The sequence below is a fragment of the Capra hircus genome, chromosome 23 (assembly GCF_001704415.2).
Source record: "Capra hircus breed San Clemente chromosome 23, ASM170441v1, whole genome shotgun sequence".
NCBI classification, from domain to species: Eukaryota; Metazoa; Chordata; class Mammalia; order Artiodactyla; family Bovidae; genus Capra; species Capra hircus.
Window position 1 is genome coordinate 21,772,454 of NC_030830.1, and position 139,282 is coordinate 21,911,735.

General features: G+C 49.3%; 6 protein-coding genes and 1 pseudogene across 21 annotated transcripts; 6 read left to right on the forward strand and 1 right to left on the reverse strand.

Moving 5' to 3' along the window:
- Positions 29,151-46,420, forward strand: DDR1 (discoidin domain receptor tyrosine kinase 1). 11 transcript variants are annotated; one of them, XM_018038865.1, is made up of 20 exons: positions 31,080-31,095; positions 31,668-31,757; positions 32,525-32,702; positions 35,491-35,617; positions 35,708-35,810; positions 36,029-36,257; positions 37,603-37,750; positions 38,013-38,121; positions 38,618-38,804; positions 39,016-39,262; positions 39,779-39,874; positions 39,997-40,148; positions 40,946-41,111; positions 41,846-41,956; positions 42,999-43,243; positions 43,416-43,543; positions 43,713-43,928; positions 44,377-44,611; positions 45,164-45,313; positions 45,426-46,420. In XM_018038865.1, the coding sequence occupies exons 4-20, from the start codon at positions 35,533-35,535 to the stop codon at positions 45,564-45,566; spliced, it is 2,748 nt and encodes a 915-aa protein (XP_017894354.1). In that variant the 5' UTR covers positions 31,080-31,095; positions 31,668-31,757; positions 32,525-32,702; positions 35,491-35,532; the 3' UTR covers positions 45,567-46,420. The 11 variants fall into 11 exon arrangements, with proteins under 11 accessions (XP_017894350.1, XP_017894351.1, XP_017894358.1 ...); XM_018038864.1 differs by lacking the exon at positions 31,080-31,095 and adding an exon at positions 31,116-31,341; XM_018038863.1 differs by lacking the exon at positions 31,080-31,095 and adding an exon at positions 31,124-31,419.
- GTF2H4 (general transcription factor IIH subunit 4) lies at positions 53,686-61,280 on the forward strand. Its single transcript, XM_005696632.3, has 14 exons — positions 53,686-53,911; positions 54,525-54,667; positions 54,933-55,037; positions 55,386-55,517; positions 55,779-55,875; positions 55,968-56,056; positions 56,491-56,602; positions 56,748-56,816; positions 57,017-57,100; positions 57,352-57,484; positions 57,676-57,806; positions 58,855-58,902; positions 59,079-59,157; positions 60,956-61,280. The coding sequence occupies exons 2-14, from the start codon at positions 54,528-54,530 to the stop codon at positions 61,126-61,128; spliced, it is 1,392 nt and encodes a 463-aa protein (XP_005696689.1). The 5' UTR covers positions 53,686-53,911; positions 54,525-54,527; the 3' UTR covers positions 61,129-61,280.
- On the forward strand, positions 61,364-73,916 carry VARS2 (valyl-tRNA synthetase 2, mitochondrial). Of its 6 annotated transcripts, XM_018038872.1 has the most exons (30): positions 61,377-61,540; positions 61,997-62,233; positions 62,366-62,447; positions 62,564-62,664; positions 62,936-63,057; positions 63,170-63,236; positions 63,324-63,421; positions 64,357-64,438; positions 64,607-64,726; positions 65,480-65,591; positions 66,351-66,439; positions 66,942-67,032; positions 67,247-67,374; positions 67,492-67,595; positions 67,780-67,861; positions 68,143-68,219; positions 68,326-68,401; positions 68,656-68,761; positions 68,946-69,016; positions 69,147-69,272; positions 69,488-69,592; positions 69,756-69,824; positions 69,938-70,016; positions 70,126-70,253; positions 70,387-70,539; positions 71,828-72,034; positions 72,735-72,846; positions 72,992-73,167; positions 73,338-73,466; positions 73,582-73,916. In XM_018038872.1, the coding sequence occupies exons 2-30, from the start codon at positions 62,033-62,035 to the stop codon at positions 73,684-73,686; spliced, it is 3,198 nt and encodes a 1,065-aa protein (XP_017894361.1). In that variant the 5' UTR covers positions 61,377-61,540; positions 61,997-62,032; the 3' UTR covers positions 73,687-73,916. The 6 variants fall into 6 exon arrangements, 5 of the variants coding, with proteins under 5 accessions (XP_017894363.1, XP_017894361.1, XP_005696690.2 ...); XR_001917085.1 differs by lacking the exon at positions 72,992-73,167 and having other exon boundaries at positions 61,366-61,540; positions 73,582-73,690; XM_005696633.3 differs by having other exon boundaries at positions 61,377-62,233.
- On the reverse strand, positions 77,179-78,223 carry SFTA2 (surfactant associated 2). Its single transcript, XM_005696635.3, has 3 exons — positions 77,838-78,223; positions 77,524-77,612; positions 77,179-77,388 (listed from the first exon to the last, which is right to left on the reverse strand). The coding sequence occupies exons 1-3, from the start codon at positions 77,896-77,898 to the stop codon at positions 77,302-77,304; spliced, it is 237 nt and encodes a 78-aa protein (XP_005696692.1). The 5' UTR covers positions 77,899-78,223; the 3' UTR covers positions 77,179-77,301.
- Positions 87,230-97,189, forward strand: DPCR1 (diffuse panbronchiolitis critical region 1). Its single transcript, XM_018038876.1, has 3 exons — positions 87,230-87,357; positions 94,004-95,331; positions 95,851-97,189. Exons 1-3 carry the CDS (start codon positions 87,276-87,278, stop codon positions 95,995-95,997), a joined length of 1,557 nt encoding a protein of 518 aa, XP_017894365.1. The 5' UTR covers positions 87,230-87,275; the 3' UTR covers positions 95,998-97,189.
- MUC21 (mucin 21, cell surface associated) lies at positions 98,585-117,978 on the forward strand. The gene is made up of 4 exons (XM_018038651.1): positions 98,585-98,698; positions 98,885-99,270; positions 116,173-117,379; positions 117,750-117,978. The coding sequence occupies exons 1-4, from the start codon at positions 98,585-98,587 to the stop codon at positions 117,936-117,938; spliced, it is 1,896 nt and encodes a 631-aa protein (XP_017894140.1). The 3' UTR covers positions 117,939-117,978.
- On the forward strand, positions 125,158-125,688 carry LOC102171114 (annotated as a pseudogene).

The following is a 139,282-nucleotide window of genomic DNA, read 5'->3' on the forward strand; positions in this document are numbered from 1 at the left end:
ACCACTGGACTGCCAGGGGATTCCCAGTACATTTCTTTTTCTTTCAGCCAGTCTAGAACATTCTGTCCTTTTCAGATAATAGAAAAAATTTTATATTAAATGTTTATATATGTATTAATATGCATTTTCTTTCCTTTTTCATTTTTTTGTGGACTATTATGTGAACCATTTTTAAAGTCTTTAATTTGTTACAGTGTTGTTTCTGTTTTAAGTTTTGGTTCTTTTTTTGGCCTTGAAGCATGTGAGATCTCAGCTCCCCAACCAAGGTTCGAACTCCCACCCCCTGCACTGGAAGGCAGAGTCTTAACCGCTGGACTGCCGAGGAAGCCCCTGTATGTATTCTCCAAAGAATCTTCTCTCTGAAACCATTTATTGAATTATACTTTTCGTTCCATCGTTTCGTGATGGTACCTTTCTGCTGGCCTTCATCTCCTAATCGCTGTCTGTTTAATAAACGTTATACGTTCAGTCACCTCTTTGAGGATCCTGAAGTCTCCTTCTGGTCATTGTTTTTTTTCACTTCATCTGGCGTGACTCTGCCTCTGGAGTACTGATGCTGCTGGTTGCTTTTCTTAGTGTTAGTTTCTGTGTATTGTGGAATTTTAGTTTCCAGGTCATTTCGGGGTTTTCCATCATTCATCTCCGGTTCCTCACTCCTTATCCAGAGACTGAACAGTTGCCTCCCCAGGGCCCTGTCCAGTCTGAAGTCTTCTACGGCAGCCAGGGCTCCTGCCCTGGCCTGCCCTGCCGACGGCTCAGGTCCAGCCCCACGGCCGAAGGAGGCTGGGTTACAGGCGTGTGCAGCACTGGATGCTCTGCAGGTCACAGTCCCAGGCAAAGTCAGTAGCAACTTATTTCAATCTATGTTTTTTTGGAGATGATGGGAAGAGACCAATCACAGCTCCTGAATTTTTGATATGAATTGACTACTCTGGTCCCCTAGCTCAAGTGGGCAATTCAATTCTTTATCATCACTTGACAGGACTTGAATTACCAGCTGCCCTTGACTGTATCCAGACTCCAAAAAGCTACAGCATCAGCCTTGTTCATCTTTTGTGCTTTTATATTCAGTTCTGGGAATACCCATGAGGATAATCTCCCCTGGTTAAAAATGGATTTTTTATTTTATCTTACAGTTTATCCACCATTGCTTTGTGGATTCTATCTATTCTATTGGGTTCTCTATTCTGTCTCACTCGTGTGTCTGTTTCATTATGTACAAGCATTCATTGTTGCTTTCTCTCATTTTTTCATTGTAGCTCTCTGCTATGAGTTAAGGAGCCTGTCTCACAAGTTCCTCCAATCATGTCCTGGTCGTTTTCTCCAGTCTGGATCAGGTAGGAAGCTTTACAGCAGTAATCTGACATGAGAGAGGAAGAAATGGTGCTGTCCCCCACCCAATGTGAGGACGCATCAGTGGAGCCCTGGGGTTGCTGTTCTGAAATAGCAGGAAGGTTTCTCCTTGGGAGTTCCATGCCAACATGTCACCAAGGGTCTCCAGCCAGGCTAGATCCAGCACCAGGGAGTACAGCAGAGTGAACATTGGTGGCTTGACATGGTTCCTAGATGGACAACCAGATGTTTAGAATCTGAGGGATTCCTGCAGAAAATAATGGTGCATACAGCAGCCGGGATGTACCTGAGGCATTGTGCACCATGGCCTTAGGACCTCTTGAGTAAATTATCCAACATTCCACACTAGAGACAGGGCACATCCATGGCCCCAGGTCCCTCCCCCTCTCCTGCTGCACCAGAATATTTCTCATGCCAATAGGCAAGGTGATTGAAACACAGAGCTGCAGGCAAAGTGGTGCCTCTTTTGCAGCATAAACAGAACCAGATCTTCAGCTTGAGGGCCCTCATGGCTATGAATTCAGGGGCAGGGAGCCACAGCCTCTGCCCCACCCAGAGGCCCTGGCTCCCTTTCTGCCACTGTCTCTTGAGATGCCTGTGCAAGTCTGCCCCAGAAACACGTTCTTCCTGGAGCTGGGTGTCATCTCAGGACAGAGAATATCAGGAGTCATAACTTGGCCTTGCGGCAAGTGAAGTCGGCTAGTCCGGCCGGAGACTGCAGGTTGTTGGGCTTGGGCTTTGGCCCTGAGCCGGAACCTGCAGCGGGTAGCCTCTGGGAGAGCCACCAGGGGGAGCCCTTTCCCCATCTTAGATGTGCTGGTGTGAGCACACCTGAGTGTCTACATGATGACCATATTGAATCGCGCCTCCATTTTCCTAATTTATGTAGTCAAGCTCGTCTCCTGCCATGGTTCAGGTTCTAACTTACTTCAATGTAGTTACGCAATGTTGAAATTACACATCACAGTGTGGGCTCGGAGAGAAACAAGAGGGGTTGCATGTGCCGTCGCTCCCCAAATGCCGTCCCCAACCGCCCCCCTCCAGGTCTACCTCATCTGGCAACCAGTCTTGAGATCATCCTGAAGCTATAGTGGCCCCAGCAGCAGGTGGAGAGGGACATCAGTGTAAGGAGGGCGCCTAGATTTGCTGCACAGCCCTCTAGCAGGCACCTTTGCTAGGATGGAGAGCCCTGGCTGCTGGCAAATCCTTCCTGCTCTGTTTGGATGCTCTGGAGGCTGCAGGTGGGGCCACGAGTCGTTCAAGGAGGCTCAGGGAAGAATCTGCCTGGGTGAGAAGAGAGTGTGGCTGCATCTGAGGAGGGCAATGGCTGATCCAGCTTCAGGTATATAAGAGGGTCACTGGGGAGGGAGCTGAAAAGAGGGGCTCCGCAGGGCAAGATGGAGCCAAGGGGACCTTTCCAACATGAATGTCACAATGGGACTCTGGCTCCCTTTAAAGCACCTCACGCTCTCTGGCTGGGTCACAACACTGAAGGGTGGTGCTGTTAGAAGCCATCGAGTAAATCTGAAGGAATTTCAGGGTCTTGGGGGCCTTATTATTCTCTGGTGCAGGCGGAGAAAAGGCCAGGCCCTTCTAGAAAAAGAACCATGTGCAACATAGTCCTGCCCACGTTGTAGGTAAGAGATAGTAGGAGCGGGGAGAGATTGAGGAGGAGAGAGGAGGCAGAAGGTAGGGCCTGCTGATCCTCTCCGGCTCCTGAGTTTCAAACACTAGTCCCCCTGAGGGAAATGAGTGGATTCAGGACAGAAGCCCGGCACTTAGAGACTAAGAGCCACCCCTGACTCCCGAAAGGAAGTGATTCCCTTGGAGTGAGACTGAGGGGATTCTATGAGGCTGTGGACACTGTGGGTCCTAGAGGATGAGGGTCTTTGGGCTGAACCCTGGGAAAGGGGCAGAGATGGCAGAAAGGTCTGTAACAGCAGGGAGACCTCGGTCTGGCTTCTTGGAGCCTGCAGTCGCTGAGGAGGAAGCAGCATGTGGAGCTGCCCACAGGGCAGAACCTCAGTTGCCTCACAGCAGAGCCCTTGGCCCCAGCTAGAGGCAGGAGAGCTGCTCCCCACACAAAAGCGCCGTGTCCCCCAGGGAGCATGGGAAGGAAAGTTGTAGCAGATTTGTGCAGTGGATACTTCTCAGTGAAGACAACATTATCATCCTATAGCCCCATGCGACAAAGCAGTGAATCAGCAGACAAAGCGTCGAATGGAAGAAGCTAGATCCGAAAAGGCACATAGCGTATGATTCCATTTATAAAAAGCTCAAGTCTAGACAAAATTGTAGAGACCAGAAGAATGGTTACCCTCAGGGGAGGGGCGTGACTAAAAGGAGGCCTGAGGGAGGCCCCTGGCACTTGGGGAATGTTCTGTTCCTTAGTGTAGGTGCTGGTGGCATAGACGTGCTTGCTCGGTGTGTGAAAGTTCACTGGGATTTGTGTGCCTTTCGATACAGATGTTATATTTGTGTAAAACATTTTTTTTTTTTAATTTAAGTGCAAGAACATGAGACTCCAGAATGGAGTGAGGAGGTGGGAACGCTTTTCTATTATTTCAGTACCCATTGTGCTCCAAGCCCTCCTCCTAGGATCTTTGCTCCCATCTTATCAAGAGGAGGGGAGGCAGGGCAGAATTTAAGTCATGAAGGACTTTTACTCTTCATTTTCGACATCTTCTGTGAATCAATATATATATATATTTGACCAACTGTTTAATGGCATCCTGAATTGATCTCATGCATTTTTCAGCTCCTGCGAAAACTAAAATGGATAAAATGGGGTTTGTGTTATCGTGAGCCTACAATTTGCTTCCTCCTTCATAAAATACTAGCCGGACCTCCAGTATATGAGCATCAGCATCTGTAAATCCAGCAGCATGGCTGGTGGGCTACTCACATCAAGCAGGCAGACACTGTTGATTAAGCTGGAGGTCTCCTTGATATCATTTCCTGGTCTCCTGGTATCGTCTCCAACACCCCCAGTTTCATTGCAGCAGGCAAGTCTCAACTCACCTGGATTCGCATGGAGGAAGAGGACTAATTCTATCCACTGCTTGTGATTAAAGATGGCCACAAATGCTTTTGGCCACTTCTCCCATTGAGAAATGGGGTCTTCTTGAATCTGAGTGGGTTCTGGGACTTTTTGATCAATAGAAGTTGGTGGAGGCGATGCTGAGCCACTTTCCAGACCTAGGCAACTGTTGGGGGCCAGCGTGAGGAACTCCGCCTATGGCAAAGGTCATGAGGAAGGAGGTTTGGCATACGCAAAGGCGTGATCAAGCCTCAGGAAACCCCCTGTTCCCGAGCATCTACCCCCAAAACCAGAGTACTTTACGGGGAGCTCTCCCCCATAACCATTTCTCTCAGAGAAGGAGTTAACTTGCAGCTCCAGTTAATAAAAATTCCTGGGCGTGATAAGAGTGTTTCAGCTTACGAACACTGAAGGTTCTCTGGCCTGCCTGATCAGGCTCGTCCAGCCGCATGTGATTGTTTACAGCCTCCCAACTGTGAGAGGCATGGGATGCTTTAAAACTTTCTAAATACAGACTCTTTTGAGAAGTTAGAAAATTATTAGTATAGTATAGTGGGTTGATTAGAAATTATATTGGTGAAGGGTTTTTTCTTCATTTGTCGTGCCAATAATTACTGCTAATTCCCTGCCCTGGGTGTGATAAGGATGTCTCAGGTCAAACCTCTCTGCTGACAGACTAGCTTGTGTGACAACCTCTCAACCATAAACAGCACAGAGAGTTTGGAGTATTAGCATAGGGCTTTTTTCATTGATGAGTCAATGATAGCCATCAGGCCTCCATATCCTTAGGCACCTGGGAATATATTAATTAGTGTATTTGGAATATAGAAAAGGAAATATAGTAGTTTTTTGATGTTAGCAATACTAGACTTTTTGAGTTAATGAATTTTGTTATAGATCTTTTGTTATAGATCACTGAACTTTGTTATAAATCACTGTGTCCTTGCTATGCAAAAATGTAACTTTATCACTATCTTAAGACAAAATAGATCTTAAGGGGAACATTGGTGAAGGGTTTACATTTGTTGAGCCAATATTTGCTGCTAAATCTCCATATTCCTGCCCTTATAATGAATATAACTAGCATATAGGAGAAATAAGTATTAACCTTTAAGATTAATCATGTTAAACCTTAGGTTAAGTAAATTCCTTTCTTGATTGTAACTCACTACACCCTCACCCTATAGGAATGCAACTGTATTTGGAGGGTGGCGCCTGATTTAAGAAAAAATCACCCCTGGAAAACTAAGTTTTCTGGTTAACTGACCGGTATCAGAAAGGGCCATAAAAGGTCAGCAGACCTCATGGCCAGAAGATGATGAAACTCATAAGACCTTTGTATAATTTTATATGAAGCACCTGATTGTGACAAGGGTCAGGTCTGCTGACCCCCGCGTGACTCTGTATTCATCCCTATGTATAAAAAAAGGTATATAAACAAACCTGAAAAATAAAGAAATCAGATCAGTTTCTGGAAAGACTGAGTCCCCCGTGTCGTTTTTTTCTCGCTTTCCTGGCTGAATTCCCATCTGAAATGGGGGTACTCACCAAGCCTGCTAATTCTGCCTGGGCTTCTGAGATTGGACTGGGGAGGCCTCAGTGCCTTCTCTCCTTCGGGAGAATGGAAAGACGCCTGTGGCCTACGTAGGTGGTGATTGGTATTCCATGTAAACCAGTTATTCAGCCTCTTTTCTCCACTAATTCTCCTACTACACTATCTGTTTCTAATCTCCCTCTATACCTGTAATTAAATAAGTTTTTTCCAGGACGCTGACTCCGTCCCCACCTTCGAATCACCCTGGATCCACTGGGGCTGGACCCCGGCAGGCAACCTCCATTTCCTGTCTCTTGGAACACTCTCTGGGAGCCCAAACCACCATGCAGGAAGTCCAGACTCCCTGAGGCTGCATGCTGGAGCAGCCATGCCCAGCACTGTGGGCACACCAGAGGAGCCCAGTGGTCCCCCCAAGGAGACAGAAATGTGAGGGAAGCTGTCTTGAACACTCTGGACTTGAACACTCTCTGCCAACTGAGAGAGATCCCAGTCCACATTGATAGGAGTAGAATTGCTGAAATGACAGGTAAAATCATGAGCGAGGCTGTTTTGAGTCACTAGGTTTGGAGCAGTTGTGCAACAATAGGTAACTGAAACATCTGAATTGCTACCTGGACCGGAGACCCCCTCCATGTCCTTGGTTCTGCAAGAATCCATGTCCTTGACTCACTTTGCCAATGCAGCTACTACAGAACTTGCCAAGTCTTCAGTCTATTAGAATTCTTTTTGTTGCCAGGCTTGTGGCAGAATAATTTATTGTGGAATTATGTTTTGTTCGGTTCTTATTGCGCTATGTATGTTTCCCCCACTGAGAAAGTTATGAAGCTTTTGCTCTCAATTCAGAGCTGCTGTTTTGGGTATAGAGAGAGTGGGTGGGTGTTGGCATTTGGATTATGTGCAAACACCTAGGCCGAGAGAGACAGAAGTGGGCTGTGGGTATGTGCTGAGCAGCAGAGGCTGAGAATCTCTGGGATCTGGAAGAGTGGTGCCCTCCCTGAAATGAGTAGTGGAGTACTAGATCCCTGACTGTGCCCAGAGCACACCCAGACTCGACGATAGCTGGGGAATGCTCAGAGAGGAAGAAATGGTTTCTCCCAGGCTGGAGCACATAGACCAGGGTCCCCAGGGGAGACTCTGCAGTCAGTAATATGGACATCTGTAAGGGGCAATGCTGGGCCTGACGCAGGGGGCTCCAGGGTTGACAGCAACCTCTGAAATCAGAGAGAACAGCAGAAACAATGGCTGCTGCTATGGACTGAATGTTTGTGTCATCCGCAGAGTCATGTGTTGAAGCCCTATCCCCAGTGCAATGGTATTGTAATGGGTGGGAAGTAATCAGGCCTAGATGAGGTCATGAGGGTGGAGCCCATATAAAAAGAGGAAGAGACCAGAGCATGCCTCCCCTCAACACCGTGCCATGTGAGGACACAGTGAGAAAGTGGCCATCTGCAAGCCAGGAAGAGAACTCTTACCAGACACTGAAGCTACCAGCACCTGGACTTCCTAGCTTCCAGAACTGTGAGAAAGAGACACGTGTTGTTTAAGCCGCCTTGTCTGTGGTATTTTGTTGCAGCAGCCTGAGCTGCCAGCTACCCTAGTTAGCAAGTCCAGGGACTTGCTCTCAGCTCTTCTGGCACTGCTTAAACCCCTGATGTTTTACAGTCTCCTGAAGGGAGGAGGGAGCCCCGCTAATGACTAGGGTTGAATTTCCTTGCAGTCTGGCAGTTTGGGACACAGAGCAGATTCCATTTAATTGAGAAAAAAATGAGGAATGTGATATTTCATGCACACTTTGTAACCAAAAATGATAAATGTAACATGCTTCTCAAGCCATCTGGAACATTTCATGGCTTTTTCTTTATTGCATTGAGGGCTCCTCTGGCCATTGAATTCTTGGTATTTTCCTTGGCAGAATTTTCGTGAAACGTCTCCAAGGTTTGGATTTATTTAATTATTTAAATAAAAAGGGCATGGAAACAGAGGAGGGGCTTGCTCAGAAAAGTAAAACCCAAATATTTTTGATAAATGTCCTTTGTTTTTCACTTACTGAACATCTGGTCTCTGGATTCTTTGATTTTAACAAATCGTGTATGGATTTTTAAAATTTCCAATCTTCTTAAAGAGATTACATTTATGTAGTTTAAAATGAAACACATATCGAAAGGTACATGAGAAATATCTCTCCCATTTAGGTCCTTCTCTCTGTTTTCTCTCACTTTGCCCCTGTAAGTAACCATTTTTAATATAATAGTGACTTTTTTTATCCTTCCAAACTTTCTTTGTGCAGATGTACTTTTTTTCTTTCCTTCTTTTTTTAAGTCCTTTTTTTTTGGCTGTGCTGGGGCTTTGCTGCTGCACAGCCTTTTCTCTAGGGGCTACTCTAGTTGTGGTGTGGGCTTCTCATAGTGGCTTCTCTTGCTGCGGAGCACGGACTCTAGGGTGCGCGGGCTTCAATACTTGTGGCCAATGGGTTCAGCAGTTGTGGCTCACGGGCTCTAGAGCACAGGCTCCGAAGCATGTGGGATCCTCCCGGACCAGGGATCAAACCTGTATCTCCTATACTGGCAGACAGAATCTTTACCACTGAGCCATCAAGAAAGCCCTGTTTCCTTCTTTCTTACACAAAAAACCATATTATATATAGCCTGCTCCTTCTTTTTTAAAAATTTAACTACTTCCTCTGGGTATCTTTCCATGTCAGCGCACATAAAATTCTTCCTCTGGTTTTTGGACACTATTCCATTGGTGTCCCAACCTTGGCTCAAACGGTAAAGAATCTGCCTGCAATGCAGGAGACCCCAGGTTCAATCCCTGGGTTGGGAAGATCCCCTGGAGAAGGGAGTGGCAACCCACTCCAGTACTCTTGCCTGGAGAATCTCATGGACAGAGTAGCCTGGTGGGCTACAGTAGTCCATGAGGTTGAAAAGAGTCGGATACAACTGAAGTGACTTAGCACACACATACGCTGTATAGTAATATAGTTGGCCCTCCATAACTTCAGTTTCTGCATCCGCAGATTCAACCAACTGTGGATCACATGATACGTTTACCCCCAGAGGTTGGTTGAATCTGTGGATGTGGAACTGGCAAATACAGAGAGCTGGCTACGGGACTTAAGCATCATCAGATTTTGGGACCCCTTGTGGGTACTAGAACCAACGCCCTGCAGCTACTGTGGTATGACTCCATTATAAAATAAAGATGAGAGATGCTGACATATTTTGAGAAGTCTATCACAAAAACTTGAGTGTTTAGCAAATGCTTATGAAAAGAAATCAACCAAGTGCAAGTGTCTTATCACGGAAGCATAGGATCCAAGCTTCCAGTTATTGTAGGAATTGAAACTGGATGTAATAAAGGTCCAGCCATTGTAAGGGAACTAGTATTGTAAAAGATGAGGGAAGCTGAGGACTATGTCAAGATACAGACATGAAAGAGTGTCACAATTTACTTATTCTTTGCCTTCTCTTAGGGATGGAACAAGATTAAAGATTAACCCAGGAAACATATAATACAGTTGGCTTCCTCCCTTATACAATTCCGCATTTTCATTTTCCGTGTTAACATTCATATGGAATTGATTTTGAGTATAGAGAGAAAATCCTAATCGTTAATGTATTTCATATGGTTAGAAACAAAATACCATTTATGTTATGTAATATAATAAAACTGTCTTTTCCCACTAGTTTGAAATGTATATTTTACCATATACCTGTTGACCTAAAACAAATAAACTGCCAGTTACTTCCCTAGCAAAGGTAAGTTTACTCTGGATCAGCAAAAAATTGCAATTCAGAGCCTGTAACCACAGCAAGCCGAATGCAAGTCCTTGAGCACGAAGGAGAGGAAAACTCTTTTTAAAAAGGGAAAAGGAAGTTGGGGGGGGGGTGGCTGTAGTAAATAGAGTCCACTGGAGAAATTGAGAGTTCAGAGTGTAGTGGCTTGACATTGGCTGAGTTGTGACAGCCTCTCATTGGCTGAACTCTTGCCAGGAAGAAGAGGAAGTCTTTCTTCCTCCTATTGAGACACTTGCACTTGGTTGAAATACATTGTCATGGGGTGTGAGAGCTCCCCCTTCTGGCCTCTTGACTATTTTAATTGAGGTTTCCATTTATCAATTTTTATATATCAAATTCTATTTTTAAAAATTTTAATTAATCAATTGATTTATTGACTGCACTGTCTTCATTGCTGCACAGGCTTACTCTAGTTGCCGTGAGTGGGGCCTACTCTCTAGTTGCGTTGTGCGGGCTTTTCACTGTGGTGACTTCTCTTGCTGGGAAGCACAGGCTCTAGGGTGTGTAGGTTCAGTAGTTGTGTCTTGCTGGCTCTAGAGCACAGGCTCAGTAATTGCGGCACATGGACTTAGTTGCCCTGCAGCATATAGGATCTTCCCAGACCAGGGATTGAACCCGTGTCCCCTGCGTTGCAAGGTGGATTCTTAACCACTGGGCAGCCAGGGAAGTCCCAATATACCAAATTTTTACATACAACTGAGATCTCTTTGTGGGCTTTAGTCAGCTTCATTGGTTAAGCAGTTTTAGTACCAGCAAGACTTGATTTTAACTATCAGGCTTTCCAGTGTATTTTAACATCTAGTACATCTGACACCCTTTCATTCCTTCTTTTTTTTTTTCCCTCAAAATCTCTTGAAAATTTATTACATTAAAAGTCCTCTCACTATTGTAGTTATCTTATATTCAAAGATACCTTGGGGAAAATTGATGTATTTACAATATTGAAGATTCACATTCAAGAACTTGGGGTATTCATATTAATGTTTATGGTCCTTCAAAAATGTTTAATCTTCTTTCTAGGGATGTGAATGGATGCATTTCTCTTGAGTGTTTCTTATGTATTTCATATATCAATATTGTGAATAAGAATTTTCTGAATTATATTTTCCAACAGGTTGTTGCTGATAAATAGAAAATCTATTGCTTTTATATATTATTTTGCAATTGTCCACATATCTGCATTTAGTTTTACAGTTGATACTCTGATTTTCTAGGAATAGAATCAAGGCTGTAAGAATACTTTGATTTTTTTCATTTTTCCCTGTATATCCAATATACATTCAAGCTCTTTAATTTTATATTATCTTATTGTTTTGGATATGTTTGCCTAGGAAATGTAAATAATAGCTAATGATAGTGGCTATAGTGGGAAATTTACATAATCATAGGAATGTTTCAGTATATATTATCTGGGTTGTTGATTCTTTAGCATGATTTTTTAAAATGTCTTTTTATTCCTAGGTTCTAAGAATTCTTTTTTTGTATACTTATAGTATTAATTGTTCAGTTTTATTAGCTATCACTAATATTGATGATCCTGTGGTTTGTCTCCTTTGGCTTACAGATATGATAAATGTGTATACATTTTAAAATATTAAGCTATCTTTGCATTTTTGGTTAAAATATTTTATACTAAAATTTCATTTTCTGGATCGAGACTCTGGAAACATTAAAATTTCTTCCAGAAATTCTATATATCCAGTCAGCTCCCAGAAAACCTCTTATGACTAACCTCTCAGAAAGAAGATATTTTTCCCCTTTGTCCTTCGTCCAATATCAAAGGAAATCTCTAAATTCTAGGTAGGTCAGGCTACTAATACAAATCAATTCTGATAAAATCATCATACAATAAACAGCTGTTGCTCGCTAAGTGATTACTCGGTGCTAGGAACTGGATTAAGATAAATATTATTTTATCTAAGACTTAAAATTGCCCTTAGTTTCTCATCAAAAGTATACTGTAGTTGAGATAAGAGGGAAGGCGGCAGGGCACAACGTTTAAAAGAATGCCATAGCCGCTGAGGCTACAACAAAATCTGGTTAGAACCTGCTAGGACCAAGATGGCCACAAGATTCAACTTCCTAGACCTTGAGCTTCATTACATGCTCATTGTAATACAGGGTTCTTCCCTACCCCAGCCCCCACCCCATGTCCTCAGTCTGCCTTTTGTTAAACTTTAGCCAAAGAATAAGTTTAATCAGAGAAGTAAGAAAGCAAAGCAAAGTAGTCAAACTGGACAAAGCAATAACAGTTTAGTCATTAAGCAAAGTCAAGGAACTTTAGTTTCTCCTCAAGGACAGGCATCTGCCTGCCGCCTTCCCCCCTCCCTCTCCCCCCATTGCTGGCCTCCAAAATAAAGCAGACTTCCCACCAACCTTGCCCCTCTAGTGTTGTCTTCAGAGAGGCGAGCAGCCTGGCTGAAGCCTGCTTTCAGTAACACAATGACACCCACAGTTGCCATGACAGTTCCGAGGCTGATCATAAAAAGCCGAAAAGTGGGCTTGAGACTTCCTGCCTCTTCCCTTAAAATAGTTGAAATAATCCTTCCACTTGTTAGCCAATGAAATTATCCAGCCCATAAAAACTAACCACTCCATATTTAGAGGCCACGTGTACCTTCTGAGACGGACCACTCTCTATGGACTGTGCATCTCTGCTCTCACTTTTCTATGGCTCTGATCTTGAATTCTTTCTTGCTCGAAGCCAAGGACCCACACTTGATGGCCCATCCCAGGAACTCGTCGGAGACCTGGGACATGGCCATCCTCTTGTGCCCCATTTTCCTGCAATCCCTTTATAAAAAAATATTACTAAATCTACTTGCCTATCATTTTGCCTCTCACTGGATTCCTTCTGTGCTGAGACATAAAGAACCTGAGTTTCATCAAGTCCTGAGATGAGCCATGTTTAAAAAAAAAAACAAAAGCACTCTGCTTTTGATGATAATTTTCAAACCTACACGAAGATAGTAAGAGCACAATGAGTCTTGTATCCTTCCCAAAGCTTCAACAACTGTCAAAATTTGGTCATACTCACTTAATCTACCCATACTACTTCCCCTCGCCCCAACCCCACCCAGGGATCTTTTAAAACAAATTCCAAATGTCATAGCATTTCATCTATAAATTCTTCAGCATTATGCCCAACTTGTATTGCATCCCTTGAAGCTGACAGCATCATGCCAAACCAAAATTCATTATAAGAGATTCTGTTAAGGTTTGTAACAATGCAATCCAAATTCATAGTGCAATGAACGTCTGTAATTGCACAGTCCATAGAACTGGAGGGACTGTGTACTCTTTGAGGAACCCTACATGAATTTTGTTTCCCTTAACTGAGTTTTTGGTAAGAACTGGAGGGAGGGAGTGATATTCAAGGTTATATATATTCCAGCAAAAGCTTAACAATACGCCACAACTACCGAGACCTCATGCCACAACTACTGAAGCCCGCATGCTCTAGAGCCCATGCTCTGCAACAAGAGAAGCCACCACAATGAGAAGCAGGATGTTCTCAGTCCCTGGGAGTTGTTCATGGCATTGTTATACTTTGCCAGGGAAAGGCAAGCCTGACCGCAGCACTAATTAGACAGTGGGTCCAGTGCGCCCCTAGTGGGCCTGGTGCCCCACTAGCAGTGGCGGCCTTTAAAGTCACTGCCTGGATGTCACTCTGAGGCATTGGGTCCTCGGCTTTACACTACACTACACCCCTGGCTCAAGTTCCTGGCCATTCTTGCAAATGTTTTAGGCTTCCTCTTTTCGTTCTCTCTTCTTTGGTGTCACTAATCATAGGAATGGGTCTTGCCCACTGTTCCTGATTTGAGGGGGTGAACCAGAACTGCCATCTTTTCATGGGTGGGTCCCTGTCTTTTTTTCTTTTTGGCTGTGCAGCTTGTAGAATCTCAGTTCTCTTGCCAGGGATTGAGCTTGGGCAAATGGCAGTAAAAGCCTGGAATCCTAATCACCAGGCCACCAGGGAACTTTCCAAGGGTCCCTTTTCCCCTCTCTCTGTCAAGAGGTCTCTAACACCTACATGTGATATTCTCCTTCCATTCCAACATTTGCTGTGAAATTTACTGGCATGCTTCTGGAGCTGTCCACAATTCTAAACCTTGTGTAGGTGCCACCCCAAGCACCCTGCCCCTGAGCCCACGGATACTGTTGGTGCAGCACCCATAAGCTTTGTACCAGTCCCCTTCTCTTTCTCCTATGACGCTGCTACTCCTCCAGTGTCTTAGAGGAAAGTTCTAGCCAGCATATTAAATGCTTTTTTCTCTAGACCTGGCATAGTACAACCAGAAATCATCTTTGGTCGGAAAGCTTTGGATTTTTGGTGACTCGTGATAACCATTTACATTGTTACAACTATACACTAGGTAAGAAAAATCATGGGGCATAAAGGTGGAGACCATCAGCTACACAACAAACTCCTCTCTTCTTAGGGCACACAGACTACATTTCCCAGACACCCTTCCAAACAGGTTTGGTAAATGATCAAGATATCGCCAATGGAGACCAAGTTATCTCCAGTGGAATGTGAGCAGAAGTGTACATACCAACCTCCAGGCCTGCTCTGTTAAAAAATCTCCCACTTTCTCCTCCTTTCTCTTCCCCTTTATGGCTGACTGGGAGCTTGACATCCAAGGTGACCTTGAAAGCCATAAGTTGAAATTGGCAGAGCCACTATCAGTCCAAGCGCCTGACAGACCACAAGGAGAGCAGCTGCTCTTGGAATGCAAACCTTCTCAAGACTGTTATATAAGAAAAAACTTGTATTATATTAACTTTAAGTGTTTTTTTTTTAATTTTTATTTTTTACTACCATAGCCTAGTCTACTCTAACTAATAGAAGGGAGGATGACAAACTATTTTATTTTCATTTTTCTTTGTCCCTTTAAATCCATTTGGTGGGACTCATTCTACTTCTGCTCCTTGATGGACATTTAAAACAGGTTCCAGGCTTCCTGGTGGTCTGGTGGTTAAGAATCTGCCTGTCAATGCAGGGGACACGATCCCTGGTCCAGGAAGATCCCACAGGCTGTGGAGTAACTAAGCCCATGAGCCACATCTACTGAAGCCTGAGTGCCTAGAGCCTGTGCTTCCCATCAAGAGACGCCACCACAGTGAGAAGCCGGCGCCTTTTAACTAGAGAGTAGCCCCCGCTTGCTGCAACTAGAGAAAGCCTGTGGACAGCAACAAACACCCAGCACAGCCAAAAAACAAAATCTTAAAAAAGAAACAAATAGATTCCACCTATGTAATCAAAGGTCACTTGGTTTATTATTTATTTATTTATTTATTTTTTGGTCACTTGGTTTAATTTCCCCTAAAAGCCAGTAACTAAATGGTCTGGTTTCATGTAATAGTAAAAACTTCAAACTTGGTTTAAATTCAAGGCTTCTTCCTCTCTTTGTGCCACAGACCAGCTGCTGTCACCTGGCACTGAAGTGTGTGGTGATCTCTCGTTTCCTGTCTCTTGCTTTGCGGCAGAAACTGCTGTTGTCCCTTAATGTCCATTCACTTCTTTTTCCTTACTACTAAGACTCCCAGATTTTTGGTGGACTTGTAGCCACCCTGAATAAAGACTACATTTCCCAGCATCCTTTGAAGCTAGGTGTGACCATGTGACTAACTTCTGGGCAAGAGGGTCTGAGTAAAGTGAGTGATGGGAAGAACCCCTGGAGGAGGGCAACCCACTCAGTATTCTTGCCTGGGGAATCCCCAAGGACAGAGGAGCCTGGCGGGCTACAGTGCATGGGGTCGCAGAGTCAGACACGGCTGAGTGACCAAGCACATAAGCACATAAAGTGCGTGAGGAACTTTTTGGCAATGCTTTGGACTGCGGTGGGGGTGGTGCTCCCCTTCCTCTTTCCCTCTTCCTGCTGGCTGGGACAAGGACCCTGCAGATGTGGTGATGGGTCATTTCAACCTTTCAGGTGAGAACAGCATTTTAGCGAATGGCAGAACAGGCAAATAAGAAGGATCCACCATCCCCAGCCTGGTGGAATTATCATATGCAGCCCAGGAGTCCTTATGTCAGAAGCGTTCCATGAAAAGTACTTCAACTTTTGTCTCTTTTTAACAGACGCTTTTGCCCCCGGCAGCTGCACTTGTATACTAACTATCCAGTTCATCCCGGAGGCATGCTTCTGTCTTTCCTGCATCATCTTGCTAGCTTACCTTGGACCCCAACAGGGTTGAGTGGTAAGAGGGAGAAGCTGAAACGGACCAGAAGAGGACTTATTTGGCTAGAACTCCAGTGAGATGGCCTAAGTTTTCAGGCAGAGCTGATCCTTCCTTTCATTAGGCAGTTCTGTGGATTCTTTCGGAGAAAACTCCTTCCCGTTGCTAGGGTTTCTCACTCCCTGATCGTTCAATGTGGGCAAGTGCCCTGCTCAGGCTAGTAAAGTATATTTCCTTCTCCAGTCTCTAGGAGTTGGGCAGGACTCCATCAGCCTCACCAAACCCCTCCGGGTAACGCTTTTGGACAGCGTCTAACATCATACTGCATCAGGCTTCACATCTGGTCCATAGGAAACGTCATAAATTCAGTGCTGGAATCTGGGAAGGCTGGCAGCTTCTCAGCCCAGCAACCTCTCTTGTTCCACCATCAGGGCAGCTAGCCAGTCTGTTTTTTATGATTTTCAGATTCAGCCAGCCACCAGTTCACCCTGTCTTCCACACTGCAGGGAACACACAGTAAACTCTCTGAAGGATACTATGAAGCCCCTTTCCCTGGGCTTGAAGGGAAGAAAAGGCCTGTCTCAGATTTCCTCAAGAGGCTAAAGAGCTACCCTCTTTCTTCTCCTACCCATGGTCCCAGCTTTATGGAGACATTCCCGGCTCAGCACTGTGAAGGGGCTCTGGCCCCTTCCCCAAGATTCCCTTCTTACTGAGGAAGAGATTAAAATTTTTTTGTTTTGAAGCTCATTTGTCTTGAATAAGAGCTCATTTGTCTTGTCTATTTGCTTTCCAAACACCACCCCCACCCACTTACCTCTTATCTTCCAGGGCATCCTGGAGAAATGAACATGTCCAGAAGCTCTAGTGAAACTGCATTCTGTTCTTCTGTTTGAACTTCCAGCCCACTTTACCCAAGGCCGCCTGTAGCAGGACTCCGCCACTGCCACTATCCCCAACAGAATAAGGGAATCTCTCACCCTAGTCTGTGGTGCAAGCAGTATTTCAAGGTTGAGTTTAAACATGTAGCCTGAGTTTCCCTGTGTCTCACTAGCCTATGGGTGGGGTGCGTGTTCAGTCACTTAGTCGTGTTTGACTCTGCGACCCCATGGACTATAGCCCACCAGGCTCCTCTGTCCATGGGATTGTCCAGGCAAGAATATTGGAGTGGGCTACCATTTCCTCATCCAGGGTATCTTCCTGACCCAGGGACTGAACCCATGTCTCCTGCATTGGCAGATGGATTCTTTACCACTGAGCCACCTGGGATATGCAAATAGGGTAATCTTAAGATAATAAGCCAAATTTTAGCTTCTCTTGTCAACCCTTGCAAAGTCCCCTTCTCTAAGTATTTCTGGGGGTCTGAGTGAGGTGTCACAGGTCTCACAAATCTAGTCATCCAGTATACGGTAACTGTCTCCATCTCCCGCTGAGCATCACTCACTGAACTGGAGCTCTTAAGATGCCAAATCTGCAAGAGGTGGGGGTGTCTATCCCTAGAGGGGAGATGCTTTTCCTCTTGTGATCCATTTCATTAGCACAGTGTCTCTGCAATGCCTGTAGGCTCTGGAATCTTGCAGAGCTTGTAGGACAACAGCTTCCAGGTTGCCCTTCGGCCTTCTTTCTGCCTGGGATGCATCCCTGGAGCAGGGATGCTGTCAAACATCCACTGACTCAAGAAATTTCCTGAATTCCTCGTCCCCGCTAGTCACATGGTGAACAAAATAAATGTGGTCTCTGAAACCAAGGAGCTTTCAGCCTGATGCAAAACTGAAAACCAAACACCCCCCACCCCTCAAAAAAAAAAGCACTTAAAATGTAACATTCGAGATTTTGTTATTATTGGGTCAAGTTCATTGTACTTGGCTGTTGCTTCTGCTTGGGTGAGTTCTGTGCATGAAGCCTGTCAACCCTCAAGCAAATAGACGCTGACAGCGCCTTACCTAAGGCAGCAGCAATCCTCCTCACCGGCTGCCACAGGAATCCCCTGGGGCCCAGCCGCGGAGGTTAACCCTTACTGTGCTGTAAGTATCTGAAACTCTCCACTCCCTGCAGTAAAACTGCTTAAGAGACTGGCCAGGCCACTGTGATAACTTCAAAAATATAAAAGGAGGCCAAAGATTTTCTAATCCTGGGGTAAGAGGGGTCAAGTCGGCGCAGACCAGGCACAGGAGGTGTAAGACCTTGAGAGAAGGTAAATGACGGGGAATTTGTACAGAGAGAGGGGTCAGGTTGAAGAAGGAGGTATGGGAGAAACTGAGGGCAGTCTTGGAGGCCTATTTTCTGCTGGTCTAGGGAACCGGAGAAGGGAGAGAGAAAACCTGGAAATGAACTTATAAACGAAAATTCCAGAATACATGAAAACTCACACTGAGGAAGGCAGCCAACAACATCAACACTCCAGAGACAGATTCATGCCAGATGAAAAGAGTAGAACAACCAGAAGGAGACTTCAGTATCCTCAGAGAAATGATTGAACATATAATGTTCATTTGAAAAAAAACCCACAGCAATTAGGAAATAAAGACTAGCAGAAAAGTACCATCACAAAACAATGGAAGAAAAAATATAATTCAATAACTATTTGGGGAGAAATGATTATCTGGGAAAATACATACATATGTGAAACATCTAATATACCAAAAATCCAAATATTTTCTATTATCTGAAAAGGAGAGGATGTTCTAAGCTGGCTAAAAGGTTAAATGGTCCAGTTTTAAAAAAAAAGGGAGTATGGTGATAAATTTAACCACAATTTTGTTTTTATTTTTATAGTTTATGGAACAACATTGAAAACAAACAAATAACTTAAGAAAATACTGGCCATATTATAAGTAAGGACACAGTCTCTGAAGCCAGACTTCCTGGGTGGGACCTTGGGCAAGTTCATTGACCTCTCTGTGCTCTGTTTCCTCCATTAAGTAATAATTGCACCTGCCTCATGGTGGGTCAGATTAACTGATCCAGTAACTACTCAGTTACTACATGTGAAGCTCTTAGAACAGAAGCTATCACATAGCATCCAATAGCTATTTCCATTTTATTTTGTATCATGTAAGAAATTCAGACACAAACAATTCACAACAGAGAAACCATAACTAATAATTTAGTGAAAAGTTCAACTTTACTAATAATGAAAGAAAATTAAAATAGAATTCAAATTTTACCTTTTTAGTTGATAAAGACTTTAAGATGACAATATAGTATTCCTTCTCTAACTGTGGGGGTTATGCTCCTAAAAATCTCCTTGAATGAAAACACTGTGATTAAAGAATTTAGGATTTTATGCAAAGTTGGGATAGGAGAGATCAAAATCTTTAGTAAACCTATGTCCTGAAAAGGTTTTATGCCACCTCACCATTAGGATGGCTACTTTTAAAACAGAAATAACAAGTGTTGATGAACATATGAAGCAATTAGAACCTTTGTGCACTGTTGGTGGGAATGTAAAATCATGGAGCCGCTGTGGAAAACAGAGCAGTGCTTCCTTAAGAAATTAAAACAGAATTACCATATGATCCAGCAATTCCACTTCTGGGGACATACCCCAAATAATTGAAAGCAGAGTCTCAGAGAGATATTTACACACCCATATTCATAGCAGTATTATTCACAATAGCCAAAGATGAGAGCAGCCTTAGTCCATCAGTGAATGAATGAATAATCAGAATGTGGTCTGTACATAAAGTAGAATATTATTCAACCTTAAAAGGAAAGGAAGTTCTAACACACATGCTACAACATGGATGAACCTTGAGGATATTATGTTCAGTGAAATAAGCTGCCTCTAAAAGACGAATACTTAAGATTCCACTTATAAGAAGTAGTCAAATTTGTAGAGACAGAAAGTAGGATGGTGGGTACTAGGGGAAGTGGGGAATGAGGGGTTGTTTCACGGGTACAGAACCTGTCATGAAAGATGAACAGAGTTCTGGAGAAAGGTGTGATGATGGTCTACAGCAATGTGAACAAACCGAACACTACATTTAAAAATGGTGAAGGTAGTAAATTTCATGTTATGTGTATTTTACCACAGTTAAAATTTTTTAAGATTTTATTTTTTTACATTTTAAAAGCATTCTTTATTTTTACTAAAATAAGCTAGAAAAGATTACAAATTTTACCAGAGTAACTGCTGATCAAACAACGATTGTCCATTAACCCTCTCTTATTGGAGGGCGGCCTCCAAAGTCCTCCCTCTCCTGCAGTTTCAATGAGATGTTTGCAAATTAATTCCAGTTTATTACCGCTAATGGGCCTACAAAGAAGGATTTTGTTTGCATACAGTTCTTCATCCAAACACTCAGCGCCTTTCTAATTATCAGTAGGAACATGTAATGTATTGCAATCATGTATTGCAGTTATGAAACAGAGAGAGTGTGGTCCAGGCAGAATGCAGTTATCAAGGTCACAGCACCAGAAGAGAGGCTTGTGCACTGCCCTGGGATAGTCCGTGCTCCCAGCCCTGGGACTCCGATTTGCTGGAGGGGTGTGGAAAGAGGGCCCGGCTGGCTCTAAAGGGCACCTGCAGAAAGGGTGGGATCAGGGAAGGAGACCTGGCTTCCGCTGGGACCCATCCCTCAACCTACAGTTCAGCCATAGATGAGAGTTTCCATTTCCTGGGTTTTAATGTCCTCCTTTTGTTATAAAGTGGAAAAGTTGGACTGAAGTCGGGTCCTTATTCCATGACAAGACAACATGGTATGTGAGGAAAGAACACGGGCCTTAGGTGTTCTCTGTAATCCTCTTCCTCCGTCTCCCCTACATAGGTCTTTCCTGCCTGGAAGTCTGTCTCCCATCTGTCCCCACCTGCCTTTGGCGGCTGTCTTTACTCAAGCGTTCAACACTGCTCACTGAGACAGTTTCAATAGCCTCTCAACTATTTTTCCAGACACCAGTCTTTATTTTCTCCCACCCACCCTGGCACTGCCTCTGGCATCTTTCACTGTGGATGAAATTTCCAGCTTTATCACAAGGGTGTGTTTGCTCTGCCTTTATATACCATTTTATCAGATCATCAAGAGAGTAGCAATCACTGGGGAGCAATTTACATTTTTGCCACGTGGTTCCCATTGTGTTACTGTTTCCTTTCTTCAGCAAAAACTCAATGGTTTCCTTTGTATAAGAAGGGATCCAGTGGGAGTTTCCCGGTGGTTAGGATTCTGCACTTGTACTGCGGTGGCTGGGTTCAATTCCTGGTTGGGGAATTGAGATCCTGCAAGCTGTGCATCAAGGCAAAAATGAAATGAAAGAAAGAAGAAATAAATGAGTTAGGATGTTATCCTGCAGGTTTCCTATTTTGACTTACTGCTCACAATCAGCAGAATTTTAAAGGAATTTTGCTTTGGCTGGAGCTGTGTCTCCATCCACACATCTGGATGTTAGGTGGTCCCTGGGGCCTCAATGAAACCTCTTCTCCTGGGATTTCAATCTTGTTCTTGGGGGGCTAAAAAACAAACTTAGAAAGCGTCTTGAAGGCTGGAGCTTCATCTCATTTACTGTTTATTCCCAACCCCTACACAGTATTTGGGATATTTACTGAATGAGTGACTCCATCCATCTAAGATAAATATTAGAAAAAGTCCTTGAAGATTCCCCAGGGTCAAAAGTGTACAGAAGCACAAAACCAGCCCTGCATGTTTTCACTTTCTCAGTTCCCTCTTGCCATAACCGCTCTCATGCCCCCTCCTCCTCCCACCTCCTCAGCCTCAAAGACCCACAGCAGACTTGGGCACCCCTTACCTCGGACTCCAAACCCCACAAGCACCAAGTCATACCCGGGTGCAACCAGCAGGGACAGCCTAACACTCAGGGATCAACTGTATTTGTCCTCAGATTCCCACAGGACTCTCAGGAGTTCTCTTCACAGGTGGGATACACGTTTTAGTCCAATAATGTTAAGATTAGCACTAATTCCTCATCGATCTCTTCACCCACTTGGAGATTCAATGGCTCAATAGTGAGCAGTTCATAGCAAAGGGAAGTAAACGTCAGATGCAGGTATAGTCAACCCATTTCCAATTCTTGCTCTTGGAGCTTTCTACACGGGGAAGAAAAATCGAGGTCTAAATTAGGATTAGGAGGCCCATTTTAGGAATTTTAAGATGAAGAAAGGGATTTGGAAAAAAAGAAAGAAAGGGATTTGTCTGTATCTCGATGGTGAGAAAACCATAGAATATCATCTGTTACTTAGAACAGAGATAGCCCCAAGGCCTGGGCAATGGGTGCGAACCCCAGAGACTTGGTACTGTTTGGATCTGGCCTTGAACACCTTCAGAACCATCCTTCCTCGGGGTTTTCTGTGAAGGTGAAGAGTCTCCTCAGCTCCCAAATGACACCTAAAGGAAATGTGTTCTTGCCCTACTTGCCCAAGTGAGGAAAGGACACCCCAGCAAGCACACAGCAAGACCCAGCCCCTTGCCTGTCTCTTATCCTGTCCTGGGCCTGGCCTACTGCTCAGCCCCCTCCAGCTGTGCATCCCAGAGACACCCAGCTGAGGTTCCTGCTCCATTTGAAGGTCATCCAGAGTCGAATACCAGCCCGGAATTTAGCTTCCTGTCCAGGAAAACCAGCTACATAAATTTTTTTTTTTTAAACAATTAGAATTTCAGATTTTCATTTTCGTTTGCTTACTTTCTAACTGTTCTGTTGCTTGAAATACAGAAACTTTCAGTCCCTCCCTCTGTGAAGTGTCTAAGGATGTGAAAACACACACTACGGAAACATTAAGAGAAGATACCGCTTAATGGGATCCCATGATTCTTTCATCAAGTGTGAGAGTCTTTCACATTTTGAAAGTTTTCCACTGTGTCGGCAAGTAGAATATTCTGGAACTGATGTTATAATGTCGATTCAATAAGTTAAAAGGCTGATTCCGTGATGGGGAGGAAAGATTGCTGCAGAAAAGTTTCTTTCTCCACCTCCCACCTCCAAACTCCTCAGACTGGGGTTTTTAGGAAGCCCAAGCCTCACTCCAGGTGGGAGCCTCGCTGAGGCTGGAGGAAGCCTCCAGAAGGTGACTAATACACTGCCTCTGGCCGCCGATTGTAGGCAGTGGGAAGCGGACAGGCAAAGTTTGAATGCTATTTTCCAGAGCTCTGTGAACTTCAAGCCTCAGCTGATGGTCACGTGGTTGTGTGGTGGAGGCAGACTGTTTATCTGATGAACGGAGGGAGTCAGCCAGCCCAGAGGATGACATAGGCCACTTTGTCTATACCACTACTTGCCCTCCATTCAGGCAGGGCACAGGTCATTATGAAGCCCTTGCCAGTGGGTTCTCTGGAATCTTGGTGATAGGGGCATGAGATGCCCCTTGGACACTGCTTCCCCCACCCATGAATATGTCACAGATGGGAGTGTAGTTTATGACATGATGCTTAAAATTAGACAGTTCGGAGTCTCAGGGTATCACTTTTAGCACCCTCAATGGGACACAGTGGTCTGTTTCAGGAGCATAGTGGCACAATTTAGCACTTGTGTGAGCCTCCTCTGATTAAAACATTACAGGCTCCCTCCCACCCCAACCTCTGATTGACTCCACACACAGAGGGTGGTTCTGGGTCCTAGTCAGGCACTGGGGGTCCGCTGTTCGTATTCAGCTTATCCTCTCCCATGGCTGAAGAGTTGTGAAGTTCACGGTGGAAGGTCTCCAACAGGGGAGTTTTTGCTGCCCTTGTGATCCAGAGGGCATGATGAGCTATCCATCCATCTGCCAGTTCTTGTTTCCTGGTATGTGTATAATGTAGAATTAGAAGCACATTAAAAAATAGCCTTATTACTAGCAACTCTGCCTCTAATTCCACTTTGCCTTTATTTTATTCTTTATGCATGCATGCTAAGTTGCTTTAGTCATATCTGACTCTTTTTGACTCTATGGATTGTAGCCTGCCCAGCTTCTCTGTCTTTAGGATTTCCCAGACAAGAATACTGGGGTGGGCTGCCATTTCCTTCTCCTGACCCAGGGATCGAAACTTCATCTCTTACATCGGCAGGCAAGTTCTTTACCAACTGCACCACCTGGGAGTCCCTTTATTCTTTATAACATTATGCAATGGGGGCTTCTCAGGTGGTCAAGAACCTGTGTGCCAATGCAGGAGACATGAGAGATACGAGTTCGATCCCTGGGTCAGAAAGATCCCCTGGAGGAGGGCATGGCAACCCACTCTGTTATTCTTGCCTGGAGAATCCCATGGACAGAGGAACTTGGCGGTCTACAGCTCATAGGGTCACAAAGAGTCAGACACAACTGAAGCAACTTATCATTATGCAAATCTGATCATGTCCAGACTCAACTCTTAAAAATGCTTTCCAGAACCTACTGGATAAGATCCAAATCTCTAGGTGTGGTGGGCAAGTCCTTTCAAGAAAGCCTGTCCAATCTCATGAACACGTTTTGCAGAGGACAATTTTGGCACTCACAAAACGGCCACTCTAATTTCTTGCTGGCAAACCTTTTAGAAATTTTATTTACTGGTTCAGCGTTGTCCTTTCATATATTCAGAGAAGGTGGTCTCTTCACAGCCGAAAGAGCTATATTACTATGATGGCTGTCCAGCCAAGCCATTCCTCTTGCCACAGGGGATTTACGTGCAGGGTTCTGGACCCAGTGTGACATGGTGGGTATTCAGTAGGGACTTGGCTGGGGCACTTCCAGGAAAGATTTTATGCCTCTGGACATTATTTTTTTTTAAATTTTAATGGTTTTTTTTTTTTGGCTGTGCTAGGTCTTTGTTGCTGTAAGCAAGCTTTCTCTAGCTGCAGCAAGCTGGAGCTACGCTTCTTTGAAGTGCATGGGTTTCTCACTGCAGTGCCTTCTCTTGTGGAGCACAGGCTCTAAGGAAGCGGGCTCAGTAGTTGCAACTCGAGGACTTAGTTGTTCCTCAGCATGTGGGATCTGCCCGGACCAGGGATTGAACCTGTGTCCCCTGCACTGGCATGTGGATTCTTAACCATTGGACCACCAGGGAAGCCCTCTGGACACTGTTGAGGATGCAGTATCTACCATTGAGGTGGGCAACCAAAGTCTATGATACTGAGTCTTGACACACTGAGGATGGGAACAGCTGGAAAAAAGCTGGTCCTTGATGATACTATAAAGCCACTACGTTAACTGAGAGCTCTTTTCTCTGGGAAACTTTTTAACTCAGAACCTTTTGTTTCTTTTGTTTTTTTGTTTACCCAGCATCATCTTTTATGATTCACCTTTCCTTCTACTTAAAGCCTGTGGTGGTCTCTCTCACACCTTCATGTTCTCCCGTCAATTCTCAGAAGTCCAGAGGTCCCAGGCTCTAACTTCCCTGCTCTGGATCTTCAGGGGAGGGTTTGGATTTTAACAGAGATTCCAAAGCTATAGCTTTCTTTTGGAGACTCCTGAAGGGCCAGGTCAAGTTTAGCCCTGCTCTGAGGGACCTTTTGGGAAGAAATATAATTCTCATGAACTTAAGTTATTTTTATTACAATTATGTGCAAATGCAGCTAACTATGAACCTTCATGCTTCAGGACTTAAACAGTCATAAACCCAAAACTAAGCTGCAATAAATACAAGCACAAGTAGAAAGATAAATTAAAATACAAGTAATTTGATGTGATGGGGGCTTCCCTGGTAGCTCAGATGGTAAAGAATCCACCTGCAATGCAAGAGACCCTGGTTGAATTCCTGGGTTGGGAAGATCCCCTGGAGATGGGAACAGCTACCCACTCCAGTATCTTTCCTGGAGAATTCCATGGGCAGAGGAGCCTGGTGGACTACAGCCTATGGGGTCGCAAAGAGTCAGAAGCGACTGAGCGACTAAGCACAGCATAGAAATATGATGTGATGAACGGTGTTTTTCTGAAATGAAGTTGCTGTTGGCAACATGAACACGTACAGGTACTGCCTAACTGGTTCTTTTGCAGCTGACATGATATTCCACTGTGTGCCCAGCATGACTCAGTTCTCCCCCTACTTGTGTCTATTCAAATAACTAAGAAATTTTTTGTCAGTACATGCCCCCTGGACTTCATTTGGTACAAACGCAACCCAGACAATTAGAGAAGTGCTAACTTGACCATCAGCAGGTAAACACACAACAGGAATGCAGGTACTAACACGCAGGGCCCTAGATCAGTTACGTAGTATCCAGAACATGCTTAAAACACTTTCCCCAAAATTACCAATGAGACGAAAACATGGGATTTAATAATCTTCACAGACAATTCATGGGATCTCAGTTTGAGAAACACTATCCTACGGCTGACCTTGACTTCCAGTATGACCTTGAGCAAATTGTTAGCCATTGTTCAATCTCTGCATGCTGTTTGTGCACAAACGAGAATAATTTGGGCCCCAAGAATAGAAACATTCTTGGGAGATGAAGAAAGTTATAGAGAAGTTAATGTCCCAGGGTCTTCAAGGGCGATAAAGGAAGGGGTGAGGGTTTATGACAGATCCCTATAGTTGAACCAATAATGATGGGTGAGACACTCCAGTCCAATTTTGACTTTGCTGTCAAAAGCACTTGGGTTTGAACTCTAGATCTGCCAGTTGCCATGTGTATGTCTGTGGGCAAGTTCCTGACTTCTCAGATCCTGTTTCGTCGGCCCCTGTAAAACTGGATGTATCTCAAAATACCACATCACAGAGCTGCAGTGAGGGCCAAGAGAGATGATTCTGGCAGGTGCTGAAGGCAGAGCCTGGCACCTACCTAGCAAGGCTCAGGAATCAGCTCTTATCAGGAAGAGGCCAGGGGTTGCTGTGAATGCCACAGGCTTTGGCAAAGGATGATAGCAAAGAGAAAGATTCTAAGATTCTGTCTATAAATAACAATATTTCTGCTATGTGACTGTGAGGATATTTCGCCCTAATGAGCCCTGCAAGCTACCGTGAGCTTCCGCTCAGCCTTTGTCTTTTCTCCTCCTTGGCTGCCTCTCCAGAGCTCGGCCCCGCCGGTTCCGCGCCCGGGCTTGAAACTCCTTCCCTCCAGGCTTTCACAATTATTCTAGTGTTGGTCACCTGTGCGGCGAGCGCCCTCCCGTGGTCTTCCTGTTCATTGCTGGGACCATGGGGTCCACAGAAGACTGAAGTAAGGTGCGGTTTCCAAGGCGGGCAGGACTCCAGCGGCTCCGGCCTTTGCCTAGCTTGGCCACTCTGGGAGCCACTCGGCACCTCCCTCCTGGCCCCCGCCCCGGCCGCTCTCGGAAGAGAGAGGCGGAGGAATCTAGAAAGCCTGGGTGAGCAACCGCACCTCACCACAGATCTAAGGCAAGTTACAACCTCTCCGGGCCTGGTTGCCTTTTTATGAAGCGCTCTGCCCCATGCACCTCAGAGGCCCCGAGGGGACTACCAAGTGATCGGTGAAGACGCAGGGAGAGTGCCTAGCATGTGTTTTTCTGTAGGATCTTACCATTTGCGTACGGCATTCCTGGCTGGTGGTCTGGTCGGGAGAGACCCCAAATGGAGGAGGACGAGAGAAAGGTGTTAACTCCTCCCTCCTCCTGCGGAGAGTGCCTAGCATGTGTTTTTCTGTAGGATCTTACCATTTGCGCACGGCATTCCTGGCTGGTGGTCTGGTCGGGAGAGACCCCAAATGGAGGAGGACGAGAGAAAGGTGTTAACTCCTCCCTCCTCCTCCGCAGCCATTACTCCGCGCTGTGTATCCATGTTGCCAGAAACCACATACCTCACATCTAATCATGCCATGCGGTGTTCCAGCTCAGAAGCCCAACGCCCTGCCTCCTCACCTTCAGAGTAAATCAAACTGCTTCTGAGATTACCCACCTCACTCTGCCTCCCTGGATTTACAGGGGCAGATTCTGTCTTCCAGTCACAGCTGCATTTTCACATAACCCACTTTTACGGCTCTCTGCTATTGTTCCCTCAGCCTCTTTGGCCAGGGATGGCCTGGACTCGTTTCTGCAGATCTTCGTCTGATTTAAAACCCACTTCAAGCTCCAGCTCATCCATGATGTTGTCCCGATCTTACCTCCTCCAGAACTCAGGAGGACTGGCCTGCCCCTCTCCTGGGTTCCCACAGCCCCTTCCAGCTCTGACTATAGCACCGGTCAGGGTGTCTTCTGTGATTCTGTACATATACAAGCACACACACATATACATATATAAATACATATTTTACACGTGTATATACTTGCCTGGCTCCCCTTCTAGACTGTAAATGCCCAGAGGATGCAGAGGGGGTTGTATTCCTCAATGTATCCTTCGCAGTTCTTACTGTCAGAACCCTGCCCTGCACAAACCTTTCATAACTGTAGGATGAATTGGCAGGTGGGACTCAGGGACCCAAGTGACCCATAAGAAAAGACACAGATGGAGATTCTGTTAGTGGGGTTTTGATGGTTGTCTCCATCAGTGGAGCCTGTATGCCATCCCACATTATCATCCCAGCAGACCCCGGGAGTGGGTACTTAATGCCATCTTTCTGATGAGGAGACTGAGAGGCTGTAGGACTCAGCCAGAGGAGCCAGATGGCAGATGGTGGATGGCAGTTTCGATCCTTGCTTCTCAGCAGCAAAGCCTGGCTCTCTCTCCTTCCCTTTTGGTACTTTGCTTCCTCTCACGTGAGACCTCGTCACTGTTCCCTCCTGGCTCCACTCCCTCCAGGCCTAATCGGGCCCCTTTGGCTTTGGGGAGCATATTTTATAGGTCAAGAATCAGAGTACATGTTGACTGACGTTGCTGTTTATACTTCAAAGATGACCGGTCAGAATATCTGAAAGTGGGCTTGTTCTTGAAAACTTGAGTGTGCCTATAGGGCCTGGGTGCTTCTTATGCTTTGGTGTAACTGGCGGGAGCCACTCACCGTATAATACTTTGGGGGTAGCCAGCTAGGATGCTGGTATTCTTGTTCTCCCCAGAAGGGAAGAGAGAATTCCTGAGGGAAGGAAATGAATTGCTAGGGACCCAGAAGGAGGCCTCCGAAGGACCACTGTTAATCTCTTCTCCCACCTCCTGTCCGTTTGTCCTCCTGGATTCTCCCCGCTCAGCAGGAACTAATGCCTGTTGCCTCTCAGCCTCAGGCTGCTGCCGCTGCTTTCTCCCTCGCTGCCTCGAGGCCTCCCTTCGCCTCCCTTTGTCTGGGGTCTTTGTCTGTGGTCCCTGCGGTCCACAGTCCTCGGCCTCCCCTCCCTTTCTCCCTGGCCTGGCTGCTCCCTCCCTCTCTGCGGGGGCTGGGAGGCTCGGCGAGGGGAGCGGGCTGCGTTGCCATGGTCACATCGAAGCCGGCCGCAGCTGGCCCGGGCAGCTGCTCCTGGGGCTCCGGATGGGCGGACAAAGCCAGGCGGCCTTGGCAGCCCCAGAGCCGGAACCCCAAAGCCCTGAGACGGGGGGGACTGCAACCCAGGAGAACCTTGAGCTGGAGGTGAGAGGGAGGAAGCCAGAGCCCAACCGGGAGGGCAGGAGGGGGACTGCCGCTGGGCCCTCCCCTCTCAGGGAGGGACCGGGCGGTCCAGGCTGGAGGTGTGGTGGGAGGAGGGGAGTGCAGCCGAGCCCACGGGGTGGGGAGGAGGGAAAGGATGGGGAACAGAGTTGGGGCCGAGGTGTGGCAGATGGGCTAGGGCTAGGCTGTTTCCAAGGGGAGTTCTGGGACCCTCGTGCCCTGACACCCGAAGGCAGATTCGCTTCAACCTTTGGAATTGGGGCCCCTGTCCCCCTAGTCTGTCCCTTAGTTTTCCCTTCCCATTTCAGCCCCTTACTCTTCTCTTCTCCCAGGTTCCTTCCTTTCAATCCCTATGCTTCGGTCTTCCTCTTCTCCCATCTCTGGGTTCCAGCCTCCTCTTTTCCCCTTGGTGTATCTGCTCCCCTTTTGAGGAGGAGATACTCTTCTCTGTCCTCCTCTCTGAGCATCCCTCCCACCCTTTCCTGCCTCCACTCCAGTTCTCTCGCTTGCCCAGCCCTTCTCCCCAAACTCTGGTCTTCCCATCTTCTGCTGAGCGCCCTCTGTCTTCATTCTCCCTTTCTCTCTCCGATCCCCAGTTCCCCTCTACCACAGCCTAGTTTATCCCCTGCTCTCAGAGCTCTCTTGCCGCGGCCTCGTCTCTCTCCATCCCCCAGGCTGCCCACAGCTGAGCTCTGTCCCATCTTCCTCCCTGTGCTGCATCCTCTCTTCCTCCTCCTCTCAGGCCTCAGTTTCCCAAGTGGACTTGGTGGCATCAAGGCCTGTCTCACACTCCGGGCCTTCTCCACCCCCTCTCCCTGCCCCCCCACCCCCCAGAGGATTCTCTCCCCAGCTGCTGACCCAGCCTGCTTGTCCCAGAGGCAGCTGCCTCTCCCAGGAAGGGGACAGCAACTTGTGTGGAGGGCCCATCCTCTCTCTCACTGGTCCTGCTGGGCTTCCCTGTAGTGGCCCGGTGGTCTGCAGGCTGGAGCTGCTCTCTCCTACGTGCCTCACCTCACATTTTCCCCAGCTGTTCTTCCTCTTTCCTGGGCAGCAGGAGGCCATTGGCTTGAAGGGGCGGGAAGCCCGGAATGGAAGGACATGGAGGGAGGAGGGGTAGAGGGTCCTCTGGGGGCTCAGGAGGACATGGGGGCCTACTGGAGTTGGGAGTGATTCGGGAGATGTGGGCGGGCTCTGGGGACCACCGACCGCTGTGTGGATACACTAGGTGTGTGGATACACTCGGTCCTGGGTACTACTCTGGGGGCCTGGATGGCAGGGACTTCCCTCTCTGGCCCCTGAGAGTCTCGGCTCAGAGCTTTGCATTCCAGCCGGCTCCAGCCCCCTCTCCGCTGTCACTTGACTCCACTGGGCCCCAGTCCTGCATCCCTCCCACTCCTCTAGCTCTGGGCTGGGATGAGGTGGGCATCACCAACTAGGAATGTCTCCTGGGGACAAGAGGGAGCAAGGGTTTCAGGAGTCTATGGTTTCTTTGACTCTCTGCAGTGGACTCCTCGGTCTGGCACCACCATGCCACCTGGCCAGGGTCAGCGTGCGCCTGGGGTGTGGAATATCCCACTGGGGTGTGAGGGGCTGTGGCCCCTTCCCTGAGGGATCTGGCGGCAGCTCAGCCCGGCTGCCCGCCCGGGGCTTCCCGGGAGCAACAGCCCCGGGAAGGAGGGGCCTAGAGTCCACCCAGGTGAGGTTACTCTGGAAACCTTGGCCCCACCCCCGGCGGGCCCCACCCCCGGCCCGGCCTCTCCGGGCCCAGATTCCCCTGCGGCCGACTCTGGAGGGGGAAGGTACGCCGGGGAACCCTGGGGCTTTGGTGGGAGGGGACAGACAGGCAATTCTACCGGGCTGTCTGTTAGTGAGTCCCTTAGCAGTTGGGGTTCCCGAAGGTTTGTGGGTTGACCTGGGGTTGGAGTACGTGCCCATGTGTGCCTTCACCTCTCCCAAGGGCCCGTCTCTTCCTGGTAGTGCCCTTGTGTACTTATCCAGGACGTCGTGTTTCTTTCTTGGGACTGTTGTCTGGGTCTGCACGTAGGGTGAGTTTCTGTCTACTTGCTGTGAGGTGCAATGGGGCAGAGATCTGCAGTGGCGTGAGGCCCTACCCTACCCTGCAGGTGATTGGCAGGTGTGGGGGGTGGAGAGAGGTGGTGGGCCCCCGGTAGCCCCTGAGCGGGGTGGAACACCTCCCCGCACAGCTCTTCTGTCCTGCCCACCTCACCCAGCAGCTCTCTGCTCTTTCTCTCACTGGATCTGTTTACTCAGTCTCTTGGCACCCAGCTTCTCGGTACCGCTCCTTTTTGACTGTGTGATTTTCTCTTTGCCTCCCTGTCCTCCTCCTCACCCCCGCTGCTCACCTGTCCAGGCCCGTCCTTGCCAGCGATCAGACCCTCTGACCCACCTGCCTGGGCCTGAGGGGGCCCTACCCTGAGGAGGACGCAGAGGCTTTGAGCAGGTAGCCAGGGGAACCAGGGCCTCGGAGTCTGGACGCTAGGGTCCTTGAGAAAGACTGGGAAGGGCCTTGCTGGCTTGTGGGGAGGGACTGGAAGGTGGAAGTCGAGGAACGGGCTGGGAGAGGTGGAGCTGGCTCTCAGGCTGGGCTGGGGTGTAGAGGAACGGAGACTCAGAGCGGTCAGAGAGAAGCCGAGGCTGGTGATGTGAAAAGAGTAGGTCTAGGAGGCCAGGTTGGACAGGTGAGCCCCGCTCCCTTCCCCCAATCAAACTCCGGGCAGCGCCGGGCCTGTGGGAACGCGCTCCTTCCCTGTGCCCTGGGGCTGCTCCCCTTCACCTCCCTCTCTAGGAACTGAGCCCAGAAAAGGGGGGTGGGTAGGTGGAAGGGGGGGGCCATCCCGTCGTGGGGGCAGGGAGTGTGGGAGGCCCTGAGCGGTCCACAGCTGGCCCTCCTTGCGGCGATCCTCCTTTGTGGGGCTCCGGGGGCTGGGCCGTGGGCGGGTGGAGGGAGGTGGGCGCGCCGAGCTGGTTACCTGGGGGAGGCCGCGGCGCGCGGGGGAATGCGGGTGGGCGTGGCGGGGCGGAGGGGAGCGCGGGGCCGGGAGGGCGGCGCCGGGCGTGGGAGCGGCGGGCGGGGACTGTCCGGCCCGGGCGGGGGAAGGGAGGGCCGCGGCCCGGGCGCGCGGAGAGCCGGCGGAGCGGGGGAGCGGGGAGGGGGAGGCGGCGCCTGGGCTCGAGCCGCCCCAGCCCTGGCTCCTCTCCCCGGAACAGGCCCCCGACAGCTGCTCGCGGGAGCCGCCTCCCGACACCCGAGCCCCGCCGGCGCCTCGCGCTCCCGGCTCTTGGCTCCCTCTGCCTCCCCCTCCCCGCGCCCCGCCGCCGCCGCCGCCGCCGAGGAGGCCCCGCTTCGGGGTCGGACGCCCGGGTCTGCGGCGAAGAGCGATGAGAGGTAGGGAGAGCGGCGGGAGGACCCCGGCGGGGGGGAGGGGCGAGGGCGGCGGCCCGGGACTCCGGGGGCGCGCGGTGGCCCAAGGATGAGGGCATGGCCGGGAAGCAGGACGTTCCCTGGCTGGACTTGGTCGTCCAGCGTTGCTAAGTCAGTCCCTGCCCGCCTCCCCAGCGCTCTGGCTTACTGCCTGAAAATGAGGGCAGGGGGGACACCCCTGACCTCCGAGAAAGTGTGCTCCAGTCTTGAGGAAGGACCCCCTAACTCAGTCTGGAAGGAACTGCACCCCAGGAAAACAGGTGTCCCCACCCCCACCCCCCATCATCTCCAAGCTTTCTGGAGAAGTGGGCCTGTCCTCCCCCTGGGCCAGTCTCTGCGGGCACCTACTCACTGTTAAGCCTGCTCACCCAGCCAGCTCCCAGTTGGGCAGCCTGGCCTCAGCCCAGCAGAGAGAGGGCCTGACACCCTAACCTGCCAGCGACAGGCACTCATTCACGCTGGATGGTCAGTTGGTTCTGCCAGGAGATACTGTCATTGCCCAGTGAGCACCATCCTCAGTGTCCATCCCCTACTCTGGTCTCCTAAGTGGGGAGGGAAACCAGGGGTTAGCTCTGTGTCTGGCACACTCCTTCCTTTCCAGCCTTCACCCTACAGGTCCCCTGCTGGGTGGACATTCCTTTCCAGCACTTCCACCCCCAGCCAGACTCACTGTTGCTGATGGCACATAGGCGTGCCTGGAATTGAGTAGTACAGTGAAGACAGGTGAAAGCTGAGCCTATGGGAAAGTAGAGAAATGGCTTTTTCTTATTGTCACTCCAGCCACCCAAGTTTCCTTCTGTTCCCCAGTCTCTTGACTTCCTTATGGTCACCTTGAGTATTAGTGGGTAGGCTCCAGTTCTCTTGGGATCCTGTGCCCAAGGACCCAAGTGTGTGTGTCTCACACTGTCCTCTGATCATAGGAATGTGTCCATCATGTCAGGTTCACAGGGTCGGAGGATGGCTAGTCACTAAGTGGACTTGTAAGAATGCAGAGGTGTGGATGGAGCTGATGTGTGCACAAGTGTCTGCGTTTGCCCTGCGGTTGGGGGGGATGTCTGTGTGTGTAATGGATTTATGAGACTGTCTCTGAAAGTCTATGAGACAGAGTTTTGTGTATGTGTGTGCGTGTACCCTACATCTAACCCCGGTGTTTACATCTGGCTCTATAAGTTTGAGTGACCACGTGTGTATATGTGTGTGTGTGTACAGAGCTCTGTGGGTATTGTCTGCAGTGGGGGTTGGGAGAAGAGGGTGATGGGCTTGCAGCAGAGTGTTCCAGCCCTTGGCTTGTAATTGGTTGTGATGGGGTTGGGAAAGGTCTTCTGGGCCTGTCCTTGGTGCTTCTGACCCAGTGGAGAGAAGTGGGGTGACAGGGTGTCAGAGAACAGATTGCCCCAGACGCCTCTGTGCATTTCTCTGCTTGGCTCTGTGCCCTGCGCTTCGGAGCCTGCTCTGTTTACCTCTTGCTTTGTGTTTCTCGCCCTGTCTCCCCCTGCCTTCTTTCCTCTGTCTTTGTATCTCTGCCCCAGGCTCCTCTTGCTTGCTCCGTCTGGCTGCGATGACTCATCTGGGGTAGGCATGAAGGTTACTCAGGGGAACAAGGGCCCCGCTGTTCCCTGGGGAGGTGGGGGGTGGAGAACAGCACCCAGGAACGCCAGGCTGCCTGCCTGGGGCTCCAGCAGTCTGCTCTGGGTGTTGGCTCCCCGACCCTCAATGGACCAGGTGTGATGCTTCTGGTTCCAGCTCTCCTTTGATAGCTGGGTCCCCCCACAACTCAGTAGCCCCTCAGCTGCTGCTGCAGCGGAGCTGTGGGGTCTCAGCTGCCTCTTACATTCCTGCCCTAGAGCATTGTGGGAGCAGCTGGAGGAGGACAAAGGGATGGGGGAGTGTCCCCCCACTCCTCCTACCTCCTGGGGTGACCTGGCTTCCCTGTCTTTAGAACCGCCCTCATCTCCAAGGCAACTCAGCCTTTCCCTCTGCCCTGGGCTCTTCCTTCTGAGGCAGCCCTCTTCAGAAACTGGGAACTGGGGGAATAGGATGTCAAGATCTTAGGAAGGGAAAGCAGAGCAGGTAGAGGGGATAGGAGGCTTGGGGCCTGATGGCAGAGAGGGTAAAGGTCGGAGGGGTGGCGCTAGGAGTCCCAAAGAATTCCACAGCCTGGAGAACTGAGTGCTGACCTCTGCTGGGAAGAAGACAGGTCAAGATAGTTTGGTCTGGCTCTGGGCCTGGGACTGAGGCTGGGGAGGGTAGGTACCTGGGTTCATAAGGAGTTGTAGTTGAAATGGTTTTCAGGGGTGGGGTGGGACAAGCTGCCTGGGGCCCAGTGAGGAAGAGCTAGGATCCTTGAGCTGTAACAGGCACAGGTCACCTGGGGATTGCGTTAAAATGCAGATTCTGATTGTGTGGGTCTGAGAGTCTGCATTTCGCCCAAGCACCCAGATGTTGCTGAAACTGCTGGGTCAGGGGCCAGCAGGGCTGTCGCGGGCACGGAGATTGGGAGATGCTGGGGTCCCCCACTTGTTTGAGAATTCTGGTCTCCTAAGTGGGGAGGGAAACCAGGGTTTAGCGCTGTGTCTGGCACACGGGGAGCATTCTAAAAATACCGCTGATGCTGTTAAACAGCGACTGTTGTGGTCATCTTGCTGCAGTTATCCCCAGAGCAGCCCATTCTGTGTCTCTCGGGTTGTTGGCCGTGAGCCAGTCTCCCTGATTGCCCTTACACTAACCTCCCCTCCACTTATGTCTCTTGCAGAGATGCTGCCCCCGCCTCCATAGGCCCAAGGGATCTGGAGCAATGGCCCCAGGGGCCCTTTCATTTCTACTGCTGCTGCTCTTGGTGGCAACTGGAGATGCTGACATGAAGGGACATTTTGACCCTGGTGAGGAGACTGGCTGTTGGGTCCCTGATGGATGGGGCTTGGGAGACTGAGTTGGTGGCCTTGACCTTCCATACGCCTGTGTTCACCCAGCCAAGTGCCGCTATGCGCTGGGCATGCAGGACCGGACCATCCCAGATGGTGACATCTCTGCCTCCAGCTCCTGGTCAGACTCCACCGCCGCTCGCCACAGCAGGTACCTGGCACACCTGGGGCTGTCCCAGAGGGAAACCCCTGGGGCTGCTGCTTGTGCTTCCAGCCCTCTGACCAAGTCAAGAGGCTTCTGAGAGGGCCAATGCCAATGGCAAACTACCCTACCCCCCTTAGTTTCAAGTGTCTGGGTGGGGATTAAATGCTGGAGACAGAGGCAGACCTAGGGCCAGGCATCCCCTGTGACCTCCTGCCCCCTCCCAGGCTTGAAAGCAGCGACGGAGATGGCGCCTGGTGCCCTGCAGGGCCGGTGTTCCCCAAGGAGGAGGAGTATCTCCAGGTGGACCTGCGGCGGCTGCACCTTGTGGCGCTGGTGGGCACCCAGGGACGGCACGCGGGGGGCCTGGGCAAGGAGTTCTCTCCCAGCTACCGACTGCGTTACTCCCGGGACGGCCACCGCTGGATGGACTGGAGGGACCGCTGGGGCCAGGAGGTGAGGCTGGCGGGGATAGCTCCGGAAGGCTGGGTCCCCTCTGTGCCCCAGCTGTGCGCTGTACACTAATGACTCTGCAGTGTGTGCCCTCTAGCCTGGGCATCTCCCCTGAGCTCCATCAAGTGCTGCAAACCTGACCACTTCCCACCTAGATGTGTAATAGGCTTCTCAAACTTACCATAAACTTCTCAGGCTGAACTTGATCCCCATTCCCACCCCAAACCTGCTCCGCCCCCAGCATTCTCCAACTCAGGAAATGGTACCACTGTAAGCTAAGATGCTATCCCCGATTCCTCTTTTCTTCCCATCTCCTACTTTAAAGCATCAGCAAGGCCAAGTCTGTTCTGCCTCCATGATATTTCCTGAAATCTACTCATTTCTTAGCACCTCCATCTCTACTGCCCCAGGCCAGGCCCCACCATCCCCTGCTTAGACGAATGCAGTAGTCTCCAAACGGCTCTCCTTGCTTCTTTCTCTCCTGAAGTCATTTTCACCTGGAGGCTACATCCAGGGTGCCTGAGAAAATGCCAAGCAGATTCGTCATGCCTGGCTCGCTCCCTCTGCTGGCTTTCCTCCCCGCCAGCACAAAAGCTGAGCTCCCTCCTGGGTGCAGAAGCTCAGCCCAGGCTGGCTCTTGTCCACACCCCTTAGTCCTCTCCCTGTTCATACAGGCCATGCTGGTTTTCTTGCTGTTCCTGGAACACTCTAGGGCTCACCCCACAGTCTCAAGACACCTTCACTTGCCAGTCTCTGTGCCTGGAAAGCTCTCCCTCCCCAGCTGTGCCCAGGCTTTCCTCCTTCCATTCAGTTCTCCCCCAAGATATCATCTCCTGAGAGCCTTTTTCAACTCCCCACTTCCTGCTGCCTCTTGCTTGTGTAGCTGTCTCTCCTCCTGGACTCTCAGTCCTACAGGGGAGGGATGGATGCTCACCCCTGGAGGCTGTGCCTGGCTGGTGCAGAGTGAGTGCTCAGCCAGTGGCTGCTGAGTGAACAGAGGGATTGGGATGAAGGAAGAGGGAAGCCAGAGCAGGGGTCCAGAGCTGCAAGGGCCTGGGTAGAATCCGGGCACAACAGGATGAGTGGAGCCAGGCAGGGAAGGGATGGGAGAGCTGACGCTGGAGGTCAGGACAGACCATCAGGCTGGGAGTGGTGTCAGAGGGCTCTGCTGCAGCCCCTTGTCTTACTGAAGGCCCAGCTATACTCCACTGCCCCAGATGCTCGGTCCCACCCTTTGTGGGTCTCTCTGTGGGCCACTGTGGGCTGGGCCAGGAAGCCGCTGGTGGCTGGGAAGTTAGATCTGATCTGGAGCCTCCTTCTCCCATCTATCCCATGTCCTGGCCCACAGGTGATCTTAGGTAATGAGGATCCTGGGGGAGTGGTGCTGAAGGACCTTGGGCCCCCCATGGTGGCCCGACTGGTTCGCTTCTATCCCCGGGCAGACCGGGTCATGAGCGTGTGTCTGCGGGTGGAGCTCTATGGCTGCCTCTGGAAGGGTGAGTGTTCAGACCCCGAGGATTCATTCCTGTCCTGGGGATGGGGGAGCGGGGATGGGGAAGCGAGGTGTCCAGGATCCTCTCTCCTGTTGGGAAGCTGTCCCTATGAGTGAGGAAGGGACAGGCAAGCATTGCCTCTGCCATGCCAGTGGCCTATGGCAGCACTTGAGAGAGGGGTCTGAAACCCACCCAGGCCTGACACGGGTGGGGGAGGGAGGCTAGATGTTCTGTGCCCCTAACGCCCCTCCTACCCCCACCCCAGATGGACTCCTGTCTTACACGGCCCCTGTGGGGCAGACGATGTACTTATCTGAGGCCGTGCACCTCAATGACTCCACCTACGATGGATATACCACGCACACTGTTGGCGGGTGAAAGAAGCGGGCCCCGCAGGACACGGAGCCTGGGGTGGGAGGGTGGACGGGGTGGGATGGGGCAGGGGTTTGGTTAGCTGTCTGGGCAGGGAGAGGGCGGAACTGCAGAGAGGGATGGCTTGGGTGGGGCCTCCAGGGACAGGACCAGGATTGAGGGGTAGCAGGGTGACCACTAGCTCATGTGATACTTGGTGCAAATTAGGAAAAGGCGAAGACACTTAGCTCCATTGTAAATTGTCACAGTAAATACACACATCGTGGGTTGAGCGGTGTCCCTTAGAGGCGGAGCCTTCGTGTAGCATGTGACTGCAAGGTGCTCCACCCCGCCCTCCTCCCGGGGTGTGGAGAAGAGAGAGCTGTGTGAGCTTGGGACGGGGTCGGGGGTTGCTGGGCCAGGCTAGCCAGACCACTGGGAGGCAGGGTTGTAGAGCACCCAGACAGGTGACACTTTCTTCTCTTCCAATCTCTTCTTCCTCGGCCCCCTGCTTGCCAGGCTGCAGTACGGAGGGCTGGGCCAACTGGCAGATGGTGTGGTGGGGCTGGATGACTTTAGGAAGAGCCAGGAGCTACGAGTCTGGCCGGGCTACGACTATGTGGGCTGGAGCAACCACAGCTTCCCCAGTGGCTACCTGGAGATGGAGTTTGAGTTTGACCGGCTGAGGGCCTTCCAGGCCATGCAGGTGGGTGCAGCCAGCTCCCAGGGCAGGCTCTGAGACCACGCTGGGTTCCCTGGGGTGCCTGCTTGGGCTCTCCTTGCCTGAGGGCCTTCCAGGCCATGCAGGTGGGTGCAGCCAGCTCCTAGGAAGGGCTCTGAGACCAGGCTGGGTACCCCGGGGTGCTCACTTGGGCTCTCCTGGCCTTGACCTTGTGTCCCTCCTCCCTTTCCCCCAGGTCCACTGTAACAACATGCACACGCTGGGAGCCCGCCTGCCCGGTGGGGTGGAGTGTCGCTTCAAGAGGGGCCCGGCCATGGCCTGGGAGGGGGAGCCCGTGCGCCATGCTCTGGGGGGCAGCCTGGGGGATCCCAGAGCCCGGACCGTGTCAGTGCCCCTGGGCGGCCGCATGGGCCGCTTCCTGCAATGCCGCTTCCTCTTTGCGGGGCCCTGGCTACTCTTCAGCGAAATCTCCTTCATTTCCGGTAAGCCCCTGGTCTCTGCCCAGTTCCAGGCTTCTGGGATTGCTAACCTGTAGTGACCCCAAATAGTCATTCTTGGCACCAGCTTCTCCCCACAATCCAGCAACTAAAAGGTTAACACCTACCACGGCCACAACCCTTCAGGATCCTATCCTACTCCCCTTCCCAGTGGGCTTCTGCTACACTGAGTATCAGCCCTGCAGCCTGTTTAGTTGTTCAGTTGTGTCTGACTCTTTTGAGACCCTGTGGGCTGCAGCCCACCAGGCTCCTCCGTCCATGGGATTTCCCAGGCAAGAATACTGGAGTGGGTTGCCATTCCCTTCTCCAGTGGTTCTTCCTGACCCAGGGATCAAACCCTGGTCTCCTGCATGGCAGGCGGATTCTTTACTGCTGAGGCACCAGGGAAGCCCTGCTCCCGCTTCTAACCAAACAGCAGGTCATTCCTTGGCTCTCATGCATGTGGGCCTCCCTTTGGTTGCCCCCTTATCTGACTCCCTCTTTTTTCTCCCTTCTCTCCAGATGTTGTGAATGACTCCTCCCTGGCTTTGGGCGGCACCTTCCCACCAGCCCCCTGGTGGCCACCCGGCCCCCCTCCCACAAACTTCAGCAGCTTGGGTGAGCTGCCCTCGGGCCCGCTTAAAGGCGTGTGGGTCCTGTGCCACCAGTCGTCCCTGGGGCCCCCACAGCATGGGTGGGGGGTTCTCCGGTGGTCCTGACCCTTGTGCTCCCCCCGCCAGAGCTGGAGCCGAGGGGCCAGCAGCCTGTGGCCAAGGCCGAGGGGAGCCCGACCGCCATCCTCATCGGCTGCCTGGTGGCCATCATCCTGCTGCTGCTGCTCATCATTGCCCTCATGCTATGGCGGCTGCACTGGCGCCGGCTTCTCAGCAAGGTGGGCAATGGGGGGATGGGTGGGATGTGGGGGCAGATAGTGGGACTCCCATGTTAGTTCAGGGTCCAGCAGGGACTACAGAGTGCAGTCGGATGAGAATAATTAGAGGGAGGCTTAGTAAGGAACCCACGTCGAGAGACATGGGCAGGGGGTATGTAAATCAGAAGTAGTGCAGTTCCTAGGGCCTGCTCACTGCAGCACTGCCTCCATCCCTGGGCCTGTGGGTGAGAGGAAGAGGCAGTGACAGGAACCCAGGAGGAATCTAGGAGTGTGGAGAGGGCGCCTGAGACGGGCAACGGACATAGGTGCCAGGAGGCAGCTCACCTGGGTCCATCCCTTGGGGCGAGGCTGGGAGGCTAAACACCCTGACCTCACTTCTTGCCTATTCTCCAAACTCCTGCTGGGGCCCCTCTCTGGCCAGCCCAGACCCGGCCTGCTGATGGGGCCCACACATCAACCTCTTGGGGCAGAAGCCCAGTGGGAAAAGGTGGCGAGTGGAGCTAGAGGGGCGACTGGAAGAAGTGGGGCACACTCCCACCCCTGCCCACATCTTCTGGGCGAGAGTCCAGTGGTGGTGATAACGTGTTAAAATTGATAGTTGTGAACTGGTAGGATTTGGGTTGGAACCCCATTGTGGTACTTAAATGCACCGGAGCCTGTTTCTTTGCCGGTGAGATGGAGTAATAGTAGACACGATACAGGCCTGTAGTGAGGACTGAAGGAGGGCGCATGGGTAGAGCAATTAACAAACAGCTGAGCAGTGGCTGCGCTTAACATTTCCTGTTCCCCATGACAAGGCCGAGCGTAGGGTATTAGAAGAGGAGCTGACGGTTCACCTCTCTGTCCCCGGGGATACCATCCTCATCAACAACCGCCCAGGCCCCCGAGAGCCACCCCCTTATCAGGAGCCGCGGCCTCGTGGGAATCCCCCCCACTCTGCTCCCGGTGTCCCCAACAGCTCTGGTAAGACCTGCCTTTTCCCAGTCCCACCTCCATCCTCTGCCTGTCTTCCTAGTGTATCCTTTCCTCTCTCCTTTACCGTTCCTTTCTTTTCCTTTCCCAGTTTCAACTCATTTTCTTATTTCTGTGTCCCTGGTCCCAGCCCTCTACGTTACTCATGTCCCTACCGTATAATTTCCCTCCGGAATTTCCCACAGTTCCCAGTGCTCTCATCCTGTTACTGTGTCGCCCACACACCCCAGTCTCTTCTCATTGTGTCTTTCTGGCTCCTCTCCTCTCCTAGACTCCCCATGTTCATTCTGTCCGTCTATCTGTATTTATATATCCATTCTGTCATTTTTCCATCTGTTTGTCCATCCATCCATATATACTCATGCATCCATTCGTCCATCCATCATCCGTTCATTAGCCATTCATCATCTGTTTGTTCTTTTATCATCTATCCATGCACTCACTCTCCATCCATCCACATATATTCATCCATCCATCTACCCATCCACCCGTCATCTGTTCATCCATCCATCACCTATCCGTTATCCAGCACTCTCCAAATCCTTGTTTTACACCGTCTCTCTCAGTATATTCAGTCTCATCAGCCCTAGTCTTGCCCTGTTCTGTGTCTCCCTGTCTGTCTAGCCTTGAGTCTCATCCCTCCCCCTTGTCTCCCCCCGCCCACCCTCTGTCTAGCCTTGAGTCTCACCCCTTCCCCGTGTTTCCCCCCCTCCTTCTCCCGACAGCGTTGCTGCTCTCCAATCCAGCCTACCGTCTCCTTCTGGCCACTTACGCCCGCCCCCCTCGAGGCCCGGGCCCCCCCACACCCGCCTGGGCCAAACCCACCAACACCCAGGGTAAGCCCCTCCACCCCTAGGCTCTGCCAGGCTCCTGGTACCTCTACTGGGGCAGGGAAAGTCCTCAGACCTTGCTCTCCCTCCTCTCCCGACTGTGGCCTCTTCTGCTCTCCTGAGCTCCCATGGAGGAAGCTTTTATGCCCATAGTACTCTTCTGCTGCTGCTTGCTCCTTTTTAAGGCCGCCCCCTTGAGCTGAGGAGTAGAAAGCTCCCTGGTTCTCAGCTCGGTTCCCCTCCTCCTGTCACACCCATCTCTTGAGCTCCCAGAGCCAGAGGAGGATGCGGTGGTGGCTCCAGCCTCTCTGTAACCCCTCCTTCACTCTGCCCTCTCTAGAGCTGCAAGGAGGCCCTCTCCCCCATGTGTCCTCTCTCTGCTCACGCCCCCTCCCTTCCGTCTGCTCCTCCTCTCCCCTGTGTTGCCTTCTTGTCGCCCCTTCCCCAGGGCTAAGCGGGGACAGCTCTGCTTCCTCTCCTGTCTCTAGACTCCATGTTGTGCAGGCTGGGAGGCACTGTTCTCTCCCTCCATGTGCCCCTGTCTCTCCTTGTCTCTGAGCTTGGTGTGTTGGGCCAGGGAGGGTTTGGGTAACCATGGCAGAGAGGATGAAAGGATGCAAGCAGGGGGTAGCCCAGCAACATGAATGGCAGTGGCCGGCGGTGAGTGGGACAAGGCTTTGGAAAATGGAGAGTCACCAGATGGCTGGGACCATCCTTCTAGTGGTGGGTAGAGGAATTCCACTTTCAGCCAAGACTTTTTCATGGTCCTGGACTGTGCCAGGATCCCTAGAGAACATGAGTTCATGACCTTCTTTGCTTATCCATTTCCACTGCCTTGAAAGCTCTGTAGCAGCTCTTATCCCATGCCAGCGCCTCCTCTGTTTTGAGGCTGCTGGGTGGAATACCAGGAAGTGGAGGGTAGACCCCGTCTCTCACCTACCTGGGAGGCAGGGGATGAGGCCTCTGGGCGGTGGGGGATGTGGAGAACCTTGGCTCTCAGGGGCTGTTTTTGATGCCTCTTTCTGTCTTCTTTCCCTCACCCCTCCAGCCTGCAGTGGGGACTATATGGAGCCTGAGAAGCCAGGTGCCCCGCTTCTGCCCCCACCTCCCCAGAACAGCGTCCCCCATTATGCCGAGGCTGACATTGTCACCCTGCAGGGCGTCACCGGGGGCAACACCTATGCTGTGCCCGCGCTGCCCCCAGGGGCAGCTGGGGATGGGCCCCCCAGAGTGGATTTCCCTCGGTCGAGACTCCGCTTCAAGGAGAAGCTTGGCGAGGGCCAGTTTGGGGAGGTAAGTAGGATTCCTCTCCAGCTGTCTGCAGTGTCTGCCTCTCTCTGGGGCTGCATGCCACAGCCAGGCCTCCCCTTGGCCAGGAGCCTGTCCTTGGTGGCTGTGTTGTCCCAGTGGGCCCTGCCACCTTGGTGAACCTCGAGGCTCCTAGCAAATCGCCTTCTTCCTCTAGGTGCACCTGTGTGAGGTAGAGAGCCCTCAGGATCTAGTCAGTCTTGACTTCCCCCTCAGTGTGCGCAAGGGACACCCTTTGTTGGTAGCGGTCAAGATCCTACGGCCAGATGCCACCAAGAACGCCAGGTGAGGACCAGGGATGGCGTCTGGAAGGTGAAGAGTGAGGAGTGATCAAGAGGAAACCTGGAACAGTGGGGAGAGTGGCTGGGGGCTAGTGAGCAGGGGTGCAGGGTGCTAGTTTAGAAACTGCAGGGCAGCCCCTCGCTGTCCTGCCACCTTCTCCCTGCTTCTCCAGGAATGACTTCCTGAAGGAGGTGAAGATCATGTCGAGGCTGAAGGACCCAAACATCATCCGGCTGCTGGGCGTGTGTGTGCAGGACGACCCGCTCTGCATGATAACCGATTACATGGAGAACGGCGACCTCAACCAGTTCCTCAGTGCCCACCAGCTAGAGGACAAGGCGACGGAGGGGGCCGGGGATGGGGAGGAGGCCCAGGGGCCCACCATCAGGTACACACATAAGGGGGTCTCATCTGCTCCCCTCGCCCCAGCTCAGCAGGAAAGGGGAAGCACAGGGTGGGCAGGCAGGTAAGGTTCCAGGAGGGGGCCTGGGATGAGACACACGTGGCCGTGTTCATCTGGAACTTGAGGGGCAGGAAGGCGGGAGATGATGAGTGAGGGTGGTGCAGGTCAGGAACTGCCCTGTGCGCTCTCTCCCCCACTCTCTCTCTGCCCCTGAGTGCAGACTGGGCAGCATAATAAACATGGTGCCTCTTTGGGGTCGGGTGAGTGTAGAGAAAGGTTGAGTGGACCTCCACCTGGACTTTCCATCTCTGCCCCAGGAGGAGGGAGAACCCAATCCTGGGAAGCGGGCTCTCCTTCATCTCCCAGCAATCTGTGAGGTGGGCATGAGTCTAGGGCTGCCCCATGACCCTCTGTTGTCGGCTCCCGTACCCAGCTACCCGATGCTGCTGCACGTGGCGGCCCAGATCGCCTCGGGCATGCGCTATCTGGCCACACTCAACTTTGTGCATCGGGACTTGGCCACGAGGAACTGCCTGGTTGGGGAAAATTTCACCATCAAAATCGCCGACTTTGGCATGAGCCGGAACCTCTACGCTGGGGACTATTACCGTGTGCAGGGCCGGGCGGTGCTGCCTATCCGCTGGATGGCCTGGGAGTGCATCCTCATGGTGAGAGGCCCCTAGAGAGGCGGGCAGGGAGGGGAGGCTGGGGCAGCACTGACTGCCACTCGGAGCTCTGGGAACTCGTTCAGTCCACCTGCCTGCCCTGGACTGCAGTCTTCCTCATCATTAAAGTGAAAGTTTGGGCTAATGTTCTATAAGGTTTCAAGGCACTTGAGGAAACAAGGAGTTATGGTGTGATGGGAAGCAGTCCAGGAGCCAAGATCGAGTGTGAGAGATGGAGTCAGGGTAGCAGAGAGAAAGGAAGATAAAGAAGCTAGAGACAGACTGGGAATCAGGACCAGAAAATGGAAAGAAAGATGGATAGAAACAGGAAGAGGTGAGGCGAGGACTGGAGCAGCAGAAGGAAGGCAAAGCCAGAGGAGAGGAGTGGGCTTGGTGGGAAAGAGGGCCAGCTAAGGAGGGTGGAGTGTCGGGGGCGGGAGGGAGGGAGTGTGGTGGGTGGTGATGCTGACTGGACATGGGGTCCCAGTGGGGAGAGCAGGAGGGTCTCTGTTGTCTGATGGCTTTCTCTGCCTCTGTTGGTTTACCACACTCCAGGGGAAGTTCACGACCGCCAGTGACGTGTGGGCCTTTGGGGTCACCTTGTGGGAGGTGCTGATGCTCTGCAGGGCCCAGCCCTTTGGACAGCTCACCGATGAGCAAGTCATCGAGAATGCAGGGGAGTTCTTCCGGGACCAGGGCCGGCAGGTGAGAGCAGAGCGGAGGGAAGATGGGTCTGAGGGGCTGGGAGGCCCAGAGCCTGTCATCTTAGGGACTAAAGACCATTTGCCTGCCTTTCATCCATGCTGCCACAATGCAGGTATACCTGTCCCGGCCCCCGGCCTGCCCGCTGAGCCTGTATGAGCTGATGCTCCGGTGCTGGAGCCGGGAGCCTGAGCAGCGACCACCGTTTTCCCAGTTGCATCGGTTCCTGGCAGAAGATGCGGTCAACACAGTGTGACTCACAACACCCAGCCGCCCTCCTTGGGGAGGATTCAGGGGAGGCCAGTGCACTAAACAAGAGGAGCTTACGGCACCCCCACTCCATTCCCCCTCCCGACCTCCCTTCACCTCTTAGAGGCAGTGTGGCCGAAGGTGGGCTGGCCCTGCCAGGGAGCTGATGCCCTCCCTTCCCCGGACACGCTCTCATGCCTCCTTCCTGCTCCTCTCCTAGAAGCCCCTGCCGCCCACCCAGCTGGCCCTGTGGATGGGATCCTCTCTGACCTCCTTGAGCCATCCCTTGGGGGAGGCTGGGAGAAGATATAGGGCAGACACTGGACCTGGCCCACTGGCGCACCTGGGCCCCACTGGACAACACTGGTACCTGGAGAGAAGGCTGCTGCCCCCAGCCTCTCTCTCTCCGTCACACACTGGACCCCATTGGCTGAGAATCTGGGAAGTGAGGAGGACAAGAAAGAGAGAAGGGGGTTCCCTTGTATCTCCTCCTGGAATTGCCCTCAGCTTTGGCCTTTCCCTCCTCCATCCTCTGAAACACTGGACTTCGGAGTGATCCCTACCCCCACCCTTCCGCCTCCCCACCTCCCACCTGCCGTGTTGTAGCTAGAACTTCTCCAAGCCTGTATGTTTCTGTGGAATAAGTATTGGGATTAGGGGGGAAACAGAGAGCAATGGCCTGTGGCCCTGGGGTTGGACATCTCTATCGTAGCTGCCACATTGGTTTTTCTATAATCACTTGGGGTTTGTACATTTTTGGGGGGGAGAGACACAGATTTTTACACTAATATATGGATCTAGCTCAATGCTATTTTAATCCCCTGCACTAGGCAGGTAATAATAAAGGTTGAGTTTTCCACAGCTGCGAGTGGGCTTCTTGGGGTTTCGTCAAAATCTGCCTCCTGCTCCCCTGCAACCCATTTCCTTTCTTCCTTCCCCCCTTTTATCCTTCTTCTCCCTATTCCATTTCCTAATGTGTTTTGCCCAGCAGAGTGTTCTGTTTCTGCATAAGTCAGGCCCTTGCCTGTAGGACCTCAGGTCCCACATGAATACGGAGGTCTGCAGGAGGCCTAGAGGGAGGCCTGACCCATGGACCCCTTTGGCAGTCTGGAGAGGTCTACTGATTCTTCCTCAGAATTATGTTTTAAAACCTGTTTAAAAAACATTACATATATATATACATACATATATGGAATATATATACACATATACAACTATGACTACATGTATATAAAACAGGAAAGCAATTGAAAGTTGACCAAAATGTTAATAAGAGATATAGTAATGTGTGCTGCTTTAAAAAATACTTAAGACCTAGCAGCAGGTATAATAATTACTGATATTTTCAAAAAAGTAATGAGCATAAATGATACTCTGAGATTTCTACAGCTATAGTGGGATATGAAAATAGCCATGGTGTCTATCAGTGACAAGTCACAGGTACTGCTAATATACTGGGGCTTTTGCTCAGTCACACTTGGAGGAAATGCTAAGTTTCAGTTCAGTTCAGTTCAGTCACTCAGTCGTGTCCAACTCTTTGCGACCCCATGAATCGCAGCGTGCCAGGCCTCCCTGTCCATCACCATCTCCTGGAGTTTACTCAGACTCACGTCCATCGAGTCAGTGATGTTAGAGGATAATAAAAATAGAGGTGTAATTTTTTTCTTGCCGAAATTCTAGGAAACCCTCCCATGTCTTGGATCCCTGGGTCTGGAAGCCACAGATAGAGAATCCCTGGATTAGACTGATCAAGTGTGCAAATAACCCAACAGGTGTGAACTGTGAGAGCCAAACCAAGAGCATAAATGATCTCAGAGGCTTGGAAGAATGAGCCACAGCCACCAGGAAAATGTTTAACAAAGAGTTCAAATTTGGTTGGAATGAAAACAAAAAAATTCACTGCAAATATTGGAAAAGGCAGACCCATCTTGATGGCAGTTCATGTGAAATAAAGATCCTGGGTCTCAGTTGATGACATTCACAAAATGAGCTAACTGGATAATGGAGTGACAATAAAGATAATTTAATCTTAGGCTTGGGGTTCCAGGTCACAGGTCTCAGTCCTGCTGGAAACTACACAGGTCAGATCACAATGACCCACAATTTAAGATAAGCACTGACAGAACAAAGAACTCCCAAACCTCTGACCTTAAAAGTCTTAAGCTCTAGACCTATGCAATCACCTTGGGCTCATTTGAATTTAAGTCTCAGCAGGTTCAAACCTGCTGCTCATCTGTGTTTTTCTGACAGCTGCACAAGACAGAAACCTAGGGATCATCCTTAATCCCTTCGCCCCTACTCTCATCTCCCAAGTCCAGTCTACCAAGAAGCTCTGTTGCCTTTGCTTCCCCAATTCCCCTTAAAGTCATCATTTCTGTTTCCATCCCTATCGGGGCACATGCTACCTCCATCTTGCCTGGACCACTGAGTAATCTCCCAGGATCTGTTTCTGTTCCTCTCTGGTTTGTTTAAGCCAGTGTGATCTTTAGGCATGCAAATCTAAACCCACTCCTTTATTCCAAACCCTTTAATGGCTTCCCATGGGCCTCAAAATAGAACAAAATCTTTTGGGGCAAGTTTGCTCCCCTACCCCTACTTTGTGCACTACTGGCCTTCTTTCAGTCCCGCCAATGGACACAGTCCTTCCTGCCACATAGAATTTGCAGCTTGCTCTTCCTCCACCTGGAACATAGTTCCCTGGTGTTTTTGCCTTGTTAACTCCAGCTTGTCCTTCAGTAACGTTCCTTGACTTGCCCAACCAGGTCAAATCCCCTCTTGATGCTCTCAGAGCACATGACTCTTCTTTATAGCACTTACTACAGGTATGAATTTACATGTTTTTAGTTATTTTTTTAGAAAATAATGACAATGCTACTTACTGAGCGCCCTCTATGTGCCAGGCTGTTGTTCAATTGCTCAGTCATGTCCAACTCTTTGCCACCCTGTGGACTGCAGCACATCAGACTTCCCTGTCCTTCACTATCTCCCAGAGTTTGCTCAAATTCATGTCCACTGAGTAGTGATCCCATCCAACCATCTCATCCTCAGTCGTCCCCTTCTTCTGCCTTCAATCTTTCCCAGCATCAGGGTCTTTCCTGGTAAGTTGGCTCTTCACATCAGGCAGCCAAATTATTGGAGTTTCAGCTTCAGCATCAGTCCTTGCAGTGAATATTCAGGACTAATCTCCTTTAGGATTGACTGGTTTGATATCCTTGCAGTCCAAGGGACTCTCAAGAGTCTTCTCCAACACCACAGTTCAAAAGCGTCAATTCTTCGACACTCAGCCTTCTTTATGGTCCAACTCTCATATCCATACATGACTACTGGAAAAACCAGAGGTTTGACTAGACGGACCTTTGTTGGCGAAGCAATGTCTCTGCTTTTCAATATGCTGTCTAGGTTGGTCATAGCTTTTCTTGCAGGGAGCAAGCATCTTTTAATTTCATGGCTGCAGTCACCATCTGTAGTGATTTTGGAGCCCAAGGAAATAAAGTCTATCACTGTTTCTGTTGTTTCCCCATCTATGTGCCATGAAATAATGGGACCAGATGCCAGGATCTTCGTTTTTTATATGTTGAGTTTTAAGCCAGCTTCTTTACTCTACTCTTCCACTTTCATCAAGAGGCTCTTTAGTTCCTCTTCACTTTCTGCCATAAGGGTGGTATTATCTGCATATCTGAGTTATTGGTATTTCTCCCGGCAGTCTTGATTCCAGCTTGTGCTTCATCCAGCCCAGCGTTTCTCATGATGTACTCTGCATATAAGTTAAATAAGCAGGGTGACAATATACAGCCTTGATGTACTCCTTTCCCAATTTGGAACCACTCCATTGTTCCATGTCCAGTTCTAAATGTTGCTTCTTGACCTGCATACAGGTTTCTCAGGAGGCAGGTCAGGTGGTCTGGTATTCCCATCCCTTTAAGAATTTTCCACAATTTGTTGTGATCCACACAAAGGCATGAGCATAGTCAATGAAGCAGAAGTAGATGTTTTTCTGGAGTTTTATATCTTAGTTAATTCAACACAGGAAGTAGTTATTGCCATTTTGCAAAGAAGATAAACCTATGTTAGGTTAGCAATATGCCCAGGACAGCACAGCTGGGAAATGGAAAAACTGATGGCGAACAGCCTGGCAGCTCCTGGCTCTGTTCCTTCTTTCCAGCACACCTGAGGGGGTGAAGACATGAGCTCTCCATTACCCATCATAGAATGTTTTCATACACAGAGTGGATAGCCCTAGTCAGGGAGCTCTTTCCATAATCGCAGCTCCAAGGAGCCCAGGCTGACTTTCCTCTTGAAGGCCAGTTCTAAGAACTCAGACTGTGCTCAGCCGGATATCAGACCCCTTGCATCCCTTAAAGCAGGGCTCTCCAAGAGAACTCTGTGATCATGGTCTTCAACTGCACCATCTAATAGGTAGCTGCTAGCTACATGCAACTATTATTTGAAATGCAGCTACTGTGACTGAGAAACTGAATCAAAAATTTTATTTTAGTTAATTTAAATAGCCACAGGTGACTAACAGCTCCTGTTCTGGACAGTGCAGACTTAGTTTTCCCTACATTGTAGGGAACCATGATCCAGTCCACCCACCTCCCCTTGCTTGTTCTGATTAAAATGAAGCATATGGCCTATTTCAGTTTTACACACACATAAATGCTTACTTAAAAGATGGCACTGGACTCGGTGTGCCACTTTGTAATCTCCTTTTCTCCCTGTCATGATAGGTGGTCCACAGTTCAGGCCAGGAGGCAGTGACCTTCTCTGCAAGTGTTGCCTGGCATTCTATATTTCAAAGACCCACATTTTATCTAACCAGCTCCCAGTGATAAACATCTGGACTCTCTCCAATGTTTTCAGGCTACAACAACAAACACAGTTTAGTAAACATCTTTGCATGTATATCTCTCTACCCATGTGGAAGTTCAGTATGCTACCTTCCTAATGGGGAGTTGCTAGGTCAAAGGGTAATCATTAAAACCATTGGTACATATCGCCAAATTACCCTTAGAAGGGTATGCCTATGTCAACTTTCCACGAAAATATTATGAATATGGTCAAGTGCTCATGTATACTGAAGCCAACAGTGAGGTTGTCATTATTACTATCATTGCCAACTGGACATTATTTATTTAAATTATTTTTCCTTAATTAACAGTGAATTCTCTGGTGGCTCAGACAGTAAAGAGTCTGCCTGCAATGAGGGAGACCTGAGTTCTATCCCTGAGTTGGGAAGATGCCCTGGAGAAGGAAATGGCAACCCACTCCAGTATTCTTGCCTGGAAAATCCCATGGACAGAGGAGCCTGGGGGGCTACAGTCCATATAGCTGCGAAGAGTCGGACACAACTGGGTGACTTCACTTTCACTTTCAGTTAAGAGTGAAGGTGAAAGTTTCTTGGACTTACCTGGTGACTCAGCTGGTAAAGAATCCCCCTGCAATGCGGGAGACCTGGGTTCGATCCCTGGGTTGGGAAGATCCCCTGGAGAAGGGAAAGGCTACTCACTCCAGTATTCTGGCCTGGAGAATTCCATGGACTGTATAGTCCATGGGGTTGCAAAGAATAACTTTTTTTTTTTTAAGATGTATTTATTTTATTTTTAGCTACACTGGGTCTTTGCTACCCACAGGCTTTTTTCTCTAGTTGAGGCAAGTGGAGGCTATTCTTCATTGCGGTGCACAGGCTTTTCATTGAAGTGGCTTCTCTTGTTGCAGAGCACAGGCTCTAGTGTGTGGACTCAGTAGATGTGGAACACGAGTTAGTTGCTCTGTGGCATGCGGAATCTTCCTGGGCCAGGGATCGAACCAGTGTCCCTCGCATTGCAAGGCGTATTCTCAACCACTGAACCACCAGGGAAGCCCCAAGAATCACTTTTGAGAGTTTTTTCATTTGGTTACAAGGCTCTTGTGTTTATTCCATTTACTGTCTGTTATTTTTTAGTATTTCTATTATATTGTTTATTTTTCTTACTGCTTTTGAGTGATAAGCGCTCTTTGTATTTTGGCTATTTTATCCACCATTTCTTCCCAGATTATCAGTTCAGTTCAGTTGCTCAGTCATGTCCGACTCTGCGATCCCATGAACTGCAGCACACCAGGCCTCCTTGTCCATCACCAACTCCCAGAGTCCACCCAAACTCATGTTCATTGACTCGGAGATGCCATCTAACCATCTCATCCTCTGTCATCCCCTTTTTATCCTGCCCTCAATCTTTTCCAGCCTCAAGGTCTTTTCAAATGAATCGGCTCTTCGTATCAGATGGCCAAAGTATTGGAGTTTCAGCTTCAACATCAGTCCTTCCAATGATCACCCAGGACTGATCTCCTTTAGGATGGACTGGTTGGATCTCCTTGCAGTCCAAGGGACTCTCAAGAGTCTTCTCCAACACCACAGTTCAAAAGCATAATGATGCTACGGCTCTCAGCCTTCTTTATAGTCCAACTCTCACATCCATACATGACTACTGGAAAAACCATAGCCTTGACTAGATGGACCTTTGTGGCAAAGTAATGTCTCTGCTTTTTAATATGCTGTCTAGGTTGGTCATAACTTTCCTTCCAAGGAGTAAGTGTCTTTTAATTTCATGGGTGCAGTCACCATCTGTGGTGATTTTGGAGCCCCCCAAAATAAAAGATTATAATTTGTCCTTTAACCTTATTTAACGTCTGTCATAAAGTAGCTTTGCCAGTTTTCTGTCACTCTTTGAGGATTTTAAACATTGCTCAAGAAATAGAGCAACAAAACACGCATGGGCTGGCTACAAAGTGTAACAAAGCTTTAGTCTTACCATTTTGATTCCTGGTCACTTGGAAATGTACTTCAAATCCCAGTTTCAGCACTTTCTAGCTATCTGATCACAATCACAAATTTCTTATTCTCAATGAGTTTCCATTTTCTAGTCTGCAAAGTGGGAATAACAAAACATGAAAGTGAAAGTCGTTCAACAGTGTCCAACTCTTTCTGAACCCATGGACTATACCGTTCATGGAATTCTCCAGGCCAGAATCCTGGACTTGGTAGCCATTCCCTTCTCCAGGGGATCTTCCCAATAAAACTTGCCTTTCAGGAATTTGGGTGACCGTGTAGCTCTGGCTTTTACTGAAGAAGTTCCCTCACCCGGTAATAGTTTCATAAATCAAATCAGGCCAATCAATTTTTTCTTTTAAAAACTGCATTTATTAGGATATTCTAATTAAACAGGAAGCGCTGAAACTCCAATACTTTGGCCACCTGATGCAAAGAACTGACTCACTGGAAAAGACCCTGATACTGGGAAAGATTGAAGGTGGGAGAAGGGGACGACAGAGGATGAGATGGCTGGATGGTATCACCAACTCAATGGACATGAGTTTGAGTAAGCTCCAGGAATTGGTGATGGACAGGGAGGCCTGGCTGCAGTCCATGGGGTCGCAAAGAATCGGATACGACTGAGCGACTGAACTGAACTGGGGAGGTGAGCGGAAGCATGCAGGACATGAGAACATTTGTGGAGGACTTGGGCTTCCCTGGTGGCTCAGACGGTAAAGAGTCTGCCTGCAGTGCGGGAGACCCAGGTTCCGATCCCTGGGTGGGAAACATCCCCTAGAGAAGGAAACAACAACCCACACCAGTATTCTTGCCTGGAAAATTCCCATCGATGGTGGAGCTTGACAGGTCCCACTCCATGGGGTTGCAAAGAGTCAGACACGACTAAGCGACTTCACTTTAGGTACCTAGGAAGGCGCAGTGGATTGAATTAACACTTAATTTGAGAAAATGCTCTGGAAAGTGCATTATTGCAATTTTACGGGAAGCAACTGAGCTCAAGGAACCCAGTTTCCTGCGTCTCTACACGTAAGCGCCTCACCACCAAGCAGTTTCTGCACCTCCGCCAGGAAGCCCTCGGGGTATTTCTACTCCCAGCGTTCCCACTCCAGTTCAGTCAGTTAGACTCGCCGTTAGCCGAGGGGTGGAAAGGGAGGTGGAACCAAGCAGCCAGACCTCTGGTGCTGCCGGCGCTCTTAAATACAAGCCAGCCTCTCTCCGCTAGGCTTCCTCGCGGTGCCTTTTGGGAGTTGAAGTCAGACGCGCCTCAGCTTGCTCCCGGGTGAGGAAAGACAAGACTCCAGTTCCCAGCATGCCTTGCTGTGGGCGAGTGCAGCGCCGATTCTTATCCTCCCCACTTCTCCACTCCTTCCCTTCTCTTCTGAATCCTCCAATCTGAACTCCAGTCGGTGAAATTCTTCGTCTCTCTCCCATTTTTTCCCTGTCATTTTCCGCCATCCTATTCCTCTTCCAGGGAGCCACTGGCTAGTATAAGCGGCGGCTTGTGACTCGGAGTGCACGAGAAAGGGGATCAACACGGCGTTACGGTAAGGGTGCAAGGCGAGAAGGGATGGCGAAATATGAGAGAGAGTTGAGAGAGAGGCGAGGATTGGGAGGAAAGTAGGGGACAAGTTGGGAGATCGTGCGGTGTAGATCAGGGTGAATGGGGTGAGGGAAGAGGAAAGAAGTGGAACTGGATTTGGGAGACATGGAGGGGAAAAATAGTTACTGCCGTGCTCAGCACGAGGTGGGGCCAAGAAGTAGATGGAAGAACATACAAATTTGGAACTTACAGGCTGATCAGACCAAGAGAGGCAGAAGGGAAAAAGGGTTGGGCTCAAACAAGTATCTTTGTCACTGCTTAGGTAAAGATGAGACAATTCATTGAAATATCAAGTGTTTTTGCAAATATGGGACAATTGACAATTTTGTTATCTAGAAATTGAGAGAAGACTGGTGTTTAGGTCAGAAGTGAGGTGAGAAGGCAGGAAAAGAGGAGAGGTTGGTCAGGATTGGGAGAAACAAGAGGAGGTGAGTGACATGAAAAAGGAAACCATAGGTGAGTTTTCATGGGGGCCAGTGGATCGGTAATCAGAATTAGAAAGGTGAGGGGTGACGCTGGCATGGCTTGTGGGGTACACTAACACTTGCATCTCTCAGGTGATGGAGAGCACCCCTTCCAGGGGTGGACTGAATCGAGTACACCTACAATGCAGGAATTTGCAGGAATTCCTAGGAGGCCTGAGCCCTGGTATATTGGATCGATTGTATGGGCACCCTGCTACCTGCCTGGCTGTCTTCAGGTGAGGAACCCCCTTCATGGTAGGGTCCATGGTGGGGAAATGTAATGGGGCCTGCAGATTGAAATAAGTTATTGTGGGTAGAAGCTTAGCCGTGGCGGGCTTGGAGAGTAAAGTGTGTCAGGCCAAGCCAGATGGAGGATGTGGCGGCAGCAAGACAGGTAAAAGCGTGGGGGGTGAATGTGAGATGTTTGAGAGGCCATGGATGGCAAGGATGCAGTTCTAAGACAGTTTCTGATGTTAACATTGTCCCTCTGCCCGCTTATAGGGAGCTCCCATCTTTGGCTAAGAACTGGGTGATGCGGATGCTCTTTCTGGAACAGCCTTTGCCACAAGCTGCTGTAGCCCTGTGGGTGAAGAAGGAATTCAGCAAGTGAGTCTCTCCTGCGTTTTTAGCCAGATACAAATTTCTCAACAGCCAGGCTTCCCAAACTGCTGTTCTTGGAACACTTGTAGGAAATATTAATGGGGACACCAACAACTTGTAATTAAACACATTTGGGAAATTCTCATTACTGTATTTTGCCTCTCGGAGAGTTGTGATGTCTGTAACAAGGCTCTGGTAGGTGTTACAGTAAAGAAATTTGCCTTAAGACACTGATCTCACTCTGTGAAATGATGTTCCGAGGACCACCAGTTTAGAAAAGGCAGAAACTGACACCTTTGTGGGTCTCCTTTCTGTTCCCTAGTTATCTCCCTCACCTCTCTGCTTCTGTTCCAGAGCTCAGGAGGAAAGCACGGGGTTGCTGAGCGGCCTCCGTATCTGGCACACCCAGCTGCTCCCTGGTGGTCTCCAGGGCCTCATCCTCAACCCCATCTTCCGCCAGAACCTCCGCATTGCCCTTCTGGGTGGGTATGTCACTTCCGTCTTTTCCTAAATTAGGTAGGGGACATAGTGATTGAATTGCTGGCCGGGGAGCTCCTGAGGGGCCTCTCTGCAACCTTGCAGGCTCCACTTTTGGAAGCTCCTTTGGGAGTAAGTTGGACCAGATGGAGCTACATGGTGTAGGAAATGTCTCCCACTCATGGTCCCTGGGGATGAGGGTCGACTAAGGGCAGAAGCGTGGGTGGGGAACACAGGTAGGGTTCCTTACTGTTGGCCGTCCTGGCATAGGGGCAAGGCCTGGTCTGATGACACAAGTCAGCTGGGACCAGACAAGCATGCCCGGGACGTCCCCTCACTTGACAAGTACGCCGAGGAGCGATGGGAGGTGAGGACTTGGGACTCTGTGGGTGTTTCTGCTTGTGTTCCTGCTTCCCACAGCCTTTAAGGCATCCAACTGTGTTCTCTTCTGTTCCTCAGGTGGTCCTGCACTTCATGGTGGGATCCCCCAGTGCAGCCGTCAGCCAGGACTTGGCTCAGCTCCTCAGCCAGGCTGGGCTCATGAAGAGGTGAGGAAGCCGGAGGTACAACAGCTCTGTTTTGCCATGTCCTTGAGTCCCTGCTAAATTGAGTCCACCTTGGGTCAGGATTGGAGAAGGTTGACTGAAAAAGGCGGGCTGAGGGACTTCTCTGGTGGTCCAGTGGCTAAGATTCCACGTTCCCAATGCGGGGGGCCCAGGTTCAATCCCTGGTCAGGGAACTAGATCCCACAGGCCGCAACTAAGAGTTTGCATGTCACACAAAGATACTGCTTGCCTCAACAAAGATGGAAGATCCTGCATGCTACGACTAAGACCTGGCATGGCCAAATAAATATTTTTAAAAGGAGAGTAGAGCAGAGTATGGCAAGAGATAAACAACAACAACAAAAAAAACGTGGGCACACAGGTGGGACGGTGGCCTTTCTCTGCACACCTCTGCCATGAGCCCTGTCTGTCACCAGTGCCGAACCTGGAGAGCCACCCTGCATTACCTCTGCCGGCTTCCAGTTCCTGTTGCTGGACACCCCAGCCCAGCTCTGGTACTTTATGTTGCAGTATCTGCAGACAGCCCAGGTGAGCAGGTCAGGGGTGCCCGCCAGCACTCTCTACTCTTGCCCAGACCCACTGAGGGACTGCTGCCCGCAGTCTCTGTTCCCTGATTTTCTCTCATTTCCTCCCTCCCACCTCTCCCCCTTTGTCTCTGCCCATTCCTCCCTAGAGTCGGGGCATGGATCTAGTGGAGATTCTCTCCTTCCTCTTCCAGCTCAGCTTCTCCACTCTGGGCAAGGTAAGCAGGGGGCTTGAGTGGGCAAGATGGGAAGAGAGTAAAGAGATGGGAAGGGGAAATGAGGTAATGGGGCAATACAGTGGAGGATAAGAATGAACAAAGAACAGGAAGAGATGGGAAAAGAGGGAGTGAGTGTATGGGATTGGGAAAGGGAGAATGGGATGTGTTTTGGACCCCAGCTGGCCTCTCCTTTTCCCCAGGATTACTCTGTGGAAGGTATGAGTGATTCTCTGTTGAACTTCCTGCAACATCTGCGTGAGTTTGGGCTTGTTTTCCAGAGGAAGGTATGAGCACCCAGACACATGGCCTCTACCAAAAAGACGGGGTGGCATGGTGCCTTGGCCTTTAAAGGAGAGTGGGGTCTTGGGAGGCAGTCACAAGAAGCAGTTGCCAGGACTGAATACTTATCTCCCTTGAGGGAGAGAAGTTGGGAGCTGAGGTCCTGGGCACTGGGAGGAATCTGATGTTTCAGGAGGAAGATGTAGTGCAGTGAGGCCTGAGAGAGGGCCTGTGGCCTTTCCCTTCTCCTTTTCAGAGGAAATCTCGGCGTTACTACCCCACACGCCTGGCCATCAATCTCTCGTCAGGTGTTTCTGGGGCTGGGGGCACCGCACATCAGCCAGGCTTCATTGTTGTGGAAACCAATTACCGACTGTATGCCTACACGGGTGAGGCTGAACAGAGGGCCCCTGGGAGAGCAGGCTGGTGGGGAGGGGAGGAAGAAGGGGAAGGAAGCAGGAGGGACTGCCAGTTTCTAGTCATGTACACTTGTAACTTGGTGGTTTACAGAGCTCTCTGAGGCTTGGGGGAGCCTAGATGTGGGAAGCCTCCTAATCCTCTCTTCCTATCTTCTGGTCAGAGTCGGAGCTGCAGATCGCCCTTATTGCCCTTTTCTCTGAGATGCTCTATCGCTTCCCCAACATGGTGGTGGCACAGGTGACCCGGGAGAGCGTGCAGCAGGCCATTGCCAGTGGCATCACAGCCCAGCAGGTATCCCTGCCTGGGGAGGGTGTGGGTGGAAAGAAAGGCTGCACTAGGGCTGTAGGGTACGGGGTGGTCACTTACCAGAAGGCTAGCATAGGGTCTATTACAGAAGGTGGTGGTGAGTTGTCTACATGTGAACATCAGGTCATGAGAAGTCAAGGCTCTCAGTGTGGGGAGAGGTAGACCCTCCTACAGAAGATATGTAAGGAGGAGCTATAACTTTGGATTTGTGTCTCAATACCACCACTTCCTAGCTGCACAGGTGGTCTAGTTGTTTCTCTTATCTGAGCCTCAGTTTCCTCATCTGGAAAATGGAAATAATGACAGTTCCCCCTTCAGGGCTTCTGGTAGATCTCACTTCAGCTATCAGGGCTTCCTTGCTAGCTCAGTTGGTAAAGAATTCACCTGCAATGCAGGAGACCCCGGTGCAATTCCTGGGTTGGGAAGATCCACTGGAGAAGGGATAGGCTATCCACTCCAGTATTCCTGGGCTTCCCTTGTGGTTCAGCTGGTAATGAATCTGCCCTCAGTGTGGGAGACCTGGGTTCGATCCCTGGGTTGGAAAGATCCCCTGGAGAAGGGAAAGGCTACCCACTCCAGTATTCTGGCTTAGAGAATTACATGGACTGAATAGTCTATGGGGTCACAAAGAGTTGGACATGACTGAGCGACTTTCACAAAAGGTTGTTGAACGAAATCAGTGAAATAGAGGTAAAGCATTTAGTTCAGAGCCTGCCATGCAGTTAGTGCTCAAAAATAATAGTTGCTGTTACTTTAAAGGAAAAAAAAAAACCAATGGAAAGGGCAAATATGCCAAAGAAGGAGTGGCAGACATCACCAATGGGAGCAACACCTAAGGACAACAGCTAATCTGGGATGTGTTGAATTGATAGGCATATGCCTAAGAATTTTTAAACAATCAGTTGATGTTCAGTGACATTAGGAGATAGGTAGCTTTTCTGCTTTCTTATTTGAGAATTCTGTGCAATGAGAATTGCACTTACTTGAGAATTTATTTACTGCCATTGATCCCAATTCTTGTCTGTTTTCCTAGATCATCCATTTCCTAAGGACAAGGGCCCACCCAGTGATGCTTAAACAGGTACAAAAATGAGGCTGGAGGGACAAACAGCTGCAGGAGGCTGAGAGCCCTTGGTACCTGGTGATGAAGTGATGGAAAAGAGAAATGGAAATCCAAATCTGAGGAATGAGTGGAGGGCTGGGGCTGCCTGGAGCAGTACTTCTGAATCTTACAAGGGCCATCCCTTGTCCTTGCAGACACCGGTGCTGCCTCCCACCATCACGGACCAGATTCGGCTCTGGGAGCTGGAAAGGGACAGGCTCCGGTTCACAGAAGGTGCGTGGCTTCTGGTGGGTTTTTTTTGGTCATTGGCCAGAAGAAGGACAATTCAGTCTGGGTGAACTGAAAAAGCTGTTCATGCATTTTATTTTTTGTTTACTGCATGGGCTAGTAAACCCATGCATGTTTTATTTCAGGATGAGTTGATGGCAGTAAATAAATTCTCGAATGGGTGTGATTTGGATTCAGCTAGAAGAGGAAAATTGGAAGGGATTCAATTCAGTTCAGTTGCTCAGTCATGTCCAACTCTTTGTGACCCCATGAACTGCAGCACACCAGGCTTCCCTGTCCATCACCAACTCCCATACAGCTTACTAAAACTCATGTCCATCGAATTGGTGATGCCACCCACCCATCTCGTCCTCAGTGAGTTAGTTCTTCACATCAGGTGGCCAAAGTATTGGAGTTTCAGCTTCAGCATCAGTCCTTCCAATGAATATTCAGGACTGATTTCCTTTAAGATTGACTGTTTTGTTCTCCTTGCAGTCCGAGGGACTCAAGAGTTTTCTCCAACACCACAGTTCAAAAGCATCAATTCTTTGGTGCTCAGCCTTCTTTATAGTTCAACTCTAACATCCATACATGACTACTGGAAAAACCATAGCTTTGACTAAATGGACCTTTGTTGGCAAAGTAATGTCTCTGCTTTTTTAATATACTGTCTAGGTTGGTCATAGCTTTTCTTGCAAGGAGCAAGCATCTTTTAATTTCATGGCTGCAGTCACCATCTGCAGTGATTTTGGAGCCCCCAAAAATCAAGTCTGTCACTGTTTCCATTGTTTCCCCATCTATTTGCCATGAAGTGATGGGACCAGATGCCAGGATCTTAGTTTCCTGAATGTTGAGTTTCCAACCAACTTTTTCACTCTCCTCTTTCACATTCATCAAGAGGCTCTTTAGTTCTTCGCTTTCTGCCATAAGGGTGGTGTCATCTGCGTATCTGAGGTTATTGATATTTCTCCCAGCAGTCTTGATTCCAGCTTGTGCTTCATCCAGCCCAGCATTTCTCATGATGTACTCTGATATGTTAAATAAGCAGGGTGACTATATACAGCCTTCACGTACTTCTTTCCCAATCTAGAACCAGTCTCTTGTTCCATATCCAGTTCTAACTGTTGCTTCTTGACCTGCAAAAAGATATCTTAGGAGGCAGTTCAGGTGGTCTGGTATTCCCATCTCTTTAAGAATTTTCCACAGTTTGTTGTGATCCACACAGTCATTGGCTTTGGCATAGTCAATAAAACAGAAATAGATGTTTTTCTGGAACTCTCTTGCTTTTTCAATGATCCAGTGGATGTTGGCAATTTGATTTCTGGTTCCTCTGCCTTTTCTAAATCCAACTTGAACATTTGGAAGTTCACAGTTCACATATTATTGAAGCTTGGCTTGGAAGAAAGACTTTGAGCATTACTTTGCTAGCATGTGAGATGAGTGCAATTGTGCCGTAATCTGAACATTCTTTGGCATTGGAATGAAAACTGACCTTTTCCAGTCCTGTGGCCACTGCTGAGTTTTCCAGATTTGCTGGCATATTGAGTGCAGCACTTTCACAGCATCATCTTTTAGGATTTGAGGGATAATTCATAGGGATGATTTCTCTGGTTTTGGTTAGCAATGGGTTTTCTTACTGTATTATACTGCCTTCCTGAATATGGCTGGGTCATGCTAGTGTTAGGATTTAAATGTGGGTGGCAAGCCGAGACCACTGGTTCCCTGAGGCTGCCATCGCGGGGCTGCCACCTCCCGTTCTCACCTCCTCTCTCTCTCCCTGCTGCTCCTGACTTGCGGACCCCAGGCGTCCTGTATAACCAGTTCCTGTCACAAGTGGACTTTGAGCTTCTGCTGGCCCACGCGCGGGAGCTGGGCGTCCTGGTGTTCGAGAACTCGGCCAAGCGGCTCATGGTGGTGACCCCGGCTGGGCACAGCGACGTCAAGCGCTTCTGGAAGCGGCAGAAGCACAACTCCTGAGAGTGCGGGACTGGACCTGGGCGGGGCGCAACCCGAAAGGCGGGCTGCGTGGAGGCTGGCGCGACCTCAGAACTCAGGTGTTTTTTGTTTTTTTTTTTAATTCACACGTCGGGACTCTTCTACTTTAATAAAATTGTGAAAGTGAACCACACGACCCCCGCCACCTCCCTGCGAAACTTCCTCTCTTCGCGCCGGCAACGCTCATCTCCGCGTCGACAGCCATTGGTTCGCGAGAAGGAGGAGGTGTGGCCGAGGCCAGCTAGTGCGCATGCGCCCGGGCGGGGCTCCGCCCCCCAACGCCGCGCGGCTAGCGAGTCACGCTCCGGCCGGGTTCGCTGGTTCCCCAGTACCTGCCGCTGCCCCCCTACGCTCCCCGCCGCGGGGCGCCCTGGGATAGCGGCGGGCTTACCGGGTGAGCGCGCAGCGGGCCGGCGACTGGGGAGTGGGAAGTGATGGAGGGTCAGGACCCGCGCGGTGTGTCGGGCGGGAAGGCGGATCAGCGCGCGGGCTGGGGGCAGTGCAGATGGCCTTTGAGCAGGCGGACAAGTAGTGATCCTGGTGGGACCTCTTGCTGGCTCTGATGTCCATCATCTGCCAGAATCCCTGAGTCCTTTTCCCCTTCTCTGTGTCTATGGTCACCCCCACATCGCAGCTGAATAGGTTGAGGGCCTGATACCCTGTCCCGGAAGAGCGCTGATAATTAGAAGACCCTGTCTACTCTAGTCCTCACAGAGGGAGGGTTGTGAGGGATGGGCTAGATACTTTATCAACCAGTGCTGGAGGGAGGCGGGAAGGGGCGGGGGGAAGAGGATGTGACTTTGGGAGGTGTGACCCTCCCTCACCACCATACCCTCCCAATGTGCTGTAGCTGGAACAGACTTTGGCCCCTTGCCAAGCACTCCCGATGCCTCATTTGCCTCTGACCTCTTTTCGACCACCACTTTGGGGCTTGAGGCCCTCACGGGGCCTCCCCAGGTCCCGTCCCCTTTCCACCCAGTCAGAGCCACATGGATCAGCCATCTCCCGGAGGAACCGTGAAGCCAAACAGAAGCGCCTGCGAGAGAAGCAGGCATCCCTGGAGGCTGGGATAGCCCCCAAGAGCAAGGTTAGGAGTCCCGACAGCTGGTCCTTGGTTCTCTGAGAAATCTTGGGAGAGCACTGGAGGAGAGACTGGCTGGATTCTAGATGCCTGGGGTATCATGAAATTGCAGCCCGCATTCTGGTTCCTCCTCTGCAGTCACCTGCAGAATCCAGTAAGGCCTGGACCCCTAAGGAGACAGTGTTGTATGAAATCCCCACGGAACAAGGAGAAAAGAAAGGTAACTAGGAAACCTGAAGGCCTTTTCCCTCATGTTTTGGTTGCTCATTTGGTCTGCTGAAATGCAACCTGGGAACAGAAGTCAGGAGTTAGTGGGGCTCTCCTCTGCCTCTGTAGATGTCTCCCGACCCCTGCCTCCTGCATACAGCCCCCAGTACGTTGAGGCTGCCTGGTACCCTTGGTGGGTGCGAGAGGGCTTCTTCAAACCAGAATATCAGGTTAGTACCTGGCAGGGAGGAGTGCTAAATGGTCCCCAGGTCCCTAAAATTGGTGGGCACGAGTCTGGAGCTCACAGCCAATCACATTGCAGAGCCTGCCAAAAAGCAGGGAAAGCTTGTCTTCTCCCCCTGGTGTCTCAAAGGTTTTTCTCTGCCCTGTTACTTGCCGGACTTTATCCTATAGTTCTTTCTGCTTTGGAGACACCAGAGGGTGCTATTCCCCAGGGAATATCCAGTCCTCTCTTGCCCTTTGACTTTTCTTTCTTTCTAGGCCAGGCTGCCCCACGCCACAGGGGAGACCTTTTCCATGTGTATCCCTCCGCCTAATGTCACAGGCTCCCTGCACATTGGGCATGCGCTGACCGTGGCCGTACAGGATGCTCTCGTGCGCTGGTGAGAGGGGAGTGGGGCTGCTTGAGTTCTTGGAAGAGAAAGAAATTGTGAAGGGATGAGGCTAAATGAACATGTAAGGCCATGGATTCCCATGAGGGTTTTTCTTTCGCAGGCACCGGATGCGTGGGGATCGGGTGCTGTGGGTCCCTGGCTCAGATCATGCAGGGATTGCAACCCAAGTATGTCTTTTGCCACTCGTCCCTTTTCTTGAGTGGGATTTCTTCCCCCACAGTGACCTGATTCTCTGTCCCCTCATCTTACTGTAGGCTGTGGTGGAGAAACGGCTGTGGAAGGAGCGAGGAGTGAGGAGACATGAGCTGAGCCGGGAAGACTTTCTTAGGGAGGTGTGGAAGTGGAAGGAAGAGTGAGTATGGGGGGCAGGGCAAGCGGGGGTGGGACAGCAGGTTTGGATCCGGGCTTCCCAGCCCATCTCCTAACATGTAGTCAGGGCTTTTCCCATTCAGCTCTAACTTCCCGTGGGAGTGTAAGCTCTGAAGTCCCTTAGCATTTGGTGGGGTCTCCAAGCTTGGTGTGTGTGCATGTGTTGTGTGTTGTATATGTTAAAATGCATATATTTATGTGTAAGCGCACACACACACACACACACACACACACACACGCACACACACACACGCGCGCACACACACACACACACACACACACACACACACACGCACGGGCTCCCCTGGTAGCTCAGTGGTAAAGAATCTGCCTGCCAATGCAGGTGCCACAGGAGACAAGGGTTCAGTCCCTGGTTAGGGAATATCCCCTGGAGGAGGAAAGGGCAACCCACTCCAATATTCTTGCCTGGAAATTTCCATGGACAGAGGAGCCCGGTAGGCTGCAGTCCACGAGGTGTCAAAGAGTTGGACATGACTAACTAAGCATGCATGCGCTCCCCCATATATCTATATGCATGTGTATATATATATATGTTTTTTCTTCCATTTATCCCATTTTCCTTTGCTTGGATTTCATCATCTCTCCTCACCTGTTCCCACTTTGCATCCTCTTGAAATTACCCTTATTCTTCCAGGTCTGTTATCACATGCTGTCTTCTCTGTAAAGCTTCTTTGTGTTTCCCACAAATCGCCTGCCCCTTCCCTCTTTACTAGAAATGTTATGTTTCTTTCAATATCATGGAAAGCCATATACTGGATCTGTGTGTCTCCATTAGCTTCTTGAGGCTAGATCAGTCTCGAACTCACTCCAGCATCCAGCGCTGCTGGGGCTTCACTGGGCCCGGGACATAGTTGATGTCTGGGACACGTTTGCTGACCCAAATCTGTCTGGGTACAGGAAAGGTGGCGAGATCTGTGAGCAGCTCCGAGCGCTGGGGGCCTCCCTGGACTGGGACCGAGAGTGCTTTACCATGGATATCGTGAGTGTTCGGTGCTGTGGTCCCTATGGCTGTCAGGGAGGTGTTCAGAGTTCTGTGCGAGGAGGCGGGTTGCTGTGTATATTAGGGGAGCCAGGGGGATGTCTGGGTCCCTGGCGAGGGGGTGGGCTGAGAAGAGGCTGTTGGATGTGGACACTCAGGTCATTCTAGGGCTCCTCAGTGGCCGTGACAGAAGCTTTCGTGCGGCTCTACAAGGCTGGGTTGTTGTACCGGAGCCGGCAGCTGGTCAACTGGTCGTGTGCCTTACGCTCTGCCATCTCGGATATTGAGGTGAGGCAGAGAAGGATAGGTGGGTTTGTGAGAGCTCTGAGCCTGGGGGAGAGCTGGGACTCTGGACCCAGGCTGCCTGGATTCACATCTGAATCTGGCCACCTCCCAGTGATGTGGCTCCTGACAGGCTGTTAGCCTCTGTCAGCCTCAATTTCCTCAGTCTGTAAAATTCAGAGGTGATGGAAATGCCTGCATCACAGGGGTGTTGTGAGAATTCAGCGAGAACTCCTAGGAGGCTGGCATAATACCTGTGTGTGGTTTAAGTACTCAGTGAAGATTTACTTATTTATTTTTTGCTGTGCTGGGTCCTCATTGCTGTGTGTGGGCTTTCTCCAGTTGTGTCGAGTGGGGATTGCTCTCTAGTTGCGGTGCACAGGCTTCCCTTGTTGCAGAGCACAGATTCTAGAGCGAGGGCTTTGTAGGTGTGGTGCGTGGGCTTAGTTGCCCTGCAGCTTGTGGAATCTTCCCACACCAGAAATCAAACCATGTCCCCTGCACTGGCAGGTGAGTTCTTAACCCTTAACCCAGGGAAGGTGGTCCCTTCCCTGGACCACCAGGGAAGTCCAGGGAATATGTTCTTTAACTGTGACTGCACAAGGATTAGGTGAGGGGAAGGAAGTGGCTCCCACGTCCTCTGAGTGGCTTTTTGATGGATGGCAGGGAGGCCGAGGCCGTGGATGAGTGGAGGTGGGAAACCAGCTGTGAGCCTTGCAGAGAGGCTGCTCTCTGACCCTGCCTCTTCCACACCCCCAGGTGGAGAGCCGGCCCCTCCCTGGCCGCACAGAGCTTCAGTTGCCTGGCTGCCCCACCCCCGTGTCTTTCGGCCTCCTCTTTTCCGTGGCCTTCCCCGTGGATGGAGAGCCTGGTGAGGGTAGTCCTTGGAAGGGTCACCCACTTAACCTCTGCTTCCCCTGTTTTCTTGAGCCCACCTTGGGCTTTTGGAGGCAACCCACTAGCCTGTCTTCTATGTGACTTGATTGGAGGGGCATAGGGAACCTTGGAAGTATTGCATCCTGGTGATACTCACCGTGGGTATCCTGGGCCATGTAAGAAAAGCGCAGACAGTCACTGCCCTGAGGGAGCTTAGTGTATCCACAGCAGGCTGCTACCCTCAAAAGAGACAGAGGATCAGTTCTGAAGTGTGGTTTGAGCAGTAAGTATTCCCAGGAGTTTGGAGAAGGGAAGATGGATGAGCTGGAATAGTCAGAGGTTTCTTATAGGAGGGACTGGTGCTGCCTCCAAGAAGGCACAGCATTTATGATCAGGGCACCAAGCAAAGATTCTAGTTGTATTTATTACAGAGTCTTCACCGATTTGTGGCCCGGGAAAAGATTCTGTCAGCACTGAGGGAGTGGGGCCTGTTCCGGGGCCTACTTTTGTCTCCCAAGCGGGCTGTTGAGGAATTCTATAGCACCAGACATCCCCTTAGGCCTCTGGTCATTAGCTTAGCAGAAACCCCAGGGTCCTATAGATGTTGGTCCTAGTTTTCTCCAGTTACTCCTGGGGGCCTGCTTTACCTTGACCATCCCTGCCTCCCACCTTTCCCAGTTCTCCTGACTTTAGCTGTGTCAGAATACAAGGTGAGGGCGAGGACCACCTTTAAGTGCTTGAATTTTGTCTTTAGACGCAGAGGTCGTGGTGGGAACCACGAGGCCAGAGACGCTGCCTGGAGACGTGGCCGTGGCGGTCCATCCTACTGACTCCCGCTATACGGTAGTGCTCAGTGCTCCCTGCGTCCTGGCCTTCCACCCCCGTGCTCTCTCTTCCCTTCCTTTCAGGGTGGCAGCTCCTCCTCTCTGCTCCCTCTTCCTTTTCCTGAACTTCCCTCATCTCAGCTCTCCAGTGGCTCTGACTCAGCTCCCTTCTCTTCCTGATGTTACACTTCAGCTCAGGGGCTGGCAGACGGTGGCCCGTGGGCCAGATCTCCTGTTTCTGTGTGAGCCACCCTCGTTCCCTGTGTATCGTCTGCAGCTCCATCGTGTGTTATCTAACTCTGCCATGGCGGTGGAGCGGAGTTGTAGAGACTGAATTTACCTCCTGGCCTGCAAAGGTTAAAATTCTTACACTCTGGCCCCTTAAGAAAATGTTTCCTGAGCCCTGCTGTAGGTCTTTACCTTATGGTTTTCACCCTCATATTCCCAGGGTTCTCATGCCCAGCCCAGACCCTTCTACCCGACACACCTTTCTGTCCTTGATCCCTCTCCCTTCCCTTTAGCATCTACATGGGCGACAACTCTGTCATCCCTTGACGGGGCAGCTTCTCCCCCTTATCACAGACTGCACTGTTCAGCCACACCTGGGCACAGGTAAGTGGGGGCAGGGGAGAGACAGGAAGTCAGGGCTTCTGGGGGAGAGGGGAGGGGAGAGAACCAGGAAGAGGCAGAGAGTAGGGGAAGGGTGGTCTCAGTGGATAGTGGAGGATGAGAGGGAGGGATGGGGTAGCGTGGGCGATGGTGACATGTCTGGAAAAGCAAAAGCCAGGGTCAGGGTTCAGTGCTAACGGCAGTCCTGCTCCCCTAGGGGCGGTGAAGGTGACTCCAGCGCACAGCCCTGCCGATGCTGAGCTGGGGGCCCGACATGGCTTGAGCCCCCGGAGTGTCATTGCAGAGGATGGGACCATGACCGCTCTTTGTGAGGACTGGCTGCAGGTGGTACCAGCCCAGTGATACCCTGTCCTTTGAGGGCACCCTCTGCCCCATCTCCCCTCCCCCACTCTCTTATTTTTCTAGCAGCCTTTAAGCTTTACTTTTGCTACTTTTCCGCAGGGTCTTCACCGGTTTGTGGCCCGGGAAAAGATTCTGTCAGCACTGAGGGAGCAGGGCCTGTTCCGGGGCCTCCAGAACCACCCCATGGTGCTGCCCATTTGCAGGTAAGCCCATCTGCACTCCTTTCCTGTGACCGCCCCCAGAAGGGGATGGGCGAAGCTCAAGAGTGACTGCAGGGTGGGCTGTGCACCCCTCGTGCTAGAATACCAGCCCTGTGTCTGTGTCGTTGGCTGCCGTGTCCTCGGCACCGAGGGCCTGCCACAGAGTCGGGTCCTTCGTCCCTTTCAGCCGTTCCGGGGATGTGGTAGAATACCTGCTGAAGAGCCAGTGGTTTGTCCGCTGCCAGGAGATGGGGGAGCGAGCCGCCAAGGTGAGGCTGCAGTGTGGGGAGGGCCTGGGGCCTGGGCGGGAGTGAAGAAACAGGGAGGCTGGGGCCCTCTCTGGCTGTGCTCATTGAGGGGAGAGCTGTGGGGGTAGAGGCAGGGTGCCCAGAAAGGGCTGACTTGCATCTTCACTCAAGTCCAGACTCTTCTCAGGAGGCTCGGGAAGTCCTTTCTGAGTTTCAGAACCACCTCAGAGCCCACTGGTCCCATTCATGGGGATCGGGGGTGCAGGTGGGGAAGCACCATCTAAAGGTCCTTCCCCCTCCAGGCCGTGGAGTCGGGGGCCCTGGACCTCAGTCCCTCCTTCCACCAGAAGAACTGGCAGCACTGGTTTTCCCACATTGGGTAAGAAGGGGAGCTCTCAGGGGAGGGGGAAGGGGACCCACTGGTCATGCTAAGAAATCACTCATAGGAAAAAGGAAGGAAAAAATCACTCGTATCCTCTCGGCAGGGACTGGTGTGTCTCCCGGCAGCTCTGGTGGGGCCATCGGATTCCAGCCTACCTGGTTGTAGAGGAGCATGCAAAGGTCAGTAGGAGAAAGCGGAAGGGAGGGCTGGGTTTGGCCAGAAGAGCCTCAGCACGAGAGTCAGAGGGCTTCCAGCACTGGTCCCAGCTCCCTACCCTTGCTGTGCTTCTGATCTATGAACCTCTGTTGTGTGAGCTCAGCTTCTGAGCTTTCTTCATCTCACCACCAGAGGGCGCCAGGCTTTCTCAGCCCACCGGAGACCATGAACACTCAGTGCTGTCTCACACCATGTCCCCTGCTCCTTACTTCTGCAGGGTGATATGGAGGACTCCTGGGTGGTCGGGCGGACAGAGGCTGAAGCCAGAGAAGTAGCTGCTGAATTAACAGGGAGACCAGGGGCGGAGCTGACCTTGGAGAGGGGTGGGTATTCCACCCGAGGCGGGCAGGGGAGGGAGCAGGTACTGAGGTGGGAAAGGTGGGTCAGGGAAGCTGGGAATGGGGCAGAGCCCTGGTCTCTGTGAGTGAGGGTCGGGCTGGAGAGGTGGGCAGCAGTGGGCCGAGGTCCTGACGCTGAGGTTCCAATTGTTTCCGTTCTGTCTTCCAGACCCTGATGTCCTGGACACGTGGTTCTCCTCAGCTCTTTTCCCCTTTTCTGCCCTGGGCTGGCCCCGAGAGGTGAGCTGGGTTGAGAGGAAGAGAGTGAAGGTGGGGATGAGGAAATGACCCCCAGGGCCCCTCAGAGAGTCTTATGAAGAGCTGGAGGCCCCACGCTTGGGCCTCTCACTGTTTGTCTCTTTGCTCCTAGACCCCAGACCTGGCTCATTTCTACCCCCTGTCACTTTTGGAAACCGGCAGTGACCTCCTGCTGTTCTGGGTGGGCCGCATGGTCATGTTGGGGACGCAGCTCACAGGGCAGCTCCCCTTCAGCAAGGTAAAGACCCGTCGGTGTCCTGCCCTTCTCTGAGACTCCCCAGTCTCCTCTAAGCCTTGTCCTCCATTCTAACCCCCCGTATGGGGTTTTCTGGGTTCCCGGTTCCTTTATCCTGATTCACTTTCCAGCCTAACCTCTAATCCCTGAAGGACAGCCAAGGGCCCTCCAGAGGAAAGTTCTTCAGACCCCACTTCTGACCCCCTCCATGCCTCCAGGTCCTGCTTCACTCCATGGTCCGGGACAGGCAGGGCCGGAAGATGAGCAAGTCCCTGGGGAACGTGCTGGACCCACGGGACATCATCAGTGGGGTGGAGCTGCAGGTCAGGATGGAGGGCTCCAAGAGGGATGGGGTTTTCCAGATAAAGGAAGGGGAGCTGAAGGGAGAGGCTGTCAGGAGTGCTGGAGCTGGGAGGGCCAGCGGGAGGGACCCTGGTAGGGGCAGAAGCTTCCACTGAGGGCCAGTGAATTACTCACCTACCCCAGGTACTACAGGACAAGCTGAGGGATGGAAACTTGGACCCCGCAGAGCTGGCGATTGCAGCCTCAGCGCAGGTGAGTCTGACCTGTTCCAGCCTCGAGCTCGTGGCCGCCAGTTCCCTGTGCAACCTGCCTTCTGGCCCTGCAGCCTCATAGGCAGCTCCCACCCCTCTTCTTTCTCGTTGCAGAGAAAGGACTTCCCTCATGGGATCCCCGAGTGTGGGACAGATGCTCTGAGATTCACCCTGTGCTCCCATGGGGCCCTGGGTAAGCCTGGGTGAGGGCAGCGGGCAGTGGCCTCTGTGTGGTGGGGCGGAGCCAAGGACTCCCCTGCAGCTGCCACCAGTACATGCTCCCTACCTCCACTCCCTCCCAGGAGGCGACTTGCACCTGTCCGTCTCTGAGGTCCTGAGCTTCCGACACTTCTGCAATAAGATCTGGAATGCCCTGCGCTTTATCCTGAATGCTCTTGGGGAGGAATTCATACCCCAACCTGCGGAGGAGGTAAGCGAGAAAGAGGAGATGCTTGGGAGCTGGGTAGTCCGACATCTGAGTGTTGGAGGAGGTGTCTGGAAGGAAAGGACGCGGTTGGGTGGGAATCGAGCTGTCCCAACCTGAAGCCCCCTCTCAACCACAGCTGTCCCCCGCCTCCTGCATGGACACCTGGATCCTCAGCTGCCTGGCCCGCACGGCCCAGGACTGCGAGCGGGGCTTCCTCACCCGCGAGCTCTCACTCGTCACCCACGCCCTGCACCACTTCTGGCTGCACAACCTCTGCGATGTCTACTTGGTAAGTGAGGCAGGGGCAGTCCCCTTGCAGCCCTGCTCCCTGTCCCTGGCAGAGAGCTCTGAACTGGGTTTTGAATTCCTCCCTCAGGATAGGAAGAGAGGTGAGATTGAGAAATCCCAGTTCCCCTCTTCTGTGGGACTGGCCTGGGCACTGTTCCCTGCTTGTCACCCGAGGAGCAGGGAGGAGAAGGGGACACTTCTAGAAAACTGAGTCTGACAACACAGGGTTGGGAGGCTTGTTGTTCACTTGCTAAGTTGTGTCCATCTCTTTGCGATCCTGTGGACTGCAGCACGCCAGGCTACCCTGTCCTTCACTATCTCCCAGACTGTGCTCAAATTCATGTCCATTGAGTTGCTGCTACTGCTAAGTCACTTCAGTCGTGTCCGACTCTGTGCGACCCCATAGATGGCAGCCCACTAGGCTCCTCTGTCCCTGGGATTCTCTAGGCAAGAATACTGGAGTGGGTTGCCATTTCCTTCTCCAGTGCATGAAAGTGAAAAGTGAAAGTGAAGTTGCTCAGTCGTGCCCAACTCTTAGCGACCCCGTGGACTGCAGCCTACCAGGCTCCTCTGTCCATGGGATTTTCCAGGCAAGAGTACTGGAGTGGGTTGCCATTGCCTTCTCCGTGATGCTATCTAACTATCTCATCCTTTGCCTCCCTCTTTGACTGAGCAACTTTCACTTCACTTCTCCTTTTGTCTTCAATCTTTCCCAGCATCAGGGTCTTTTCTAGTGAGTCGGCTCTTCTTATCCGAATGGAGATTGTTTTCAGTTCCTATAATTGCTGCGTTCGGACCCTAGGCAGGCTGGGAGCAAGAGTACCGGTCTTAAGACCCAGGGATTCTCTCAAAGGAGGGCTTGTTTACCATGGAGTGTCAGGTCCCACCCCCAGAGTGGCTCAGGCAGGCAGGTTGGGGGGTGTGTGGCGAGTGTTCATTTCTTGTCCCAGGTGATCCTGACACTGTTTGCTGAGGACCCCTGTCCTAGATTTCTGTTTCTCAACTTAAAAAAAAAATTTTCTGTCTCTGCGGTTAAAAAAAAACACAAAGCTCAATGCTTTTTATTCTAAATGCAAACATCCCTGACAGTTTTATATCCTCACCCACCCCTGAGTCCCTGCCCTGGATTTCCCCTTGTCGCATGCTCCCTACTGTGTCTGGGGACGGCTCATGGTCTCAGAGATGCTGGGTGCTCCCGTTTCCGCACAGCATCCCCACTGGCAGGGCGGCGAGTGTGTGAAGGAAGGAGGAGGCCGTGGCTGCCCCCTGACCATTGGCTTCCTCCCTAGGAGGCTGTGAAGCCGGTGCTCTCACACTCTCCTCGGCCCCTGGAGCCGCCTCAGGTCCTATTTTTCTGCGCTGACGTCGGTCTCCGTCTCCTCGCCCCATTGATGCCTTTCCTGGCTGAAGAGCTCTGGCAGAGGCTGCCCCCCAGGCCTGGTGGTCCCTCTGCCCCCAGCATCTGTGTTGCCCCCTACCCGAGTGCCTGCAGCTTGGTGAGTCACACCTATGGAGTCTTGGAGTGCGATTACTGGTAAAGACTCGGGGGGGAAGTCTTCTAGAAGGGCTTGCCGCGGTGGGGTCATTGACAGTGCTGGTCTGTACTTTGCCGTGGAGCCTTGAGGAAGATGGATTGTTCCTGCAGGGCTGGAATAACTCTAAGGTGTCGGGGGCAGTATTAGCAAGTGGTTAAGAGCAGGATGCTGTCACCAGACTGACACTCGCTGTGTGACCGTGTGTCGATTTCCTCCATCTTTAAACCGATGACAGTAATAGTACGCGTCACGGTTGTGATGAGGATTAGATCTTAGTAACAGGATATCCCAAAAATCTTAGTGTAGTTTTAAGCTTTCAAATGCTACAAACACACCCAAAAATCATTTTCAAGTTTAACCAAGTTTATTTTTTTGCTTACTTGGTTTTGTGAGGTTTGAATAATACCTTTTAAATTATAACGTATTTTTGGTTGTTTATCATCTTCAGTCTAAACATTGTCCATGGATCATCTAAGACCTTCTTAGATGATGCCCTAGTTTTCGCCACGTTCTGTTCCTTGAGGTGGTGAATTGTGTGTGTGGTGGAGAGAGCAGGTCGTTGCTCTAAGGAGATGGGGGTGGGCTGGTGGAGGTCAGAGCCAGGAGAGTTGAGACCGAGTCTGGGGGGGCCCGCTTACCTACCCTGGATGCACACCTCCAGGAGCACTGGCACCAGCCTGAGCTGGAGAGGCGCTTCTCCCGGGTTCAGGAGTCCGTCCAGGCGCTCAGGGCTCTGCGCGCCACCTACCAACTCACCAAGGCCCGGCCCCGAGGTGAGATGGGCCCCAGGCTCCTGAGTCCCTGCAGATGGGAGGGTCTGATGGGGAAGAGGGTGGAGCTGGGAGGGCACGGCCCAGAGTTAGGATGTGTGGGAGGAAGACCTGGGCCCTCCACCTGACAGCTCCCGTTCCTCCCCAGTGCTGCTGCAGAGCTCAGAGCCAGGTGAGCAGGGCCTCTTTGAGGCCTTCCTGGAGCCGCTGGGCATCCTGGGCCACTGTGGGGCGGTGGGCCTTCTACCCCCTGGTGCAGCAGCCCCCTCGGGCTGGGTCCAGGCCCCCCTCAGTGACAGCAGTCAGGCGTATATGGAGCTGCAGGTGAGCAGAGGAGACTGGAGCAGGCAGGGAGGGGCTGAAAGGATGTTGGGAGGAGGGCAAGGGATGGGTCTGTAAAAGTGAGAAGAGGTCTGGGAATGGTGGTGGGTGAGCGGGAGGGAGTGTTGGGTGGATGGCAGAGGTCTGAGCCTTCTTCCTCTGTTCTTCCACAGGGCCTGGTGGACCCCCAGACCCACCTACCTCGGCTGGCTGCCCGAAGACACAAGTTGCAGAAACAGCTTGATGGCCTCCTAGCCCGGCCCCCATCAGAGGGAGAGGCGGAGACTCAGAGGCAGCAGAGGGTGAGGCTGGGGGAGTCACGCAGGGCGCCGGACTCCCTGAGGGAATGAGGCTAGGGGCACGCAGGGCGGGGTGGCTCCCCCGCCTCCATTCTCAGCCACTTCTCTCCTTGCCCAGCTTTCTTCCCTCCAGTTGGAGTTGTCAAAACTGGACAAGGCGGCCTCTCACCTCCGGCAGCTGATGGATGCGTCTCCAAGCCCTGGGGGCTCACCATCCCCGTGACTTTCCCTCCTCCCAGACCCGCCTTTGAGGCCTCTGGGGACAAACCGGGCAGCGTCGGGGTGTTCTGTGGCTCAGCCCCTTCGTTTTGTCAGTGAGGAAACAGACTGGCTTGGTCAGATGACTGGGTGACCTCGAGACGCTGACGTTTTTGCCCTGGCCTCCCTTCTCCGCAGTCCCACCTGGAAGTTTGGGAAGGAGGACACTCAGATAAACTTAAAATCCCAAACATGTCTGCTGTGGTCCTTTTATCCTTTCCCTTAGCCCTGACTTTCCCGCCTCTTGGCTGTTCCTGACACTGGTCTGGGAAAAGGGGGGCGGCCTCCTAGTGCTCTGGGCCATGGTGGGCGTGGGTGCTGGGCGGGGCCTCCCTCACTGGAGGAGAGATGCTCCCGAGTAGGGCCTGAGCACAGTGACCCGGGTTCCACTTACTTCCTGCGCTTACTGACAGTGGCCCGACTTCTGCAGGCTCTTCCTCCTCTGCTTTTCACCAAAAGGGAGCTTCCCTGCTTCTTGGCCTTATCTCTAGAGATGCTGAGGGGATGGGGGACTTCCCACAGGCCTGGGGAGCTGCAGGCTGTGCTGGGGACCAAGTTTCTCCCGCTTCTGTGTACCTGAGACCTCAGTGCTAGGGACACCGCCCAGCCTCAGACAGGGGTACACAGAAACACACAGATGCCCACCTAGCCACCTTACACACCTTGTCTCATTGGTGGAATTCAGGGGCCTGCCACCCAAGTGACATTCTGTCCAGCAGCTCTGAGAACTACTATATGTGGTGGGCCTGGCTGGGTCCTCTGTGGTGCCATTTATTCCTCCTGAGAACCTCATGAGGTGGGTGTTTGCTCCATTTTAGAGTTGAAGAGACTTGCTCAGGGAATAAATGGAATTAGTCCACATTATTAGCTGGAATTACTGGAGTTCAGCCCAGTAAGTTAGGTGCCAGTTATCTGCCTGCTGTAACTGAGCTTCAGAGATAGTGGTGGCTAATCTATAAAAATATTGAATCACTATGTTATACATCTGAAACTAATATTATGAATCAGTTATATTTCAATTAAAAAATAAAAAGAGTTATTTTTGAAAAGCAACAAAGATAATGGTGTTTCTTTTGCTAGGCGTAAGCAGTGCAGGACTCCGCAATGGAGAAGTCCGTATCCCTTTTGATCTTACTTTCCTGCCGTCTTGATACACTCTTCCCAAGTCTGGGTCTAAGGAACGCTCCCACCAGTATACCACATCCCACCAGAGGGGAAGGAAAAGCAGGGAGTGAGCACCTTCCTTTTTCTTGAACACTTATTGCATGCTGGGCTCTATTCTGATCCCCTGGATTTACCAATAAGAGAAACAAAAATCTGCTCTTTTGTACTTCAATTCAGGCTTCCCTTGTGGCTCAGATGGTAAAGAACCTGCCTGTAATGCAGGAGACCCAGGTTCCATCCCTGAGCCAGAAAGATCCCCTGGAGAAGGGACTAGCAACCCACTCCAGTATTCTTGCCTAGAGAATTCCATGCCAAGGAGGAGCCCTGGTGAGCTAAAGTCCATCGGTTGCAAAGAGTCTGATATGACTGAGTGACTACACTTTTTTTTTCCACTTTGATTCTATCAGAGAGAGTCAGAAAAATACACATGTAAAATAAATAAAAAATTAAACAGCAAAAACAGTGCACTGTCTGCTCCTCCATCCTTTTGGAGATCCAGACATTCAATCCCTCAACTTGTTTGGGGTCTAGTCACCTGACCCACCTGCCCACTGGTGCAGCCTAGGGGTCAGTTATGAAATATTGGGGTCCTACAGAGCCCCCAGCTACCTCTCCTCCTCCAGGGGTAGTAGTCCCAGGACAGTTGTCAAGGAAACGATGGAAATTTTGTTTTGTTATGCTTTTGTATCTTCAGGGATACTCCATTTGGAACTGTTACCTTTCCCTTGTTCCAAAGGAGTCAGTCTCTGGTTTCATGTGGTGGTGATGCTGTGCGGGGCAGGAGCGGGTTGGTAGGACAGGTACTGTGGAGAGCAGGAAGTAATCATACCAGTAGCCTTCACGGTCAAGTCTGGGCTGCATGCTTGCATTTCGAGTCAGCCAGTAAGAAGTCAAGAGCATCTTGAGTGTGGAGTAAGATGAGTGCCTGCCTTAAGAACAGCAGGAGGTGGGACTTCCCTGGTGCTTCAGTGGTTGGGACTCTGTGTTTCCACTGCAAGTGGACCAGGTTTGATCCCTGATCTGATCTGGGAACTGGGCTCCTGCATGTCGTGCAGCCAAAAAAAAAAAAAAAGCAGGAGAAGGAAGATCCCTGGGGGACTAAGACTTTTATACTGGGGCCAGGTTTCCACCCTAATAAACGTTCCTACCACCCAGACCCACTTATCTGACAGGTACCATGGCAAGTGTCCTCGGTAGCTTATCCATGGAATCTTCAGGACAATCCAAGGAAGCAGGTACTACCATTATCCTCATTTTGCTGGTAAAGCAGTAGAGACTGGGACTTCCCTGGTGGTCCAGACTTAATAGACTTTGAGCTTCTTTTTTCTAATGGCTCTTAAAATCTTTTTCTTTTTTATTGAAGAATAATTGCTTTACATAATTGTGTTGTTTTCTGTCAAACCTCAACATGAACTAAAAATAAGGAATGCTTCACGAATTTGCATGTCATCTTTGCACGGGGCCATGCTAATCTTCTCTGCATCGTTCCAATTTTAGTATATGTGCTGCCGAAGCAAGCACCAGACTTCGAGCTTCTAATCTGGGGCCTGGGTTTGATCCCTGCCCAGAGAACTAGATCCCACATGCCTCAACTAATACCCAGAGCAGGAAAAAAAAAAAGAAGTTCTAGGAGAATAAGAAAGTCATCTAGGACAAAAGCGTAGGCCTGTGGGATTACATGTTCCCATAGGCACCCATGCTGTTTCCCCGCCTGTTCTGCCAGGCTGGCCATCCTCTCACAAGCTGAACCCCTCATCTCTCACATCAACGGTCCCCCACCCCACCTGCTACCCTGACTGACCTGTGCGGATCCCTGGGCGTGTTCTGCCCACATCCCTGCCTGAGGTTCCTGAGCCCCCAGCCCCAAAGCTAAAGCAAAGGAAGAAGAAATGAAAATCTTGCTTAAGCCAAGGCATTTGTCTGGTGTCAGACGTCTCCGTTGTTAATGGACCTCAAGTGACTTACCCTCTCAAGCCTCGATTTCCTCACCTGTAAAATGGGATAATGAGATCTATTAAGCTGCATGGGAGCCTGCTGCAGGCGTTGACATGGGAAAGCCTCTTGCCTGGAACAAAGCAGGAATTCAGTAAAGGTTCCTTTCCTTTATTCCCAGGTGCTCTGAGGAACTCAACTTGAAGTGTGTCTGTGTGTGTCCCCAAGTAGGCCTTTGGCATGGTGTTAGGAGACAACACATCCACAGGGGAAACCCTCTGCTGTGCAAGGGAGTCAGAGACTTGAGTACCCAGTTCCCTTTTCCTGCCAGCCCCTCCACGCATGAACCCACAAAGTCAGATCACTGAATTCAGCATATTTACTGCCACTGAGCGGGGTGAGGGCCTGCTGGAAGACAGGGTCGGGATGGTGCTCCCCGGGGACTGGATGCCCCAGCCAAGAAGGGCACAGGCTTCAACTGCTCTCAGACTCTGCAGGTGGCGTGCTGTGAGGACCCTGCTTGATGCAGGGTGACATTGGTCCCCAAGGGGAGGTGGAGGAGAAGGCAGAACTGAGGGAGACAAAGGGCCAGAGGGCGAGGTGTAAGATGGCTCTCACTCACACCTGGGGGTGGCCAGCCGCCCAGACCGATGCAGAAACGCACTCCAAGTTCACACAGCCCCCTGTTTCCCTCCCAAAGGACTACCTTCTGGAGAAAGTCCAGGAAGCTGGAATCCTGGGAGGAATTTGCCAGAAGGGAGTTCTTCAACTTCAGATGCAAAGTCATTCCCGGCCCTAGGGATCCAGATGCACAGCTGAGGACCCAGCTGCCAGGAACAGGCCCCCTCAGGGGTGCGGGCACCCCTCCTGCCCCACCCCAACCCGAGGTCTTTCGTCCCTTCCAGACCTTCTTGCTGCAGTTCAGCCCTGAGCCCTCAGGACCTCAGGACTAGGGCGCCTCCATGTCTCTCTCACCTCCTTCTCGTCTTGGGGACCAGGTGTGTAGCCCTCCAGACTCACCTGCCCCCTGTGAAATGCTGACGAGGGTCAGGAGGAGGACAAGGGGCAGCCCAGCCCCCATTGCGGCTCTACCTCCTTGCTTCTCAGATGCTGGAAGAGATGTTTGAAGGCCCGCTGGCCTCTGCTCACTGGGCCTGCCTTCCTGCTCCCCGCTCAGTCCTGAGCAATGGTGCGTGTGGGGTGAGGGAGGGGGGCTGGGCAACTGGATTTTCCAGTTCTCTCAATAAGGCTCTGAGGACCGGGAGAGGGCCATTCACTGGGCTGTTGGGGAAAGGGAGGGTGGTCCCCTTTCCTCAATCCTGTGTCCCACTTCTCCCCCATGTCTCAAAGCTTGAGAGGGAGTGGGTGCCCCAGGGAGGGAAGTTGGGGAGGCGTCCATTCATGCTGGTGTCTGGGCCCCACCCACGCCTGGGCCTCTCATTGCTCTTTAGGGATTAATTATTAACTGCGATTAATTTCTATCAGCCATGCCACCCAAGGGCTCAGGAATGTGGGCCCGAAAGGGAGGGGTAGATTACACCGAGTTCTCCACAAACCCATGTCCTGCTCTCTCAGCTGCAGTGACTTTCTGGGTGAGGGGGAACTATCATCTTTGAATATTTTGTTTTAGTCTAACATATCCTAGCAACTTGGGCGGAGATGCAGTTTCATCAAATATCCCCACCACGTCCTGCCTTGAGCGCTCACGCAAAAGAAATCCCTTCACCCTCCCAGCCAAAGCCCTTTCCCAAATCGCTCAGAATGGCAAACACAAGGACAGGATGTAGAGGGAATTTGGAATCTGTCTAGTTTACCTTCTTTCTTTCTTATTTATTTATTTTATTTGACTGCGCAGAGTCTTAGTTGAGGCATATGGGGATCTAGTTCCCTGACTAGGGATCAAACACTCCCCCTGCCTTGGGAGTGCGGTTCTAGCCTCTGGACCACCAGGTCCCACCCTCTTTCTTTAAAAAATAGGAAACCAAGGCTCAGAGAGGGTAAATGACTTATTAAGGTCACATAGTAAGTCAGTAGCAGAGAGGTTAGAGATAGACCAGGCTGTCATTATGCCAGACACAGGGATAAGCTCAACAGATTGACAAAGTAGTCGTGTAAACCCTCTAGAATACACAAGGGCACATGCCCTTTTATCATCTTAGTTGCCTCCCTATGCATCTTCTCTCCCTTTCCCCCCAAACCAGTGGGCCCCTGAGCAGACGGATGGAGACAGAGAGGGTACAGGGCAGAGTCAGGGAGAAAAGCCAAAAGCAGGACCAGTACGATGGAGAGATGGAGAGAGACACTGTCTATACCATAAATGTATAGGTATACATATACGAGCAACCCAGGAGCTCTCAGACGTGTATTGGACGCAGGAAGCCCAGAGTGGGAGGAATTCATGGACAAAAGGCTCAGCAGACATAGGAAGCAGGAGCAGCGGGGAGGAAGCAGGAACTCAGAGAGGCGCTTTGGGGGATCTGAGTCCTCCTAACGGAGCCTGCCTCTGTCTTTCCCGGCGGGTGCTCATCTTTCCATGTCATCATAGCTGAGGCTGCTGTGTGCTGGGCACCTTAGAAACATTATTTCCTTTAATCCTTATTATGGCCCTGTGAAGTAGGTACTGCCTTCTCCCAGTTTTAGGGGTGAAGACTTTGATAGGTCACACGACTCGCCCGAGAGTGCACAGCTTGAAAGTGGTAGATTCCAGCGCAGTGGGTTCAGAGCTGGATTCTGAACTTGCTCATCCCACTGCCCCTGAACAGATGGTTGTCTTGCCTGGTGCCCCTCTCCTCTCATTACCCCTTCTCTGCCAAAGGAATGGAAAGTTCTGTGGGCTGCAGCCACTGTGAAGGAGGGATGGTTCAGGTGTTCACCCTCCTGCCCTGCCCTGGTCTCTCCTAAGAGTCAGATGAGGTCCCCGGGCTGTGTCAGTCATTCTCCACCCGCTGCATCCCCAGGGGACGCATACACCTCACCTCCCCGTGGTCATATTTCTAGGAGCACAAGGACCTTGGGATAGGAGACCTGGGTCTTTCTGCTTCAGAGAAGGTCTGGAATAGGGACTGACTCTGACCTGGGGGTTAGATCCTGAACCCAGAAAGAGCCTGAGAGCCTGGAAGGAGAATCCTCAGGCTCTTACTCATTCTCCCCCTCGCCCAGTGCTTCCTGGAATCAAGCTGGGACAGGTTAATCCCCCTGGGGACAGCTGGGTGGCCTCTCCCTGGGAATGAAGATCCTGGTGTTGATGGAGGCCCTGGCACACCTGGCTCTCCTGAGCCTCCTAATAGGGCCTTAAAGCCTTTAAAGAGCCAGGGAGACGGTCCTGGAAGCGCATCTCAGCGGGCACTATGGCTGCTGCACTGGTGCTGCTGCTGGGCCTGCAGGCCATCGCTGGCTACGGTGAGCACGGGGGGTGTAGGGGCCAGATGTGGACGAGATCCAGGGAGAGGGCCAGCTCTTCTAACTCCATCTTCTCATTTTTCTTCTGCGAACAGCTCAGCTGATCCCATCGGGGACAGCTAACTCTGGAGGTCTCCCCACCGTCTCTGCTGGTCTCCCTACCATCGATGCAGGTCTCCCCATCTCTGGGGATGTCTCTGCTGGTCTCCCCACTGTCTCTGCAGGTCTCCCCACTGTCTCTGCTGGTCTCCCCACTGCCTCTGGGGATGTCTCTGCTGGTCCCCCTACTGTCTCTGCAGGTCTCCCTACTATCTCTGCTGGTCTCTCCACTGTCTCTGCTGGTCTCCCCACTGCCTCTGGGGATGTCTCTGCTGGTCCCCCCACTGTCTCTGGGGATGTCTCTGCTGGTCTCCCTACTATCTCTGCTGGTCTCTCCACTGTCTCTGCTGGTCTCCCCACTGTCTCTGGGGATGTCTCTGCTGGTCTCCCTACTATCTCTGCTGGTCTCTCCACTGTCTCTGCTGGTCTCCCCACTGTCTCTGCTGGTCCCCCCACTGTCTCTGGGGATGTCTCTGCTGGTCTCCCCACTGTCTCTGCTGGTCTCCCTACTGTCTCTGCTGGTCTCCCCACTGTCTCTGCTGGTCTCCCACTGTCTCTGGGCCACTGTCTCTGCTGGTCTCCCCACTGTCTCTGCTGGTCCCCCCACTGTCTCTGCTGGTCTCCCTACTATCTCTGCTGGTCTCTCCACTGTCTCTGGGCTAGCCTGGTCTACTGTTCTCACCTACTATCTCTGCAGGTCTCCCCACTGTCTCTGCTGGTCACCCCACTGTCTCTGTGAGTTTCTCTACAGTTTCTTCAACACCTGGGGCTTTGCCCAGTAATCCTCAGACTTTAACTCCGACCATTCCTGGAAGCCCATCAGGAGCAGCATCAGCGTTGCCAGGTGACACTTCTGTTGCTCAGTCCATCTCTGAAGAGCTCTTTGGCTTTGCCTGCAGCTCTGGGTGGGGGCTTCCTGTGCTCAGCCACGAATAAATCGTTAGCTCCCAGAGCCTCACTGAAGCAGTCCTGGCTTTGGTGGCTATAAAAAGGCCCCCCTTCTGCTTTTCAACTTATCAACTTTTTCTCTTGTAATTAGTGTTTTTATATCCTGCCTAAGACATTTTTTTTGCCTACTTCAAGGTCATGAAAATATTCTCTGATGCGTTCTTCCAGAGACTTTACTTTCAAATTTAGAATCTTTGAATCTAAGAATCTTAGCTTTCAAATTTAAGCCTATGACATATCTCAGATTAATTTCTGTGTATGGAGTGAGGGAGGGGTCAATATCCCTTTTCTCCTCTTACAGATAACCAGTTGCCCTGGAACCACTCATTTCAAAGACTCTCCTTCTCTCCCCACCATTGAAATGTAAACTGACCTAGTCTATTTCTGGGCTCTTCTGTCTGTTCTTATTCCAGGGCCACAGTCGTTAGTGTCTGCAGCTTTGCAGCCAGTCTTAAGGTCTGGTAGTATAAGCCTTCCACTTCTGTTTTTAAGACTGTCTTAGCTTTTCTCAGTCCTTTTATTTTCATTTACCAAACACTTGCCAGGATTTCAATTGAGAGGGCACTGGATGGAATTTCTGCTTCTGTTCCTGCTCAGATATCCACCTGTTTTCCCCTCTGCCTTTCTAGGATCTGTCTCCCCAACAACAGCCCTTGGAACTGCTTTACCCTTGCCTGGGGCTTCCACACCAGGCGGGGCTGTCTCAGGTGGTTCCGCAGCCACCACAGCTGGAGGAACCACTGCCTCCTCTGGGCTCAGCATCCTGACCAGTAAGGCGTCCTTGTTTGCATTGGGTCACTGACTGGCAGGCACGCCAGCTCCTGGAGAGGAGTGTGAAAATGTGAAAGTGTTCATTGTTCAGTCATGTCCGACTCTTTGCGACCCCATGGACTGGGGCCCACCAGGCTCCTCTGTCCATGGAATTCTCCAGGCAAGAATACTGGAGTGGGTTGCCATTGTAGGGACAGGCTTCAGGCCTGCTTTCTACTGTGTTTTGAGTACACCTAAGAATGTCTCCATTTCTTCAAAGGGTTTCAGTGCCCCTCAAGCCTCTGGTAACACCAGAAGCTGAATGGCTGTTACTTGATCGCTTCCTTGAAAGGTTTTCGAATATATTCCTCGTGGCCCAACCTGTCTTTGCAGGGCAATAAGTATCCCCTCCCGAGATCCTGTCCTCCTCCTCCCTCTGTATCCTTCCTCCCTCCCACTCAATCCAAGTCTCCCCACCAGGCAGTCTGCAGGCGGAAACGAGCAAAGGGAAAACAAGAGGACTGGCTCTGGCTCCCCTTAAAGATCAGAGTCAAGGTGGGGTGGTGAGGAGGGCCGAGGGGCAGCCTCTGAATAAGATGAGGGAACTACCGGGGGGCTGTCAGAGTGCAGAGGCATGGCAGATGAGAGAGGCCCAACAACAGCCTGGGATATGGAGGACAGTTCAGAAAGACGGAGAGGCGGGGATGTCAGTGAGGACTTCAGAGACTGACAGACATGTCCACAGGTGTTAGGGAAGAAGTGAGTGCGGTTTGGAGTGAAGCCCTTTGAAACCCCCTCCACTGAAATTCTATTCCCAAGATGACAAGACACCGAGCAACGTGGTCTCAGAGTCATGTAGACATCAGAGTCACAGAAGGAAAGATGCAAAGTTACACAGGTCAGTGGGGAGTCGGGGGATTGAGGTCCCACCTGCCTCGGTCACAGGCCCTCTCTGGTCCTCAGGCCCGAAGCCACAAGAGAAGGGCTCTGTCCCCGACTGGGCCATCGTGTTGATCACTCTCTCTTTGGTGGCAGCAATTGTCAGCCTGCTGTATGGTATCAAAAAGGTGAGTGAAGCTGTGGTCCAAATGTGTGGGTCCCTGAGGCCAGTGGGACTGGCCCTGGTGCCCCAGAAGGACAGGGGCTTCAGGGGAAAATGACAGCTTACCACGCTTAGGGAGGGATGAGGGGGGAAAGGGACCGCGGTCTGGGTGGCTGAGAGGAAACATCGATTGGGCTGGGATGGGGGGTTGGGGCCACTGAAAGAGGCAGGGGAACGCTGCAGGCTGACCAGCCCACGGAGGCACTACATTCAGCTCTAGGCAGTGAAGAGTCAGCTTCATGGAATTACATTATAACTTGGGTTTTGAATCCTGGCTCTGTCATTATAGCTGTGTGACCTTCTGCAAGTTACTCAGCCTCGCTGTGTTCTGTATTAATCAATAAGTAAAAACTGACACTTAAATAGCACTTATTCTGTGCCAGGTATTGTACATATTTTAGCTCACAGCAACCCTGTGATACAAGCAATATTATTGTCTCTTATTCTACTGATGAGGTAATTGAGTCCTGGATAAAATGAGAAGGATATTGATAGTATCCATCTCAAAGGGCTGTTGGGGGGTAAAATGAGCTTACACATGTAAACCGCTTAGGTGCTTGGCTCATAGTAAGTGAAGTGAAGTTGCTCAGTTGTGTCCGACTCTTTGCGACCCCCCTGGACTATAGCCCACCAGGCTCCTCCATCCATGGGATTCTCCAGGCAAGAATACTGGAGTGGGTTGCCATTTCCTTCTCCAGGGAATCTTCCCAACCCAGGGATCAAACCTAGGTCTCCCACATTGCAGGCAGATGCCTTAACCCTGAGCCACCAAGAAGCCCTGGCACATAGTAAGTGCTCAGCAAATTAGTCTGGTTCATTTTCATTACTGTTTTTGCAGGAAGAGGAGCTCTGAGAACCTGAGTTGTTGAGGAGGCCGCAGTCCATGGGGAGAGCTGAGGGCTGGGCAGCTTAGTTAACCCTTCCTATCCATCCCTCATCTCACAGGCCTGCGAGTTCCGGAAGGAGATGAATATGGGGTGCGGTTGTGCCTCTGTGACCCCTTATGGCTGCCACCACGAGGCCACCAGCCAGCGCTACTCCGTCAAGTGAAGGGGGCATGGCCGGGATCACCTATGCCCCTCTCCCGATGGCCTTCCTCCTTCCTTCCCTGAGCAGACTCACTCAAGTCACTCAAGACTCTGATGCAGTTTTCTCGTCTGTAGAAGGAAGGACCAGGGCACCATGGTCTCCAGGGGTCTTCCAGCCTTCATGGAATCCCGATCTGGGCAGTGGGAACCTCCTCTCCTCACTCTTCCTGTTCCCATCTTCTTCCCCAACTATCAGAGAACTTAGCTGAGGGCACTTTGCTTGGGACCCCTGGGGACCAGGATGGGGGTCCCCCTTTCTATAAGGAGCCCCCTTGGGCTGGCTCCTGACCCTCTTGAGACCTTCAATTCTCTCACCTCAGTACAGGTGAGGAACCCTGCTCTGTGACGCCCCTGCTTAGACCACTCCAGGTGGGTGGTGGACACAACTCTTGCTAAATAAAACAGTAGCGCTCCCCTGGTCTCCCAGCCACTGTGTAATTGTCCAAGTGCTTTGCCGTCGGGCAGGCACCGACCAGGTCTGGTCTCTGCCTCTTACCAGTTGTGTGACCTTGGGCATTTAAATCACTTCCCTGAACTGAGCTTGTTCATTCTCAAGTTGTAAAATGAGGCTGACACTGCTAACCTCATAGCTTACAACAAGGTAAGGTGCTAACCGCATTTCTCTGTACCTAGAACAACTCAGACATCAGTAGCTGGTAGGGTTGTTTTGTGACCCTCTCAGCCCAGGTGGTGCAATGGTATAGAATCTCCTGCCAACACAGGAGACGCAAGAGACACGGGTTTGATCCCTGGGTCAGGAATATGCCCTGGAGGAGGAAATGGCAACCCACCCCAGTATTCTTGCCTGGAGAATCCCATAGACAGAGGAGCCTGGTGGGTTGCAGTTCACAGGGTCGCGAAAGAGTATGACATGGCTGAGCCATCACGCACACACAACCTATCACAGCTCAGACACAACAATCTCTTCTGACATCAAGAGCCTGCACATACCTCTAAGTTCCTCCACCTCTGATGCATGCGTCCTCTGGGGGACGTTGTGGCTAAAAGAGAATGGGGAATGTTTACTTACACAGTGAAGGCAGAGAGTCTCAACCTAGCACTACTGCTGTAAGCTGGAGAGTTCTTTGCTGTGGGGCTGTCCTGTGCCTTGCAGGATGGTCAGGAGCCCCTCTGGCCTCTACCCGCTGGATGCCAGGAGCAACATCCTCCAAGGTGGGACAGGGTTGTCTCTGCTGCTGCTGCTGCTGCTGCTAAGTTGCTTCAGTCGTGTTCAACTCTGTGCGACCCCATAGACAGCAGCCCACCAGGCTCCCCCATCCCTGGGATTCTCCAGGCAAGAACACTGGAGTGGGTTGCCATTTCCTTCTCCAATAAGGTTGTCTCTAGACATTGCCAAATGTCCCCAGGGGACAAAGTTGCCTCTCCTTGTTGAGAACTATTCTCCTGGAGACTTGTGTCCCTGGAGGAAAGCGTGGGGTGGGGCCAGATTAGTGGAAAAGGGGATTTTCAGTCCCTCCTGGGTCCAGACGGAGAGGCAGAGGTCTGTCTCAGTCTCCCCACCCTACAGGAAGCATTACTTGGGAGGCAGGCTACCCAGTTCTGAGCAGTCAGGCTTTGGTCTGATTCCATTGAGCCCAATTACTCGCCTAATTGTGTTAATGAGCAGCTGGCCTCTCCTCTTCCCTTTCATTCCAGCCCTGCCTAGGTCTTAGGGACCAATCATGCCAAGCACTGAGATGGATTCACAAGTTTGGCCCTCTAGTCCTCCCATGAGCCCCGCGTTCCCAGGGCCCTAGCACCCTGCCCTCCGGGTCCGGCCCTCTCCACCCCCTCTGCCTGCTCCACTCGCCCCTAGAGGTAGGAGCCAGCCCTGGCTTCCACTCCATTCAGCCAAGTCAACACGACTGACTGCGTCCCGTGTGCCAGGCCCTGGACCTGGTGCTGGGGCTGCAGCAGCAATCATGGCAAAGACCTTGCCGGCTGCTGACTCCCCAGTAGAGGAGACCCACCGTGAAAAAATTAAGTGAGCAATAGGGGCAGTGACTTAAGGGCCCCGGACCCACAGCTTCCTCTCTGCTTAGAATCCGAGGGAGCCTGTCCTCCCCCTATGCCAGCCCCAGGCACTGTCTCCTGGGAGCGCAGTGTATGAACTTTGACAACCTCTGAGCTAACGTTTGCTTCAGGCAGGGAATCAGGACGAAGGGGAGAGGGAGACTCCAGGGAGGTCCTAGACATGAGAGGTCTGCATTTCTGTTTAGGGGTGAATGGGAGCTTGCGGGCAGAGACAGCAGCAGGCCTGCCATTGGCTGGGCTGAGGTGGGAGAGGAGGGGGCTGGGGAGTGAAGGCAGGGTCCCTGTCTGCTGAGGATTTCTGCCAAAGACCCTGGCTTCAGTGCCTCTGGGTGGCCTGGACCGGCTGCCAACCCTGCTGAGGGATATGGAAGTCCCTGGGGTTCCATGTCTGCCTTGCCTCCGCCCCCACTGTCCCCACTTGTTGGTGTGTCATCTCTGGACACCTGGAAGCACCTGTCTTTGCAGGAGCCGGCCACTGCAGGGCTTTCCCCCGTCTCTGCTCTTTCACCTCATACTCATGGGCAGCTCCACCCAGGGCAAAAAGAGTGATCATGTGTGAGTAAGGGGTGTGGAGAACTGGGCTGACGTAAAAGAAGTGGAAAGTGGAGGGTGCAGCTGAAGAAGAATCAGAATTTGAATCTCTTCCCAGAACCCAGGCATCCAACTGTCTTCCTCCCCATCCTGCCCCAGCCAGATCTCAGTCTTTCTAGAAGCCACGGTCTGCTCCCCATCAGCCCAGAACCCCGGAAGCCACCCACCCAACCCCCTCAACCTCTGCTGGGGCTGGGGCAGGAGTCAGTCCCTCCCAGTTGCCTTTCCCTGCCCCCAGATCCCACCCCTTGGGTAGACACCCATGTTCCCTGCTTCATGACGAAGCCGCTGTGGTCTCCCATTATCAGGGCACCCCTGCAAGGTGGGGCGGTTCCATTTGTTTAAGATTTCGGCCTGAGGAGCCCCAGCCCCCGTGACGTCAAAGCTGGGCCCATATAAGCTGAGGGGACCCCAGCCTACGGCCTCAAGCAGCCATCCAGCTCCGACATGGCCCAGCCAGCCCACTGCATCCGCTCCGTCTTTGGCCTCCAGTGCTTCTTCCTTTTCCTTCTCACCTCTCAGGAGGCAGGTAAGATGCCCTCAGAGGCAAGGGGTCACCATCACACAGGGGCATAGAAAACAGAGAGGAGTTGTTTCTTAGCACGCCTATGGCTGACCATCGCAGAAATGAACTGCAAGTGAATATGTGCTGGGAAGATGGGTGGGTTCCAAGCTGCTGCATGCGGTTGTCTAGGGTGTACGCTGCTCAAATTTGCCCGCTGAGGGGCATGCTGGAGATGAAACACAGCCTATGCTCTGCTTCGCTCTGCTAAAACGTGGCCTGCAAGGCTGCAGACACCAAAGAGGGGCTTCTTCCCGTCTGGATGCTGGCAGTCCTGGGCGGGCAGCTGTGGGGATCTGATGCTCCCTGACCATCTGCTTTGTGCAAGGAATTCATGGGTGTTCAAAGTACTGCACCTCGTTTCATGTCCTCAAATCCCCTGAGGTGATTAGTGATATCCCATTTTATAGTGAGGAAAGGGAGACTCAGAGAGGTAAAATGCTTGTCTAACATCACAGAGGCAAGCAGGAATCCTGCCACGCCACCCCTGCCGCTGTCCTCAGGGCGCATAAAGAGCATTTCTGTCCTTGTTCTGCACCAACCTGCGTTCCAGCCCTGGCTCTGGCCCAGGTACTTAGTCTGGGCTTCTGTAAAATGGGAGGATGCACCTGGCCAACTGGTTACTACACACCAAGCGTCATTCTAGGCATTTCATCTACATTTATTTACTTAATCCTCATGACAATTCGATAAGGTGTGTGGTTTTATCCCCATTTTACAGTTGGGAAACATCCCAAGGCTTTGGGAAGAAGGTGGATATAGAAAAGTTTGACGATGGCCAGTATGGGGAAAGAATCTAAAAAAAAAAAAATAGAAGAGTGGAGATATATCTGATTTACTTTGCTGTACGCCTGAAACTAATATATTGTAAATCAACTATATTCCAATACAAATTAAAAAGAAAAGTTTGACAAGCCAAATAGACCTCACCAGGTAAAGTGAAATTGCAAAATTAGTTCACTTAATTAAGAGAGAGTTCTGTGACAGAAACTGGGGAGCAGAGATGTCCAAACATAGGGGCGATCTGGAGGGGCCTGGGCAATTCAGAGGAGGGTCTTTACAAGGTAGATAACTGGCAGAAATAGGTTCAGAGGGATTCTCTACGTATTGCATAGAGTCATTCACGGTAATAGCCTTGATGATCCCAAACCAGGGCCCAGAAAGGCCTGAGTATGGACACTCTGGGGCAGGGGAGGCAGCAGCTTTTCCTTCCAACAGTGTTTGACCGAAGGCGATGTTTCTCCTTCCCTGAGCTCAGGGTCACATTGAGGCTGGAGGGGCCGGGGGCAGGTGATGGGGCTGATGGTGGACAGTAGGGGCAGGGGCCGAGGAATCTCTGTGTCTCCACCAGGTGTCAGCAGCACCGTGATTGGAGGCCCTTCCCCCCAACCTCAGAGGCACCAGAGCCACCCTGAGCCACCACCCCAGTCTCACCCACCTTCTCATCCCCTTCCCGTTAGGCTGGCTGTCCGACCTGCCGCTCTCCAGCCCTCCGTCACGCTTCTGCCCAGGGAGAGGATCCTGCAGAGGCAGGAGGGAATGAGTCTCGAATCAGCTCCGCACACATTCACTTATTATTTTTTTTCTTGCATTCACTTTTGAGGGAGGTTTACTCTAGGACAGTGGTCCCCAACTTCTTTGGCACCAGGGACCAGTTTCGTGGAAGAAAATTTTTCCACAGACCGGATGGTGAGGGGGGATGGTTGGGGGATGATTCAAGCGCATTATATTTATTATGCACTTCATTTCTATTATTATTACATCAGCTCCACCTCAGATCATCAGACTTTAGATCCCAGAGGTTGGAGACCCCTGCTCTAGGGCACAGGACAGGCTCAGGGCACACTTGAAATCTGAATTCTGGAGCAGGACATGGGCTCTATGGGTGTGGTCTGGGAGACGGCCACGCTAGAGCTTGGCTGGCTGGGACTGAGGGGATAGTGGGGAAGGAAGGGCCCCTGGGTGCTCGGATCCTGCAGAGTGGACCAAGGGGGTGATGGGTGGGGAGGGCTTGAAGCCGGGGTGAGGTTGGGAGGGAGTCAGGGTGGAAGTAGAGTGTGAGTCAGGGCCAGGACATGACTGTGTCCTGCAGAGACTGAGGCCAGGGTGGGGAGGGAAGAGTGTCAAGAGGAGTGGATGAAGACCTTTAGCCCACAGCTCTGGGGTATGCCCTGTCATTTACCCACAGGACCAATCAATACTCAGACGCAGATAACTAGATCCTAGAACCCCAGAGTCTGCATCATGCAACCACAGAACCACAGGAGCAGAATCTAGATGAAATCATCACTGCAGAAAGCACAGATGGGGCTGAGGTCCTGGGGAGAATCTAAAAAAGACATTTTTCTACAGTAAATGTCATTTGATTTAATTTCTATTACATAAATAATATATTCTCACCCTAGAAACTGGAAGATGGGAAAAAATAGAAAAAGAAAATCTCTTCTAATAAACCCCAGTTGCCCAGTCAAATATTTGAGTGTATTTCTCTTTCATCTTTTTACTATGTCTGTGTTTTAGGTCACATGTTGTGCTTAAACCATATAGACACTTAAACAAGCAAGCAAATGGAGTAAGCCATTTTTGAGGGATGGGATATCAAGAAACATCGGAAATACTCTTTTGGGTGAGGCTGTTATGACAGAGACCCCATGGCACAAGTTACTTAGTAGGATGTCCATTTTCTTTTCAAACTAGTGAAAGAAGCAGATATAACAGGCCTTTGGAACTGTACACACAGTTTTGATATTGTAAGATTTGTTTTCATTCTTTTATCCAGGCTGAGTAGCTACCTTCAGTGTCTTGTGCTAAAGTCAGGTTTTCCTCTTTGTTTATACCTCAGTGACCAAAGCAGTTCTCTTCAGATCATTTTTATAGCCAGCGAAATGAATATCTCATGGTGAAAACTTCCTAGGAAAAGAAAGTTGCTACCAATGGTAGATCTGCTGGGCAGAAGACAAGGTCATCTCAACCCTGAGGTTTAGTCACTGATTTGCCTCAAGACTCAGGACCATGGGTTACACTGAGCTTCAGCTCCAGATTTTATAATCAATGGTTCCACAGCTATGTGATGTAGATCTGGAATTCTAAAATCTAGTTATCTAGGTCTCGTTATTGACTATGTGGCTCCTGTGGTTAAATAACCGATATCCCAAAACTGGTGAGTGAGAGGTCTTCTTTCAACATCTTTTCATCTCAGGGCTCCATTACTTAACCCAGCAGAAGTTAACCCTTAGTCTCCCAAATTTTGGAGGTCACAATTATGTTTTTGTTTTTTTTTTTACTCAATATGCATAATGAAAAGCTGTTGGCATGGCTTCTGAAAAGTTTCTATCAGTCTTAAAAAACTCCCTCATTTATCTATTCAAGAAATATTTATGAAATGCCTCCCGTGGCCCAGACATTGTTCTAGACTGGAGACATAGTGATGAATAAAACACATAAAAGTCCCTGCCACTGGGGGAAGTAAACTGCACTTACTATACGTTAGAAAGTGATGAGTGCTATGTTGATAAAACAGGAAGCAGCTCAGGAACGTGGAGGGGTTCCATTTTGAAGGTGTGGTCAAGGTAGGCACAGAGGTGTAGAAACCAGGGCAGGTAGAAGAGGCATCTGGGGCTGCAGAAGGCTGGAGGGCAAGGCCTCAGGCTCGGCTTCCCTTACTACCAAGAGAAAAACAAGAAAGTCTGAGATTGTTTCAAAGACTACTACTTTAAAGAGTCTTCTACACTTCAGAATCTTAAGTGCTCCATACTTCCTGTAGTCTTCACACTAAACGAGTAGGTTGACATCGTTATTTACTGTTCAGGACCTGAGCCTTCAGAGCATTTAAGTGGCCTGAGTGAAGATGCAAAGCTAGTGAGGGGTAGTGCCTGGACTCCATCCTGTCCTCTGACTCCTTAAGGCCAGTGGAATTGGGTGTTCTGAACTGCCCGTCCGCCTATTTCTTCGCTCCATGGATATTTAGTCATCCCTTATCACATTTAAAAGCATCTGGGGTATAGTGAAAAGCCTATCTTTGCCAATTACTCATCCTCTTTGAACTCCCTTTTCTCACCTGTAAAATAATAAGATCATATACTTGCCTCACAAGTTCATGGTGAAGCTTAAATGAACAAGTATGTGAACAGCATCCTTCAGGGGTCCCACCAAAGTCAGTGTTCTTTCTTCCCCAAGAGACTGGGCTGACTTATGGGCTATATCACCGACTCAAGTAAACTGCAGGAGTTGGTGATGGACAGGGAGGCCTGGCATGCTGCAGTCCATGGGGTCGCAAAGAGTTGGACATGACTGAGTGACTGAAATGAACTGAACTGAACTGAACTGAGTGTGGTCTTCACCAGTAAAAGCCTGGGCCTGGGAGCCCAGAATATGTGTTCCAGTTCTGGCTCAGCCTCTTATCTGCTGAGTGTCCTTGGGGAGATTGCTTAACCTCTCTTAACCTTGCTTCCTCATCTGTAAAAAGGAGAGGATAATAAACTCTCAATCTCAAAAGGTTGCTGTGAAAAGTAAATGGGTTAATACATGTCCTACTTCATAAGACCTGCCTGTCTCTCAGTAGGTGTTCCAGAAAGGTTGGCCATTGCCGTGGCCAAGTCACCATTGTGTGCAAATCATCATTTCTCCAAGAAACTCGAGTTTCTTTGCTGTAAAACAGGGACATTGACAGTTTCTGAGATGCCTTGTGGGGAGCTGGGAGATCAATTACCTTAGACGACAACCCAGGAAGAATGGCTATGAGGCAACTAGCAGAGTGCCTGGCCCCAAGAAGGGCCCCAATAAATGATAGACATGGGTTTCCCTTGTGCCTCAGTGGTAAAGAACCCTCCTGCCAATGTAGGAACCACAGGAGACATGGGTTCAATCCCTGGGTCAGGAAGATCCCCTGGAAGAGGGCATGGTAACCGACTCCAGTATTCTTGCCTGGAGAATCCCAAGGACGGAGGAGCCTGGCCAGCTACAGTCCATGGGGTTGCAAAGAGCTGGACATGATTGAGTGACTGAGCGTGCACACACACACACACACACACACACACGTGATCAGTACTGCTGCCAAGAAAGTCAGAGAATGACTCCGGCCAGTGAAGCGAGGGCCTGACTGTTCAGCCCTCCTCTCTCCCCCCAACCTCCAATCCCATCAAGGGACTTGGGCTTCCCTCCCACTCTTGACCCCTTCTTTTCCACCTGTGTTTCTTTCAAGGACTGCATTCCTCAACCCTCAGCCCTCCTAAGCAGTCAGCAGGTGGGTGGGTGGATTGTGGTTTCCTGTGATTGGGGGTGCGTCCAGGTTCTGGTCGCCACCTTGAGCTAACAGAGCCTGGAAATCTCGGTTATGTAACGACGCTATCTCTCACTCTTCAGCGCTCTCCTGGCCCATGCTCTCCTGATTAGAGATCAGAGACATCTCCTCTGTCTCCACTGGTGTTCTTCCACAGAGTTAAGGCCCATATCTGCTCACTGATGGGGTTCACACCCTGTCGTTAAACATATTCGGTCCCTGCCAATCCAGCGGCCTCATTCACACCTCCTGGGACCCCCAAGTAAATCTCTTTTTCTTTCAAAAGGGCCACCTTCTTCTGTCTCAGAGGGCTTCAGGTGTGTGAGAGGGGGAGCCAGTGGGGAACCATAAGGGTTGAGTCCTCTCTTCTGCTTCCTGGAATCCAGATCAACCTTCATCACCAAAATGGAAGTTTCCCAACCCCCTCCTCTACCCACCCTCTGTCCCTCTTTCTATATTCTCGTGAGTCACCGGTGTCTACTTACTGTAGGAGGTTTTGCTAGGGGTCTTACTTAGTCTCTCACACACTTACATCTGGAATGGAGCTGAACTATTATGGAAAGATGGAGATTCGGACATTTATTCCCTTTCCGCTCAGCTCTGCCGTGGAAAGACAACTCTATTCCATAAGTATATAAACTCTAGCGCAACACTTGCAAAGCAAAATACCAGTCAATAATTCCTCTCAAAATCTTACAGTGTGATAAACTGGACAGGGGCAGAGATTGTAAGCTCAGTTGCTCAGTTGTGTCCAACTCTACTCAACTCCTGGACTGTGGCCCACCAGGCTTCTCTGTCCATGGAATCTTCCAGGCAAGAATACTGGAGTGGGCTGCCATTTCCCCCTCCAGGGGATCTTCCCGACCCCGGGATTGAACCTGTGTCTCTTGCATCTCCTGCATTGGCAGGTGGGTTCTTTACCACTGTGCCACCTGGGAAGCCTGGGCAGAGGTTGACAGTCACACAAACCACTGGCATGTCACATTGAAGGCAGCAGGAAAGAATAACTAACAAAGAATTTTTTGAGCACTGAGATGAAGTTGGAGCTTATTTGCTGAGAAAGATCAGGAAAAAGGCCATAAAGCTAGGAAGATCGAAACTGAGGAGTAAGGAGTAGAGGTCGAGAGGAGAGAGGAAGCATTCCTGCTGAAAGCACAGCCACACACAGAGGTCCAGAGACTGGAGGTGAGAACAGGAATTAGATAGCAGGGTATTCCAAAGAGACTGGCTGGGGTAACACTTCTGGGGTAACAAAGGGAGCCCTACCAATGACATAAGAAGGGAAGCAGGGAAGAGCATGGAAGAAGTTTCTTATTTGCCTCTCTCCCTTCACAGGTGCTGCCGCACTTCAAGAACTCCAGAAAACTGGCAAATCAACATCTGATCATTTGTTCTCTCTGGCTCCAGCCCTTGTTTCCATCACCCCGTCTAATCACGCTGCTCTTCATTCAGAGCACAGCTCTCCAGACCCCCTGATATCTACAGAAACCCATAAGCCAAAGCACCAATGCACTACCACGCACCGCTCCAAGCTGGCTCACCAAAGCTCCACAACCCAAGCTGCTCCTCCTGCTGCTGAACAGAACCCCAGCAAACAGGGAAGAGGGCCAATTATCCGGAACGAACGTGCTTCTGAACCTAAGGACACCGCTAATACAGATCAAGGGTCAGATGGGGAAAGACATACAACTCCAGTACCCAACAGAAAGAGTACCACTTGTCTTAAGCGCACAACAAGCAGATCAACAGTGACAAGCAAACCAGCCAAAGTTGTAACACCAAGTACCACCTCAAACAAGACTACAGAAAAGACAAAACAAAACCTAGGAAAAGTGACTGACCGCAAGCAATCAACCACAAGGGGCCATGAGAGGACCTCAGGAAGCCCAGAAAAGTCCACGGAACACGAAGGAAAGACCACGGGGGACAATAAGAGGGTCACGGGAGCCTCAGAAAAGTCCACAGGACACGAAGAAAAGACCACATCAAACCACGAGAGGACCACTGAAACCTCTGTAGGCACAGGACACGGAGAAAAGATCACATCGGGCCATGAGAGGACCACAGGAAGCCCAGAAACGCCCACAGGACACGAAGGAAAGACCACATCAAACCACGAGAGGACCACTGAAACCTCTGTAGGCACAGGACACGGAGAAAAGATCACATCGGGCCATGAGAGGACCACAGGAAGCCCAGAAACGCCCACAGAACATGAAGGAAAGACCACAGGGACCCATTATAAGACCACAGGCGGTTCAGCAAAATCTACTAGACATCAAGAAAAGACCACATCGGTCACTGAGACCATAAAAGCTCCAATAAAACTCACAGAAAATCCAGCAAAAAACACAGCAGCCACAGAGAACATAAGACCTGCAGTGAAGGTCACAGGAGACGCATCTATCAGCACTACGTCTCCTTGCACCAGTAACACTGACGCTTCCCGGTGTGTACCCACTGGTTCCTCTACACCCCCCAGGTCGATCGTGTCAGAAGCCCCCGACAACAAGAGCCATCCGCAGCAGAACAAAGATGACTCACAAGGAGGTGTCCATGAGGGAGAAACGGAAGGGACTGATTCCTTCCCCGCATGGGCCATAGTGGTCGTGATCCTGTTGAGTGTGATTCTCCTTCTGGTGTTCATCGGCCTGATTGTCCTGGTAAGGGAGAGTAATGCCCAGCGGGGAGGTGGGGAGTGAGTCCATGGAACAAGTAGCTAAGATGATGTTATGGATCAGAACTGGAGGGAACAGTAAGTCAAGGAAAAAGCGGCATGGTGTGGGAAAAGATAAAAGAGGGAGTGTGGTGGTGGAAACTGTGGAGAAAAAAAATAGATGGATGGGACATGACAAATGGAATTGGGAAGCAAGCAGTGACTGAGAAAAAAAAGCTGTGAAGCAGGGAAAATGTAGGGGTTGGAGACAGAGTCTGGGGGTGAGAACAGGTGACATTCGGATAAGGAAAATAGGACAGAAGAGGAGACTGGAAATGAAGTAGGGAACTCTATACTGAATCTGGGACTGGAATAAGGATTAGGGTTTGAATGGAATCTTGGGAAAGGAGCAAGTCAAAGGTCCAAGGTCAGGGAGAACAGAATTGAGGACCTGAGTTATGGGTGTGGATAAAGGCAAATGGCATGGCAGATGGTACTCACACTTCTTTTCTCCTCCCAATCACAGGCCTCCTACTTGGCTCGAACACGCCGTGCACTGATCCAGAACACTGAGAATAATGACTCAGAGAATGCTGGGGGCTCCAATTCCTACCCAGTTTACCTGATGGAGCAACAGACTTTTGGCCCATCCCAGACCCCTGGCCCACGATGACCATTCAGAAGTCGCTCACCCCCAGATTTTCCATGACCTATCCCTTTCCTGGATGAGACCCATATAACAGGGACCCACAACTGTGAGTCCCACAAGTGAGACCCACAGTTCCTATTTCCTGGACTCCACAAAGGGCAAAGTACCGACAGTTGACACGCTAACACTTCAACTGCTGTGATCTTATTTAAACCAGCCAAGGTGTGAGGTGATAAGCAAAAAGGATGTGAGTTTGGGGTATAGAAAAAAAGAATGAATAATACAAGCGAGTGTTCTCTGTAGAAGATGATGATCTGAAAATGAAAAGATGTTTGATGGATGTATGGGGTGGAGATCAATATACGACTCTGAGTCCTGGGAGGGGCAGCACAGTTGGGGAGCCTTAGAAAGCAATGCTCCAGACCTGACCGAGTCAGGATTATAGGCAGGGGGAGTCAAAAGACAGAGCCTCTGGGTTTCAGGACCAACCTATGTTATTTCCACCTCTCACTTAGAGTTTGTGTGTGGACAAAGCCTCTGGGTTTCAGGACCAACCTATGTTATTTCCACCTCTCACTTAGAGTTTGTGTGTGGACAGGTTTGTCTCTCAGTTTCCAGGGCCCTTGATTTTTTCTTTTAATAAAAAAAATAGGATCTGAGAAGAAAAGAGGATTTCCTTCTCTACCTTCTACATTCTCAGAAAAATTCCAGGAAAGATCATCCCACAGAATGATATCTCCCACCCAGATGGTTCGGCCCTCTTCCTTCTGAATCCCTTAGTTTTTCTAAATGTCTACAGTGGGCATCCTGTTGCTGGGTTGTGGGAGGGCATGCAGGGAGGGATTTTTGTTTGGCCTGCAGTCTCTTCCATGGATCTCCACCCCAGACCTTCCTTGACAGTGTTCCCCACTCATCATTTATTTTCCTGTCTCTTCCCCTAAAGCCCCAAAGTCTTGGCTTTTTCCTGTAGAAGTCACCTATCTTCTCTACTGCCCCTATCCTCTCTCCTCACACCTTCACCCCAGATTATGATTTTTCTCCTTACAGACATTTCATCTGGGTTTTTCTCTCCAACTTATTAAAGTTCTTTCATCTGTTACTGATTGGGCAGAAGGAGAGTCAGCTGATGACAGATAGCTTCTTTCTATCCATTGGTCTTTCTATAATAAAGTGTAAAATAATTATAAAATAAAGCATAATAATTACTGGACTATCAGTTGGCGAAAGTCTTGATATGTTCCTGACTTTAGCTGTGACCTTGCAGACAACCTTCAGCAGGAGTGGCTAGAAGTCAGGGATTCTTTGGAGAATGAGGAAGAGAAGGCCAAATTCCCATTGCTCCTAAAATGGCTCATTCCTGGATTCCGAGAAGAGCCAGCCTGAATTCATGCTTGGCTCATTTGCATGGTGACAAAATGAGGAGAAAATGGGTTAGTAAGCAAGTATTTCTAAGTACCTATTATACATTCTGTTGAGGATTACAAAGAAGTATAAGACATTGCTCTCATCTGAGACACCAAAATAGGAAAGTAGGAATTAAGTAATTCAATAAGAGTTATCACAAGGCTGCTGCTGCTGCTGCTAAGTCGCTTCAGTCGTGTCCGACTCTGTGCGACCCCATAGATGGCAGCCCACTAGGCTGCTCTGTCTCTGGGATTCTCCAGGCAAGAATAGTGGAGTGAGTTGCCATTTCCTTCTCCAATGCATGAAAGTGAAAAGCAAAAGTGAAGTCGCTCAGGCGTGCCCAATTCTTAGCGACCCCATGGACTGCAGCCTACCAGGCTCCTCTGTCCATGGGATTTTCCAGGCAAGAGTAATGGAGTGGGGTGCCATTGCCTTCTCCATATCACAAGTCAGTACTACACAAAGTAAAATAAGACTCCAATGAATTAAGCCCATATTTATGCACATCTGCCACGTCCAGTACTTGTTAAGACACCAGCCTGCTCTAAAACCACCTACGTCCAGATGTAGGTCCCGACAGAACATCTGCCCGTCATCCATGTAGACTTGGGTCTCACCTTTGCTAGAAGAGGATAAGGCAAGAGTGAGAGAGAAAGGCAAGAGAAAGCCTCTCTAGTTTGCCAAAGGCCTTCCAAACTTGACTCCGTCCAGAATCAAGCAGCAGGGTCGTGGGCAGCTTTTTGGCAACCCCCTTTGCGGGAGGCTGGAAGGCCATCGTGGACACCACTCCTGGTCTGGATCCTCCTACCACTGGATCATCTGTCAGGATCCAGCTCTGGGCTGGGAGGGCCCTCAGGCCTGAGGAGCTCTCTGCATCTCCTGCTGCAGATCCGTAACATGGGTTCTGAAAAGCAGGCAAGCCAGGTGCAGAGGGAGCCCCATCATATGTGCCTGGAGAGAGCCTGGAGGCAGAGACGCCTGGTTCCCAGAGAAGGCTGGGGTGCTGTAGGAAAAAAGGAGGAGGCAGCCAGGTTTCCAGACTCTTGGCAGATGGTGACTGATCATGTGACAGCTGCCGGGACAGGTCACTCGCCCTGGGAGGAAAGCAGATACCCCCTAACCCCAGACTCTTAAACACTGCATTTTCTGAGCCGGGACCCTATTCAAAGAACTCAAACAAAATAAAGCAAAACAGCCAACCCGACCAATGCCTCCCCCTCAAGGCACCAAAATGGAGCACTCGGGGTCAAAGGGCGTGGGTTTGGAGGAGTGGGGGAGGTTCTTCATCTCCCCAAAGCAGACGGGGACTGTGGGCCCCAGGGTGCGGCCTTGAATGTCTCCCTTCTCACTTGTCTCTCCCAGGATAATGATCACTTGGAAATCTAAGGACAAGTCCTTTAACAAGCTCTGGAGCTGGGCTCGGGTTAGGAAAAATTACTTAAGGAGTGAGTGGCAAGCCAGGGAATAGGCTCCCGGCTCACAGGCTTATCGCTACCCCCATTCCCAGGGCCCCAGTCCCGGGGGAGAGGAAAGCACTGCCCTGGCTGAGGGCGCCCAAGACCCCAAGGGCTGGAGGGGTCTCCGGGTGCAAGAGCAGAGGGGCAGCCTTAGCAGCCGGGGCGCCAGGTTCCCCAGGAGGGGACGCGGCCCTCCGTCCCTGGAGGCGCCACTTGACCTGCGGCTGCGGAACTCGCTCCCTAACAGAGCTCAGCGTCAGCCTGAATCCGGCTCACGGTCTGGTGGAGGGCGACACCAGAGGGCGACAGTCCCCGGCTGCGGACTCACCACCCTTGCTTCTCCCAGCGGAATGCCCCGCCTGGCGGGCTCCGGCGGATGCCCTCCAACTGTCCTGAACCCTCTGATGAGGAAAGAGGTGGCAGGGGGCTGTTTCAGGTGAGTCCCCTCTCCTGGCCTCAGCCACAGTCTCTGAGAGCCCCACCACCTCCACGCAGCATCTGTGCCCACGACACGCTCGGTTTTTGGCTGTGCGGGCAAGCTGTGGGATCTTAGTTCCCTGACCAGGGATGGAACCCCAGCCTTTTGTGCTGAAAGCGCTAGAGTCTTAACCACTGGGCCACCGGGAAAGTTCTGGCACCCTCTCTTCTGACCTCTGAATCCACCCAGTCCTCCTCCAAAGTCTCTAAGACTACCGGGCCTCAGCAACAACATGCGTGTCCACCACAGCCTCCACCATCGGGCCCACAATATCTGAGAGCACCATGGCCTCCGCCCCCAGTCCTGAGAGGAGGACAGCTGCTTACACAGCCTCTGATACTGCAGCAGTCTCCACTAAAACCTCTGTGCCCGCCACAGCTACCACAGTGCCCACTGAGAGCACCACAGCCTCCATGATGGCATCTGCCATCACAGTCACATCCCATCACAGTCTCCACCAATGAAACCACCGCAGGCTTTGAGACCACCCACGTTGGCTTCTACCATAGCCTCAGGAACCCCTGTGGAGTCTGTGCCCACCCAGGCCTCTGAAACCACTGCGGCCATCTCAAAATACTGAGTATTGGTATTGGTCCAGGGGATGCGAAGGATACTTCACAAGTCAAATCTTCCTTGTTATTTGTCTTTCCAAATGAAGTGCTGGAACACAGCCACACCTATATGTTTACATTTATAGCTGCTTTCCAGCTACTTTGCATAATTGTGACAGAGACTGTGACCAAATGGCTTAAAAATCTACCATCTATCTCTTTACAGGAAGAGTTTGCCAACCTTGTTCTAGTCCAAGACCAAAACTAGTTTTTTTTCATACTCTGGCACTTGCTGTTAAAAAAACCCATCTCTGCACTTGCCATCAGCACTCATAATGGAACTGATTCTACCCACTTTGTTCTGATACTGTCTGCTATTCCAGTGACTGAGACTGTTCTTCTATCAGCCTAGCCACTACTCATCTAAACACAACATTGCTGCGGACACCCCCTTCTCTACGGCCTCTTCTGTATCATGTCCTCCTCCCTTGTCTGAGTCCCCCCTCCTCTCGCCCAGGTCCCTGGGGTCACCATCTTCTTCATGTGGGTCAGGTTCTTCCATATCTATTTGGAGCACACTCAGCTCAACTTTGTTGATCACCAAGACTGAAGGAGTCTTTTGGGCCTAGAAAAGAAAACAACAGTTTCAAAGGCCCTTGCTGAATCATCTAACTTCGGAGAAAACAAAACAGAACTTTAGGTCCCTCCCTGATGCTCCAGGCTGGTTGCATCTATCTGGGACTTATCACCCCCTGTCCAGAAACCTTCCACCCTCTACACCTGCCCAAAAGACGTATCACTCCCTGCCCAACTACAAATGCCATCTCAACTAAAGTATACCCGAAACATCCCGCCTGATTAATATTTCCCTTATTGCTTACACAAACCTCTCTATAAATATGGAGCCTCCCTGATCCCTCTCCACTCAGCCTGGTCGTTAGGCCGACTGTCGCCCCTCCTTGCCTGAATAAAGGTAACCTACTTCTGTTGAGGTTGTGTTTCCTTTTTCTGCCTCGGCCTGAACTATACCTTACAATGACTGTGTTCAATTATATCACCTCTGCTCCAAGTCGTGACCATTGTCTCATCCATGGGTAAATCTTATTCTGTCACCTCTTCCTCCAGCACTGTCCTTATACCCAGTGACTAGATCACAAGAGTATCAGACCCTGTTCCTTTTATCCCAGCACACCCTCTTCTCTGTGGTTGGCCACTTCCATACTTGACTAGATCTCCCTCTTCTCCATCAGCCATGGCCACATTTCCTCCAGCTGCTGCCTCCACCATCCGCAGTACCATGCATGCACGGATTCTACCTCCTCTTCTGTAAGACCCTCGTCTCTATTCTGGGGACTGTGGCCTCGGGAGAATCACTTTCTACTGTCTCTCTTCCCACCAGAACACCTCTCCTCAAACCAGCACCACAGTTGTGTTAGAGTCAACCCCTCTGCTCTAAGTACACCTGCCTCTCCATTCATTTTCTCCACTACAAGTGCATCATGTTGGGTAATCTATTCCCCAGGCACTAGGATCCCTGCAACAAAACCCAGATACCCCCATTTCTGTCACCCCAGCTTCTGGAGTGAACTCCACGTCTCCTGCTACCAGCAATACCATCCCTGGGATAGCCCTGATGCCCCATGTACCTCTGGCCTGGGCACATCCATTATTGGAGCATCATTCACCACCACAGTGCCAGGTACTAGGACCACCAGGACAGGATGTCCCCATGAGCCAACCACCAGTCCTGGAACCAGCACCATCTCCCATGAAACAATCCCTGTCCGCACGGGCACAAACATAGTGTAAACCACATGCCAATGTTATGCCCAAGTCGCGAAATCTCCCAATGACCACCAGGGAGCCGATATCCGATGCAAAAGCAAGAGAGTTTTTATTACCAAGCTGGAGCTGGGGCTCCCACCGATACCGACACAGCGGCTACAGGGAGGAGCCCTGAGTTCTGGGTTACATTGCTTATATAGGGTATATTTGCGCGCAAAATTCGAAAAATGGGAGTCTCTGGATCTGATTGGTCACCCTCTGGTGAGGGGTTAGGTGTTGAGTTTTAACTGGCTCTCATTTCCTGGGCTGGCTGCGGGTCCTGATTAGTTCCCCCCAGGCTTGCCAGGGGTTCTGATTGGTCCCCGTTTCCCAGGCCTGATTTGAGTTTCCCGGGCTTGCTGTGGATTGGCCCTTGTGTGCTGGGCTCATTTCGGGGAACTGAAACTTATTTTTGGGGGAAATCACAACTGAGGCCTTTTCAGGTTTTATAGGGCCTGTCATGGAGTTTGTTTTGCCCTCACACCAACACATGTGCTTCAACCAAGTGGATATTTGCAGCCTGAGGCATCACCCTCATTTCTCTGGCTGCAGCCTTGGCTGAGCTGGGCTAACGCAGGGCTGAGTTCTGTCTGGTGAATTCCTGTTCATGGAGATGGGGGGACCCACCTAGAAGATAGATCATGAATGGGAACGGAATAATAGAAATGGGACCAGTAAGACATTCAGAACGAGAAAGCAATGTGTGGCAAGTCACACATATGCTAGCCTCATCAACAGGAGATCAGCGGGAGCAAACTTGTCTCATTAAGCCAGATTTATTGGCTTGTTGCACCAAAAGAGTCTGTACACTAGAGGGACTAAGGAGCTTCTTATCAACTAAGTAAGAGGCACTGTAGTGTCGAGGAAAGCATGGAGTTTGGGTGCAAGTTAAATGAAGCAGTCTTAATAAGCTTAGAACAAAGCAGGACTGTGTGCACAAGGATCCATAGCAACTGGAGACTGTGAGTTTCCATGGAAACTACAAAGTTTCAAGAGACCTGGAATGTTATTCAGAAAGTCTCATCTCCTCTGGGGTGGGAATTCCAGGCTGCTTCTCTATGGCAGAGTAACTTAGATTCTCCAGATAAGAATGGGCTATTTCCTTCTTACTGATAAAATTTCAAATGGCAAATTTGCGATCATCTATGATTTCACAGAACTAAATTTTTCATTGACAAAATCATCGGAAGTGGCTAAGTCACTCAAAGAAGGGGGCTGTTTCGATGCTTCACAGCTGCAGCGTGTCCTTGGGAAAAATACTTCCAGTAATCTTTGCATCTGGTTTGATCTACATTGTTATCCCAGCCTGGTGAACTGTAAGATAGACTGTTACCTTCTCTATCAGAGTTTTACTTTCTCACATGACATAATACAAAGGCCACAAGAGGGAGCAAAACAGAAAATATAAATGATAGATTATATAGCAAGAAGTGGAAAAAAAAGAAAACAAAGATGAAGTGGGGGCCCAAGAGAGAGGTAAATACACGGATCTATGTGGTGTGGATAGAGGCGAGGACAAAGGAAAGTTTATCTTTAAAAAAAAAAAAATAGCAGGAACTAAAACTAAGTGTTAATTTTAATTCTGGAATTCCTAAAAGACAAAGCAAAAAGACAACTACACTGTAATGTATTCCTTCTGTCAAACTAAAGACACAAGAGATTTCCTAAGAAGCAAATTGCATTTCCAGAAAAAAAGCTACTCTCAAAGAAATCAAGAAATTTATCACATGAATCCTGTAATGAGACATAGACTCATAATAGAGTCTGTCTTCCACTATGATTTTGTAAAGGACCCAAAACACATATAAAAAGGGGCATTTCTTAAATTGATCTTATCTAAAATCCAGCCCACTCAAGTTCTCCATTTCTCATTTCAGGAGCAATATTTAAAATATTTACCAGCAGAATGGCACAGGCCTTGGTTTTGGTGCAGAGCCTGAGAAGAATCCTACTGTGTCAGGGTTATTTCTTTCATCTGATTGTAGCAAGTCCTGGGGTCCTGAGGGAAGGTCTTTGATTGGAGGGACTTTGCTCAGGGAGCTATGTACAGTGGTTATTTATCAATTGGTAGAGAAGAATTTTAATATTTTAACAACTGATGCAACCTGACCTTTATGCATAGATCTGGGTGTAAGTCTAGAATGGAGTATGAAGCACTATAAATTCAAAACATCTTCCCTACGCCCTGAATCCCAGTAATTTTAAGGTGATGTCTGGCTGTGATTTTCATTTTGGTGCTCCCAGGTAGATCCTCAAGTGCAGCTGCTGTTCATGCTGAACACGCCCATCCAAGAGTGTGACTGTAAAGCTTTAAATAAAATAACACTTCGCAGTAAAAAAGAAAAAAAAAACAAACCTGGAACTATGCACTAAAAAAAGAATCTTTAGAAAGGGATGAACATTTGGCCCCCAACAGATTTTTCACTGTCATAGGTATCCCCACATGCTAATTCCCAGGATGAGAGTAAGGGGCTCTTTCCCCCAGTTTTTATGATTTTACCCAAGTGAAAAGAAATTCACTTTTGTAAGTGCCTCTTGTGTGTGTGTATGTTAGTCACTCAGTCATGTCTGACTCTTTGTGACCCCCAAGGACTGTAGCTCACCAGGCTCTTCTGTCCAGGGGATTTCCCAGACAAGAATACTGGAGTGGGTTGCCATGCCCTCCTCCAGGGGATCTTCCCGACACAGGCTTCAAATGCGGGTCTCCTGCACTGCAAGGCAGATTCTTTACCATCTGAGCCACCAGGGGTACCTCTAAGCACACATCAGATAAGTTGGACACACTAAGCGAGGATAACAAGAGAACACCCTTAGCAAGGACAGAGCCCCAGAAACACCCGTTCTTGTACAGAGGAGGCTTCTGAGCTTTGAGAGCTGACCTGTTTGGAGGCCTAAAGCCCCCTGCAGTTCTCCGGGGTTGGGGGGGGGGGAGGTGGAGAGGAGTGATAGCCACATGCCAGTGGCAGAAGGCATTTCTACATTCTATTCTCCATCCTAGTTTTAACCCTCTAATATATCTCTCTTGTTTTATTTTTTTTTAAATATATTTATACTTTCTGGGGACTTCCCTGGTGGTCCAGTGATTAAGAAGCTACCTTCCAATGCAGGAGATGTGGGTTCGATCCCTGGTCGAGGAACTAAGATCCCACATGCCACAGGGCAACTATTATAAGCCCATGAGCCACAACTATAGAGAAGTCTGTACACCTCAATGAATACCTAGTGCAGACGAAAAATTTAAAAATATATATATATACACTTTCCTTTTTTGGCAGTATGTATTCCTGAAGTAGACTTCAATGTATGTAGGATGAGCCAGAGTAAATACACAATAAATAAATGACAGATCCACACACTAGCCACAAATAGCTGGCATAATTTATAATAAACTTACTTGCATTTCTTATTTCAGATTCTCTGATCTCTCCCAGTGGGGAGAACAAAATGTGGCTTATCAGCCATGAACAATCCTCTAATTGTTTAAGGTAAAGATGTAATAATAATAACTAGTACTTTATTAACTGTGTACTAGGTGCGAGGTCCTGGTCTAAAGTACAAGAAAGCATTGTTTCTCCTTAATTCTGCTTACCCACCTTTGGGGCGTGTACTCTTATTATTCCATTTTACAGGCTAGACACTGGAGTCAGAGACTGGAGGTGCTTGTTGAAGATCACAGGGCGAGGTGGGACAGAACTGGGGCTCCAACCCAAGCCTGCTTCACAGGAGAGTCTGTGCTCTTAGCCTCAGTGTTTAAAGCTGGTTCTCCAACTTTTAGTTCTTAATGGGCCTTCCTTTATCTTAAAAAATAATTGAAGTGTAACTTACAAGAAGTGCACAGATCTCAAGCGTACACCTTGATTACTTTAAAAATGTGTACGCACCCGAATAACCACCAACCCATTCAAAATAGTGAACATTCCTAGCATCTGAGTAGTTTCTGGTGTCTACTCCCTGTCAATACCTGCCCAACCAACTAAGTATTATTCTGACTTCTAATTTATGAACTCTCATAAGTTTCTTGTTTTTACCTGCCCTCATCAACATGTGACTTTCTTGGCTGATAAACACAATGAAAGCCTCCTTATTTCTGGGAGACTCTACTCTTGGCTGTGGATTTGCCAAGGTAGAGAGCAATGATCGTAGCATTCACATAGAGAATATGTAAGTGCAGTAATCAGGAAGGCTGTTTTCTCAGAGATGCTGAAATAAATAAATAAATAAGAGGAAGAGAGACACACACAAAGAATGGATGAAAAGAGAAAATTTGTGATTTTTGGCAATCCAAGTTTTAATGATATGAAAGAAAAGGATTTAACTTTAATAATATATATATTTTCTCTTTTATAAGAACTTTTAAAATAATTTTATTTATTTATTTTTCGCTGTGCTGGGTCTTTATTGCTGTGTGGGCTTTGCTCTAGTTGTGGAGATCAGGGGCCACACTCTAGTTGTGGTGCAGTGGCAGAAGGCATTTCTACATTCTATTCTATTCTACATTCTTCTCATTTCAGTGGCTTCTCTTGTGAAGCACAGAATCTAGTAAGATGCATGGACTTCAGTAGTTGTGGCTCCCGGGCTCGAGAGCACAGGCTCACCAGTTGTAGGCAGGGGCTTAGACGCGCCGCAGAATGTGGGATCTTCTCGGATCAGTGATCGAACCCGTGTCCCTTGCTTTGGCAGGTGGATTCTTTACCGCTGAGCCACCAGGGAAGACCCTAGAAGGACATTTCTATTTCCCTGATAAAAAAGAGTCATTTACAACTTCCATGACCACAGAATTGGCATTAGTCTGGACCTTGACTCAGGATTGGGCTCTGGAATGTTCCATGGCCTAGAAAATGAGTTGGTTCATGGAGGAGCATAGGCTTTAGACACAGGGTAGGCCATGGAGAGTGCCATGAGCTGATGAAGGACAGGGAAGCCTGGCATGCTGCAGTCCACGAGGTTGCAAAGAGTTGGACACGACTGAGCGATTGAACCACCACCAGGGAGGTGGTGATGGCATGAATCCTGGAGGGAGTCAAAGACATGGAAGGAGCCATGACGAGGGGCATAAAGTGGGTCACAGACAAGGCCACCAAGGAGAACAAGAGGAAGGCAGGGTGCGGACACAGACTGGATATGAGGGAGGCTTTGGAAAAGGAAGTATCGCAGAAGAAGGGGTTACAGAGGAGAGGCGAGTGATTATAAAATGGGTCGAGATGGGCTTCCAGTGGTCTTCAGAGAACTGGCTGTGGAGATGGTCATGAGCAAGGTAAAAAGAAAAACAAGAGCCAGAGAAAAGACAGAGGTCACAGAAGCAGGACAGCCAGAAATACAGAGAGTGTTCTGGAGGAGACCTGCAGCCTCATCATATTTGGACAGGAGCTCAAATTAAGATACTTCCAAAGCTTCACCACAGTTCAGAACCTCTTAAGAAGTCACAGTGACCAAACGTGCAACAATTTCTCTTTGCTCTCATAATGCACAAGTAATCATGTGTGCCCTTTTCAGTTTGGAATTGTTTTTTATTTCCTCAGGACACAATGTGACTGGCAGGAAGAAGGATATTATTATTACAGCTTAAAAAAACACAAGAACTCGTATTTCTGGTGGCAAGATGACTTGTTTTTTCATTTATCTGTTTGAGCATTCTTTCTTTCCCCTCCTTTTCCCCTTTGTTACTGAGTGCTTACTATGTACTTAGGATTGTACTAGGTAACTTTAAATGCCCTATCATTTAACAAGTTTGAAATTGTAATCTCAAAACAATCTTTTGAGAACTTCTACTTTTCCGGCAAGGTAGTGGACAGGATGCATTAACCACTCCTCTTAATGAAAGCAACAAACATGCTGGATAAAGTATTGAAAAAAAATCTTTGTAAATGTGTCAGTCACCTGGGTAGAAACTATCAATCAGCTGGGTAGATAGTAAGTAATGTTTAGATCAACAACCAAGAGAATGCGGAGACTCAGAGAGGCTGAGGAAAGCTTTGAACCAACCTTCATATTGAAGGCATTTATCATATTTGTGTTTACACTTACCTTCTCACAGCTTCTTTGTATGTAAGGTACAGGAAACAAAGTCCAGGACCTACATAAGGTGTGGAGTCTAACAGGAGACTCTAAAGAAAGCTGAGACCTAAAAGGGTTAAAGCCTCAATGTTGTGGTTAAGTAGAATGAAATTGTATTGCCCACTTTGCATATTGGCGATTGAGACAAATGTTTGTCTCTAAACTTGACATGGAGTGGAACCTCCCCTGAAAATTTGTAATTGCCTGACATTCTTCATTTGGGTTTGCAGCTTCAACATACAAACTGGGTAGACAGAAAGCCACCTTTGACCTCTCATATCTTCCAGATCTCCTTCATTTTGGGGGAGATTCTCACTCCCCACCTTGTCTTTTCCAAATGCTATGACAAGTAAGGAGAAAATCACTGCCACATGCTACAATTAAAATCTCAAAATACACTTAGCAGCTATGTATTTATGGTTTTCCTTTGTCCTTTATTATTGCTTTCTTATTATGTACAAAACATTGTTGTTGTTTAGTCGCTAAGTCATATCCAACTCTTTTGCCACCCCATGGACTGTAGCCTGCCCAGCTTCTCTGCCCATGGAATTTCCCTGCAAGAATACCGGAGTGGGTTGCCATTTCTTTCTCCAGGGGATCTTCCTGACCCAGGGATCAAACCCACATCTCCTGCATTGGCAGGCAGATTCTTTACCGCCTGAGCAGTAAAGAGCCACCAGGGAAGTCTCCACTAAACACTGTGCTGTGCCTTTAAATATACCATCATTTATTTCTCAGAACAATCCAATGAAAACTAAATGTCTGAGTCTATAATGGGCTCCCTGCCTTGACTTAAAATACGCTGAAAAACTAAAGATGGTGGACTAAAACTTCTTCTTAGATGTATCAGTGACTCAGCAGGACAATAAGGAATGCTAAAAGGAAAGAGTAAAGTTAAAGTAGGAACCCAAGGAGTAAGGGGATTACTCAAGCCAACGTTTGCCCAACCAGTGAATTTAAGCTTCTGGTAGCACAGCCTCAGTCAGACTGACCCAAGTAAGGACTGTCTTGGTAGACCTTCACATAAAACTGAAACCTTCAGGGAGAGTGTATAAACTAACCCACTCTTCCTCTAAGGAAATGTGAGCAAAATTGCCTCTAAATTCAATGCAGAGGAAGGAAGGATGGGGAAGTATCTTTTGAGAAATAATTTGTACACAATACTTTACATGGTTTGCAGCCCCAAATCATGCAAACTTGGTAATTCAAAAGAGCTCAAGCCTATGATTTAATTTAGAGGAATCTTCAAGTGGGATTGCCTCCTTATGCTTGGCAAAAACATGCAAATTTACTGTGGATGGTCAGAACTCATTTCGGGTTTCAAAGGACTTACACACATAATAATGCAAAAAAATAAATTTATAGTCATAAATCTCAAAGCACTAATGAGGTACCATGAGTGAAAACCAGCAAGAAACAAAACAAAACCAATAGCAGGATCAGATCCACAATAAATCAAAGGTATTGTCATAGCTTTATGGTTGTCTACTAATATCCACTCTCCATCTTTGACAATAGAATTCTCAAGATTTAGTCGAGCACACGCCCACCCAGCAAAGGACTATATTTCCCAGACTCTCTTGCAGCTTACTGTAGCTCTGTGACTATATACTATTCTATTAAATAATGGTATAAGCACAAGCTGGGATCAAGATTGCTGGGAGAAATATCAATAACCTCAGATATGAAGATGATACCACCTTTCTGCCAGAAAGTGAAGAGGAACTAAAGAACTCTTGATGAAAGTGAAAGAGGAGAGTGAAGAAGCTGGCTTAAAACTCAATATTCAGAAAACTAAGATCATGGCATCTGGTGCCATCACTTCAAGGCAAATAGATGGGGAAATAACAGAAACAGTGACAGACTTTATTTTCTTGGGCTCCAAAATCACTACAGATGGTGACTGCAGCCATGAAATTAAAAGATGCTCGCTCCTTGGAAGAAAAGCTATGACCAACCTAGATAGTGTATTAAAAAGCAGAGACATTACTTTGCCAACAAAGGTCCATCTAGTCAAAGCTATGGTTTTTCCAGTAGTCATGTATGAATGTGAGAGTTGGACTATAAAGAAAGTTGAGCATCAAAGAACTGATGCTTTTGAACTGTGGTATTGGAGAAGACTCTTGAGAGTCCCTTGGACTGCAAGGAGATCCAACCAGTCCTTCCTAAAGGAAATCAGTCCTGAATATTCATTGGAAGGACTGATGCTGAAGCTGAAGCTCCAATACTTTGGCCACCTGATGCGAAGAATGGACTCATTTGAAAAGACCCTGATGCTGGGAAAGATTGAAGGCAGGAGAAGAAGGGGCCAACAGAGGATGAAATGGTTGAATGGCATCACTGACTTGACGGATATGAGTTTGAGCAACTCTTGGAGTTGGTGATGGACAAGAAGCCTGGTGTGCTGCAGTCCATGGGGTCACAAAGAGTCGAACATGACTGAATGACTGAACTGATGTGCTCCTTGGAAGAAAAGCTATGACAAACCTAGACAGTGTATTAAAAAGCAGAGAGATTACTTTGCCAACAAAGGTCAACTGTGTGACTATGTTCTTATGGTGTATAAGCAATAATCTCTTATGAAGTTAAAAAAAAACAAGATAAATTTAACGTACTTGATAATGCAAGAGTATGAATTGGGAGACATAATAAGCATGAAAGTGTTCCAAGATCCTTATATTGTTTGAAGGAACATAAAGTTTTCATTCCAATCCCAAAGAAAGGCAATGACAAAGAATGCCCAAACTACTGCACATTTTTGCACTCATCTCACATGCTAGTAAAATGATCCTCCAAGACAGGCTTCAGCAATACGTGAACCGTGAACTTCCAGATGTTCAAGCTGGTTTTAGAAAAGGCAGAGGAACCAGAGATCAAATTGCCAACATCCGCTGGATCATGGAAAAAGCATGAGAGTTCCAGAAAAACATCTATTTCTGCTTTATTGATTATACCAAAGCCTTTGACTGTGTGGATCACAATAAACTGTGGAAAATTCTGAAAGAGATGGGAATACCAGACCACCTGACCTGCCTCTTGAGAAACCTATATTACAGGTCAGGAAGCAACAATTAGAACTGGACATGGAACAATAGACTGGTTCCAAATTGGGAAAGAAGCACATCAAGGCTGTATATTGTCACCCTGCTTATTTAACTTATATGCAGAGTACATCATGAGAAATGCTGGGCTGGATGAAGCACAAGCTGGAGTCAAGATTGCCGGGAGAAATATCAATAACCTCAGATATGCAGATGATACCACCCTTATGGCTGAAAGTGAAGAGGAACTAAAAAGCCTCTTGATGAAAGTGAAAGAGGAGAGTGAAAAGCTGGCTTAAGGCTCAACAGTCAGAAAATGAAGATCATGGCATCTGGTCCCATCACTTCATGGGAAATAGATGGGGAAACAGTGGAAACAGTGTCAGACTGACTTTATTTTTCAGGGCTCCAAAATCACTGCAGATGGTGATTGCAGCCATGAAATTCAAAGACGCTTACTCCTTGGAAGGAAAGTTATGACCAACCTCAGTAGCATATTAAAAAGCAGAGACATTACTTTGCCAACAAAGGTCTGTCTAGTCAAGGCTATGGTTTCTCCTATGGTCATGTATGGATGTGAGAGTTGGACTGTGAAGAAAGCTGAGCGTGGAAGAATTGATGCTTTTGAACTGTGGTGTTGGAGAAGACTCTTGAGAGTCCCTTGGACTACGAGTAGATCCAACCAGTCCATCTTGATGGAGATCAGTCCGGGGTGTTCATTGGAAGGACTGATGCTGAAGCTGAAACTCCAATTCTTTGGCCACCTGATGGGAAGAGCTGACTCACTGGAAAAGACCCTGATGCTGGGAGGGATTGGGGACAGGAGGAAAGGGGACGACAGAGGATGAGATGGCTGGATGGCATCACCGACTCAATGGACACGAGTTTGGGTAAACTCCAGGAGTTGGTGATGGACAGGGAGGCCTGGCGTGCTGCGATTCATGGGGTTGCAAAGAGTCGGACATGACTGAGTGACTGAACTGAACTGAACTGAAAGATTTTAATTACATTGAGACTGATAAGTATGTATGTCTTTTAGGAAAACTCTAAAAGGTAAAATCTGGAATTGAATTCAGGACCTCCTCCTCCAAATAATTTAGAGGGAAGAAGTTTTCTTTCTTAGAGTACTATTGGCTTTCTGGCCACAGGACAGGATTACTGGGGGTCCAGAAGCCCACCTGTCCCTGACTGGCACCTCACACCTCAGCCTCAGAAACCAAGCAGGCTTGCATGCAAGCCTTTTCCAGCACACTCTATCCCTTCTGGCTCTCAGACTCAATTATTCCAGCCACCTCCTGCTTGCCAGCCTCTTTGTAGCAGATCTAACATGTCAAGGATGCCTGTTCACCTATAAATAAACTACCTGAGATGTTGCCTGTTCCATGAAGCTTCTCCTCACTGGCAGGGAATGGAGACAGCTGACTTTGATCATGCGGACTGCACTGGAACTCCCATCAACCCCACCCCCTCGCCCTGGCCCCAAGAAGTCTTCCCCATGAACTCCTCAAACCCTCCACTCATTTGCATCGCTTCAGTCATGCTCATTTAGCCAACTGTGTGCCCTTTCTCCCACTGGATCTGCGTCCACACCCAACTTGAAGTTCCTAAGGAGCTTGGACCATGTATCTCCCTCCCCCAACAGAGGTGAGGTCTCCTGATGTGGTTCCCATGCTATACCCTCCTGGGAGATGCTTCATTAAGTCTGATGAGAAGCAACAATTGAAGGGTCCCAGGGAGGAAAAGCTCCTATGAATTACTCTGAAGACAAACAAGAAGGGAACCTCTATGGTTGAGAATCAAAAGGTGGCCCTTGAGGGTAGGGAGGGAAAGATTGGGAGTTTGGGATTAGCAGATAGAGACTATTATACATAGGATAAAGAACAAGGTCTTACTGTATAGCCCAAGAAACTATATTAAATCATAGAGGAAAAGAGTATGAAAAAGAATCTATATATCTGTGTAACTGAATCACTTTACAGCAGAAATTAATACAACATTGTAATCAGCTATAGTTCAATAAAATTTTTAAAAGGGAGGGCCTATATCACCCCTTCACCTGCTATGAATATGACAAGTAGTTTGTTCCTGCGTATTCAACACTCTCTCCCACCCTCATCCCCCATGCCTCAGAGACCCCAAAGATAACTACATTGCCCATGGGTCTCTCTTTCCCTGTTCAGTCATTGTGTATTGTTGAGCGCCTACTGCATACTCAGCAATGTACCATCTGTCTTCTGCCTGTATCCCAGGAGCCCAGATCCCTAGTTACTACTCTCTTTGAAGTCTCATATTTTTTTGATTCGGAGATGTGGGGTCCTGCCCCCTCAGCTCAGTCTGTTAGAGTTTCTTTCATGCTAAAAGCAAACACACAGCACTTCATGACTAGGAAACAAAGTCGTGAACTGGAACAGGTTTCTGACCCCATTTTTGCCTCAAGGGTGGGTCCCTTCCACTCTGACAATCTTGATCTCCTTATCCAATCCTACTTCCTGCTCAAACCCAGCCCAATGCCCTGCCTAGTGTGATCACATCATTCTCCTTTCTCACCTTCCTCTTGACCCCCAGCCTATTCCTTCCCAGACTCAGTATTGTTTTGTTACTTGCTCATAGTTGCTTGAAAAACAGGTCAATTTCCCAACTCCTCCCCAACTTATATGAAGCTATAAAGGCCCCTGCAGCTTATCCATGATAAAGAAAGAGGCAACAACATCGTGTGAAGAAAGCTTAAGTAGCCCAGGCATCTCATCTCCCACCACTCAAGCTCAAGATTCTTTCCAAGAACATATACTTAGGAGACGTAAGCTCTTGGAAGCTCCAGCCTTTATCTCTTCACCTTGAACTCTCCTTTCTCAAGATACTGTTCTTTGTCTTCTAGGTCTTGGCCACATCTGGGATCCAAGCACCTTGTTTACCAGCCACGAAGAGGAATATCAAGATGCAGAAAAGAAACATTCGCCTTAAGTATTGCTTACTGTTGCATCTCCTACTATTACAACACGGTGAGTGCTTTTCTTTAAAGGTGGGTGATCTGTGAACTTTTGAGAGATCGTGGGAGATGATGATCACCACTAGGAACAGCTCTGGTTTTCCTCCATAGACTGAGGGTCATTTCACTCCAATCACTTCAGTCTAATAAGGTATCACCCAGGAGGCAGTCAAGCACAGTGCTTAGAACTGTGGCCTTGGTGTCTAGTTGTCAATGTTTGAATCATGGCTCCATCTGTTACCTATGCACTTTAGGTTAGTTAGCTGCTCTGTGCCTCAGTTTATGCATCTATAAATGGCAATAATCCATGAGATATGGCTAGAGGGTCAAATATTAATAACAAGAAAAATTGACTTATTTAAAAATATCCCTCTTCTATATTCTATAGTCTTAATTTTCCTTCTGTCCTTAACCCTGATTCCCAATCAGTGTAAGTCAGCCTCAGACCAAGGAGAAAAGGATTTAAGAGTCGAAACTAACCCCCACTCTGTTCCGTACTTCTGACACTCTATTAAACACCCCTTGGGCCATCTTCTATTGTGCAGCTAGGAAGCATGACTTCTTAGAGAATCCTTTAATTTTTATTTTGGCTGTGCCACATGGCTTGCAGGATCTCAGTTCCCCAAACAGGGAATGAACCTGAGCCATTTGGCAGTGAAAGTGCCGAATCCTAACCGCTAGACACCAGGGAACTCCCTGAGAATTCATCATTTTGTATCAAAATGAGCCCTCATAGAATTTTGATGCACCTAGTCTGTTCTTCAAAACTTTTCAGATCAATTCCATTTCCTCTTTTACATATCACCCCTACTCTTGTTTAGCTCAGTTTCTTTTTTAAAATTATACCTTATGTATGTATATGTTTTTGGCTGTGCTGGGTCTTCCGTGCTGTGAGAAGGCTTTCTCTAGTTACAGCAAGTGAGGGCTACTCTCTGGTTGCTGTGCTCAGGATTCTCACTGTGGTAGCTTCTCTTGTTGCGGCTTGAGGGCTCTGGAGTACACAGGCTTCAGTAGTTGCGGTACATGGACTTAGTCACCCTGTGGCACCTGGAATCTTTCCAGACCAGGGATCGAACCTGTGCCCCTGCATTGGCAGGCACACTCTCAACCACTGGACCACAAAGAAGTCCTCATCTCAGTTTCTTATTTAGTCTTACTCATGATTCTGATCTTAACTCCAATTTGTACTCTATTGCAGACTTCAGCGGGGAGCAGGGCTTTCCCCAAATAGAGCTAAATTCTAGTCGTATATTATATAGCTCAGTACATAAAGCATCTACCTACAATGCAGGAGATCTGGGTTCAATTCCTGGGATGGAAGTTCCCCTGGAGAAGGAAATGGCAACCCACTTCAGTATGCTTGCTGGAGAATCCCATGGACAGAGGAGCCTGGCAGGTTACAGTTCATGGGATCCCAAGAGTCAGACATGACTTAGCACTTTCTTTCTTTCTTTCTAATCCTATGTTAGTTCAAATAAACCTGAGGGAAAAATACACCTGTGTGGGGTGAGGTGATAGGCACTCAGGTCCAAGTTAGTAGTAAAATGAACCAGAAATGAGATAAATTTTATGTGGGGAGCCTGAGTATCTTTGTCCTTCAAGGTAGTGAGAGGCAAAAAACAGGCACAAACTTAACTCCAGCTGAGCCTTCAGGAAGGTGGAAATGCTTCCCTGTACCTGTAGATTTTGATTTGCAGACCTTAATCCTGTGAGATCTTTTATATTTCAGCTACATATAACTTGTTCTTTTCCGATCTTTGCCTTGTGCTCAGGAGCTCCTGGAACTTAAATACATATATAATCACTCAGATACCTAGTCTTATCTCAGATTCTGATTCATTTAGTCTGGAGTGGTTTGCCTACAAATCTTTATTTTTAACAAGCTTCCCAGATAATTCTGATATAGATGGTTTCTGAATAACACTCAGAAATATTTTTCAAGAAAGAAGCTATACCGATTTAAAAATGAATTAGCCAATGTATACATTTCACCTAGGTTCTACAATTCCTTTATAATACTTTTTATCTGTGTTAAATATTGTACAGCAGTTGATGGAATAAACTCATTCTCGGTGAAATTAGGTCATGTAACTCTGGTTTTAGAGGTGGATGTGGAGGATGACTTAGCTTGGTGGTTAAAAATGCAGATTCAATAGCCTGGGTTCAAATTCCTGTTCTACTACTTACTAGCTGTATAAACTTGGGCAAGTGTCAACATTTATAAGCTTCAATTTTTTCATCTTAGCTGTTGATAATAATAATATCTATTTCATTGGGCTGTAGTGAAACACTAAATAGAATTATCCAGGTAATGAATTTAACCAGGCATTGAGCAGAAAGTATATATGCTCAATATATGTCATCATTTATAATTATCATTAGGCGTAACCTCCGGTGATACTAGTACAACTGTCAACAATGAATCCAGCCTAACTTCCAGTGAACCCACTACAGCCACCACTGGATCCAGTGCAACCTCCAGTGAGACTAGTATAGCCGCGAACACTGCACCCAGCACAACCCATGGTAGTCCTACCACAGCCACTAATGCTGGATCCCAAGAGACCTCCAGTGGATCCAGCACAACCTCCAGTACTGAACCCACCATGACCTCTGAAGGATCCAGCACAACCTCTGACACTGGATCCAGTGTGACCTCTAGAGGGTCCAGCACAACCTCCAGTACTGGATCCAGCACAACTTCTGGAGGGTCCAGCACAACCTCTGATACTGGATCTAGCGTGACCTCTGGAGGGGCCAGCACAACCTCCAGTACTAGATCCAGCATGACTTCTGGAGGGGCCAGCACAACCTCTGACACTGGATCCAGTGTGACTTCTGGAGGGGCCAGCACAACCTCTGACACTGGATCCAATGTGACCTCTGGAGGGGCCAGCACAACCTCTGACACTGGATCCAGTGTGACCTCTGGAGGGGCCAGCACAACCTCTGACACTGGATCCAGTGTGACCTCTGGAGGGGCCAGCACAACCTCTAGTACTGGATCCAGCATGACCTCTGGAGGGTCCAGCACAACCTCTAGTACTGGATCCAGCATGACCTCTGGAGGGTCCAGCACAACCTCTAGTACTGGATCCAGCATGACCTCTGGAGGGTCCAGCACAACCTCTAGTACTGGATCCAGCATGACCTCTGGAGGGTCCAGCACAACCTCTAGTACTGGATCCAGCATGACCTCTGGAGGGTCCAACACAACCTCTAGTACTGGATCCAGCATGACCTCTGGAGGGGCCAGCACAACCTCTAGTACTGGATCCAGCATGACCTCTGGAGGGTCCAACACAACCTCTAGTACTGGATCCAGCATGACCTCTGGAGGGGCCAGCACAACCTCTGATACTGGGTCCAGCACAGCCTCCAGTGGGACCAGCACGGCCTCCAAAACTGGATCCAGTGCAACCACGGGAGGCTCTGATACCTCTTTTCCAACTGGAACACAAACAACTCCTGGCAAAAGTAGCACAAGTGCTGGAACTCCAGCGGAGGAAGTGAAGCCCAGTGGGTCCCTGAAGCCGTGGGAAATCTTCCTCATCACTCTGGTCTCAGTTGTAGTGGTCGTGGGATTCTTTGCTGGGCTCTTCTTCTGCGTGGTGAGTGCCTGATACGTAGGAAAGTGCCTGGGGGGAAGGAGTAGCAGGAACATAAGGAAATGAAGTGTGAGTAGTAGGACCATCAAGTTAGGGGTGAGTAGGGAGGAAAGAAAGATTAGGAGAAAGGTTCTAAAGAGAAACAGCAAGTTAGAAACAGAGGAACCAATCAACGTGCAGAGGAAACTATTGACTTGTGGGGAAGGAGGGGGAAAGGAGCGCAAAAGAAGAAATAAAGACTGTAAGACTGGTGAAAGAACTACCACTTGAGGGAGACGGTTTAAAGGGGAAGAAGATTCCAGCAAGAGTCCCTGGTGAAAGCTTGCTGGGGGTGGGGACCCCATTCTGAAAGGATTCTGCCTTCTTTTTCTAGAGAAACTCCCTGTCCCTGAGAAATGTCCTTGACACAGCTGTCTACCGCCCCCATGGCCCCAACCTCGGCCGGGGCCCTGGAGGGAATCACGGAGCCCATCACAGGCCTAGGCGGAGCCCTGCCAGGTCCTGGAACAGACCCATATCCTCAGTAACCATGGAGATGAACGAAAGTCACAGTGGGTTCTGAGAGGCTGCTGAAGCCATGGAGCCACATTCCTCAGAGAGAAAGCCAGCCCGGGGGACCAGAGATCTGAGTGTCCGTTCATTCGTCCCCAGGAGCCCCCTCTCATCTTCATTTGGGTCCCTGCAGGCTTGAGGAAGACACTTCCTCTTTCTCTCTTGCTTTTACCAGATGTTCGGAAGAGACTCTGTTGGTCTTTAAGCTAAGAAATAAACACATGAAATTAAATCACAGAGAGAACTTGTGTGTGCACACGAGTGGGTATCTGCCACGCTGAGTTGAATCTCCTGGTTGTATGAGAGAACCCCATGCCGGAATCCGTTTGGCATTCAGAATCTCCACGGTAAAATTTGGACACCTCATTCATATCTGTCCCCTTTTTCTAATCCTTTTTTCCCCAAGCAGGAACCCTATGTCCCAAGACTCCCAGACTGACAGAACTGAATTGGGAGAGATGAGAAAGGAGGGCAGCTGCCAGGATCCTACAGGCTCATGGGATTAGGCCTGCAGTTCATAGAGATTGCATTATAGCACATGCAGAACCCAGAGCATGAAAGGTAGTGGTTTCCTGTTGGCAGGGCGGTGTCACTCAAAGTCGCAGTATCCAGGCCATTTACATTTGCTCCTGACTTGGGTTACTTGTCAAAGTAAAGGTGCTAGTTGATACTTTCACTCTGAGAGCGCTGCCTTTGGAAGCAGAAAGTGCTTCCTGTTTTTATGAGGGAAAGACTTTACCAAGAGGCTCATGGCAGGAACACCTGGGGTAAAGCCGAGATTCTCATGAATTCCCCTTCCACAGGGGCTGCACATACCCCTTTCAAGGTCTAGGATAGAAGGCTACCTGATCCAACAGGTCTTGGAAGACAGAGAAGAGCTGTGTTGAAAAAGGCTAGTGGCTCTGAATCCATGAGGCAGTGACAGGGCTTCCACCTGGGACAGAGCCCTCAGGAAAGAACTAGCAGGTTGTGGGTGGGTTCACCCCAACTCACAGCAGTGGGAACTGCTCTGCCTTCCACCACTCATTGGGTTTCTCAAGTGTCAGCAAACCAGACAGCTGATCCTAGTCAATGAGGCCATGATGAGCCATACACAGGCCCACCGCCACCACCACCACCATCTTACCTAAACGGACCCAGCAACCAGAGGGAGAAGCTGAGTTGACCCCCCCTAGAAAGTTGCCTCCCACTGGTGTGAACTGTGGAAAATATAACGTGAAAAATGTGAAAATAAATGAGATTGGGGAATTATTTAAAGGTAGTTCATTTAAATAATTTAAAATTGCAAAACATGCATTTTCACATTTAAATTGTAATAGACAAATTTAAGGAAGTTGGCTGAGAATAAAATTAATTATCTGGAAGATCAAGTGAGAAAAGTAGCTCAATTAGATGCAACAAATCAGAGATGAAAATCACCCAGAAAATAGAAGACACTTAGAGGACTGATTCAGGAGGACTAACACATGAGTAGTAAAGTTCAAAACTTTAGAGAAAAAAGGAAGAGATAGACCAGAGGGAGTAAAAGAACAAGAGGGAGGAAATAATTTAGTCTGCAATTCGAAAGCGCTTATTCATGACTGTAAATATACTAAGCCCCATTCAGTTAATTTCAGTTCAGTCGCTCAGTCATGTCCAACTCTTTGCTAACCCATGGACTGTAGCACACCATGCTTCCCTGTCCATCACCAACTCCCGGAGTTTACTCAAACTCATGTCCATTGAGTCGGTGATGCCATCCAACCATCTCATCCTCTGTCGTCCCCTTCTCCTCCCACCTTCAATCTTTCCCAGCATCAGGGTCTTTTCAAATGAGTCAGTTCTTTGCATCAGGTGGACAGACTATTGGAGTTTCAGCTTCAGCATCAGTCCTTCCAATGAATGAATATTCAGGACTGATTTCCTTTAGGATGGACTGGTTGGATCTCCTTGCAGTCCAAGGGACTCTCAAGAGTCTTCTCCAACACCACAGTTCAAAAGCATCAATTTTTCAGCACTCAACTTTCTTTATAGTCCAACTCTCACATTCATACATGACAATGGGAAAAAAAACCATAGCTTTGACTAGATGGACCTTAGGGCTTCCCTGGTGGCTGAGAAGGTAAAGCATCTGCCTGCAATGCAGGAGACCTGGGTTCGATCCCTGGATCAGGAAGATCCCCTGGAGAAGGAAATGGCAACCCACTCCAGTATTCTTGCCTGGAAAATCCCATGGACAGAGAAGCCTGGTAGACTACAGTCCATGGGATCGCAAAGAGTGGGACATGACTGAGTGACTTCAAATCATTTCACTTCACTTCAGATGGGCCTTTGTTGGCAAAGTAATGTCTCTGCTTTTTAATATGCTGTCTAGATGGTCATAGCTTTTCTTCCAAGGAGTGAGTGTCTTTTAATTTCATGGCTGCAGTCACCATCTGCAGTGATTTTGGAGCCCAAGAAAATAAAGTCTGTCACTGTTTCTCTTATTTCATCATCTATTTGCCTTGAAGTGATGGCACCAGATGCCATGATCTTAGTTTTCTGAATGTTGAGCTTTAAGACAACTTTTTCACTCTCCTCTTTCACTCTCATCAAGAGGCTCTTTAATTCTTCTTTGCTTTCTGCCATAAGAATGGTGTCATCTGCATATCTGAGGTTATTGATATTTCTCCCAGCAATCTTGATTTCAGTTTGTGCTTCATTCAGCCCAGCATTTCTTATGATGTACTCTGCATGTTAGTTAAATAAGCAGGGTGACAATATACAGTCTCGACGTACTCCTTTCCCAATTTGGAACCAGTCAGTTCTATGTCTGGTTCTAACTGTTGCTTCTTGACTTGCATACAGATTTCTCGGGAGGCAGGTCAGGTGGTCTGGTAGTCCCATCTCTTGAAGAATTTTCCACAGTTTGTGGTGATCCACACAGTCAAAGGCTTTGCATAGTCAATAAAGCAGAAGTAGATATTTTTTTGGAACTCTCTTGCTTTTTTGATGATCCAGCAGATGTTGGCAATTTGATCTCTGATTCCTCTGCCTTTTCTAAACCCAGCTTGAACATCTGGAAGTTCACCATTCACATACTGTTGAAGCCTGGCTTGGAGAATTTTGAGCATTACTTTGCTAGTGTATGAGATGAGTACAATTGTGCAGTAGTTTGAACATTCTTTGTCATTGCCTTTCCTTGGGATTGGAATGAAAACTGACCTCTTCCGGTCTTGTGGCCACCACTGAGTTTTCCAAATTTGCTGTTATATTGAGTGCAGCACTTTAACAGCATCATTTTTAGGAATTGCAATAGTTCAACTGGAACTCCATCACCTCCACTAGCTTTGTTCATAGTGATGATTCCTAAGGCCCACTTGACTTTGTAAACCACATTAATATGTCTATTTTAAACAGACGAACTATATGCAATATAAATTATATCTCAATAAAGCTGTAAAAATATTGTACAGCAGGCATAACTTGTGACTAAAAATTTTGATTTCCAAAGATAAACAGCAATAGGCACTTCAAAATAGAGGGAAATGAAAAAGAAGAGCACCACAGTGACTCAGCTTGTGGTTAATTCACACAGTTACGCTGTGAACATCTCATTATTGCCAGCAACTGGAGTGTGTAAGTGGGGTTAAGAAGCATCATGACTCAGCTTTCATCGTGGGATCCACTTACATGAACGAAACACATTTTAACCTGACAAAACCCCAGCTCACCCAGCAGGTTTGACCCAAGCAGAGGTCTAGGCAGTGGATGGGATTAAGCACTTTCGCACTGCTGGCCTAGCGCAATGATCCTTAAATGGAGTCTGTGCATATTCTTGGAGGTATATGAAGGCTTCTAAAGAGTGTTATGCAGGAGTGGGGTGTCTTAACGGGTGGGAATCATTGTCCCAATTTTCAACTTCCATATGGCTTTTTCTGCCTGTGGTCAAAGCATCAGCTAGTTATACTTTTGTAGTCCCCCTTCTTCAGCCAGCCACCCTTTACCTTCTAGCCCCTGTATTATTATGGTGCATTTCCCTGAGGTGCAGAAAATTCCAGGGTACAGACTTCCCTGGTGGTCCAGTGATTAAGAATCTGCCTGCCAATGCAGGGGATGCAGCTTTAATTCCTGGCTGGTGAACTAAGGTGCCACATGTCACAGAGTAACTAAGACCAGGAGCCACAAGAAAAGATTCCACATGATGAAATGAAGAGTCCATGTGTTGCAAGTAAGACCCGAAGCAGCTAAATAAATAAATATATTTTTGAAAAGTCTACAAATAATAAATGAAGGAGAAAAGAGAACACTCCTACACTGTTGGTGGGGATGTAAATTGGTACAGCCATAATGGAAAACAGTATGGAGGTCCCTTAAAAAACTGAAAGGAGAGTTACCATATGATCCTGCAATCCCACTCTTGGGCATATATCCAGAAAAAACTCTGATTCAAAATGATACATGAAGCCCAATGCTCATAGCAGCACTATTTACAATAGCCAAGACATGGAAGAAAACTTCCATAAAAGACATGGAAGATATCCACTGACAGATAAATGGATAAAGAAGATGTGGTGCATATATATACAATGGACTATTGCTCAGCCATAAAAAAAAAATAATGAAATAATGCCACTTGCAGCAACATGGATGGATCTACAGATTATCATATTCAGTGAAGTTAGTCAGACAGAAAAACACAAATATCATATGGTAGCACTTATGTGGCTTCCCAGGTGGCTCAGTGGTAAAGAATTTGCCTGCCAATGCTGCAGACCCAGGCTTGATCCCTGGATTGGGAAGATCCCCTGGAGAAGGAAATAACAAGCCACTTCAGTATTCTTGCCTGGGATATTCCATGGAGAGAGGAGACTGGTGGGCCGCAGTCCATGGGGTTATAAGAGATGAACACAACAGAGAGACTAAACCACCATCACCAAGAGTCAAGTACCAGACAACTAAAGACCAACCCTATTGACCAAGCCTGCTGAAATTATTCATACTAGCCAATCCTAAATATAGAGAACCTAAAAAATGACACAAATGAACTTATTTACCAAACAGAAATAGACTCACAGACTTATGGTTACCAAAAAGACAGTCAGGGGGAGGGAGATATATTAGAAAGTTGAGATTAATATATGTACAGTGCTATATATAAAAAAAGTAAACAACAAAGGACTTCCTGTATAACACAGGGAACTATATTCAATATCTATAATAATAATAATAATATAGTATAATCTATAATAGAAAAGAATCTGAAAATGAATATGTATAATATATATATTATATATATATGTATTTCTGAATCAACTTGCTGTACACTTGAAACTGACACAACATTGTAAATTAACTATACTTCAATTTTAAAAAATCCTCAAGGTGGGAAAAACTTGGAAAAGGATAAACCTTTCATTTTTATACCTCTGACTTTTTAATCTAGATCTTCTACAATACATTTGCTGTGCTTTGCTTTGCTTACTGTTGTTAATTTCAAGTTCAGTGTGAGTAAAATAAATACCTGGAAAAAAAAGTGAGTTTGTGATTTTAGTCAACCAACCAGGTGGATTGTGAAATGTGAGAGGATTACTCTCTTAAAATATTCACATCTTTCTCTTTTACAGGGATACTCTTCTGTCTCCGAGAAACACTTATTATACCCATGATTTTGGCCTGGGTCCACTGTTCTGCAGCCTCGACAATAAACTGAGTCGTGGAGGGGCCTGTGGCCTTGGCCATGAAGAAAGCTACAATGTGGCCCATGAACTGAGTCACAGTCATGAAGGTGATTGTGAAAATGAGTCACCGAGGTTTCTACTGAAGAGGCCATGATGAAAACCACAGGCTTGGGGCCACGAACGAAACCACGGAAGAGGACACACCAGTGAGAGCCACAGAGCAGATCTTAGTGGAGTCATTGAAGAGGGCATGGCCATAGATGCTGGGAGTGGGAGACATGTTAAGGGAGGAAACCTTGATGGAGAAGAGGACCATGGAGGTGAAGACAAAGAACCATGATGAGGGAGTGAGTCGTGATGGAAGACCAGGATGCTCCCAGGGAATAGCCATAGGCTATAGCCTGTGTCAAGGACAAGAGTAAGCAAAGCCTTCCCATGTCTGACAAGCAAAGTTACAGTGTTGGAGCAGAGTGTTGTTTCAGAAGAGACTCATAGCTTCATCAGGCTTAGCAATGATGTCAAGCAAGTATGTTCCCAGGGCTCTCCTCATAACTTAGAATTCTAGGATCAGGGAAGTTGCTTGACTGGGTATTGGGATGGGCACAGTAACAGCTCTTATGGTCACTGCTTCCCCATCTTTCCTCCACTCAGTTCATTTCAGGGCCCTCCAGAGCTTGACTTTGTCTTTAAGAAGAGTCTTCCTCCCTTCCTGTGTCTCCTCCAGACATTGTGTGATGAAGAAGAAAATATAGCCACTCTGAGAAATAAACATACTCTAAGAAATAAAAGTTTATCAATGCATGTTGACCATGAAATCGTCATCTTTTTAACTTTGTGTTTGTTTTGCTACCATTTTGCTTCTGAGTGACTTCTATATTTTTAAAATATACCATCGTTTAGTTCTCACAGCAATCCCATGAAGTTCAAATTATAATCCCTATTAAGTAGATGAGAAAAATGTCACTCAGAAAAAACAGCTAAGGTGCGGAGTCTTGGGCGGGCGGAGGCCGGGCGCCCCGGCACTGCCTCGGGACTCGGGACTCAGGGCGCAACCGAGCGGCTGCAGGGGTGGGGCGGGCTAGACGAGCAGCAGGGGACCGGGCGCCGCGCAGGGAGGCCGCGCCACCCCGGGGGAGCTGCCCGGCGGCGAGTTCGCCCCGCAGCTGAAATAAGGCTGGAGCCGGCAGGGGCCCTCAGAACCCTCTGGCAACCCGGCCCGGAGTCTTCGGGAAGCAGCTGCTTCCTGGGACGCCCTCCTGGATGTCCCCGCCGAAGGGTAACGGTTCAGGGACCCCAGCAGAAGGCGCCTCCGGGAGAGTCCCTGCGGGGACCTGCAAGCCGCGGGAGACCACCCCCGGGGTGCGGGCAGGGAGAAAGGGGTTCGGTGGAGACGCGGGCCGGGAACTGAAGGAGCCAGAGCGCGGCGGCGCGGGGCCGTCCTCCCGCGAGCGGGGCTGGGCAGCGCCTCGGCTGGAGACGGGCTCTGGGACTCTCTTGTGCAGGGGGCCTCGGCGACCTGCCTCGCGGGGAGCACGGCTACGGAGTGGCCTAGGGGACCTTCCCCCAGAGAGGCCGGCCCAGGACGAGGAGATGAACGGCTTTAGCACCGAGAAGAACTGCCGCGAAGGGCCTCCTGCCGCCCCCGCCGCCGCCCCGGGCTGCGGCCTGAGCTGCCTCCTCACCGAGGACTGCCCCGCCCGAGGGCAGCGCCTCCTTCAAGGAGAGTCCAGAAGAGCATCTCACAGAAGAAACTCAAGCTGGACATCGACAAGAGCGTAAGGCAGCTGTATATTTGCGATTTCCACAAGAATTTCATCCAGAGTGTACAAAATAAAAGGCAGAGGAAGACAAGGGACGATGGCGGAGATTCTCCTGAGCACGACACAGACATTCCTGAGGCTGATCTGTTCCAGCTGCAGGTGAACACTCTCCGACGTTATAAACGACACTATAAATTGCAGATCAGGCTTCACTAAGGCCCAGTTAGCAGAAACCGACAGCCAACACTTCAGCAACATACCTGTGAATGAAAAGGAGACCCTCACTTTCTTCATCTACATGGTGAGGAGTAACAAGAGTAGGCTGGACCAGAAGTCAGAGGGTGGCAAGCAGCTTGAGTGATGATGAGGCACACCTTCAAGGAATGAAGTGTAATGCTTAATACACAGCTGACATCTGCTCCATTTAAGTCCATAATGACTGCTAAATTTTATTGTAAATAAAAAAGTTTGAAAGATAAAAAAAGAAAAACAGCTAATATATCAGTAAACCAGTGCTGTAAGACAAGTCCTATTACTCCAATATATTGTCGAGAAAAACATCTTTCTACTTAGAAATGTTCCTGGGATTTTTACCTGAGATCCCAATACCAGCTTGTTACTGACCACACTCCTCATCCATCCCCACATGGGACTTCCCATCACAGACAGTGGGCAGATCAACAACCAAGGCCTTTCCTAGGACATCCTAGAATCTGCTTCCTCCCACCCAAAAGCTCATTTTCTACCACAACCCATTCTTTTCCTGCTTTTAAAACTCATTCACAGTTCTTTTCTATCTTAGATATAAGCTCCAAAATAACACAAATCTGTTTTGTTTACTGGAGTACGATGTCTGACACATAGGAGGAAATCACTAAATATTTGTGGGATGAATATACATCTCCTGCTTGTCAGCTCACTTCCCTCCATCTTCACAGGCAATGAATATTCTTTCACCCAAACATCTAAAGAATCTGAAATGGGGGGATTCCCTAGCTATCCAGTGGTTAGAACTCCATACTCTCACTCCAAGTACCCAGATTTGATCCCTGGTTGGGAAGTAAATCCCATAAGATGACCAGCCCTCCCTAAAAAGAGAATCTGAAATGGTTCCTCTACCAGAAAACCTGTGTGTCTAGAGAAGGTGGAGACAGCTTGCTTTGATTACACATAATATCAAATTAAAACTCCCATAGAATCCTTTCCTGATTTTTTTTGCCATGAACTGTGAATGAAGGCACTATCAATCCCGTCAGGGGATTGTCAAAGCCCCATTACTGTCTTTGTTTTATCCTCCTCTTCCAGCTGTCTTTGTTTCATTTCTGCTGGTCTCGTCTACTATCTAAACAAGCTAGTAATGTGCCCTCAGCTCCCTGGCAAACTGGCACAGTCCTAAGTGTAGGAATTTCTTTGATCATTCCGCTTGTCTGGCATGCAGCACTGATGAGAAGAACCAACTGAAGCTCCTTGGGTGGATAAGTTAACATATCATCCGGATATGTTAGTCCGGATGATACTGGACAATGAGATTCACAGTGACAGTGAATCTCATTTTATGTGTCCTCCCAACTAAGTTCTGTTCATCAAGTCTTTCTTCTCACACTCCCTGCCCTGCCCAGTCATCCCGGTTACTCAGGACTTCTCTCCAGGAAGCAAGGTCTTGAGCTGAACAGATTTTTAACCCCATCTGTGCCTCAGAGGAGGAGTTCCCTCCACTGTGACAATTTGATCCCCTTGAACTGTACAACTTCCTGCTCCTCCCCAGGCCCTGCCTAAGGGGACCACGTCATCTTCCATTCTCATGCCTCTCCTGGCCTCTACAGCCCTCTTCTCTGAGTTCAGATATTCTGTTACCTGCCCATAGCTGGAAGAACAACAGGTCACATACCCAGCCCCTGCCCAGCCCCAGTGATACTATAAAGACCTTCTTCGAAAGAGAAAGTAAGAGGTGACACTCTGTGAAGGGATCCTAAGGCACCAGGCATTCAGTCTGCAGCCCCAGGTGTCCCCTACTGGTATTTTTCCTTAGGTTGAGGACCTATTCTTTGGAGACCCAAACTCCCAGCACTCCAGCCTCAGATCTCCACCTTGAGATTCTTCAGAAAGAAGAATCTCAGAATTTTTTCTTTCCATTCTAGGCCTAATCACATCTGGGATTCAGGAAACCTCCTTTCCAGGCGTGGCAGTCAGAGTATCTCAAGATGAAGGAAAAAGCGTTTTCCCTTGACTGCTGGCTGTTGTTTCATCTTCTACTACTTTTAGGAAATGGTGAGTGATATAATCTTGAAGTCTGAATAGGGTTTGGGGAAAATGTTGTCCAGTCCTGGCACACACACTCTGCCTGTTAGCTCTCATTCTCATTAAAGAAGTAAGGACAGATATTTTGCTTTATTCTCTTCTATCCAACCTAGCCTTTGCTCTCTATTCTGTTCCCAGTAACAACTCTTCTGCCCAGAAGTCTGGCCTATTTCCTCTGTAATAAATCAACTCTAAGGACAGATGCATTGGAGTTGGAAGGTATCTTAATGTCTGACCACCCGCAGTAGTCAGGAACCCATTTCCAACATTCCTGACAGTGGTCACCTAGTCTCTAATTAAGCTTGTAAGTGTTCCACACTCACACAGATTGGATTCTTTCTAGAATTTGCCCCATCATGACTTGGACTCATTTGTTTATGCCCCTGAACAAAACAAATCTATTCCCTCTTCATAGGTCAACTTCTCATCTCAATTTCTTACTTAGCTTCTCTCTCTCTCTCTCTCCCTCTCTCTCTCTTTTGCATTTGCAGGATTTTAGTTCCCTGACCACAGTTTGAACCCACGCCCTTGGCACTGAAAGCACAGAGTCCTAAGCACTGGATTGCTAGGAAATTCCTCTTTTTTCTCTTGACCCTAATCATAACCCTAATCGGAGGCATTAACAAGGAATTTTCGGACTCTTCCTCTAAATCTAAATTTGTGATATTTATGTTAGTCCAGATGATACTATGAAAGGAATAAGTAATGGGAAGAAAACCACATCCTAGCAGGAGAACAGAACCATAGATGAGGTGAGGGTATATAGGCAGCTGGGAGGCCAAGAGCTTGGTTGTTGTTGGGATGGAAAATCAGAACAGGGCAGGAAAGAGACATGAAATTGAGGGGAAAAGCACAAGCCTCATCTTGATGCTCACTCACTAAGTAAGGAAGTTGAGTCCCTTCCCAGAATCCTGGGCGATCTTATCATTTTGGGCTACCTGCAGCAAGTTCTATGCCAGGCCAGGCCAAGTGTCAGGGTCACTTGGGGTCCCGTACCTGGCAGCTCCCAAACTTTTGTGTGCATACGAATTAACTGATAGTAGTGAGAATACACACTATTTCCCCTCCCAAGTCTCCCCTTGATTATTCCTCCCCTGGAAGACAGGTATAATTCTGTTTGGAGTAGCTCAATATATACACGTGTATATACACATGGACCCTTCAACTAGCTCTTTTGTGTTCTTTATCTGAAGAGTATCATGAATAGTTAGAGAAGGAATAATACCTGTGACCCCACGTCATGTGACTTCCCAGGTTACGTGACCTAGGATGTAGACTACACAGGTTAAGGGCTGGAGCTAGTGTCAGTCAGCCTTGGTTTAACTTCCTGCTCCATGACCCGCTAGCTGTCTAGCCTGGGACCAGGCTTAACTTCTCTGAACCTCAGTTTCTCTGTCTATAAAATGGGAGTGCTACAAGTTCCTATCTCATGGCGGTATTTTGAGTATTTGAAGTACTAGTTCATATGTGGCACTTAGCACAACACCTGGAGCATTATCATTATTCAATAGATGATAGTTATTATTGCCATTGACCGTGTGACTGAGCACATGTGCACGTGCGTGCACACACACACACACACACACACACACACATTATTGCCATTGGTGGTAGTAGTAGTTGCAGAATCAGACAAAACTTCCAGTGGGACTAACCAGCCATCCTTTATTAATAAGCTGCAACGTCCACTGCTAACACTACAACCACCTCCCTTGGATCGGCCACACCATCCAGTGGAACTGACACAACCGCTATCACCTCCAGCGTCACCAGCTCAAGTACTGCTCCACCGAGGGAAGAGGAAAAGCCTAGCGGACACCTGAGGCCGGGGGAGGTCGTCCTAGTTACTCTGGCCTCGGTTGCGATGGCTGTGATTCTCCTCACTGGGCTTCTCTTCTATTTTGTGAGTGCCTGATATGCAAGAAACCCCGTTTTTTTCTGAGGGAAAGAGAGCAGGGAAGTCAAGGAGGAACTAGGCAAGAGACAGCAGGGTGACTGTGGGAGTAACGGGATAAGAAAATCAGGAAAGACAGAAACAGCAGGTTAGAGTCAGCAAGAGAGGGCCACAAAGCCAAGACATTCAGAGGAAAGTGATGAGGGGAAGATGGGAGCCAAAGAGATATGAGGAGGGGGCGAGCACTGGAGGAGGGGGACAACACTCTGAAACTGCTCAGCTTCTTGTCTTCTAGAGAAACTCTCCAAGCCTAAGAGACCTCTTCAACGTAGATCTCTTGCCGCCCCCACTGCTATGCCCTCACGGCTGTTATGAAGTCCCAGAAGGGTCCAGGGTGACCGTAACTGACTTCAGAGGAGAGCTGTCTTCTATGGCAGCCAGAGGGCTGACTGGGAGACAAGCATGGCCCTGAGCGTCCCTGAAGGCAGAAGCAACACAGTCCTCGGGGCAGAGAGGCTGCTGACCTGGATCGAGAGGTTAAGTGCCCCCCATTCCTGCTCCTCCCAACTTTTCTTCAGCCTCCTTCCCAGCTTGATTCTTCCAACAAAAGGAGGCTGTAGCTGTGACTGAATTGTTGAATAAATGCATCTAATATATGTGGAACCAGACACTGTGGGTGTGTGTTTATACATTGCTGTGAATAAAGGTTCCTAAAGACCCTTCTTGCCTATGTTCTCCCAGCTCTCGAATCCCTAGGGTGAAATCCAGACTGTGCATTTATCCCCTTTTCTTCCCCATTCCCTGAAGGTCTCCAGGCTGATGGAAGAATGGAATCAGGAAAGGGTGGGGGGAGAAACTGCTGGGCTTCACAGGTTTGTGTTGCACAATCAGAAAACAGTTGCTGTGCGAGTTCAGAGCACAAGTTCACAGATAGGGAAGCAGAGAAGGTGTTGCTAACAGGGCTGCCCCCAGAGGTGGCACATTGCATGGTTCCCTGGCCACACAAGCCTGCTCTTCACTGGAAAGACAGGTGTGAGTCGGCACCTGTCTCAGCTGCGGGCTCGCAGCCCCAGCAGCCGTCCTGGGCAGAGAAGTGTGATCCCAGTTTCTGCAAGGGTGGGCTCAGCCTCCGCGGCCAGGAGCCAAGTTCTTGGCACTTCCCACAAAGCCAGGTCTCAGAACAGGGCCAAAAAATCCATGTGTCAGCACCCAACGATGCTGAAAGCCAAGGCCTCATTAAGGATTCTGGTGCAACTTGCTCATCACACACATTCACTGACCCTTCCTCATGCCAATGAATCACTCACCTTTGTTTCATGTTTTCACTTGGCTTTTGCTGTGGTTCTCAAAGTCTGGACATTTGCCAGAGCCTTCTTAACAGGAAGACACAAACTGACAGTTCCTAGGGAAGAAAGTAGGGGATATATTGGGAGACTAGGATTGACATAAATACACTACTATATATATATAAAATAGATAACTAATAGTGGCGTACTGTATAGCATAGGAAACTCTTCTCAATACTCTGTAAGGACATGACCTATATGGAAAAAGATCTAAAAAAGAGTGGTATATGTATATGTATACCTGATACACCTTGCTGAACAGCAGAAACAAATGCAACATTGTAAATCAGCTATAATCTAATAGAAAATAAAAAAGCTTTAGGATATCCTATAAAATGATGATACTCTTTAAAAGTGTCAACATCATGAAAGACAAAGACAGAGGAACTGTGGCAGATTAGAAGAGACTAAGGAGACCTATAAATAAACGCCATGTGGATTCTGGATTGGATCCTGGAACAGAAAGATGACATCAATGGAAAAACACGTGAAATCTGAATCAGTTCTGTAATTTAGTGAGTAGTGTTGGACCAACATTCATTTCTTAGTTTCTATCACTGTATTTGTTGTTCAGTCACCAAGTCTTGTCCGGCTCTTTTTGACCCCAGGGACTGCAACACCCCAGGCTTTCTCTGTCCTTCCCCAACTCCTGGAGTTGGCTCAAACGTATGCCCATTGAGTTGGTGATGCCATTCAACCATCTAATCCTCTGTCTCCCACTTCTCTTCCCGCCCTCAATCTTTCCCAGCATCAGGGTCTTTTCCAGTGAGTCAGCTCTTCACATCAGTGGCCAAAGCACTGGAGCTTCTTCAGCTTCAGCATCAGTCCTTCCAATGATGAATATTCAGGATTGATTTCCTTTAGGACTGACACTTTGATTTCCTTGCAAGAACTCTCAAGAGTCTTCTCCAGCACCACAGTTAAAAAGCATCAATTCTTTGGTGCTCAGCCTTCTTTATGGTCCAACTCTCACATCTGTACATGACTACTGAGAAAACCATATCTTTGACTATTAGGACCTTTAATTGGCAAATGATGTCTCTGCTTTTTAATACACTGTCTAGACTTGCCACAGCCTTTCTTCCAAGGAGCAAGCCTCTTTTAATTTCAAATTTCTCATTACTATTTTTGCAACTCTTCTGTAAGTCTAAAATTATCTCAAAATTTAAAAAATTTAAATAAAGCACAAAGCCTCACAGATCTATACATGAAAAAAGGTGGGTCTTACTAAATGCAAATGCTTAAAAAATAAGTCAAGAGGTACAAACTCTGGGAGTTGGTGATGGACAGGGAAGCCTGGCCTGTTGCAGTCCATGGGATCGCAAAAAGTTGGACACAACTGAGCAACTAAACTGAACTGACTCCTTATGACAGTCCTTTAAAATATATTCATTAGTTATAGTTAACATATAGGAATACTTCCTTAGTTCATCTAAATAGTATTCTCTTTGAAAATATTTAATCCATTCAAATAAAATCAGTAGTTGAAGTAATCAACTAAATTTGGTAAACTGACCATTCATTAAATTGACTTTCACGGAATCAGCTGCCCTCTCAAATGAAACATTTGAGCCCTTTTGGAGGAATCTGAGGTATCTACAGCCCTCCTGTAATCCCCCAGTTCCTCTTCCACTCAAGAGGACACTGGGAAAGAGATAGGCCCCACAAATGTCAGGAAACTTCCTGCCTCTGAATGAGGACAGGCAGCTATAGATTTTTGGACAACACTGAACGAGGCATGGTGGAAGTCAGAAAAGGAAGCAATATGGCCATTCTCATTAAAAGACAACTGGAACTTTCGGAGGTGAGCTAATTTCATCTAGTCACTGAGGAAAGCTTGGTGGACTGAGGGCACTCAAGTAACAGGAGCAAGGAGATGCATCTGCAGGGGGGAGATGAGCTACTGGAAAGGACTTTTGTGAATGACTGACTGAGAGACGGGGGCAGTTCTTAGACAGAGAGATTGGGTATTGCTCCCCTTCGTCAATGACCCTCCTTTGTGGTGAGGACCAAGTGCTCTCTGAACACCCTCGGATGTCCTGCTCTCTTCACTCTCCCCTATCCCTCTGGCAGGCCTGCCATTACCCTTCCATTGTCACCCCAACTTTTCCACTCCCCCTGTGGAAGAGGGAGTCCAAGCCCCTCCCTGAGCACCAACTCTGGTGTCTGTCCAGGGCCCTGCGTCAGAAAGCGATGCCACTCACACTGACAAGCTTAATCCCCTGTTACTGCCCAACTCTGGGCTCTGGGCAGCACCAAGATCTCCTTCTTGCACTTAGGACAGCTCTCTTCCACCCTGCCACTCCTCTGCATCAGATTCTTCTTCCTTTGATTGACAGTAAAAGAGCAGGCTGTTCCTCTCCGAAAGAAGGAAGGAAGACCCAGGCTTCCTGGATTCCCTTGGTAGCAGCAGATAGAAACCCCACACCTGCTGTGTGCTTACAGAGAAGGAAGACAGAAAACGTAGAGAGAAGGGAGGAGGAAAAGGCACCCTGGGTTGCAGCCCATGTGGATTCTCTTGAGATGAAGAAAAGAAAAGGCCCCGCTCCCGCCCTTCTCCTGCTGCTGCTTCTCTTCAGGTGTTTGGAATTGGGTGAGTGAACTGTTTAGGAGAGAAGAGTGCAAAGGTTCCCCAGGATCTGGAGAGCTGCGGGTCAGGATCTCTAGAGAAGGAACCTCTTAGGACTCAGGTAGGGCCCTCCTGGAGGGAGGGTGTGGAAGAGGTGGGAGACCCTTGGGGAGCTCCGGACCCTGCTACCTGCCCCCAGTTCCTGGTCAGAGGAGCAGGGTCTGATGGGCCTCCTCATTATCTTTCTCACATCCTCTTTTAAGGAAATGCTCTACTTTTTATTGTTTAGACTTTATGTTTCTGTATGTTAACTTGCCTTGGGAAATGAAACATTTGAGCCCTTTCTGAGGAATCTGAGGAACTGGCAGGAGGTAGGAGAGAATTGTTTTGAGCAGAGGAACCCAGAACTCCAAAATGTATGCCATGTGGGCTACATAATCTTGCAGTTCTGATATCCTGCAGGTTGGGTGTGGTGGGAGGTGGAAAGACTCATCTCTTCTATCTACTTGTACCCAAATTAATGCTGCTGTCAACCCCAACCAGACCATATCCACAGCCCTTTATGAATCCTCCTACTCTCAAAATGGGGTTTCCCAGGTGGCTCAATGGTAAAGAATCTGCCTGTCAATGCAGGAAACACAGGAGACTCGGATTTTATCTCTGGGTCAGGAAGATCCCCTAGGGAAGGAAATGGCAATCCACTCCAGTATTCTTGTTTGGGAAATTCTATGGACAGAGGAGCCTGACAGGCTACAGTCTAGAGGGTTGCAGAGTCAGACATGACTTAGCAACTGAGCAAAACACACCACCTCAAACCACCTTGAATATTACCTGCCCTCAATCTTGCCACTTCAGCCCCAGATGTGACCCAGGGTCTGCTTCATTCTAATCATATACCAAACCATGACCTGAATTCTGTCTCTAGTAAGAATCATGGTTCCTGTCTCACTTGTTTACCAGAGACCCAGGCATAACTGGATGAGTGGAGACACAGACAAACCTGGAGTCAGAATACCCAGATTGCTGAAACACCAATAGGAGAAATGAAATTTAGGAAGAGATCAGAACCACAAAGAGCAGAATCAAAGGCTGGATGAGATGATCCTCCCAGGACATGACTTAGCTCTGGATATGCCATATTGTTGAGCATGCTATTGGAACATGTTTTATCAGAATTAAATCTAAAATATCAGATGATCTTTAACTCAAATAGATCTAATCCCATTATATAGGGAGATGTGTTATTTGTAAGGGGGAGACAGCTGTGAAGACTGTTACACAGAGCAGATGATGATGGACCATCAGTGATCCACATTAGAAGATTTATTTTTTTTTTTGAGTGGGAACAAGCCAAAATGTTTCCACTAAAGACCCAGAGACCAGCCCTGGAGACTCAAAGACAAGACAAAGCTCTATCATTTTTACATTTAATTTTTGGCTGCCTGGGTCTTCCTTGCTGAGTTGGGCTTTCTTTAGTTGCGGAGATTGGGGGCTACTCTCTAGCTGTGGTACGATGGCTTCTCTCGTTGCAGAGCATGGGCCCTGGAGTGCCAGGGTTTCAGTAGTTGTGGCAATAGGCTTAGCTGCCCCACAGCACATGGGATCTTCCTGGACCAGGGACCAAACCTATGTCCCCTGTATTGCGCAGGCAGATTCTCAACCACTGGACCACCAAAGTTCTGTCATTTTTGGCCCAGGGACCACTGAGAATCATGTCACTGAGGGCCCAGACACGAGAGAGGACTACATCACTCCAGACCCAGTGACCATGGAGGACTACACCACTCCAGACCTGAGGACCACGTAGGACCACACCACTCCAGACGCGGGGATCATGGAAAACTATACCACTCCAGACCTGGGACCACGGAGGACCACACCACTCCAGACCCGGGGATCACGGAGGACCACACCACACAAGACCCAGGGACCATGGAGGACTACACCACTCCAGACCTGGAGATCACGGAGGACCACAACACTCCAGACCCGGGAACCATGGAGGACCACACCACTCCAGACCTGGGGATCATGGAGGACTACACCACTCCAGATATGGGGATCACGGAGGACCACACCACTCCAGACCTGGGGATTACAGAGGACTACACCACACCAGATCCAGAAACCATGGAGGACTACACCACTCCAGGCCTGGGGATCACAGAGAACTATATCACTCCAGACCCCAGGACCACAGAGAAATACACCACAGCAGACCCGAGAATCACAGAACACTACACCACTCCAGACCCAGGGACCACGGAGGACTATACCACTCTAGACCTGGGGACCATGGACAACCACACTACACCAGACCCAGGGACCCCAGACGACTACACCACTGAACATCCAGACACTCAACTGGAGGGAACAGACTCAGTAACACCACCGAGACCCCCTGGGCTCCTGCCGCCCAGCAAAATCATCCTCGTTTCCCTGGCTGCTACCGCTGTCACCGTTGCACTCTTTGTTGGATTTGGCTTCCTAGTGGTGAGTATTTGGCCCTGAAATGTGAAGGACATTATGGGAATGAAAGCATCTGAGGAGGATGAGGTGGGCAAGGGGGGCTGAAACAAAAAAACTGTCAGAGGTGAGGAAACCTACAGAGAGCGAAGAAGAGATGTATCTTTGCAAAGATAGAGAGAGACACAGAGATGGAGAGAAAAAGGAGCAAGAAGCATAAAAACTGAGGGCAGAACAGAGAGAGGAAGGAAGGTGTGCGAGACAGAGGGGAAAGGAGAGAGGAGGGAAGGGGAAGAAAGTGTGGAGAGAGAAAAAGAGCACAGAGAGAGGACCACTGGAGCACAAATATGTTAAAACATAATGTGAGCTGGAGTCAGGCTTGAACTATTAAGTAAGTAGAGAGGCAAAAACTTGTAAATTTTTATAACATGAGAAACTGAGGCAGGGATAAGAGAAGAGCAGAAAATGGAAGCATTTTAGGCATCCACCCATGTCAGAAATTATGTTACTTTGTATTAACTGCCTCCCACTGGGGAATTCTGCAGATTTTTTAAAACCAAGATTGCATAGGTTATTATGAGCAGGGCTACTCTGTCCTGGAGAGACAATGGGTGTCATTGCCCACAGGGGAGCTCTAGGTGTTTTTCTGTCTCTGAGGGACCTTCTTTCTAAAACAGGAGATAAAAGGACTCTGTGCCAGCCCTGAGACTTCCTGTTGACCTTTGGTCTAAAATCCAAGCCTTCAGCTTGTGGCCTCTGCTGGACATAGAAGGGCCAGCCCTTTGGGGCCATCCTGACTGAAGGATGAAGTGCACATTGGAATCTCAGCAGGGGTGGCTTACATGATTAGCCAGCTCAGGCAGGTCATTAAAACCTCATTCATTCCTGTTGGTCATTGATGCCAGTGTGCATTTGACCTCTGCCCCAAGAGGCAAACACACACAGGATCCGTTTGTGTGATTAAGCCAAACGTAACGCTTTATTCAGTTGAGGTGTTCGTGTTTAGGTCTACCAAAAGCACACCGTGAAACTAGGGCGTTCTGAAAGATGGCTGACAAAAGGAAAACAGGAATGAAGCCTTCACATGTGCTTGGCTCATGCAGGAGTCACGTTCATATTCATCAGTAGATGGAGGCCCTTCTTGACTTCACTGGAATCACAAACAAGTGGCCTTTTGATCACGTGGCTCACGATGAAAAGTCAGATACTCTCGCTCCAGGCTGGGGGAGCCTTTCCTCCCTCCAAACCAGCCTCTGGGTGCTGGCACTGAGTCGCCACTAGCAAGGGCACCTTCTTAACCTCTGGTAGAGACAAAAACAGGAGACGACTCCAAAGACCCAGGGTACAGAAAATAAAAGGAAAGTCTGTATTCCCAAACTTACTAAATTCTTAACTTTTAAATATTTAACCCGAAAAGTTTAGAAAACAAGAATCATCTGTGTTTCTATACCTCCCCTCAAATCCGCTGATTGAAATAGTTTTATTTTGCCAACATGACTTCAGCGTTTTTGGAAACTGCATCTTTTGCAGTAAGTCCCAGGATCTGAAGAAAGTGACAAATAGGAAGGAGTCATAGAGATGAGTGGGAAGGTCTTTATAAACCACAACCACCAGGATTAAGAGAGGAACAAAGTCTTAAAAACCAAACCACTTTCTTTCTCCCTAGAAAAATTATTTCCTGCAGCCGTTAAATCCACTCCCCAGAGTCGTTTATCATCCTCACGTCATGCATTGGAGTACACCATAAGGAGAATCCCAGCAGTGCCTACGGTTGGTTCTTGAGCAAACCAGACTCCTCTCAGCCTCTACAGGACCCCACAAAGTGTGAATATGTGTTCTAAGGCCTCCACTCTCCTCCCCGAGTCTAGAGCCCCGGAACCACCAGATGAAGAAGGTGGCCAGCCCTGAGAATAAGCATGTTAGGGACACTCAGAGGAATGCCTGTCCACTTTGAGTATTACCTAATTCTGGCCATGGTTATGTCTTCAGGAAAATTACCTTTACCTATCTACCAGGTTTGGATGTGAAAACTATTTGGGGAAGATACACATAACTCAAATATAAGAGATATTCATTAAGTCCGATCAAAGAAATGAAGCAAATACTTGTTTCTGTCTAGGTAATGTATCTAAATCCGGTCATGTTAACAAAACAGTTATTAAGGGCCCAGAATGGAGAAGGAGGTGGCAACCCACTCCAATGTTCTTGCCTGGAGAATCCCAGGGATGGGGGAGCCTGGTGGGCTGCCGTCTATGGGATCGCACAGAGTTGGACACGACTGAAGCGATTAGCAGCAGCAGCAGCAGCAGCATGGGTCAAACACTCCATGCCTTTCTGTCTGTTCATCTCGGTCCGTCTAGCTGAGGGATACAGATTTCTGTTCTCTCAAGAGCACCACATTCAAGGATGTAGGGTTGTCTACAGGATGAAGCCGACTAGTCACTCATCGAGTATGTACTGACTACCAAGTGGACTAGAGAAAAATTCAATTTTTGTTCTTTTTGCTGCTTCCACAGATCCTGGGGTTGTATCACTACATAGGATAATGGCATAAGGATACGCAGGGTAAAGGAAACTCTTAGAGTCAACTGGCCCCTATCAATTACCCCCAAGACACCCATGTCCCTCTGGGTCAGCAGTTTTGCCAAAAGCACAGGGTCTATGCCAAGTCCACCTCTCTCATCTTGCCATCTAGACTCCATCTCCAGAATGTGACCACCTCTGCAAGGTGCTGCTGGGAAGGCAGCCACAGAGAGATGCACGGCCACCTGGTCTCTGGATAGTACTGAAGGCAGAAAAGGACAAGGTGAAGATGCTGCAGAAACATCCCGAAGGACAAATAGGAAGACTCAAAGAGTCAGGGAAATCCCTCCCTGACCACTCCTGGGACCCTGGCCTACAAGGCTTGGTAGTGGCTTCCACGTCATATTATGCTCATATTCGTTGTGACACTATAATTTATTATACATAGCTATGCATGTCATCCCTTTAGTGACTGTATACAGTTCATCCAGTGTGAGTCCAGCCCCACTCAGCTAATTCTCTTTGCTTCTTTATAAAGCCCAATATTTCAAGAAAGTCTTTCTTTAGGTATTGTTACACAGAAGTACAAAATCCAGGTGACCCCAACTGCCAGATGCTGTTACTGTGCTGCCCAGACTAGGGAGATCGAGCAAGCACACCCCTTAAAGAATTGTGCCTGAACAGGATTTATGCCCGTTTGGGTGTGTCACCCCTCACAGAAATGTCTGTGAGTGCACATTCCAGCCCAGTCTCCTGTCTTTACAAACGAGAATGTTTGGTGAAGTTGTCCAGCAGTAGTGATTCAACATTCTCCCTACAGAAGGTTGTTTGATACCTTAATACCACGCAGTTATTTTTC

What these genes read in the sequence shown, in the direction of transcription:
- DDR1 (XM_018038861.1), top strand. Translation starts at nt 29,180, where the DNA reads ATGGGCGGACAAAGCCAGGCGGCCTTGGCAGCCCCAGAGCCGGAACCC. An exon ending in ACCGCCGCTCGCCACAGCAG is followed by an intron (nt 35,811 to 36,028) that starts GTACCTGGCACA and finishes GCCCCCTCCCAG; the next exon opens with GCTTGAAAGCAGCGACGGAG. An exon ending in GGGACCGCTGGGGCCAGGAG is followed by an intron (nt 36,258 to 37,602) that starts GTGAGGCTGGCG and finishes CCTGGCCCACAG; the next exon opens with GTGATCTTAGGTAATGAGGA.
- GTF2H4 (XM_005696632.3), top strand. Translation starts at nt 54,528, where the DNA reads ATGGAGAGCACCCCTTCCAGGGGTGGACTGAATCGAGTACACCTACAA. An exon ending in CGCATTGCCCTTCTGGGTGG is followed by an intron (nt 55,518 to 55,778) that starts GTATGTCACTTC and finishes GTCCTGGCATAG; the next exon opens with GGGCAAGGCCTGGTCTGATG. An exon ending in AGTATCTGCAGACAGCCCAG is followed by an intron (nt 56,603 to 56,747) that starts GTGAGCAGGTCA and finishes ATTCCTCCCTAG; the next exon opens with AGTCGGGGCATGGATCTAGT.
- VARS2 (XM_005696633.3), top strand. Translation starts at nt 62,033, where the DNA reads ATGCCTCATTTGCCTCTGACCTCTTTTCGACCACCACTTTGGGGCTTG. An exon ending in GTGTGGAAGTGGAAGGAAGA is followed by an intron (nt 63,422 to 64,356) that starts GTGAGTATGGGG and finishes GTCTGGGTACAG; the next exon opens with GAAAGGTGGCGAGATCTGTG. An exon ending in TACCCCAACCTGCGGAGGAG is followed by an intron (nt 70,254 to 70,386) that starts GTAAGCGAGAAA and finishes TCTCAACCACAG; the next exon opens with CTGTCCCCCGCCTCCTGCAT.
- SFTA2 (XM_005696635.3), bottom strand. Translation starts at nt 77,898, where the DNA reads ATGGGGGCTGGGCTGCCCCTTGTCCTCCTCCTGACCCTCGTCAGCATT. An exon ending in CAGCATTTCACAGGGGGCAG is followed by an intron (nt 77,613 to 77,837) that starts GTGAGTCTGGAG and finishes CTGGATCCCTAG; the next exon opens with GGCCGGGAATGACTTTGCAT. An exon ending in TCCTGGACTTTCTCCAGAAG is followed by an intron (nt 77,389 to 77,523) that starts GTAGTCCTTTGG and finishes TGTCTCCCTCAG; the next exon opens with TTCTGCCTTCTCCTCCACCT.
- DPCR1 (XM_018038876.1), top strand. Translation starts at nt 87,276, where the DNA reads ATGGCCCAGCCAGCCCACTGCATCCGCTCCGTCTTTGGCCTCCAGTGC. An exon ending in TCTCACCTCTCAGGAGGCAG is followed by an intron (nt 87,358 to 94,003) that starts GTAAGATGCCCT and finishes CTCCCTTCACAG; the next exon opens with GTGCTGCCGCACTTCAAGAA. An exon ending in TCATCGGCCTGATTGTCCTG is followed by an intron (nt 95,332 to 95,850) that starts GTAAGGGAGAGT and finishes TCCCAATCACAG; the next exon opens with GCCTCCTACTTGGCTCGAAC.
- MUC21 (XM_018038651.1), top strand. Translation starts at nt 98,585, where the DNA reads ATGCCTCCCCCTCAAGGCACCAAAATGGAGCACTCGGGGTCAAAGGGC. An exon ending in CGGGGACTGTGGGCCCCAGG is followed by an intron (nt 98,699 to 98,884) that starts GTGCGGCCTTGA and finishes CCCCATTCCCAG; the next exon opens with GGCCCCAGTCCCGGGGGAGA. An exon ending in GTGGCAGGGGGCTGTTTCAG is followed by an intron (nt 99,271 to 116,172) that starts GTGAGTCCCCTC and finishes CGGTGATACTAG; the next exon opens with TACAACTGTCAACAATGAAT.